At 43.0% G+C, this 144179-nt stretch overlaps 1 protein-coding gene across 1 annotated transcript; it reads left to right on the forward strand.

Moving 5' to 3' along the window:
- Nucleotides 1-52913: 52913 nt before the first annotated feature.
- KMT5B (lysine methyltransferase 5B) lies at nucleotides 52914-103968 on the forward strand. The gene is made up of 10 exons (XM_077818190.1): nucleotides 52914-53426; nucleotides 69637-69879; nucleotides 71493-71640; nucleotides 87731-87896; nucleotides 89783-89892; nucleotides 91364-91530; nucleotides 92170-92189; nucleotides 92329-92465; nucleotides 95336-95532; nucleotides 101284-103968. The coding sequence occupies exons 2-10, from the start codon at nucleotides 69720-69722 to the stop codon at nucleotides 102753-102755; spliced, it is 2577 nt and encodes an 858-aa protein (XP_077674316.1). The 5' UTR covers nucleotides 52914-53426; nucleotides 69637-69719; the 3' UTR covers nucleotides 102756-103968.
- Nucleotides 103969-144179: the final 40211 nt, after the last annotated feature.

Genomic DNA, 144179 nt, shown 5'->3' on the forward strand with positions numbered 1-144179 from the left:
CCTTATCCCTCACTCAGCAACACCTCCTGGGATAGCTTCAGAAGGCCCCAGTGGCCCTCAGCAGGAACAGACTGAGCAGTAGGTAGAATACCAAGGACTCATTCAGCCCCAAGAGCCTGCTCGTGCCCTCTAACACCAGGAGGTCTTTCCGCACTGGAGCATCAGTTTGTTGGAGAAGGTGAGTTTGTAGAGGGGGCGGAGAATAAAGGGCCAATAAGAAAGAGCTACAGGAATCAGATTTCGCGAGGGAAGAATTTTAAAAGAGCAGATAGTTGCATTTCCCCCCACTTTTGCCTCCATGGAATTATGGCTGTTTAGCAAGCCTGTTAGTTCTTCGGGGCAGAGACCTCTCTTACTTTGAGTGCCAAACTCCTAGATTGCTTAATGCCTCCAAATGAGCTACTGTTTAATACCATAGGATTCCTTCAGAGGTTTCACACAAATTGCCTTCAAGATAGTTTGACAATCTAGAACTACACCCAGGAGAGCCCCATCATGCAGGACACAGCCACACTCCAGAGAGCTCTGTCAGCCTTTCCAAAGCATGTTGAGATCCTTAAATTAAAGAGTACAAGATATTAGGGCTATTATAAGACCAAGAGCCAGGTACAGGAGAGCCTTTTGCTATGGTCTAGAGCAGTGTTTCTCAACCGGGGTATCCGTAACCCTAGGGGTATGCAGAGGTCTTCCAGGAGGTACATCAACTCATCTAGATATTTGCCTCGTTTTACAACAGGCTACATAAAAACCACAAGCAAAGTCAGTACAAACTAAAATTTCATACAGACTTGTATATACTGCTCTATATAGTATACACAGGAATGTAAGTACAGTATTTATATTCCAATTGATTTATTTTATAATTATATGGTAAAAATGAGAACATCATCAATTTTTCAGTAATAGTGTGCTGGGACACTTTTGGTTTTTATATCTGATTTTGTAAGCAGATAGTTTTTAAGTGGGGTGAAACTTGGGGCTACACAAGACAAATCAGACTCCTGAAAGGGGCACAGTAGTCTGCAAAGGTTGAGAGCCACTGGTCTAGAGCAGTGAATAGACCCTTACTCACACACCTATTCCAGCCACAGGATGTCTCCAGGTATCATATATAATGTTGGCTGTGTATACATTAGAGAATTTTAAGCATTCCCACCAGTAGTAACACTGGTTCAGTTGAGCTGATATTACCATTGGGATGAGCAGTGGTCTAGAAAAGATCCAGTCAGTAGGTTTTGGTATTTTTACCACTGTGTCAAAGTGCCCCCTTTTAGCCACTCATACAGCTGTGAGGGGACCCAACAGCTGGATCCCCTGTGCTTTAAACCTCCAGAATCTGAACTAAGTCCAGGCACTTCCCCTGTGTTGGAGAGTCTAGACACACTCTCGGGATGAAGACTTCTATCAAGCACCCACCTCCTGAGAGCTGATGCCTCATTGTCCAACTATCTATACGCTGTTACCAGTGCGGACCCCACAGGCATCCCTGTAGCTTAAACACACCCGCTCCCAGAACTCAGGCCAGGTGGTATGTGGGGCACATGGTAGATATAACACAAAACACATGCAGATAGATTTTGTACAGGATTCTAAAACACAACTGCTTGCCCTTTAATAGTCTGAGAAATGCACAGATCTGTACAGAAACAATAAACCTTACAGAGGTTTCTACAGAGGAGAAGTGTCACATAATCTTTAAAAGATATGCCTAATACCAGGTTCCAGAACAGGTTTTGCCATCATTAGTAATTTCTTTTGGTTTCTCTACCCCACAGAGCAACACAAATATGCAAATGCCTTTGTCAAATTGCTTATAAGGACTTATTAAAGGCCAAGACTTGGGTGTGTTTTAGGGACAGATCAAAGAAATAATGCCTGGATTCCATACTAGGTTACATAAAGATTTAGAGGCCAACTTAGAAAAGGGTTTGATAGCACTAAAATCATACCACATATTCTTGAGAAATTTCTACCATTTTGAACTACATCTGAAATAGATATAAAAACTAGGTTCCATCTAGCTTTAGATCTGAAACTAAAAAGACAGTATACTATTACAAGCACAACATCAAAGCAGCTCTTTTCTGATAGTTTTCTGACTGTTATCAGCTCTGTCCTTTTATAGATTCCCTCCCCCCGTATGCTTTTCTGGCACCAGCCCTTTAAATCTGGCACAGCTAAATTCTTGCAGCCCTCAGAGAGTTCTTTTGTAGCTGCATCTTTCTTTTCTACCTGATAAGTTCCTGTTTTCTTTCCTTTATTTTTTTTTATTTTATTTTATTTTATTTTTTGTCTTGCTAAGGGGCATGGTATGTTCTCACAGATGAGCAAGATTCTTCAGATTGAGTTCCTTTGTTCTCTTCTCCAAAATTCAGAGAAAGGGTGGAATCAGGTTTGAGAATTTGTTTTGAGCCCTTATCTAATACATATTTGGTGCGAATAAGTGATATGTAAAATTAATGAGTTTTGTTAATTTGTAAATGAATAAAATTCTAGTTTCTCTACAAATATGTGGGGAAGGAGCAATTTCCTCTTTCCCTGTAGGGTAATCAGTGATGCTTGAATCAGTCTCTTAGGACCTGGAGAGCGACTCTTTAATTCAGAAAGCCTGTGTAGCAAAGCAGGCCAAGAGCTTCTTTCAGTGGTGTGTACTTGGTTTTATGCCTAGACAGAGCTTGTTCAGGCCCATTATCCAGAAGGGTGTTTGTTACATCCCAGCCTCTGCAGCTCTAAAAAGCTTTGCACATCTCTAGTGTCTTCCAAAGCAATTTCATAACCTTGAGATTCACAACACCCTTGTGAGTCAGGTAAATATTATCCCCATTTTACAAGAGGGAAATTGAGGCAGAGACTAGTTAAGGCAAAAATTTTCAAAAGTGACAGATCATTTTTGGGTGCCTGGTTTTAGACACGATGGGCCTGGTTTCCATAGGTGTAGGCCACCTACCACTTCCGTTGACTTCAGTTGGAGATTTTCAGGTCAATGGGAGCTATGCAAATCAGCCCCAATGTGTGTAAGGTTTGCCATTCAAAAATTTTAAACGGAGCCAGGAATTAGAACATGATGTTGGCTCCAGGTTCTGTGCTATTGTTTTAGGCCACACAGCCTCTCTTACAATGGATGCCCATAAGGCTCAGAAACCTAGCTGGCTTACTGGATTTTTGTTAATCTTATTTTAAGTAAATTTAGTGCTGGTGTTAGCTGAAAGTCCTGGAGACTGACATCTTCTGGGATCAACAGACCAGATATATCATAGGCTGCATGCTGTCCTGCTAATGTGCCGCACCCCCTAACTTGAAGCATAATTAAAACATTAGGGATGGGCGAGGGTGGTGGTTTTAAAGAGAGATTTTGCACATCCATGTTTTTCTGTACTGCTGCTGCCCCCTCAGCACAGATACAAGATTCATGCTTTTTACTTTTGGTTCTTTCTTCCACAGATGCTTCTTTTGTGGTTGCACCACTCCTTGGAGTTTCTAGACTCCAAGTTTTTCAGTTTCTAGACCCATTAGGTTCCTGTTCTCCCTTCTGGGACTTTCAGTTGTGATGGTGATTTTCATTAGGACTGGAGTGAGACAACTGACTTGTTTTATATAAATGATGCCAGTCAGGTTCTTTGGTTTTTTTTATTTCAAGTCTCTTTATAAATGTCTGTAGCTACAGAGCAGAGAGTGTGAAACAGTTTGCTCTAGCCTGGATTGATAGATAGGGTAGATATTTTCAGACAGATTGGGGTAGTGTCTCAGGTTACCAGAAGCCTTAACTAGTTCATTAAGACTTTGTATTAAGGTATTCAATGATACCTACTAATTCTTTACATCTAGCAGTGTGTCTGGTCCCATCCTGCTATTATATATTGATTCTGTGATGGACTCCTTAGGGCTTGTCTATGATTCAGGTGTTAGAAATGCTGGTTGGGGGTCTGGAAGGGATGTCAAAGACTGAGTGTTTGTGAGCTCTCTCCAACTATAAAATTGTATATCTTATCTGTAAATAAAAACATACTGTGTAGGTAAAAAATGAGCATATGTTGTTGTATAGCTAGGAAGTGGAGCACTTACAACGTTTCTTGGGCTAAAAATCAATCTACCATACAGTTTTAAAACCTATTTCCAAGGTCCATGTTATTCTTTAATCTTTGTACTTTGTATATTGTGTGTTACTGATATTTCTCTTCCTTTCCTATTACTACCTTTGTGTTACAGTAGCACCAGAAGGCCCCAGTCAGGGGCCCCGTTGTGCTAGGCACTGCATGCAGATATATCAAAAAGAGAGTCCCTTCTCTAAAGTGCATATAGTCACAGATGGGGGACAGCAAGTTGGATATAACGGATGGGCGAGAGAAGGTAACAATGAGATGGCTCTGATCGCAGTAATAAACAGCAGTTGCGGCAGACACCATGAGAGACATTTGCGTGAAAAATGGACCTTTGTTTCTGAAGAGTTCATTGGTTCCTGCTGTTCTCATCGAAAACACACAATCCTTTGTTTGACATCACAGTTGGTTGCTATGGAAATGCTGATGTTACCAAGGATAGGACTGAGCTGGAGGGCTTTAGAAAGTCCTTGAGACCCAGGAAAGGTCAATGCCTGGTTTATTTTAGGCAGTGACACTGGGACCATCAGAGTAACAGAGAATGCAGTGCCCGCTCTGGGTAATGGCACCTGGAACTTCACAGTATAACAGAAGGAAGTGCTGTTTCTGCTTGGGAACTAATATCACCCGGGCAACGAAGGACAGAGCTAGAGGAAGAGGAAATAAGCATACAAAGAGAACTGGTTTTATTAGGAATAGTGTTTGTCAGTTTTCGAAGAGAGATCATGTAATCTTTAACAGCCATGTAAAAATAGGGATCTGTTAACTGACTACTAAATCTTACTAAATATGGTCTTGATAACCTATTATAACTCTGCCCTCATTTAGAGCTAACCTTTCACCAGGTCTCCATTATCATCAATAATATTTTTAGACCTGGTTGAAGGGGGTGGGAGGGGGAATGTTGTGGATATGTTTTTTTAATTTTTTTCCTTTTTAAAAAAAAAAATCTAAAATTCAACCAGTTCCACAGTTGGTGGGAAACTGGGGGAATATTTGGAGTAAACATCATCAAAACATTTCTGATTTTTGATAAAGGATTGACACTTAAACTATATCTACATTAGTTTTTTACCTCAAGTTAACTGATTGCCAAGTAACTACAATGTAGTGGATGATACTAAGGTGAGGTGGATACTCAATAAACATTTGTTTCAGGACACATGTTTGGAGATCAGACTAGAGGATATAATGGTCCTTTCTGGCCTTAAAATCTAAGACACAAACATTTGTGGTTTACAGAGTGAAAATAAACCCCTCTGGTGTAGACATAGCACAACAGGTGTGCATATATCAAACCCTATGTTTGTATTTGTGTGACCAGTTTGTTTCTATTCCAAAAATGGGATTTATTGAAGTGTCTCCCTCTTTTGTTATCAGTAGATTTTCATTCAGCATTATTATTTATTTGAATTACTGTAGCATTTAGGAGCCCTAGTCATAGACCAGGTCCCCATTGTGCTGGGGCTGTACAAACACAGGACAAAAGATGTAAGTGCTTTGCAGCCGAGATCAATCTAAGTAATTAAAGTAATCCATACCCTTTGCCATCAGCATATTGCATCTGGTGACTCTTCTCCTTCTACAGTATGACCTACATTCTATATCTCCAGCAGCACAGTGCCTTTCCCCAAACACTAGGCTGTGGTATTGGCTCAGCACTGAATCAAAAGGAAAAGTGCTTCTTGGACGGCTCTCGTCTAGATCAAAATTGCTTAGTTTGGGAGGTTCAGTGGGATCTTATCTGTGATGGTCTGACTCCTACTCCACTGACAGTGTGTGCACACATCTATTTGTGTGCACACTACATTGCATTTGCACACAGCAGAACATGTCATGGTATGTATAAATGGATTGATAGGAGCACAATTACCCAGTTCACATGTGCAGATTGATGCTTCCGCAAGACTTGCAGGAAAAATTAAGAAGGCACTTCAGAAGAGCAGGGATGAGGGATGGATACTGTAGATTATACAAATGCAGAGAGAGTGATGCAGTAGATTATTTTATATATTTATCCAGGAATTATATTTCGGAGACCTCATTCCCAGTGTTACCAAAATTGCCTGAGAGCCGTTACACCCTCTTCTCATCTTCTGTCAGGAGCTTAGATGTGGCCATCTAAAATGAAAAGGGGTCACAGCACTTCCTACAGATACAGTTTCTTCAGCACCTCTTAGCCCCCCAGATGAACTGTCACAAATCATTTGGGTGCTAGAGAATGGAGGGATGTAGGAGAATCTTTCTGGCTGATAAGTGGCACAGATGGCTCCTTGATTATTCCTGTCTCAGTTTAGTAAAATGATTCATTCATAATGAAAAATTGAGTTGCCTGATTTAAGACTGAGCCTGTCTGGCTCCAGTGGGGGTTGAAATGGAGCTTTGGGGTTTTTTCTCCCTCGCCCTCCCCACTGTTGACCTATGAAGTCACACAGTGAGAATTTATTTATTGTCTGGGATCATTTGCTGCCAAGCCCTGCCTGGCTTTAGGTGATGCATTGAATAGATAATGATGCTGTGGCTTCTGTGGTGTGTGTATGTATGGACCACTGGCCCACCAAGGCCATTATGCTGTCTCTTACAGTGGTCAGAACAAACTGCTTCAGACTATTGGCAAGAAACCCTGCAGTACGTAGTTATGGAATAATCTGCCTGCAGGGAAAGTTTCCTTTGCCCCCCCTAGATGGAGGCCAGCTTATGCCCTGAAGCAAGAGGGCTATATTCTTGGGTTTGCTAAGGCCATTTTGAATCCTCTGACTGGCACACAGTGGCTTAAAACATTCAGAAATAACAAGTGAAGAATTACCCCTTTGCTGGGGAACTCTGTGCTGGTAGACAGAGCAGTTCCTCCTCCTTACCAGAGCGCCACGGCACTACTGGTATAAGGGGAAGGAAGGTATGTTGGGGGTATTCAGGGAGGGGTGAGTGTGTGGGCAGGACCCAGCGGGAACAGAGATATGACAGATCCTTTACTGCATAGATCCCTAACTTGTGTCAGGACTGGATGGCCCTGCATCAGGGAGATGCAACCGATTCCATGCAGCACCCTATTTCCAAAGAAAATGGAAGTCCTTGCACTACATCCCTTCCCAAACTCTTTATTTTTATATTTTACTATTAAACAGTTGAGAACAGCTTCTTTTAATAGAGCAACCCAGTGTGGTTTTGCAGTATTCTAAGATTTTTTTTTATTCTTCCCTGACGGAATTATGGCAACTACAATAATCTACACTAATGAGACTTTAGGGATGCTCAGTTACTTAAGGATATACAAAAGTTAATGCTATATCTGCTGCCTTAATTCTGTGCCCCCTTGCATATTTGTATTGCTATATATCTGTAATAGGATCGCATACATTTTTGAACGATCTTAAACATAGGTGCTGACTCTGTAGGTGCTCCAGGGCTGGAGCACCCATGGGAAAAAATTAGTGGGTGCTTAGCACCCACCGGCAGCCAGCTCCTCCCCCTCTCCCCCCCCCCCCAGTGCCTCCCACCCACCGCGATCACCTATTCTGCAGCGTGCAGGAGGTGGAACTGGGTGGGAAAAGGCAGGGCGGGGCAGAAAGAGGCGGGGTAGGGATGGGGCCTTGGGGGAAGGGATGGAGTGGGGGCGGGGCCTGGGGCTGAGCACGGGTTGAGCACCCCTGGGGAAAGGAGGAAGCTGGTGCCTGTGATCTTACCTACCTCTAAATCATAAGCTAATATGAACACAGCAAAGAAAACTGTTTCTTAGTATTGAATTGATTCTTGTTCTCCATCTGGATGAAATCTGAGCCTTCCTCTGCATCACAGACCACACTGTCGTTGACCAGTTTGTCTCATTCCAACAAATCTGAATTTGGTCAGCAAAGCTTGCACCATTTAGGAACACTCTGGGGGAAGGGAGTGAGTCATATCAGTGGGCATCTGTCAGCACTGAAACTGGACCGTCTCTCTGCCTATTTTGTATAGGTGAATACAGTAGCTGGGAGAGAGGGTCTTATGAACAAACTCTCCTCCCACTCAGACAAGATCAAGCATTTGTGGAATGATTGTTGCCATCCTGGGCTGAGTTTCCCCTACAAAAAGACGTTCTCCACATGGATGAACACTTTCACAGCTCCAGGCATTTCATCGTCACACAAGCACAGATCTGTCAAGCCAACTCTGCCTCCTCTTCCTCGCATCCAGACACCAGTCACAGAAACACAAACCAGTGTCAACAAGACTCAAACCTGAAAAACTAGCCTTCTCTCATTCATTCCTGGCTCGCAGCCATACCACTGCTGACTGTGATCTTGTCAGACAGTATCTCAGAAGCCATGGTACTAGTCATATGAAAATTAGCAGTTCAGGCCATAGGAGTTTGGTGGCAGCTTGTTTTTTGGTTTCAGTTTGCTGAGTTTCTATTCCCATGTAATTCACCTTCAATTGTAAGTTTGAACCCCCAAATCTCCAAATGAAGTTCAGCAAAAATCAGTTTCTACCTGTAACCCAGGTTAGTCTCTAAGGTGCCACAGGTACTCCTTTTCTTTTTGCGAATACAGACTAACACGGCTGTTACTCTGAAACCTGTCTGACTTCCGATTTTGTTATGAAAAAATTGGATAAACCAGTTGGATAATACTCGAAGAGGAGACTCCCAACCAAAACTTAGATGCTGCAAGAAGTTGAGATGGTGATTCAGTAGGTGTGTTCTTCCTTCTGAGTTCTTGATACTGGGTCCAGCATAAAGGGTGGTGCTAGATTTTTAGGATTCAGCACCCAATGTGTTGGCCTCTTTTGAAAAAAGGCGCTGATGGGGGAGGTGCAGGCTTTTGGCTGAGTTTTCGTGACCATCAGTGGTAAGGATCTCTTTTTTTTTTTTACAACAGAAAAAGAGTGAGACTTGGTGCCTTGGTCAACCATTTCAGACAATGACTTGTTCTTTCTGCTACCTTGCCCCTGACTGTTTTGGATTTAGAAGTTCTCTTCTCCATCTATAAATCATTGTGCAGTGTTAAGGGTTTAGCGGTGACTGTTGGTGGTGGGAGAAATGGGGTTTGGAGGCATGGAGTGGGTACCACCTGTGATGTGCTTCAAGATTAAACTGTGGCAAATGCTACCTAAATGTAATGTGTCTGAATGTAGCTACCAATGTGATAATTGTAAACCCCACCTAGGACTTACATAGTAAGGCTTTGTCCACACGAGCAGTTTTGTAAGCAAAACTTTTATCGGACGGGGTGTAAAAAAAAAAAATCCATACGCCTGACCGACATAAGTTTCACTGACAAGGCACCATTGTGGACAGCACTATGTCAGTGGAAGAGAGTCCCCCGCTGACATAGCTATGGCAGCTCGTTGGGGGTGGTTTAATTATGCCAGTGAGAGAGCTCTCTCCCACCAGCATAGAGCAGCTATACAGGATACCTTACAGCAGTGCAGCTGCATTGGTAAGGTCCGCAGAAAAGACATAGCCTAACTTTCATCTTTGGATTGTTTTACAATAATACAATCAGAAGACCTCCTGAGGTAGGTAAAGTATTATTATCCCCTTTTTACAGATTGGGAAACTGAGTCAAAGAGATTTAGGGTTTGTCTAGATGAGAAAGTTTAACTTTATATATTTAAACCAATTTAAACTGGTACCATGTTCTTGTCTAGACAAGACCTATGTGTGACTGCATCAGACCCAGAATTAAAGTTTGGAATTCCTTACTTCCAGCCATTGTCCAGGCCACTAGATCTTTGTTTATATACCATTGTTATTCCTAAACCTGGAAACCTTAAGAACTTTAAAAAGCACAGGACCCAGGGTACTCCACTTTCTTGTCAGCATTACTAACGGCTTTAATGTGGACAGGACCCCATACTGAGAATTGGAAGATCTGGGTTCTGTTCCCTGCGCTACCACAAACTTATGGTCTGACTTTGCCTCTCTGCCTCAGTTTCCCAATCCATAAAATGGGGATAATGACACATTCCATTGTAAAGTGCTTTGAGGTCTATGGATGAAAAGTGCCACATGCTTAGTCATACACCAAGGATTAGTAATCGACCTGCATTGATCAGTGATGAGCTGCCAAAAGCTGAAGAATCGAGTCCTTCACTCGCTCCGGGTCTTTGGCGGCACTTCGGTGGCAGGTCCTTCAGTCGCTCTGGGTCTTCGGCAGCGGGTCCTTCACTCGCTCTGGGTCTTTGGTGGCATGTCGGTGGCGGATCCTTCAGTGCCGCCGAAGACCCAGAGCGAGTGAAGGACCCACCGCTGAAGTGCCGCCGAAGACCGGGAGCGCCACCGGGTGAGTAAAAATTAAAAAGGAATTCTCAGGGGAGCATCCCCAGCTGAGAGCTCAGGCGGCCTGGACAGGACGGAGTTTGCCCACCCCTTTAACAACCAGTTCTAAAATGGCTTCAAAATTTAACAACTGGTTCGAACGAACCGGCTCTAGCTCACCACTGGTGTTGACTGTATCAGCAAATACACCAACACAGTGATTACTTTGTTTTTCTCAAGCTACCCTCCATAGTGCAAGTGGTTAAAATTTACAGATTTAATATTTGGATCTGACCCAATGCCTTTGCCTTAGGTACTTTATGTGAACTGAATTAGGACTTAATTTTAAAATGTTGTTTAGAAATGTAACATCTGAGGCTAGCCATGCAAATCACAGTCCTCCACTTTCTCTCCCCATCCAGCCAGACCATCATAAAAGTGTGATTAGGTTGTTATAGAATTAATGTGCTGTTATCTCTCTAGAAGGAAATTAATTTTGCAGACAAACTTTCTAAACACTTCAGTAACTAAGGAATGTTTAACCAAACACAGTCCCACCACCAACCCCTTCCCAAAATAGAGGGGGGTTCATTTTGAGGTTTTCATTATGGGTTGAGCCTATGAATGTAAATAAAGGATTCCATAGCACATTCTACTCTCTCCTTGAGAATCCCAGTGTCAGCACTGGAGAGAAACACACCATCCAACCACCTCAACCTGCCTTCCTCCCTACTTGGGTCTGCTTTCTGCTTGCTTCATGGATGTTAAACTGTGTGTTCAGCTAATGTTCTGCCTTGAATTGGCTCCCAAGGGCCTGTCAGTTGGCTGCCTTCTGGGTTACAGACTGAGCATAGGCTTGAGTTCATTTCCCTAAATGGTCGGGGTCACAGTCACTTGCCTTATGTGCAAGATTTGGATGATTATGTTTGCTTGGGCTGGGTTGAAGGGTTTAGGTGGGAATCGGAGCCCGTCTGAGCCTGCCAGACAAACCCAAATATTGGCAATAGGAGTGGTTGTGTGGACTAGTTGTTAGGACAGGCAACTTGTGGGTGTTTTCTCTGACTGGCTCAGCTGTGGACCCTGCTGTGTGACTTTAGGTAAGTCACTTTACTACTCTGGGCCAAATTCAGCCATGCAAAGGCAGGCAAAATTTCCACTACTCCAACTGGAGTGGCACCTGCTGACACGAGGACTGAGCTTGGTCTTATGTGCCTCTCTACACCTGTAAAATAGAACATTGTAAGCAATGCATGTTCCAGTGCCCACACATTAAAAAAGCCCAGACCGTTGTTAGACTTTGTTAAAGTTTGTAATGTGCCTTGGGATCCTTGAATTAAGGGTGCTCCGTCAGTGGAAAGTATTTTCAGAATAACTCCTTGCACTCATTAGGGAAACAGTTTTAGCACCATCTGACAGAGGTTATTAACAGCATGTGGCCAGACAGGGAGAGGGTATCCTGGTTATGTTAAACTCTCTCACTCACTTCCCTGGGCTTGCTTGATTGTATGGAGAATCCTTTGGAATATGAAAATGGACAGAGAGGTCCAAGTTCCTCTAGAGGGACATGCTCCAGCCTGTGACAAGTCATCAGTTCCTCCAAACCCAAAGGAGAATGAAGGATCAGCAGCAAGGCCAGATGTTACAGATGGGCTAAAGTGAACTGAAGATAAGTGTTCTGTACTCCGTGATAAACACATACTTGCTCTACTAGAGGAAAAATAAGGGGGAAAATAAGCATGAATACTTGTAAAGTGAGAGTTTCCATCCTGACAAGATATTTCATACCATACAGCTCATGTTTCATGGCATAAAAATAACTGACTTTAGAATCCAAAAGACTCTATGGTCTCACTCCACTTGCAACTGTGCATGCTAGGCATTGTACTTAGGGCTTTTTTTTTTTGGTCTTCCTTTCAAGCAGGGGTCACTTTTTTTTTGTCAAGGTCCAACTTTCTTAGTCAAGGTATAGTCAAGGTCCAGACTCCAGAGAAACATTTTACACACCACAATAATGATAGTAAGTAAATAAAAAGATTTTGCAGTCTGTTCCAAAGCATCCAGTGGTCTGGATTTGCCTGCGGTCTGCCTATTGACTACCCCTGCTTTAAAGCATCAGCTACCTAGGCACTTTAAGAAGTAGGATTCCAGAATAGATGGTATGCCGATCTGATCCAGGATTTGCTTTACTGTGTTCCTGTGAAAATTGGAAATGGACATCCAGTCTTGATTGGTACTTTTCTAAAAGATGCTCTAGATCAGCCACAGATTATTAGACTCGACACAGGACTTAACGGATGAGATTCTGTGGCCTGTGTTATGCCGAATAATCATATGATCCCTGCCAGCCTTGAAGTCTATGAATCTGTCTTCATGCACTGTCACCCCCATCTCACTTGAGAGGAGTACAATTTACAAGGGAAGAGGAGATAGTAAACTAGGATAATGTTGATGATGGTGATAGTGGTAGATGCTGCTGGAATAAGATGAAGGGGGAATAAGGAAGAGAGAGAATCCAAGTAGTGATGAGGAATAGATTGAAGAGGGAAATGTCTGTAGATTTTACCAGAGGGATTTACAACACAGACCCCAAAGAAAAAACAAATCAAGTGCGGGGAAGATGGAAAACGAAGCCAAGAGAACTCAAGGATTCTGAAAATAAACATGGTTACAGGATGGACAGGGGATTCATTGTGAGTAATGTAGTCAAAGAAGAAGTTGTCTTCTTGGCAACCTGATAATTAACAAGCAAGTCAGGTACTGCTCCCTCAAATGCTGAAGGAGTTCAGAGCATGCAGAGATCCGAACAATGGTTAAGAAGGAAAACAGGAAGGCACACAAAAGAAGGAAAAGAGGAAGTTTTAGCAAAGAAAAGAAAAACCTAAACAATCTCAATGTCCATTTCTGTTTTGCACACAGACACTTCCATCTATAAATGCTTCACGCTCTTCCCTGGCACTCCCCCTCCTCAGTACAGATACTGTCTGTCATTACTACTCAAGGACAGACCCACAGACACACACCCCTCTAAAAATAAAAGCCTTACAAATCATGGTGGTTTGACGCTATATCCTAGGGTCTCTCATATTCTGGCCCATCAATAAAATTCTAGCAAATGTATTTGTTTCTCTGTCTGGAGATCATTAGAGGGACCCAGTCAACTTGGAAAATGCCCTTTCTTCTGTAAATGTCTGTCTTTTAACAGTAAACACTGAAGGTTACAGCAATGGTAAGAACTTACAGAAAATATTTGTCGGTTCACTTAAAACACTGTGTATAGTCAGCTTCATTTTACGGTGTTCTTAGGCTATTTCCCTGCTGTGTGCGGGAGAGGAGGTGAGGGAAGGGTTCCCTTCCACACAACAGGTGAGGGGAAAAACATTGTAAGATGTATAAACGTGATAGTAAAGTAACAAAAAGTTAGCTGGACAGGGGACCCCTCCCTGGGCAGGTGTGGTACCTAACATTGATTTTCCTTTTTTTTTTTTTAAATTGCCTATATTTCATGTTGATTGTGGCCCTTTAACAGTGTCCAACAACAGGGTCATATGGCAAATGTAAGACCTTGCTGAAAGGTACAGTAAGATTGTCTAGGGAGAGATGCCACAACTGTCAGCACCCAATCCTCTAGACAGAGGTACTCACCAAATGCCAAATATGGTATAGTATGTTTTAAATATTTCATATAATACAAATACAGTGTGTGGCTTTCAAGCCCTCAGTTACCTTAAAACACACTTGCACGCAGGTGCTGATGACCTTGTAGTAGTAACCATCTCATAAAACATCCTCTCAAGGGGAAAAATCCACAGTAGAAGACCAGGGAGGGAATCTCCACTAGCATCCCTTCCGCCTCACCATATCCGAAATGAATATTGCATATGCCCATCCTGAACTGTCAAAGCAGATAAATAAGGATCCGGTCTTCACAGCTTTTGGTCCAGAATCTTTCATGCCAGGAAGTTCTCTGCGGCCGTTGGGCCATATTACTTGCCCTAATTCATGCACGCATCCAAGTGGGTGATGTGCTCAGACTCCCTTAGTTGTGCTCAGAGCAGTGAGCATGATCTGGGGTTCTCCACTTGGTCCCCACCTTCCCCCACTGGCACTCCTTTATTATAGCTTTGTCCTTTTTAGTTGACTTTGTAGCATCTTCTCTCTCTTGAGGGAGGGTGAACAAATGATGTTCCCATGGAGTGGGCCCTCTTGGAGGCTCCTCCTTCTCCTAGTGAGGTTAAACAGATAGAATCTTTGACCACTAAATTAAATATGAACACAGATTAAATAAGCTCTCTTTAAAAACAGAAATCAGACATGCTTTGGAAGAAGTTAGTATTTGTGGTTGAGCACTGTGCAATGGGGAAGTTTCTCTGTTCTTGGTGGCTAGGACTCTGAACACAAATGTAAACTAACAGCATGAGAGGCAGAGAGAAGAACCAAGTCAGCAGGAGGGAGGATTTAATTTTAGAGATTAACTCCTTCCATCTTTATTTCAAAGCTTCCTACCAAACTGTATCTTGTGGCCAAACAACTTTGCAACCAGCAAAAAACCCAAGGCCCATAAATATTGTTGCCCCTCCCATGGGAGGAAAGCTGGCTGGGACTGTACAAAAATGCTTGCGCATTGTGACAGAGATGGACTCCGCTTAATCTGTCTTCACCTCATCCCTTGTAGAGCCAGGCCCGTCATAGGCAGCACTAGACAGCCCTCTGCACTGAAACACTAGCTCTGGCTTCCTTTTCAACTCTTACTTAGTGCTCCTTGGTTCCTTTTTAAATCTTCGGATTTGTTCCCATTTTCATTTGTGCAGTCTTCCTCTTGCTGGTCCTCGCCACCTTTCATGCTGCTATTTGATTTTGCTGAATGCGAGTTGCCCTGATCACTATGCTGTGTATTTACTAATAAAACAGTGATAGTTGAGGACAAGTATTCCCTTTAGGGACAGGAAATCCTTTCTTATTGTAGGACATCAGCCTGCGATATGAACAAAAGATGGCAAAATGTCAGCGTTTAACTCTTTCTTAATCTTGTTTAACTCATTGCCATCAACAGAGGGGTCAAATGGTGAAAAGAAAAAAAAAAAAAAGAAGTGTCTGTGAATGTGCATACAAATTCCCAATGGCTGTTTGGCTGAACCATGTCTGTATCTCTTATTTGCTATTCACAAACACTCGGGCTAAAGGTTTTTGTTTGTCCAGGATGTTTGGAGAATGGCTGCTTTTCATATTAATAGCCATACTCTCATTCACACAGGAACGTGAACAAAAGTATTGGCTCTTCGTCATTTACAACTAGCCTTCTGTTTAAAAAATGGGACCAATCAGGGAGCAGGAATAATAGGATGTGGCAGGTGACCGCTCCCAAACCACGAATAGCGCATCTCCAAAGTGAACAATTCACGAACAACCCACAGACTGAAAATTGGTCAGCCCCCTCCCTGCTTTTGTCTTTGTTTTGCTGCAGGACGTGGCTGGGGTCTCACTTGGCTGCTGAATTATGTCATTGCTACGAGGTGTTATCATTCTGTCCCTCCTGTCGGACGACTGGCTGCAACTTCAGGTCTACAGACCCAGACTCTTGCTATCCTAGCACAGGATGACTGTGCTCAATTCCGTGTAACTGAGAGGCAGCATGGTCCAATGCGTAGGAACTCAGCCTGGGACTCAGGAGAGCTGGGTTCTAATCCTGGTTCTGTTAATAGCTTGCTATGTGATCTTGGGCAAGTCATTCTTCTCTGCCTCTGTTTCTCCTCGCCCAGTTAGGCTGCTTTTCTTGTCTTTAATGTGCATACAGCGCCTACCACAAGGGGGATGCAAACTTGGTTGACCTCTAGGCACTACCATAACCCTATTAAGAATATAGAGCTCAAAGGTATGATAATGCATCCATCAAGGGCATATTAAAGTGCAGTTTCCATGTAACTGACGTGAAGGGAGGGTATAAGTAATGAAAGCCCTACCAACCTCATCAGAATGCAAGTTAGAGATTTATAACCCAGATATTCACAGGTACTCACTGCTCCTATGTTCAGTAAGCAATGCCTCAGTGGGAGCTGTGAGGTCTCGAACACTGCAGGCTCAGCCCTCCTCCTATTTAAGTCACTCTGTAGCAGCACTTGAGATTTTGCCAGTCAAATTGCTTTTATTTAAAGGACCAATTCCTATTCTCCACAGGACCGAGATCACTTCCAGCTGAGCTAATAGTTTGTGTTAGGCCCCCGTCACTTTTCTGATATGATTGTTATGACTATTTCACTCTCTCCCATGAATATTCTTGTCTCCTCTATTTCAGAGACCACATCATGTGTGTCTGAGCGGGTTACACAAAGTGCAGCTAGAACAGGGTATGAACCATGAATCCCGTGAACTCTGTGCTTGGGTTTCAGCCTTTCTGCTGACTCCCTTAAATAACTTAAAACAAATGGAAATAAGAAAAACAAAGAGTCCAAGCCTTTTTTTTTAAAAAAACCCTTTCCCCCTCCTCAGTTTGTTCACTTTATGCATTTGACATCACTTGATGTAGAGTTACTTTCACTGCTTGCCTTGTCTTGTTCTCTTCTGCTGACATGAAAAGTTATGCAGAACCAAAGCGTGCACAGCTTCACTTTTTTTAGATGTGGAAATTTTGTCATACTGATGCCCCCCCCCGCCCAAAAAAAAAGGGCGGGGGGAGAGTCTGAAAAAATTAGCAAGCAGGTATCCTGAGAAAGCAGGCCACTTTTTCTAACCAGCCCCTGTAACTCTAGCTGGAGCATTCACCACCCAGGCTGGTCTGAAGGAAGTGCGTTGTGGTCCTTACAGCTTCTGATGCGTTACACCAAATGCCATCAGTTTGAATTATGAAATGCTGTTTTTATACTGCAGTCAGCCTGCTAACTGACTTACTGCATTTCAGTGAGCATAATATCTCTGTGCATGCTGATACCAGCCAGCTCTCAGGATAAGACAGCAGGGCCTGATGGATTGAGCACTCAACTGGGAGTCAAACATTCCTAACTCTGCCACTCACCAGCTCTGTGACCTTGGACAAATCATCTCCCCCTTGTTTCCCCTTCCCCCTATTTGTTTGGAATGCAAGCTCTCCAGTGCAGGGACTGTCTTCTACTCTGTGTTTGTACAGCACCCAGCGGAATGGGTCCCCAAATTCAGGTGGTGCTAGTGTACTACAAATAAATAATGCTAGGACTGAAAGAAGGTAGAGAAGCCCCTATGCTCAGTTTGTTTACTCCGCATTTGACAGCGCTATATGTACAGTTAGTTTAACTGCTTCCCTGGTCTCATCTGTCTGTTTCCCCTGTGGCTTGTGCACCTCTCTCATGCCGCACCAGGAAAGACAAACATTTAAAAAAATAGGAAGATGCATTGTCAGACTGCAACAGTTGGCTGGGGACACCAAGGTGGGGCTAGTACCTGAAGCTACTGTGGACTCATTTTGAGTTGAGTTGACAAGACTTCATATTGATGATGCCCCTTTAAAAAAAAAACCAAACCACAACACAACACTACTCATGGCACCTCTCTCTTTGTACCCTCGGTCTGCCCTCATAAGCCTGTTGGTCAACATCACCTTGATTCCAAGTATTAAATGCTCCTCATTTTCTTCTGACGGTTAAACGAAGTCTCTTGGCCACTGAGCTCAAGAGATTAGATCACAGCAAATAAAAGTTTTCTTTCAGAACATGTTTATCAGGCTCATCATTTGCAATGTGACAGTCACTTAAAAGGAACCAAACTATTTATACATTCTCCATCACCCCGAAGCATCTGGTACTGCTGGCCTCCAAACCAGCACTGGATTCTCTATGTACAAGGACAAGGGTTATTTACCTTAGAAAGGTGACAAATAAGAGGGGATGTGATAAAAATATATGCAATGGTGAAGTGTCTAGAGAAGGTAGACGTAGCGTCTTCCCTGCCTTAGTACAAGAATAAGGAGACATACAGTGATGATGAAAGATGGCAAATTTAAAACCAATAAAGGAAATAGCCTTTTCACACAATGCATAAGTGGACTATGGAACTCATTGCCACAAGATGTCATTGAGGCCAAGAATTTATCAAGATACAAATTGGGGCTGGGAATTTAAATTAGGGGTCTCAGAGTCCCAGCCCATGGGCCATCTGCGGACCAAGAACCTCCACGCTGTGGCCCGTGGAAGAGACACACAGGCAGACATGCTGTTGGCAATGTTTGTTGCAGACGCCGCCCCCGCAGCGCCCATTGGCTGGGGGAGAGGGACAGAGATATCATCATTAGTTGCCAGTCAGTCAGCCATGGAGGCAGCATCATTAGTTGCCAGGCAGAGTCAGCCATGGAGGCAGCATCACTTTTTTCCACAATGAACATAAACAAGTCAAAATACCGAACACAACTATCCAACGCCCACCTTGCTGCAATCCTGAAGGTGTCAACCGCTGAGTCACTGAGGCCAAACATCAACAAACTGACAGAACTGAAGTGTTGCCAGGTGTCTGGCAAACACTAAAGACTCTCTGGCAGGTGAAGAATTGTATAAAGTTGTATGACAGCTTTATTATTTCTAAGAAATTTGAAATAAAATACAATATAAACGTTTTCTTTTCTGAACACCATCTTCAGTGACATTATTGGCCCACTGGGAGGATTTGAGGACTGGCACTGGCCCTAAGGTAAATTGAGTTTGAGACTCCTGATTTAAATGAATAACTCCAGATATTCTTGTTAATGATTATTTAGAAAATTATAAAGCCTGATGCTTGAGGGTTTAAGCCAATCCCTGAGTAGTAGGGTTTAAGAGGAGACTTTCATGAGCAGGAAATGGACAGGTTATCCCACAGCTGCCTGCCACAGGGTTTCTTGCATCTTTCTCTGAAGCATCTGGTGCTGGTCACTGTTGGAGATGGGATTAGATGGACCAACAGTCATGTATTTGTCTTCTGCTTCCCAAATCAGTGCCAGGAGACCAGAGAAATGTTCATCAAGAGACTTGCTCTCTTCAGGTCTTTCAACCCCATCTCACTGTACTCCTTTTCTTCAGTTGGTCTGACTGAATGTGAACAGAGTTTAAGGGCTTATGGGATGGGGGTGGAAGAAATCTGGCCTTAGCTTAAATTGAGTAAAGTTTCTTGATTTTATCTAAAATTTGTTTGGTGGAAGAGATTTGTGAAGATCTGGAGAGCTAGTACCTGGGTCTGGTGGTCCTGGAGTGACTGCCACATCCACGCCACCACCTCTGGCAGAGCGGTGGTCGACAGGCTGTGGGCCTTGTGGGGCTAAGTGCCACAGGATGTGCCACCTCAGGTGGCCTGATTGGTCCAGGTGCACGACTTAAGCCTGGAGGGGATACTAGGAAATTGTCTGTGCAACTAGGTGGATCTCCAGTTAGCTGCTCCTTCACCTGGCTTTGGTTCCTGGCTTCTGACTGTTAGTTCTGACCCCACCTGCTAGGCCCAACAGCCCATACCTTGGCCACAACAATGTTGCTCATGCAGACCTCCTACACACTGTGGGCATTTGATCCAGCTGTGACTGTGGGTCCTGGTCAATACGTAAATCTGCTTTTAGCTCATGTATTCCTTGTGACCTACTGCTGGTTACATCTGTCTTATAGGGGAGACTGTTTACCAGTCTATATTTTAATTTATTCTTTTAAGAAAGACCACACATCAGTGCTCTCCTGCAGAGCACTCTATCAGGAGATCATGGAGCCCACCACCTTCTCAAGCAAGAAAAATAGCTTTTCACCAAGAGAATTGTCTTCTTGTGATTATGTTCCTGGGGGTTAGGGTGCATTGATCTTTTAGATTTTTTTTTAAAGGTGGTGCATCACTCACCACCAGGCTGATGCCTCCTCCAAGTTGTGCTGGGGATTAGCTCTAGGCTAAAGCCCCCATCCATGGTCTGCACACCATCACCCTGTCTCTGTTGTCAGTCTGTAGCCCTTCTCATAGCCTCAGGAACTACAGCCTCCTCTTCCTGGCCATGCCACTATCAGTGTTTTCTCCCTTTTGGGAAGTGGGGGCAGGGGTCATATCACAGTACAATAGTCCAGCCACTTCCCTAGTGTGTGTGTGTGTGTGGTGGTGGGGGGAAGAGAAGAGAAGAGACCCAGGCCCACCCACTATTCTAGGTCCCAACCCAAGGACCCTTTAAATAGCAGCCTCCTGCGGTGCCTCTTTAACCTCTCTTAATACTGCTATATTTCCCTGGGCCACTTCCCCACAGCCCCAGCACATTCTTTGCCCTCACCTCAGGACCCTCAGCAACTCAGTCCCAACAGCCAGCTAGGAGCTCCCTGCTGCTCCCCCAGTCCTTGCCAGCAGCTATGCTGTCTAAGCCCTGGTCTACACTAGGACTTTAGGTCGAATTTAGCAGCATTAAATCGATGTAAACCTGCACCCGTCCACACGATGAAGCCCTTTATTTCGACTTAAAGGGCTCTTAAAATCGATTTCCTTACTCCACCCCTGACAAGTGGATTAGCGCTTAAATCGGCCTTGCCGGCTCGAATTTGGGGTACTGTGGACACAATTCGACGGTATTGGCCTCCGGGAGCTATCCCAGAGTGCTCCATTGTGACCGCTCTGGACAGCACTCTCAACTCAGATGCACTGGCCAGGTAGACAGGAAAAGAACCATGAACTTTTGAATCTCATTTCCTGTTTGGCCAGCATGGCAAGCTGCAGGTGACCATGCAGAGCTCATCAGCACAGGTGACCATGATGGAGTCCCAGAATCGCAAAAGAGCTCCAGCATGGACCGAATGGGAGGTACGGGATCTGATCGCTGTTTGGGGAGAGGAATCCGTGCTATCAGAACTCCGTTCCAGTTTTCGAAATGCCAAAACCTTTGTCAAAATCTCCCAGGGCATGAAGGACAGAGGCCATAACAGGGACCCGAAGCAGTGCCGCGTGAAACTGAAGGAGCTGAGGCAAGCCTACCAGAAAACCAGAGAGGCGAACGGCCGCTCCAGGTCAGAGCCCCAAACATGCCGCTTCTATGATGAGCTGCATGCCATTTTAGGGGGTTCAGCCACCACTACCCCAGCCGTGTTGTTTGACTCCTTCAATGGAGATGGAGGCAATACGGAAGCAGGTTTTGGGGATGAAGAAGATGATGATGATGATGAGGTTGTAGATAGCTCACAGCAAGCAAGCGGAGAAACTGGTTTTCCCGACAGCCAGGAACTGTTTCTCACCCTGGACCTGGAGCCAGTACCCCCCGAACCCACCCAAGGCTGCCTCCTGGACCCAGCAGGAGGAGAAGGGACCTCTGGTGAGTGTACCTTTTAAAATACTATACATGGTTTAAAAGCAAGCATGTGAAAGGATTACTTTGCCCTGGCATTCGCGGTTCTCCTAGATGTACTCCCAAAGCCTTTGCAAAAGGTTTCTGGGGAGGGCAGCCTTATTGCATCCTTCATGGTAGGACACTTTACCACTCCAGGCCAGTAACACGTACTCAGGAATCATTGTAGAACAAAGCATTGCAGTGTATGTTTGCTGGCATTCAAACAACATCCGTTCTTTATCTCTCTGTGTTATCCTCAGGAGAGTGAGATATAATTCATGGTCACCTGGTTGAAATAGAGTGCTTTTCTTCAGGGGACACTCAGAGGAGCCCATTCCTGCTGGGCTGTTTGCCTGTGACTAAACAGAAATGTTCACCGCTGTTAGCCACAGGGAGGGGGGAAGGTTGAGGGGGTAGCCACGCGGTGGGGGGAGGCAAAATGCGACCTTGTAACGAAAGCACATGTGCTATGTATGTAATGTTAACAGCAAGGTTTACCCTGAAAGAGTGTAGCCACTGTTTTATAAAATGTGTCTTTTTAAATACCGCTGTCCCTTTTTTTTTCTCCACCAGCTGCATGTGTTTCAATGATCACAGGATCTTCTCCTTCCCAGAGGCTAGTGAAGCTTAGAAAGAAAAAAAAACGCACTCGCGATGAAATGTTCTCCCAGCTCATGCTGTCCTCCCACACTGACAGAGCACAGATGAATGCGTGGAGGCAAATAATGTCAGAGTGCAGAAAAGCGCAAAATGACCGGGAGGAGAGGTGGCGGGCTGAAGAGAGTAAGTGGCGGGCTGAAGAGAGTAAGTGGCGGGCTGAAGAGAGGGCTGAAGCTCAAATGTGGCGGCAGCGTGATGAGAGGAGGCAGGATTCAATGCTGAGGCTGCTGGAGGACCAAATCAGTATGCTCCAGTGCATGGTTGAGCTGCAGCAAAGGCAGCTGGAGCACAGACTGACACTACAGCCCCTGTGTAACCAACCGCCCTCCTCCCCAAGTTCCATAGCCTCCACACCCAGAGGCCCAAGAACGCGGTGGGGGGGCCTCCGGCCAACCAGCCACTCCACCACAGAGGATTGCCCAAAAAAAAGAAGGCTGTCATTCAATAAATTTTAAAGTTGTAAACTTTTAGAGTGCTGTGCTTAAAGTGCTGTGTAGCATTTTCCTTCCCTCCTCCACCACCCCTCCTGGGCTACCTTGGTAGTCATCCCCCTATTTGTGTGATGAATGAATAAAGAATGCATGAATGTGAAGCAACAATGACTTTATTGCCTCTGCAAGCGGTGATTGAAGGGAGGAGGGGCGGGTGGTTAGCTTACAGGGAAGCAGAGTGAACCAAGGGGCGGGGGGTTTCATCAAGGAGAAACAAACAGAACTTTCACACCGTAGCCTGGCCAGTCATGAAACTGGTTTTCAAAGCTTCTCTGATGCGTACCGCGCCCTCCTGTGCTCTTCTAACCGCCCTGGTGTCTGGCTGCACGTAACCAGCAGCCAGGCGATTTGCCTCAACCTCCCACCCCGCCATAAACGTCTCCCCCTTACTCTCACAGATATTGTGGAGCACACAGCAAGCAGTAATAACAGTGGGAATATTGGTTTTGCTGAGGTCTAAGCGAGTCAGTAAACTGCGCCAGCGCGCCTTTAAACGTCCAAATGCACATTCTACCACCATTCTGCACTTGCTCAGCCTGTAGTTGAACAGCTCCTGACTACTGTCCAGGCTGCCTGTGTACGGCTTCATGAGCCATGGCATTAAGGGGTAGGCTGGGTCCCCAAGGATACATATAGGCATTTCAACATCCCCAACAGTTATTTTCTGGTCTGGGAATAAAGTCCCTTCCTGCAGCTTTTGAAACAGACCAGAGTTCCTGAAGATGCGAGCGTCATGTACTTTTCCCGGCCATCCCACGTTGATGTTGGTGAAACGTCCCTTGTGATCCACCAGAGCTTGCAGCACTATCGAAAAGTACCCCTTGCGGTTTATGTACTCGGCGGCTTGGTGCTCCGGTGCCAAGATAGGGATATGGGTTCCGTCTATGGCCCCACCACAGTTAGGGAATCCCATTGCAGCAAAGCCATCCACTATGACGTGCACATTTCCCAGGGTCACTACCCTTGATATCAGCAGATCTTTGATTGTGTGGGCTACTTGCATCACAGCAGCCCCCACGGTAGATTTGCCCACTCCAAATTGATTCCCAACTGACCGGTAGCTGTCTGGCGTTGCAAGCTTCCACAGGGCTATCGCCACTCGCTTCTCAACTGTGAGGGCTGCTCTCATCTTGGTATTCATGCGCCTCAGGGCAGGGGAAAGCAAGTCACAAAGTTCCATGAAAGTGCCCTTACGCATGCGAAAGTTTCGCAGCCACTGGGAATCGTCCCAGACCTGCAACACTATGCGGCCCACCAGTCTGTGCTTGTTTCCCGAGCCCAGAATCGGTGTTCCACAGCATGAACCTGCCCCATTAGCACCATGATGCATGCATTGGCAGGGCCCATGCTTTCAGAGAAATCTGTGTCCATGTCCTGATCACTCACGTGACCGCGCTGACGTCGCCTCCTCGCCCGGTATCGCTTTGCCAGGTTCTGGTGCTGCATATACTGCTGGATAATGCGTGTGGTGTTTAATGTGCTCCTAATTGCCAAAGTGAGCTGAGCGGCCTCCATGCTTGCCTTGGTATGGCGTCTGCACAGAAAAAAGGCGCGGAACAATTGTCTGCCGTTGCTCTGACGGAGGGAGGGGAGACTGACGACACGGCTTACAGGGTTGGCTTCAGGGAGCTAAAATCAACAAAGGGGGTGTCTTTACATCAAGGAGTATTTCAGGCAGGACTTCACGGAGGGTTCCAATAAGAAATGGTGCACCTAAGTTATCGTTCTTATTGGAACAAGAAGGTTAGCCTGGCCTCTGATTGATACATGGCTAGATTTACCTTGCTGCACCTTCTCTGTGAGTGACTGCAGTGTGACCTAGAGGGATGAGTCACCTATACAGGGGAGGAGGCAAATGAGTACAAAACAAATCTGGTCTATTTCTTGTTTTGATCCACTCCATCTATCTTTTACATCTTTGGCTGGCAGCAGATGGTGCAGAAGGACTGCATGCCATCCACATCTCATGGCTGCTCGGCAGAAGATGGTACAGTACGACTGCTAGCAATCCTCATCTCTTGCCTGCCCGGCAGAAGATGGTACAATACGACTGCTAGCAATCCTCATCTCTTGCCTTCCCGGCAGAAGATGGTACAGTACAACTGCTAGCAATCCGTATCGCCTGCCTGCTCGCCATAAGACGGTTCAATAGGACTGACTGCAGGACTAAAGAGAATGACCTGGTCAAGTCACTCCAAATTTAGTCCCTGCACCCATGTCTGCCCAGGCGCTCCCAGCCGACGTGGCCAGGAGCACCTCGGACACAACAAGGACAACTACGAGTCATACTGCACCGTCTGCTGCCAGAAGGCAAGGGGTTGCTGCTACTGTGTAGCAATGCCATCCCGCGTCTGCCAGCACCCAGGAGTCATAGGGTGATGGTTACCTGAGCGGGCTCCATGCTTGCCGTGGTATGGCGTCTGCACAGGTAACTCAGGAAAAAAGGAGCAAAACGATTGTCTGCCCTTGCTTTCCCGGAGGGAGGGAGGGAACAGGGGCCTGACGATACATACCCAGAACCACCCGCGACAATGTTTTAGCCCCATCAGAGTGCTCCATTATGACTGCTCTGGACAGCACTCTCAGATGCCCGATTGTTTGCCGTTGCTCTGACGCAGGGAGGGGCGACTGAGGACACGGCTTACAGGGTTGGCTTCAGGGAGCTAAAATCAACAAAGGGGGTGTCTTTACATCAAGGGTATTTCAGGCAGGACTTCACGGAGGGTTCCAATAAGAAATGGTGCACCTAAGTTATTGTTCTTATTGGAACAAGGAGGTTAGCCTGGCCTCTGATTGATACATGGCTAGATTTACCTTGCTGCACCTTCTCTGTGAGTGACTGCAGTGTGACCTAGAGGAATGAGTCCCCTAGACGGGGGAGGAGGCAAATGAATACAGAACAAATCTGGTCTATTTCTTGTTTTGATCCACTCCATCTATCTTTTACATCTTTGGCTGGCAGCAGACGGTGCAGAAGGACTGCATGCCATCCACATCTCATGGCTGCTCGGCAGAAGATGGTACAGTACGACTGCTAGCAATCCTCATCTCTTGCCTGCCCGGCAGAAGATGGTACAATACGACTGCTAGCAATCCTCATCTCTTGCCTGCCCGGCAGAAGATGGTACAGTACAACTGCTAGCAATCCGTATCGCCTGCCTGCTCACCATAAGACGGTTCAATAGGACTGACTGCAGGACTAAAGAGAATGACCTGGTCAAGTCACTCCAAATTTAGTCCCTGCGCCCATGTCTGTCCAGGCGCTCCCAGCCGACGTGGCCAGGAGCACCTCGGACATGACGATGACGGCTACCAGTCGTACTGTACCATCTGCTGCCACAAGGCAAGGGGTTGCTGCTACTGTGTAGCAATGCCGTACCACGTCTGCCAGCACCCAGGAGACATAGGGTGACAGTTACCTGAGCGGGCTCCATGCTTGCCGTGGTATGGCGTCTGCACAGGTAACTCAGGAAAAAAGGCGCAAAACGATTGTCTGCCCTTGCTTTCACGGAGGGAGGGAGGGAACGGGGGCCTGACGATATGTACCCAGAACCACCCGCGACAATGTTTTAGCCCCATCAGGCATTGGGATCTCAACCCAGAATTCCAATGGGCAGCGGAGATTGCGGGAACTGTGGGATAGCTACCCACAGTGCAACGCTCCGGAAGTCAACTCTAGCCTCGGTACTGTGGAAGCACTCCGCCGAGTTAATGCACTTAATGCACTTCGAGCATTTTCTGTGGGGACACACACACTCGAATATATAAAACCGATTTCTAAAAAACCGACTTCTATAAATTCGACCTTATTTCGTAGTGTAGACATACCCTAAGATGCTCACAGTTTTCTCAGCCCTCCAGGGACACAATCCTCACTCCCTAATCTCCCAGCAGCAACTGACCCAGTCTGGCTCTGCAGCTTCCTTTTATCTGAGCCTGCTGGGCCCAGATTGGTTGCTCTCTACAACTCCTCCCTGATTGGCTGTGCTTCACACAGCCTCTCTGGGTCAGTCAGAGGATTCACATCCCTTGCTCCTTCCAGGGCAGGGCATGGTTAACCCCTTATATGCCTGTCTGAGTTTGGCATCCCATCACAAGGAGTTTACTTAAACAAGTAAGGCCCATGCCTCTAAAAACTAGGGCCCAGATCCTCAAAGATATCTAGGCTCCTTCCATTGATTTCAGTGGAGCCTTACATGGGAAGCTTCTTAAAAGTGTGAGGGCCACTGGCACCCAAACCGTGCCCTTACCCCCCATGCCACCCCTTTCCCCTGAGGCCCTTTCCCACACTCGCTCCTCTCTGCTCCCCGCTGCCCCATCGCTTGTCCTTATGGCCAGTAAAATGCATAGCCCTCCCACTTTTAAAAGTGATGGGGCCAGGCCCCCAGGTCCCCCCTGTTCCAGCACCCCTGGTACTGTATGAGATCAGTATGATCAAATTCATGTGCCCACCTGGGGCTCTGCTGTAGTCAATGAGGATTTGCCCATGCAGATCTCATTGCAGGATCAGTGCCTGAATGTGGAGCTCATGCATGCCTCCTCACAATCTCCTCTGAATCCCAATGGGCTGTTTTTAGGGTTGCCAGCCCTCCAGGATTGTCCTGGAGTCTCTAGGAATTAAAGATGAATTTAATTAAAGATTAATGAAACCTCCAGGAATACATCCAACCAAAATTGGCAACCCTAGCTGCTTTTGATGGTTCTCTGCCTTTTTCCTGAGTTCCTGGTTGGACCTTCACTCCCCAGCTCTGTTGCAATACTCCATCTATACACCTTAGCACTCTAAGCAGGAAGTGAATCCTCTACTGCAATCCAGGTTGGATCTTTGCACTGCATCACACCCAATTAAGACTTTTGACTGGCATATGTACAGGCCGAAAGGAAAAAACTGCACCTAAAGATCACAGGGATTTCTTCTCTCACACACTCACTTTACAAAACCATTGAGAATGATCCCCAAGCAAGTCTTCCTCACTGTTGATATTAACATGACAAAATGGCCTTCCATCTGTCCAGCTTTTACCTGTCCTAAAATTAAACAAAAGAAACTGTATCTTATTACTCTTAGTAATTCTCCCCTATACCAACCTGAACAATTCTACACCCTTCATGTTTTACATTCTCCAACTACTTTTAGATAGTTATTATACCTCATCCCATTAGCTGTAGTATTGCCAAGCTTTCCTCAAATAACAGTATCTGTCTGGTTCACCATTCCCCCCGCCCCTTCTTCTCTCTGCCTTCTTGTTTTGGAGGGAGTGTGCCTAGTGGCTTGAAGCAGGGCCTGAGAGTTAGGATAAACTAGGTTCTTTTCACAGTTCTTTCACTAATTTGTTATGGGCCTGGTCCCATGCCCACTGCAGTGAATTGGTTTTCCCTTCACTTTTAATGAGTTGTGAGTTCTTTGGATGAAGATTATCCTGTGCAAATTTTTAGTCAGAGTCTTATTTTTCTCTGAATCACTGCCACCCCTCCTCCCCTGTTCTCCTCCTTTGCTACTTAACCTAGGTCCCAGTCTTTCTATTGTTTGAATGCAGGAAGCCCCTCCTCTGGATACGTGGAGTTTGCAAACTAGCTGATCCAGCATTTTTGGAGACAGGATGACTGGGCACTCACCCATATTAAATTATACCTCTGCCAGAGCCATATAACTGCACGACTTTACATTTTATAGTAACTAATCTTGCTTCCATGCATGAGATCTGCCAAACTTAAATATGGAAACTTGGTGTAAAAAATATTTTGTTACATTTGTATAGCGCTTCATCCTAAATGACACATGCCATGATGCATAGAATCATGTCCTAAAGAGGAGTCATATATTAAACAAATACAGACTATAGCAGGCGTGGCCAAACGGTGACTTGTGAGCCACATGAAGCTCTTTTACAGTTAAAGTGCGGCTCCTGGAGCCCCCCACATGCAGACACCCCCATTCTCCACCTACAATATTGGGCAGGGGGGATCTTGGGGCTCCAACCCTAGTTGGGGGGTGGAACTAGGGGCTTCTGCCCTGCAGGGAGGGGAGAATAAGGGCTTTAGCCCAGTGGGGGTCATCAGAGAAGAAGCCCCACACCCTGGCATTTGCCACCTCATGGGGCAGGTTGTGTGTGTCTTGCAGCTCTTGAACTTCTGAAGATTATTGTATGAGGCTCGGAGGGTCAGTAAATTTGACCAGTGCTGGACTATAGGCTCAAATGCTTCTGCACAGCTTAAATTCTAGTTTTATCTCTTGTTTACCAGGGACTACACCATCTCTGGAACTCTATGTAGAACACAGACACCTTGTGACTAAGTAATATACGGAAACTGAGCAATACAATATGCATTCATCATCACTGAAATGCAGCTGTACCATGAGAGGACATCAGGGCAACATCTCTTTTATGGAAAATGCCTTGCAGAGCAAGGAAGAACTCTAATGTATCTTTCTTCGGAGGCTGAAAAGTCATCCCTACCAGGACCTGTGATTCTAAGTATTTCATACCTGGGGCTTAGACAACTGAGACATCCTGTCTGTCACTAAAGCCCTGATATCAGAATATTTAAACACATTTAGAAGACACGCACAATAAGTTGCAATTGTTTTTATTGGCACCTTTACTATGGGGATTATGGTCTTTAACCATGAGGGGGCTCCACTGATCAACTGTAATACAAACATTGCAGCAACTCAGACCAGTGCAGAATTTTGACATGGAAGAGTATCACCTTCATATTTTATTAATTACTGGAAAAAAATTTATCCAAACCAGAAAGTTCAAATCTAGTCTTGGGTCACTCTCATAGTCATGGGGAGTTTAGATCCAGTGCCCTGGGGTGGACTCCTTTATAAAATTTAATATGGCTCTTAAGGCTTTTATAGGTAAAATACATTCAACCTCCTCAATAAGACTATTTCACAAATTTGATGTCTACCTGACATATTTTCCCCACTTACATTTTACATCACGTATTTTATCTTTCCTCTCTCTCATTCCTTGCAATCTTTCAGAGTAGCAGCCGTGTTAGTCTGTATCTGCAAAAAGAAAAGGAGGACTTGTGGCACCTTAGAGACTAACAAATTTATTTGAGCATGAGCTGTAGCTCACGAAAGCTTATGCTCAAATAAATTTGCTAGTCTCTAAGTTGCCACAAGTCCTCCTTTTCTTTTTTCCATTCCTTGCAATGTTTTTCCTCTCTGTTTAAAAAGGTGATCCCTTGGGTTTAACACAGGTACTGAAGGAGAACACTGGGTGATGCCATTATGCTTTGAGAGGGGCTGCATGCTTTCTATTAAGCAGGAAAATGCATAACCAAATTCTTTCTGAATCTCTCCTTTTGGATCCAGATCTCTAGGATTTTGCTTGGTTTATTCATCAGAGAATCAAGAATTAATACATCTACCATATGGAGGGAAAATGCTGCAGGTTAAGCAAAAAAGGGTTTCGATGTGAAACATAATATGCCCCAGGCTATTTTGTTACCCAATTGTGTCTTCATTAACATTCAAATATTTCTTAACTGTGCAGTTCTGCCTTTAACTTGGAACTCGTATGCCTTGTATTATAAAAACATCAAATTACACTGCCATGTTGAGGATTATTTAAACAATCCCAGAAAGTAGGTCAGTCCATAATTTACCCTTGGTTTATTAGGGGCTGTTAAAGGAAAAGAGCAATATTTGTTAAATGGACAGCTGGACCCAAACTGTTTGGGGAGAGGCCTTTGGCTGAGAAAACAGTTGCTAAAACATATATCTTGAAGGAAAGTATGGCAAAATCTTGCTTTCGCCACAAATTTCCTAGCCTGTTCCAAGAGCAGGTTAGATAAGGCATCAGTAGGAACAATGCAGTGAGCAGTCCTGTAAAACCTGGGGAACTGGCAGAGAGGAGCTATTTGGTCTTATCTGGCCTTTCTAGTCTGATTTTTTTGTTTTTACAAGAACAGACCTGAAGATGCCACTAATGAGGGGAGGAGGGGAAAGAAACAATTCAGATTTCTTCTTCTTGAATCATAAGGAAAATTGCCTTCATTAAGTTGTGATTTTAATATATATAAAAGCAGAATGATTGAGTTGTCCTTATTAAAGCAGAATGTCCTTCTGGGGCCAGACCTCAGATGTTTGTTTATGAACTAATCTCCAATTTCCCAGTGTTCCCACTGGAAATTCTCTCTGGTATGCTGATATACTGTAAGAATTTTAAAGAGAAGGATATTGATCTGGGAATACAACTTTATATAGGAGGGGCACTGCCAGGATAAAAATCCTGAGACAAAACAGCTCCTTACTGCGTGGCATGGAGGGTGTGAAAAGGGCAAAGATCCTGTCCCTAATGTTTTTCCCCTTCCTCTGACAGTAACATAATTGCCAAGCAACATCACTGCCTCCTCCCTCTGAACCACAGATGCTCCTTCATATGAATGTTCTGTGGCCAGCGCTTCTTGGGACAAGGGGGTGTGCGGCTGGGAAGAGGTGGCCTAAAATTGGGAGGGGGACAACCTATCTGTGCAGCATTATCCCCAGAAAACCCAGAGGAAAATTCCCATAGTGATCTAGACCTAGATACATAAATAAAAAGAAGGATAAAATAGAGATTTTCATCATTTTCTCGGACAAAGCTAAAACTGGCTAGATATGGGAAATCAGTAGCAAAGTGAAACACTTGGTGTGCTTATTTCCCATAATGTTCTTCTGTCTCATAATTATTTTATAAGCGGTACCGATTCGTGACTGAGCTGTTGGAAAAAAACGGAAAGCTTTGCTGGTGTCCGCACAGAGATCTTTCTTTCTGTTACTGTATCTGTTGGTCACGATTTACCTTCATTTTACTTATGAGCCAACTATCATTATCTTGCAAACACAAAACAAATTGTATTCAAGACAATAATTCTCATTAGCCTTCCTCAACACAGGAGTAGGCTTTTAAATGTTTGATGGCTGTTTCATATCCACTCTAAATTGTTTTTCCCTCTCATTGTCCTTGATAGGCAGTGCAGCTTATGGCTTAGCCCTTATTTTACAATTTTAGTTCTCTCGCTTGTCTTGACTGAATATATTTGGACCTCTTAATATTCAGGACATCACAATGTATTTTGTAAAATAAGCTGCTGAACACTTGCATGGTATTCAATTTTATAAAATATCTGGCAAAGGCTCAGTATATCAAAGGACAAGAACTGAGTGAGACCTAGATCCTTAAAGGTATTTAGGCTCCTAACTTCCGGAGCCTAAATACCTTTGAGGATCTGGGCCTGAGACCCTTGGATAAAAGATTGTGGTGGTGTTACCCAGGAGAAGAAGGCTCAACCCTGAGGTCCCCACAGCAGCATCTTGTTTAAAGTAAAATCTCTTGATTACCTGAGAAGGCTACATGGCCTCCCATTTTCAGTGCTTCTGACAGGAATGAAAAGACATTGAGTAAGAGTAGTGATCTGGGAAACTGAGGAGAGCAAGTTCTTTAACATTCAGAAGCCAGATGACTAGATTCGTTTCCTGTCTGTTTCTATGTAACCTCTGAAGTAAAACTTCAGCAAGCACCCTTCCAACTCACTGTGAAAAGGCTCCATGGCAAGCTGAACTTCCAAGAGAGGCCCCAAAAGCCCAAATATTGCTGTGTTATAGCAATACTTATTTATCACAGCTCATTAAAATCCTCCTGAGTGCAGGCTCAAGCTTTATAAAAATGCAGTAAACAAACAGAGCGGTCATGTCCCTCACAATAGAAAACAGATGGGACGCGGGGGGACAGTGTACAGAGAAAGGGTTCTTTATTTGAAATGTTAAACAAATAGATTCTGTGGTGCCCTAGCTCAGTATCTTGTCGACTGAACCACAGAGCTTGGACGTCAGTGTTACAATGCGTGGTCCCGATCCAGATTAAGCAATTATGGAACAGATTACTGTCTGTGATACAAGGAACAGCATCCCCAAAACACAACTCATCCCAGATCCCCACAGCTCAAAACATTATGCATCTTCATCCCCTCTGCTCCATGTCTTAAAAGACCTGGAAAAAACACATGAGCCTTGCAACATGATCTGAAGGTCAATAAATCTGGGCTCTGTCCAGCCAATGCAAAGAGCAAATTTAAAGTGAAATCGAAGACCCCTCACTGAACCCCATACTTCTAGCCTTCTTGTGATTAAGTAAGGAGGTCATTAGTCTGGACATCTCTGGTTGTAGATGCAGTGGTATGAGTCTGAGGAGAAAGATTCTCTCTCAGGTAGCCAGGACTCAACCCATTTAAGGTTTTATACATTAAAACCAGATACCATCTGGAAATCAGTTGGAAGCCAGGGTAAATCTCTGAGTACACTCCTAATGAGCTCCCTGGGAGAAATACCCTGCAACACATTGGCCACCATTGTACTGAGCTGCAGCTACCTTCCCTGCAGCCAAGCCCTGACTCAAGAACGCACTGGATAAGCTGATCAATCATACCATCCCAGTCTGATGAAATAGAGTGGAGCTGGGTGTCATCCACATGTTGGAGACATCTTAACTTGTGCCACCTCACCATCTCCCTGACTGGCCTCAAACACTGAACAGAAGGGGGTGACAGAATAGAAAACCCTAGTGTATCCCCATCCCTGGCGGAAAATGAACAGGTACTCAAAACTCCGCTCCGGGTACTCTCAGAAAGGAAAGAATAGAGCCACTCAAGGTCTGTCTGTCCCCTGCCAGCATGAGCAGCCATGTCAGCAATGCTTCATGGTCAAGGGCATCAAAGGGAGCTGTTAGAGCTTAAAGGAGCAGTATGGATAACAGTGAGCCACAAAACCAGTGCAATCCTCACACCCTCACCAGGTGAAACAGCAGACTGATCAGGCCCAAGGAAATCTGAAGGTGCTACATATTGTCAGACTTGCTCTGACTTCACTTTCTCTGTAATCTTAAAAAAGGAAGATTGGAGACTGATAATCTTGTTGACTATCATTCAACGTCAAGAGTTTAAGCAAGGATCTAGTAACCCTTGTTTAAAGGCAAGATTGCTTGCTGACAATTGCCTCTATCTCACCATAAGATTTCATTAACAAGGAGATACATGGGTCTCATTAGCACGTACTAGCCCCAAATTCCCTCCGCACCACCAGAATGTCCGTGAGCAGAATTGACTGGAACTCAAGTAGAGAAGACCATGCATTAGAGAAAATTATGTAGAATAGGATGGTACTTAGATTCTTGTTGTTGACCAGCATACTACAAATAGAATCACCGCTTCTAGCCCCCTCTAGTGTTACTTATACTTCATCCAGATCAGTAATATTCAACCTGTGGTCTGCAGACCCCCTATGTCTAAGATTTCCAAAAGGATCCACACTTCCACTGAAAATTTGTAGGGATCCGCAAATGAAAAAAGGTTGAAAACCACCGATCCAGATGAATACTTCTGCCAGCAAGAAACAATCTTATGGGGGAATAATGCAACAAAGTGACACTTCCTTGTTTGTTTTGTCTAGTTTAGGCAATAAATGGAGTGCCTCTTAGTCAGTCATAGCCCAATCAAGAAAGCCCATTTGGGTTGTAAGAGCTGATCTGGTTTATGCAGAGATTTCCTTTAGACCTTGGGTGATAAAAATGTGCCTGACAAGCTGTCAGCTAAAATTTCGTCCCCAGAAGGAAGGAGTGGGGGAGTAAATGCTTCAGTGAAAGGCATTCCATGTTTCTGTGGAAATGTAGAAGGTACTGTCTGAAATGCACATACCAGGTTTTGGTTCAAAAGCAGGGAGTTCAGGAATTATCAACCAAATGAAGTAAAGGTAGCAAGAGACCACTCTGACAACAAGGTGACTGGAATGAGAGTAAATAACCAGCTAAACGCTTCATGTCTGATGTCTCGTTCTTTAATAGGAAGATTTAGTTTAGTGATCCTGCTATTGAGGACCTGTGGTTTAGAAAATTCTTCTCCCCATTCTCTAAACTTTCCTACACTAAAACTTGGCACTTAATGTTAAGCTGTGTTTGCAACTCAAAAGTTCTAGTTGATTTGTTTGTAGTGAAGCCATCTATTTGTTATGTTTATTTGCAAAGTTTCTTAACAGGCAGACTGGCTACACTGTGAAGAGGAGTTTCATGTGACAATATAGCAATATTTGCTTCTCTGAAATAAGGGAAGGCAGGGAGGAAGAATATATCTGTATTAGAAGCTTAAATGAAGCAGCTGTTGTTCAAAGATGTGGACTGAATTTTCAGAGCTGAAGAGGTTTACCTTCCATACTGGAAGGTGGGGTCAGAGCCTGCAGGGACAGACAGGAAGCTGCAGGCTGCTATGGAGAGCAAATTCTGGTTTCTATTGTTTTAGAGTTATATAATCTTAATAGTAGTGGTTAAATACAATCTCACTTTCCTTTAATCCAAAAAATAATACTTGGTACCAGGACAGGGATAGAACTGGAAAGAGAGGATAACTTTTCCTCCATTTTTGCCAGGTTAGGGACAGACGTTTTGTTGCTTTCATGTGAAGAACACCACAAAGTTCCTGATAATTCTGGAGATAGTTGGGGGAAATCCATCACTGATGGCAAAAAAGTGTGCTTAGATAGGGGAAGCTGTGACTCTCATAACCTGTCAGGATGAGCTTACATTGTTTGTATCAGACAGTCCCCCAACAGGAAGGTGCAATGGACCTGCCACAAGTGGAATGAATTCCCATTTGTCTTCCTTTCTGTATCCTCACATATAAGGGATCTGCCATGAAGAACCAAAGTACTCTTAATGGAAAATGATGCTTCTTATCAATGACCAAAAATTGCAATGCAAGTTTCCCCTGCTGCCAAGTATTTTATGGCCTTTATATGTGTGGGAGGAGGGAGAGAGGAGGCAAGTGAACACTGTCTCTTTCTTCAAGAGATACCTACCACTCCAGCTGCTGAAGCCAACTGGCTTCTGCCCTGAGGGTGAAAAGTATGTTTAGTGACATACTTTATCCACCCCAGTGGATCTGCTTATATGATGGCTATCTTTGTTACCCCATTCTTGTCTACAGTGGCACTGAATATGAAAGTAGGCAGTCATGCCAAACATTCCTTGCCTATCACAATGAATCACCAGAGCAGTCCTTTTAAATCTCCTACACATCCCATACATCTGTCTTGGAGAGCAGGACTCTTAGTTCAGAAGAATGTCTGGGCAGTGGGCTACTAATATTGCCAGTGAGTACTTGGTATTTATGGGGATAATCTTCAACTGCCCATTAAAGACCCTGCATCATGTGAGTCGGACTTCTCTCAGTGACCCTTTGAGAGAGCTCACAATAACTTTCTCCCTCAGTATTTGGTGGAAGCAACACCTGTACATCAGGTACTCCTTGCTGCACAGACAGATCAGTCACACTCGAAAAAAATCCTAATCCAGGCCCTCTAAAATTGCATGTCCTGTTTTCAACTGTGAGGATAGTCACAGATCACTCTTATCTGTGACGGTGGTTTTTCCACTGTGACGAAGTGGGGATTTTCCCTTGTTATGCTGTATGTGAGTCTTACTGTTGAGCCTATGTGAGTTTTACTGTTTTGCCTGAATACTGTGTGTGCCTCAGTTTCCCTGTGTGTTGCACCAATACCTCGGTGGTGGGAATGGCGGTGTGTGACTTTGGCTGAGACCTCTGGGGCAGGTGAAGTTGCTCCAGCTGTCTGCACATATGCAGTGACCGGTGCCTTTCGTAATCTGAGACCCAGGAGGGGGATGCAACCAGGTAATGACCAAGTGATCCTTTGTTCGGAAAGCGAGACAAAGTGAAGGAGGAGGAGCAACGGGGGTGTCTGAGGTTGGGTCGCTGGAAGCTGACAGTCTGCTTGGGGGGACTTGAAGAGGGGGAGTCAGTCTGCTGGAGGCGTTGCTCTGTGATTTTAGGAACAATTGCTAGGAGCCTGGGCCTTTTCAAAGCTCTGCAAACGAGAATGTCTATTTGTCATTGTTTTCTAATGATATCAAAAATAGTTACTTAACTCATTTGAGAATGGATGGCAGCTCCTGCTTGTTTTCTGTATAGGAAGAGAATAATTATTTAAATGCTGCATTTCTATACCACTTTTTACCTGATTCCAGTGCACTTTCCAAACACTACTGAATTAGTTTCACAGCACTCCCATAGGATATGCGTTTTTTTTAATTTCCATTTTACAGCTATAACAACTGAGGGTGAGAAAGAGAAAGAAAGGGATTCAACCAACATAGCAGGTCAGTGGAATGAGTCAGTTGCAGAACCCAAAAGATAATCCAGGAATCTTGGTTTTCAGTCCCTTGCTCTAATCTCTAGAAACACTGCCTCTCAGAGGATGGCCTTGTCATTCTCAGAATGACTCCTCGGTACAGCTGTTAGCAAGCTGTTAAACCAATTGGTAGAGAACACAGGCATCATCTCCTCTTGTTTTCAAAGGAAATATACCTCCTGTCTGTCAAATCCAGGGAAACAGGAAGACTACAGCAATGAGTTATTTCCCAGCCCTCAGAAAGTCCATTTAGTCTCATTCTCTGTCACCACCAACATCAAATATGCACATGAAGAACCCAGTACCGACTGTGCAGTCACTTCTTACACCTGCCATTTTGTAGTATTGCACAAAGGACACAGTCAGAAGTATGGAGCCCATAAAGATAGCAAAAGCGAACTCCGCAGCAGAAGCCAAAGAAAACTTGTTGCCAGGCCAAAGCCTATCCAGATGCACTGGCAATTTCTCATTCACAGGTAGGAAAAAATATATATGGCCAAAACACAGTGAAACAGATTCAAGATGTTAAATTCAATCCAGGCTAGATGGATAATGCAAAGTTAGTTCAAAAGTCAGGACAGAGAAAAACCAAGTATCTCCAGATGCATTATTGACAGCACACAGACAAACATTTTCCAAATTCAAGTTCTGAACAAACATAAATGAAAGAAAGGAAATGGCATTTCTAGTGGCCTGCTTCTGTTGCACTCCCTAAGCAGACCTAATCTCATGTTACACTGGACCTGCAAAAAAAAAAACCCCTCAGATTGCAAGAAGCAAGACAGAATGTATTTCAATGTAATTTATAGTTATGAAGAAGCAGGTTAATTACTACAACTCCTGAAGTAATAACAACTGCAGCAGATTTATTATGTGACTTTCTGGAGTCCAATGAGACTTTCTACTATATTTATTCACAGAATGCTATCAAAGCTACACTTCCATACCAATGGGACATGGGAGATGTAAGCTTATGTAAAGCTTAAGAGCTAATGTTCACAGATGATCTGTTTCTTTCTGCTCAGAGAGTAAATGACATCTGGAACTCTCTGCCCCAGATATGCTGGCAGAACCCCACTATAGTGGGATAAAAGACTAATAAATGAATACTTAGTTGGACACTAATAGGGTGACCAGATGTCCCAATATTATTGGGACTGTCCTGATATTAGGGGCTTTGTCTTATACCGTATGACTATAAACCATCACCATCCCTGCTCCTCCTCCCACCCCCACCCTGCACCAAAAAAAAAGTGTCCCAATTTTTCATACATGCTGTCTGGTCATCCTAGATACTAAGGTCAAAATTTTCCAAAGTGACTAGTTACTTTCTGTGATGTTGCACACCATAAGACTGGATGGAAATATGCTTATGAATGTGTATATGACATAACTGGAATATGTTTTATGCTACATATGCCATGTAACATATCTATGTAAAGGTTATAATCTACTGAATATATTCATCCTATTTGTATGCATGTGTCATTGTTGAATTTGAAGTTATGAATATTGGCTGTATACTTGTTTGATTTTAAATAGCCTTAGGAAGGCATTTGGTCAGCGTCTTTAGAAAGGAATTTTCAAGTTAAGTGCCCAGTCAAGAGGCACTTAACAGACAATGGATCTTGGAAGGCTCCAATCCACATAAGAAGTCTACATGAGAACATTCAAGGTAGCATGTGAACCATGGCTGCTTCCTGTAAGTTCTGAGTCCTGCATGGACATGTGACTTGCCCATGTGACTCCAAAATTCCATCTTGTAGCTGGAATTCTACACAGGGGAAGGGAGGGGTATCCACCCACAAGAGAAAGTCTATTTAAACCCCTGGGTGACCCCTCCATTTTGTCTTCAGCTGGCTCAAGAGATAGCCTCTCCACCCCTAAGGATCCCTGAAAGAAACTGAAACAAAGGACAGTAACTATAGGGGGTGTGAGTGATTGCTGGTCCCAGACTAGAAGGAGACTAGTCTGTAAAAGGAAGCTTGCTGGAACTCCTCTGACGGTGAGGTTTTATCTTTATTCAGTTTTCTTACTGTATTTGACATAGACTTGTGTGCTCTATTTTATTTTGCTTGGTAATTCATTTTGTTCTGTCTGTTACTACTTGGAACCACTTAAATCCTACTTTCTGTATTTAATAAAATAACTTTTTCCTTATTAATTAACCCACAGTATGTATTAATACCTGGGACGGCAAACAGCTGTGCATATCTCTCTATCAGTGTTATAGGGCAAACAATTTATGAGTTTACCTTGTATAAAGCTTAAAATGGATTTATTTGGGGTTTGGACCCCATTGGAAGTTGAGTATCTGACTGTTAAAGACAGGAACACTTCTTAACCTGTTTTCAATTAAGCCTACAGCTGTTAGGGGATGTGGCTCAGACCTGGGTCTGGGTTTGTAGCAGGCTATCAGATCTGGCTCAAACCAGGCAGGGCACTGAAGTCCCAAGCTGGGAGGGCAGGGAAAGCAGGGGCAGAAGTAATCTTGGCACATCAGTTGGCAGCCCCAAGGGGGTTTCTGTGATCCAACCCATCACACTTTGGTGCCTTCATTTTTGGATGCCCAATTCACTACGACTTAAAGGTGTCTGATGTTTCAGTAAGTGTAGAACAACTACTCTCTGAAAATTAGAGCCCTGTAAGACTCCTCAAGTTGGGCACCCAAAACCACTAGTCACTTTGGAGAAGAAAAGGAAAAATGTACAGCAAATCCCACCCCAACACACAATGCAGTTGTCCTCACGTTTTATGAACTTCTTCCAAAGCTGGGCAAACGTTCCAAAACAAGGACCATTTCCCCATTAAGATGACCCTCCTATCTGCCGAACTGGAAAGATGAAAACTCAACGCCTAGCAGCAAAAGGAGATATGTTACACCAGTAGAGACATAAGATCATTGAAGAAACCACAGGTTTGGAGTGCTTATTACAATTTCAAATAAAATACAAGTGTTCTGACTACAGAAGCGATAACTGGTACAGTGTCCAAATAGCTAAAAATTGGCTGGCTTTTAAAGAGTACTCTCTTTAATCTGCTGTCAGAACTGCATCCACCAGAGACCAGCCTCTGACCTGATAGCAAGAAAGAAGATCAGTAGCTTAAATGTTGGGTCTGAGCCCTTTCTCCCTCTTTCCAGGTGTCAATATGTTACCTAGCCCAAACTTGTTTCAACCCATGCCTTTTATAATAAAACTTCAGGTAGCTCATCTCATCAACCAAGCTGATAGGGGAGAAAAGAGGGAATGAGTTTATTTCCCGGCCCTTTTCCTAAAGCATTTTCCTCTTGCATGCCTCAAAAAGTCACTACCAGCTGGTGACTGACAAACTTCCTCCAGAAACTCAGTAAACTCCACTATATCTCATGCTCATACTCCAGGGAAGTACCAGACTTACTTTTTTGGCCAAAACCCCTCCATTACTTTAATAATCTCCCTTTTGTAAAGGAAAATAAAACCTGATATGCCACCCCAACATCATGCATTTAAAATTACACCCACTCTATAATTACAGTCTTCTCGCTGTACCATCCCAGTGTAGAAAAGACTCTGGACACAATGGACCAAAGCTGGGAGCCTGAGGGGTCCAAGAGAAGATGTGTGTGTTCAACAAGCTCCCTTAATGCCCTTCTCATGGGATTTACTTTCTCTGAGATGTGCAAGCGTAATATACGTCAGACAGGATATAGGATTCACAGATGGATGCAACACTGGTTGTCGGCTAACTATAAGTCCTAATATAGAGTAGTGGGAATGAGCATCCCATGAATTAGAAACAGTTCTAACACCTGGAAAAATGACATGCTTCTGAGGAAGGCTGAAGGCACATTTAATACTAGCGGGAGAGAGAGAAGGCTAAATCATTCCATCTCTATCTGATAAAACAGAAGGTGCTAACTGAGAAGAAATCATTGCTGTGATGCTGTAAGCAGACATTGAAAAGAAAGAAGATTCATGTAGGAAAGGTTACTGATAGGAATATGAAGCAGGCAGCTTAACCCTTGCTTATCAGACAATTTTAGGAAAAAAGGCACTAGTATTCCCACATTTGAAAGGGTTGATATGTGCTCTATATGGACAAATAATACCTTGAGCTATTTGTTACAACTCTACTGGGCGTAAAGCAGAACTTTGAAATCTAAGAAAATGCCCCCCAATAGTTTTCCAGTATTCTGTGTCCCTTATCAGCTTTTCAGTAACTTAGCTTGCAGAATTAGAAAGCATGATTTTTTCCTGTTGTGTGAACTTGAGCACTATATTTTCATTCATCTGGTTGGAGAAAACTCAGTGGCACGGCTGAAAGTACTTTTCTTTTAGATATAGAGATCTGCAATAGATGGGTGAAATTCTTCTCCCAGTTACAATGGTGTAAATCCATCAAACGCTAAAGAGGCTGCGCAGCAGAATTTGGCCCAATGTAATTACGCCAGTAATACAAGACGTTGTATTTTTTTTAAATGAAGTGGATCCATAAACACAAAATGATGTCTTGCTCCTTTTAGTGGCACATTCAGTCTTAAAAGTCTTTGCAGCACAGAATAGAGACGTTTGGGGTGGGCAGAGTTGCAGTTAGGCTGCTGTGTTGCTTACGGAACAAGGAGAGGAAAAGTCAGCATTAAGCACAAACAGTGCAAGTACTCATTTCTTGCAACCTCTCATTCCTGCACTGACTTGCCAGTTTGGTGCCGCAGATAAGGCCAGCCTAGAAGAGGGAAACCACAGAAAGACGAGGGAACTCATGCTTAGTACAGATCCTCCAGCTCCCTTCCCTCGGTGGGACAAACAGGACTGGAATTACAATTGGATGCTTCTCTTCATTAACAGAGGAGCTCACTCGTGCTTGAAGCCTGGAAGGCCCACCAGGACTAAATTAATATAAAAAAACACTATAATAATGAAAAAAAATAAACCTCCGTATTTTATAAATAACAATCTGTGGACACTAAGTGAATACAAGGATGTGATTCACTCTAGGATTTCTGCAGCTGTTAATAAATCACTCAGTCTGCACTCTGGCAGCTTATGACATCAGCAGAACCCCTCAAGTGAGTTACAGCCATTTATTGACATAGAGGAGGCCATCTATCATCTACTATTGACCATCTGTTACTTAGAATATGTGCATTTTTTGATAAATTAATTACAGTTCAATAACATATGACTTCAATTTTATTCATTTTACAAATGCAAATGTCAGTGAAAAATGACTTATGTGACTTAAGTGGAGCGAGTTATATTGACTTCAGTGGGGCTACTCACACGGTAATTTTAAGCACGTTCATAAGTGTTTGCGCGATTGGGGCCCTACTGATGTAAGCGGAAGGGTATTAATACTTTTAAAGACATCAGTGAAAGGGCATTTACTTAGCATACAAAGAAGCAAACCATTAGTAAGTACACATAAGCTTTGAAAGCACTAAGCAATCCTTTGTTATCAAGGCTGCACTTAGTGATCTGAAGCCAGTTACTGTTTTTGATAGTAAAAAGAATATTCTGATTGCTGTAAATAAATAAAGGTAAAGCATTCACCTAATTTAATGATCAAGTATGTTTCACCTCTAAATGTATTTCAATTACTTTGGGTTTTTTGATTTTTTTTTAATTCCCCCTTTGTGAGCTTATAAATTGGTGACATCACCACCTTGTTCATTTAACAGTTCATATTTGAACTGAATGTCTGGATTTTGGTTATGATGTGATCCAATATAAAATCCCCAGCAAGAGAAACAGTGGCTATAAAGTGGGTGGTTGTTCCTATTACAAGAAATGGTGTAGCCCATGTTGTTGATGCCTTAAAAAACACTGAGACGTTGTATGTGATAGATAATGTACAGATGGTTCAGGGTGGCAGAACTGGGAACTTTAGGGTAGTGGGGAACATGGAGGGAGCAGCCTTTGGCACTTCTGGTTAATAGAGAATGCAGTGTTGTTTGGGGTCAGTATCATGGAGAATTATTAATATTTAAGGTGTACCATTCCTAGAAACTTTATATATCACTGCCTTTTTTTAAGACCCACTAAAATATCATAAGGTGTATTAAAAAGCAGGTTTATTACTGGCATAAATGAGGCCTCCATTTCAAAAATTTCTTTGACCAGGACTAAGTTAAAATAATATAAAACAAAGGCAAGCAAGAAAATAAATACCTATAGTCATGGTTCAGGGCAACTGCATATTCATTCACCCTCTGTGGTCCAGAAAGGGCACCCACTTTAGCCTCCTGACTCCTCAGGCTTCACCTCTCTTGTGTGGAGACCCATGTCCCTATCCTTGTCCCTCCTGCGAGGGGTATTTCCAGACTACACAGCTACCTGACGATACTGTGAACCCCCCAGCAAAGCTAGGCTCCTTAAGTTACACTAAAAGAAAAGGAGTACTTGTGGCACCTTAGCGACTAACCAATTTATTTGACCATAAGCATCCGATGAAGTGAGCTGTAGCTCACGAAAGCTTATGCTCAAATAAATTGGTTAGTCTCTAAGGTGCCACAAGTCCTCCTTTTCTTTTTGCAAATACAGACTAACATGGCTGTTACTCTGAAACCTTAAGTTACACTGTTTACCACCTCTGAGAAGAAAATAAAGCAGGTCAATTGCCACAATTAAGCCACCACACAGCTCTTTCTAAGCAAGCACACCTATTCTTAAGGGGAAAGCATTACAGAGAAAACCTATTTAAAACAATACAAGAACGTACACTCATGTTAATAAGTAGGGCTGTCAAAAGATTAAAAAAATTAATCGCGATTAATTGCACTGCTAAACAATAATAGAATACCATTTATTTAAATATTTTGGATGTTTTCTACATTTTCAAATATATTGATTTCAGTTACAACACAGAATACAAAGTGTACAGTGCTCACTTTATAATTATTTTTATTACAAATATTTGCACTGTAAAAAACAAAGAAATAGTATTTTTCAATTCACCTAATACAAGTACTGTAATGCAATCTCTTTATCATGAAAGTTGAACTTACAAATGTAGAATTATGTACAAAAAATAACTGCATTCAAAAATAAAACAGTGTAAAACTTTACAGCCTACAAGTCCACTCAGTCCTATTTCTCGTTTAGCCAATTGCTCAGACAAACAAATTTGTTTACATTTGAAGCAGATAATACGGCCTGCTTCTTGTTCACAATGTCACCTGAAAGTGAGAACAGGCATTCACATGGCACTGTTGCAGCCGGTGTTGCAAGACATTTGCATGCCAGATGCACTAAAGATTCATATGTCCCTTCATGCTTCAACCACCATTCCAGAGGACATGCGTCCAGGCTGATGACAGGTTCTGCTTGATAACAATCCAAAGCAGTGCGAACCTGTGACATTGCACTCCATATATTTTATGGAAATATGCTTATGAGTGTAAATATGATGTAACTGGAATATGCTTTATGCAAAAGGTCTCTTGTAAGGTATCATAATGAAGGTTATAACCTACTGAATATATTCCTCCTATTTGTATGCATGTATAATTCTTGTATCTGAAGCTAGAAATATAAAATATAGCTCTGAGGTCCTATTGTAATTATGCAAAGTGTGGGCCATTAATGGTGGTTTAGAATCTTGATAGGTTTCAGAGTAGCAGCTGTGTTAGTCTGTATCTGCAAAAAGAAAAGGAGTACTTGTGGCACCTTAGCGACTAACAAATTTACTTGAGCATAAGCTTTTGTGAGCTACAGCTGTAGTGATGAAGTGAGCTGTAGCTCACGAAAGCTTATGCTCAAATACATTTGTTAGTCTCTAAGGTGCCACAAGTACTCCTTTTCTTTTTGTAGAATCGTGATGGCTCCCATTGACTAGGACAATTAGTTATAAATGGTTTATTTGCCTGCAAGCCTTCCTGTGTACATGTGGGCCAACCCAGGAAGAATGGAAACTAGGGGGTCTTACAGTGACATGTGACCATGTCACATGACAGTGGAATCCATCTTAAATCTGGTACTCTTCCATTTAGAAGGAGGGGTGGGGACCCAGAGAGACAAAAGATTTCCGCCTTGTGCCAAAGCTATAAAAGGGGATGGAGCAGGACAAAGGGTCCCAGCCATGAGAAAACCCCTGCTTGCCACCTAAGATGTCTGCTGGAACTGACAACGACTGTCCCAGGGGAAAGGATTGGGCCCAGACTAGGAAGGAGTCTAGTCTGTGAAAGAAGCTTATTGGAACATATCTGAGGGTGAGATATTACCTGTAATCAGTTTCTTAATGTATTAGGCTTAGACTTGCGTGTTTTGTTTCATTTTGCTTTGTGACTTACTTTGTTCTGTCTGTTATTACTTAAAACCACTTAAATCCTACTTTTTATACTTAATAAAATCATTGTTGTCTATTAATAAACCCAGAGTAAGTGATAAATACCTGAGGGAGCAAATAGCTGTGCATATCTCTCTGTCAGTGATATACAGGGTGAACAATTTATGAATTTACCCTGTATAAACTTTATATAGAGTAAAATGGATTTATTTGGGGTTTGGATCCCATTGGGAACTGGTTGTCTGGGTGCTGGAGATAAGTAACCTGCTGAGCTGTTTTCAGTTAAATCTGCAGCTTTGGAGGCGTGGACCAGACCCTGCGTCTGGGTTGCAGCAGGCTAGCGTGTCTGGCTCAGCAAGACAGCGTTCTGGAAGTCTCAAGCTGTCAGGGAAAACAGGCTCAGAGGTAATTTCAGCACATCAGGTGAGAGTCCCAAGGGGTCTCTGTGACCGGACCCATCACAGGACCGATGCATGTTCATTTTCACAATCTGAGTCAGATGCCATCAGCAGAAGATTGATTTTCTTTTTTGGTGGTTCAGGTTCTGTAGTTTCTGCATTGGAGTGCTGCTCTTTTAAGACTTCTGAAAGCATTCTCCATACCTCATCCCTCTCAGATTTTGGAAGGCACTTCAGATTCTTAAACCTTGGGTCGAGTGCTGTAGCTATCTTTAGAAATCTCACATTGGTACCTTCTTTGCATTTTGTTAAATCTGTAGCAAAAGTGTTCTTAAAATGAACAATATGTGCTGAGTGATCATCTGAGACCGCTATAACATGAAATTAGGGCTGTCAAGTGATTAAAAAAATTAATCGTGTGAATAAAAAAATTAATCGCGATTAATTGCGTGATTAATCGTGCTGGTAAACAACAATAGAATACCATTTATTTTAAATATTTTTGGATGTTTAGTACATTTTCAAATATACTAATTTCAATTACAACACAGAATACAAAGTGTACAGGGCTCACTTTATATTTATTTTTTATTACAAATATTTGCACTGTAAAAAACAAAAAAAAATATTTTTCAGTTCACCTCATACAAGTACTGTAGTGCAATCTCTTTATCATGAAAGTTGAACTTACAAATGTAGAATTATGTACAAAAATAACTGCATTCAAAAATAAAACAATGTAAAACTTTAGAGCCTACAAGTCCGTTCAGTCCTACTTCTTGGTCAGCCAATCACTCAGACAAACAAGGTTGGTTACAATTTGCAGAAGATAATGCTGCCTGCTTCTTATTTACAATGTCACCTGAAAGTGAGAACAGGCGTTCACATGGTACTGTTGTAGCTGGCGTTGCAAGATATTTACATGCCAGATGCACTAAAGATTCATGTCCCTTCATGCTTCAACCACCATTCTAGAGGACATGCTTCCATGCTGATGATGGGTTCTGCTTGATAATGATCCAAAGCAGTGTGGACTGACGCATGTTCATTTTCATCATCTAAATCAGATGCTACCAGCAAAAGGTTGATTTTCATTTTTGCTGGTTTGGGTTCTGTAGTTTCCGCATCAGAGTGTTGCTCTTTTAAGACTTCTAAAAGCTTGCTCCACACCTTGTCCCTCTTAGATTTTGGACGGCACTTCATATTCTTAAACCTTGGGTCGAGTGCTGTAGCTATTTTTAGAAATCTCACTTTGGTACTTACTTTGCGTTTTGTCAAATCTGCTGTGAAAGTGTTCTTAAAATGAACATGTGCTGGCTCATCATCCGAGATTGCTATAACATGAAATATAAGCAGAATGCAGGTAAAACAGAGCTGGAGACATACAATTCTCCCCCAAGGAATACAGTCACAAATTTAATTTATGCATATTTTTTAATAGGCATCATCAGCATGGAAGCATGTCCTCTGGAATGGTGGCCGAAGCATGAAGGGGCATATGAATGTTTAGTGTATCTGGCATGTAAATATCTTGCAACGCCGCCTACAAAAGTGCCATGTGAATGCCTGTTCTCACTTTCAGGTGACATTGTAAGTAAAAAGCAGGCAGCAGTACATCCCGTCAATGTAAATAAACTTGTTTGTCTTAGCAATTGGCAAACTAAGAAGTAGGACTGAGTGGACTTGTAGGCTCTAAAGTTTTACATTGCTTTGTTTTAGAGTGCAGTTATATAACAAAAAGATCTACATTTGTAAGTTGCATTTTCATGATAAAGAGATTGCACTACAGTACTTGGATGAGGTGAATTGAAAAATACTGTTTCTTTTATCATTTTTACAGTGCAAATCTTTGTAATCAAAAATAATATTATAAAGTGAGCAGTGTACACTTTGTATTCTGTGTTGTGACTGAAATCAATATATTTGAAAATGTAGAAAAACTACCAAAATATTTAATAAATTTCAATTGGTATTCTATTGTTTAACAGTGAGATTAAAACTGCGATTAATTGCGATTAATTTTTTAACTGCAATTAATTTTTTTGAGTTAATCATGTGAGTTAACTGCCATTAATTGACAGCCCTAGTAATAAGCTTACCAGAGATCACCCCCCTCACTCCAAGGGTGCTGGTTGGTGATTAATCCTTCAAACCCCACACAGGGGTTTATCCTGTGGTCATATGTTCATTACAACTTCCGAACAAGCAACAGGGGTGGGGTAGAGGGAGGGGCCATGGCCCCATCACGTTTAAATGTGATTTTCACTTTTTATCAGCCATAAGGGCACGCAACGAGAGCAGGAGGGGGCGGAGAGGAGCAAGCAGAGGCAGGTTCTGGGAGGAAGGGATGGCGTGGGGGCAGGGCCTCGGGGGAAGGGGGTGGCACAAGGGTGGACGTTTTGGGGAAGGGGCAGCATGGGGGGAGGGCAAGGCCACAGTTTGGGCACTGGTGGCCCCTCCATCTTCTAGGGAGCTTCCACTGCTCCTGACAAGCATCCCCTGTCTTTTTGGCCTCAGTAGACCAAAGTCCTTCCAATCCTTCCATAAGGATTGCCCCTCCCCCTCCCCCCCGGACCAGAGGTGCTATCTGTTTGAAAGCAGGCTCTGAGTCAGTTTAAACTGGGCTATTTAACCAAAAGTCCTTTCTTTGTCTGCTACTCTGTAAAAAATCCAATCTGAATCAGTATATGTGAGCCTCTGCAGGTAGTGCTGCTTTTCTGGAGGTGTTACAACCTGAATGAATTTGCCTAAACAACTGCCACTGTTTACTGGTGGAACTGTAGCTACCCCTTCTCATGGAAATACACACAATCCCTGACCCACAAAGATACATAAACCAGTCACTTAATACAATGGACTCCAAAGCTATTAAACTTCATTCAATAAGGTTTAATTTAATTGAATAAAGTTTGTCCAGGATACTGCAGGAAATTGCCATACCTACCTGCCACACCTACATGGCCTCATTAAATTGTCAGTGGAAAATGGGATTGTCAATTATTGTTGCACGTTCATAATTCTTGAAATTACCATTACCACAATATTTAAGGTTAGATTTGTAAATAAACCAAGCTGGTCAAATTCAGTACTGGTGTAAGAGGACACACCATTAACTTAGCTAGGAATGTATTTGTTTCCACTAAAGCTAAATTTGGCTTGATATTAGTGGAAAGCTTTCCTTCAGAGGCAGGCTGTGAATTTAGGCCCTGATCCTGAAACTGGGGCTGAGTGGACACACCCTTTCACCTGCACAGAGCCTGAGTGATTTCAGGTTTCAGAGTAGCAGCCGTGTTAGTCTGTATCCTCAAAAAGAAAAGGCGGACTTGTGGCACCTTAGAGACTAACAAATTTATTTGAGCATAAGCTTTCATCAGCTACAGCTCATTTCATCGGATGCATGAGTGATTTCAGTGGAACTCCTTATAGAGGCAAGGTTCTGACAGTATAGGGCTGTAAGGATCGGGACCTCAGTTCAGGCCCCAAAAGCAGGTTTTGTTAAATAAAAATGGTTTTACAAAATCTAACATGAATAGAAATATTTAAGTATGATTTCTCAATGAAAATTGTTTAGCCAAAACAACAAAAACAAAAAAATTAAAACACATTTTATTGTTTTTTCATTTATATTTCATCTCACACAAGTTCCCCTGCCCAAGGTGGGAAAAGAATAAAAAGTCAACAAATAGCACAAGTGGCTACTATTAAATTCAACTAAACTAAAAAAAATTAATCTGTTAACCCCACTGTTTAAGAATTAAAGTCACTTAAATTATTTTTATCTTGTCACTGTCCACTGAAATTCCTGTCACCCCCTCAACTGAATGGTAAGGGTCCTAAACCTTTCAATCCTATAGCTTCAGAGCAAACTTTCTTTTAAGGTGGCAAACTGTCATATCCATTTTGAATGAGTGTGTGAATAAAGTAATATTTTCCATCCATTTAAAAGAATAAATGATTCCATCTTCACCTTCCTCTTCCCTGATAGTTAACTCCAAAACCAGCAAAATTTTCAGATTTGAAACTTTCCCTATCTTACTGAGCATTATGTCTACTACCTAGTTAGAAAATACTTGGCTGGAAAGTAACAAAATTTAATACTGAAAAACATTTGAGGCCCGTACAACAGAAATTTTTCACTAAATTTCTGAGCTTGCACTTCCAGGGAGCTGGGCTTTGTGTGCATGCTAGTTGTCATAAGTGTATGTAAATCAGCCAGTCAGCCTTAAAGAGACACAGTCATATTGAAGTCTAGTCAGTTTTAAAGAGAGTTGAAAATAGCTTAATGTACCAAACATGCTCCTGACCCACCCTGCCAATTTTTGTGGTTTTTACCATCAAACTTTCCTATTTTAAAAAGTATTTCTTATCCATGTTCCTGTGTGAAATACCCATACAAAAGGAAAACGGATTGCACTACTGTACAGAGGGAAAAACAGTGAAGTTGATTAACACAAAGTGCTGTCAAATGCACAATGTAAACAAACTGAAAATATTGCTTTTCTTTAATCTCTTTCAGGTATAATAATTTTTGAGTGTTGTCACAATAGCAGGGAAAACTCTTTTTAGGCAAGTGTATTTTCAAAAGTTGACATCCTTTCCAGGTTAACCTTGATTCTCCCTCCAGCTCCCTTGCAAGAGTCTATGGTAGAGGTATTCTCAAGGTTCATTGTTTTAACTGTTTCAGCTACACTAACAGCTGCCCATCCATTACTGGAATTGAGGCAAATCACTTGTGAAGACAAGGCCAAAGGCTGTTAGCTTCCAGCCCAGAAGTAGCTGGAATTCAGTGAAAGGTGAGGCGATCCCTGTAAATGTAAAACCCAATATGGCAATTACCTCGGGGGCTAGTTCATAAAGCAGACTGGGCACTCTGGGTCCTTGTATAAATGTCAGTTATTAATGTTATCATGGTATCACCATTTGTGATGATATTAAGTATGTGCCATCACTTCTTATTTAAAATCACTATTTTCAGAGGTTTACAACTTGACAGTAAAAGTTTGTCCTCTGGGCTAACAGCTGGCTGCACATTCTCAGCTTTGGGAGCAATTACTTGTTACTAAATTTCAGTAAAATCTATTTAATAAGGAATTTTTTTTACTCAAGTCACTTACCAGTTTTAGAAGCTTTTTTTGCTTGCTTGTATAATTCAAACTGTGAGTTAAAACAAAATTCCGCAAGCAAGGAGATTTGATTAAAAATCCTTGGATTTCACATCTTTTAATAGTACTAATAGAACATGAAGCATTCAATACACATGCTGAGGTGTTGCCGGGTAGAGGTTTTGTGACGTATGTTCCCTTTTTGGGGAAATGCATTTGCTATCTTATCTTGACTTCTTAAAGTGCTTAAACGCTGCAGAGGCCACCTAAAGTGCTTGTAAAAAATAATAAAACTGGTGATACTAAAAACTAGTCATGCTGTGTATATAGATCAGATTATAAGAAACACAAAGAGCAACTTAAAATATTACACAAGTGCAGTATAGCTAATGTGGTGAGAACTTTTATTTTTGAATTTCTTTATTTCTGCAAATATAACATTTTCAACAATTATTGCATTATCATAGGTTTTCAATTCAGTTATATTGGATACCAAATTGTAGTACATTTTCTGCTTAGAGAAGGGAGGAACAATTTTCAGAAATGTCCATGGCATTCTTTTCCTTGCCTCTTTTTTTAAATGACACAGAAAAATAACTATTTTGATGAAGATCACTAAAAAAGCTAATGTGCAATACACAAGCATGTGTGTATGAAGCTGAATGATTCTGGCATGCAGACAGCTCAAAATGACATATCTCTGATAAATTACTTGTATTAGTGCACATACTAGTATTAATTTATAAACTAATGGTAACTCATAATTGTAGCCTGTCTTCAATGGGGTCCTGTTTTATGATGTGCAGTTAACCCTAGAAAACTGTTAGGACACGCATTAAAGAGGGTAACTGTGTATTAGGGAAAAGCAGTTCATCTAAGTGACAGGTTTTAAAAACAAGAGATCCCTTTGTAAATAAAGGTGGGGGAAGGCAGGAGAAAGGTATGAAATGGTGGCTAGACCGTGTGGGAAAAGGGCAGGGAAGAAGGGGCACCCCAGCCACCTTTTAAGTGTTGATCTGCCCCAAGTCAATGCTTAATGACATTCCCAGATAATAGTAACCAAGACTTTGCAGAAGCCAGGCCTAGGGCAGCCTGCCTGTACCCCAAACTCCTCATTCCTGGTCCCACCCCAGAGCCCGCACCCCCAGCCAGAGCCCTCATCCCCACACATCTCAACCCTCTACCCCAGAGGAGCCCACTCCTGCAGGCTGAACCCCTCATCCCTTGCCCCACCCTGCAGCCCTCAGTCCCACACCCCAACCCTCTACCCTAGTCCTGATCCACCTCCCACACGGCAAACCCCTCATCCTCAGAGCCCTCATCCCCCGCCCCCCATTGGGCAGTACAGGGGAAATTGTTATGTGTTAGTTCCAGTCCACTTTTACATTATTTTAAAATATATATATTGGCTTATATGTGTGTGGGGGGTAGCAGGATTTAGACCCATTCTGGGCACCACCAAAAATGACATAAACCTGCTGCTCCTGGTGTGTGCCACGACCTATCCCTTACTTTGGGGATTTTGACTGGAAGCCAAAGCAGGCGAGTGGCAAGCACCGAAGGACACTTACGCTGTTAGCCAGGCCCTGCCTCAGCAGAGCCACCCCTTCAGCAAGGGAGGGATAGCGCCTCGGGCTACAAGTAGCCCAGAGAGGCAGCGAGCCAAAGTAAACCCTGGAAACCCCCACGCCCTGAGGTGGTGACCGCCCCCCATATGCGCTGACACACACAGGTGGGTATCTGGAGACCGGGGTGAGAACCCCTCGGGGTCCCCAGGCCGGGGACACTGGAAGTGTGAGGCGGGGGGGGGATATATCCCCTCAGCGCCCCGCTGGTCGCTCCGCAGGCGGACAAGTCTCCTCGTCGTGTGCAAGCGCCGCGCCTCGAGCGACCCTCACGCCCCCCTTCGCGGGTGGGCGGGGCTCATTTTCCTTCCGCCGCTGCCAGTGCCTGGTATTTAAAGGGCAGCCGGCGGCGAAAGGATCCCTTTCGACACCGCTAGTGTCCGGGACTTATTTTCGTGCTCCGCCGCGGCCGCCCCGTAAATCTGTGGTGTGGCCGGAACTCGTTTCAGTGTGATGGTGTGAACCCTTCCGCTCGGCTCAGAGCCGTGTGAGAGGTCATGGGAGTCGTTCGCCGTACTGTTCTTCCGCCACAGGTGAGGCGCAGACGGAGAAACCTGTACGGCGCTGCCCCTTCGTTCTGTGAAGTAGCGTGAAGAGACAAAAGGGATTTATTTTGAGACGTATTCCTCCGCCGCGAGGAGCGATCTAGCTGGAGCTAGGCTTGGCGTGTTCCTCCGCCGCCTTGGAGCACACGGGCAGGAGGCGCCTCTCCCGGCTGTGAGAGGAGGTAGCGGGGCTAGGAAGAAGAGAAGGGATCCCGGCGCGTACCGGAGGCCGCTCTAAGTTGTGTGAGCCAAGTGCCGGGGGCTCCCCGCGGAGAAGCAGGAGGCGGTGACTGTATCGCCACCGCTCCGCAGGGTCTCTGCGAGGGGGCCCAGGGGACTCTTTGTCGCGGGGCCGGCGGATGGATCTCTAGGTGGCTCTGACCCACAAGCGTTTGGCCCTCGCTGCCGCCATCTTGGATTTTAATCCGCCATTTTTCCCCCTGGAATTATTAATATTTTTTTTATGATTAATTTTCCTCTGGTCGGAGCTCGGGGCAGCGGGGCCGGGGACGGCGGCGGGGACCCCAGCGCGGAGGGGCAGCCAGGCGGTAAGTGTTCGGTGGGGTGGGGCTGCCAAGCGGCCAGCGGCCCTGTTTCGGGGGGGCCGTGCCCAAGGGGGCGGGGGGGGGCGATCTCCTTCCGGGGAGGGGCCCCCAGCCCAGGGGGTCCGTGGCTGCTGGGGGAGGGGAGTTATGGTGAGCTGGCCCGGGGGTAGTTAATGTGGGGGTGGCTCTGTCGGGGGCGCTGGGGGTGGAGGGGGTCGCGGGAGGCAGTAGCTGGGGCGGCGGGGGCTACACCGGGGGCATGGCTGGGATCCCAGGGCGGGGGAGTCGGGCACCGTGGGGGGTACTAGCCAGGACCGGAGGGGATGGTGTGGGGGGTAACGTCTGGGGGAGGGACGGGGGTGATGTGTGGGGCGGGGGTGCCAGCCGTGTGTGTGTCGTCCCCCCCCCCCCCCGCCCTCGCTGGGCGGGGGCCGTGTGTGTCTGCCCCCGGGGGCATCGCAGTGCGGCTGGGTGCCGCCGCGAGGAGAGCCGGGTGCCACCCGGGGAGGTTGCGGGCGGTGGGCTGCTCTCTGACAGCTGACATCCTCTGGTTCTCCGGGATTTAAAGGGACCCATGGCGGCTCCGTCGGCCGGGGAGGAATTGATTGACAGGGGAAGTAGCTCTGGGTGTTCCGTCTCCTCGCTGGGTGTGGAAGAAAAGAGGGGGCTGGGTGACCGTGACACCTTGGGCTGCAGTGACCAGGAAGGATGAGGACTTTGGATCCTTCGAAGGGACTGGGGTGTCTGTCCACATAGTCCAGAGAAGGCAGGAGGCGACCTCAAGGGGGCAGCACAGCATTAGAGAAGAAGCACAGAGGAGAATAGCATAAAGTTGCATCTTCCCTGGCAATCTGAAGGAGCTTCCCCCCTAATCCATTTCTTCCCTGCGGTTAGGAGTTGGGGAGCAGTTTCACTCTGCTTGGGTGTGTGTAACTGAGGACGGAAACTGTGCTGGCAGCTTATTGCAACTTTGATACCAAGAGATCTGATCACTAGAGTTCAGTTGTAGAGTTTGCATCCTTTGTAGCTATGTATGAATAAATAATATTACAGTCTTAATCTGTGTTAAATCTCTGCTGGTTGGCTTTTTATTAAACCTGTTTTGAATGGGCATTCTTGGTTCTGAAGACATTGCCATTATATTGAAATGTCTCCTGTTTTCTGTTGATGAAAGACCAAAAGTTCTGAAGTTACAACAGGAATCATGAGGAAGGAAAATGTGTATCCTCATCCAGAATCAAACTTGTACTGGGGACTTTGAATTAAATGGTCTTTTAAGAAATTCCTCTCTGAAAGAGAGCAACCAGGGGGAAAATGTGTGAAGTTTTACAGAGGTGTTTTAACAAATCTGTGACAGAATCCTTTTATATATAGTATTGAGTAATTACCTAATGGTTTCTGTGTATTGATCACATATATGTTTATAATATTTCCATTGAAATCTAGGGTAAATTGAAAGCACATGCATTCAGCCTTCAACAAAACACTTAAAAACTGATTACATTGTAAATTAGCAAATTAAAGGTGAGTTTTATTTGAGCCAAATGAGCTTCAGATTATATATTGACTGTAGAAGTAGAACACACAAGATTTCATAAAGTTGCACTCTAATTTATTAAACTTGAAATAACCCCAATCTTATGAATTTTAAATTTATCAGAACTATTAGAATGTTTTCATAATACAGCTATGTACGAACATTCATACACACGGATCCTTCAATTTCATTTTTTTCTTAAAAGTTAACCTCTAGGTTGAATTTGTTCAAGATAGCTGAAATATACTAATATCTCAGAAGTAGAATGGTAGTAAAATGCATTTGAAACATAATTAAATTGCCCTAATATAAGATTTTCTTTGGTTACAAGACATACGAGTCCTAAATTCTATTTGGTTTATTCATCAAAGTAACACCTAATTAAAAAGTAGAAATCAAATTTGTTGAATGAAGCTACATCATCTTACTTAGTAAATGAATGTTTATATATCTTGATCTTTCTGAATGCATGTCGTGTTAGAACAGATCCATGTGTATTCATTATAAACATTGAAGAGGGTTTCGTATATGTTAGTTCTAATCTGATACATTGTGCTGCTATAGGACTGCAGTTCCCAGTATTCCTTTCAGTTCATACAGTACATTGGTTTAGCCCAAGACATATGCCCTAACTTATCACAGTAAGGATTCCTTGTTATCTCACATGATTTTACCATAAATGTCTGTCAGACTGCTGTTCTGAGGTAGCCTCTGCATATTCCCACTTGTGGGATATAGCCTTCCAGTGTCACTGAGCTTCATAAATCTTTTAGAAAAGTAGTGAGTTTTGGGACTGCATGAGTGCTCCCTCATGGCACCGAACATTCGGAGCCAAAGTTATAGAGATGCAATGCCACTAGTGTGTGTTTGTTTCCTTTCCATGGTCATTTACAGGCATAGGACTTCTGTTTTGTGTACAGAGGCTTGGTTTGTTTGTTTTTCGCCTGTCTTATTACTAATTTTTGGTAATGTAAATAGCTTTAGGGTTTACATGTGTAGATTTTTGGACTTCGGGTTCTGAGGCATCATGTCTGATCTGGACCCCATGGAATCAGTAGTGGGAAAAGTCTGGTCTAGGTGGTGTTATCTCATGGTTCCCTGTCCTCCTAGGATTGGATGCATGAACTCCAGTGTATAATGTTTCTTGGGGAAAAGGCCATTGCTTGGACAGTTGTTCAGAATGCTGAACCTTCATTCCTTGGACCTGAAGGGCTCTCGCACTAAGCCTCCTGCTTTCCTAATTATGGAGGCCTTCTGAACTAGATCCGTGGATCTGTCCTTGCCTCAGTGCCCCATATCTGTGTGGGGACAGAGTAACTCTGTCTGCTTCAGACCCCTTTAAAGTAGGGAAGCAGAAACCTTTGATGTCAGGCCCAAGATTTTCATCCAGCTCCATGATGGCAGAATGCTCTCTGTTCTCTTCTGAGACAGAGTTGATACTGCGGTAGCCAGCTCTGTTGCCTCTGAAGGCTCTGACAGTGTTTGCTCCCAGACAGGGACCAGCTGATCTAGCGAATATGCCCCTTTCAGCACTGGAGACTTTCTGTTTTGGGGGTAGTGTTAGTTCTTCGGTGGCAGTGCATTTTTATCCCACACATACAGTCCATTTCTCTTCAGAAGTATTTTGTGGTGAGTTCTCCTTTGAATCTGGGAGTGTAGCAGGGTCTGAGAGTTCAGAGTCTCTAATATATATATATATATATATATGGGGGGGTGTTGCCTGTGTTGGCCACAAAAACAACAACATTTGAGATGGTCTTGGAGGCTCTCCTGAACAGCTCCATTCACAAGAGAGCTTTGATTGGGCAGATTCTCATTCCCCTTTGGTCTCTGCTATGAGTCTTTTCTCTGAGGTTTTCAGGATCCGTGGAGCAGTCATCTCCAGATTCCTTTTCAATGCCTCCCCTTTTAATCCATCTCATGTTGAAACATCCCACATCTTGGGGTAGGTCCGCACAACAAAGAAAAACCTGCAGCTGGCCCATGCACCCAACTCATGTTCAGGCTGTGGGGCTGTTTCATTGCTGTGTAGGCCCAAAGAGACTAAGGGCTCTAGGGTTGGATGTTCTGCTCCATCTGACAAAGAAGTCAAGAAGATGTATTGGGCAGAAGTGTACTTTTTGTTTGTTGGAGATTTATGTTTATAATTATCAGGCTGTTGTGCCCCAATATCAAATCAGACTTTAGTACATGATGGTCCCTTTACTTGATTATTTCTTGAAGTAGGGAGAAAAAGATGTGAGACATCATTGCTGAGGGGTGTGGTTCCTCAGAATGCCCTCTGTGTGTCATCAGTAACTGGCATCTGACCTCATGCTCTGCTTGCATTTGCTGGCATCACTGCGTCAAGGCTAGGCACCTTATGGCAAAATGTGGGATTTCTCCTTTAATGGGAAGACCTTGTTCAGTAGCAAGACCAATGAGTTACTGAAGAAGATGAAGTTTTGGTCTCTTGTTCAATCATCATTGGGGCTATCCAATGTAGGCCGATGTAGTTTTTGTCCAGATCCAAAAATAATACCTTCTGGAGAGAAGGGTTAAAGTGAAGCAGTAGAGGTCTCAATTGTGTCAAACTGAAAAGGCAGGGTAAGAGGAGGTATTTTAAACAAATATGGTTCTTTAGTGTTCTCCCTACCCAACCTTAAATTTACCTGAGAGCCTAGTCCTAATCTTAATTTGTTAACTCTCTCTTCATCTTTTTCCTTTTGGAGACCATTTGATAGCTTCCTTGTGGTGTAAAGTGGAACTACTACTGATCTCTGGGTGTTGGAGTGTGTGATCTAACTTCATCCTGTGCCGCTTCCCAAATCCCTCTTTTCCCTTTCCCTCTTCAGAAATTCCTCTTGCGATGAAGTGGATTCCTTGTTAAGGTTGAGCGCTACATAGGAGGTTCTACTACAGTAAAAAGAGTGGCTGTCATTTGAGGTTTTTCCACTTTGCAAAAAGAAACATGGGTTTTTATCCCATTGTGAGCCTGCAGTGGTTAAACTGATGCGTCAGACGGTTTTGTTTTTCCATAAGATTTCCCAAACAGGTTGAATTGTGACTGCTATGAAAGCAAAACAGGTTCTATGAATGTAGTTGGTTGTATCTTATTTTAATTCAAATTATAATGAGAAACTTGTCTGTTGGCTTTAAATAATACAATTACTAATGAAGGATGTCTAGTATGGCAGATTAGAGTAAATGTCACTTCTATACTTTTGTTGTGGATGTGTTGAGGCTTATTTTAAAGTTTCCTTTTACACTGAATTAAACACTACATCCTGATATGGTGAATATTGCAGAAGTGAGTCCACAGCTTATTTGATTTCATTCTTTGAACACCATACGTTTAAACTTAAAGTGGCCTGGGCCACCTTACTAATTTTTGTGGCTATAAAGTCATATTTTCCTAAAATTAAAGAAATTCCATTATGGTTCCAATGGCAACAATAACTCCTATGTCTTGCCACTATATAGTGTTAACTGTAATGTCTTAGATCATCTATACCACAATGATGCCTCTTGGTAGTACAGGTAATAGTCCCATTAAACGTATGAGTAATCCACTCATTTTTAAGGATTTATATAAGTATTTGCAGGATATGTGCCCGAGTTTTGTGAAACTACGGGTTTGCATTTCTTGTTAGCATATGTAAAATCTCAAAGGTAACTTTTTTGTTTAAAATTTATCCTTTAAACCATATATTAGGTTTTATTTTTCAAGACTGTGAAGACATTTTTGATCAGTTTAAAAAAAAAAAAAACTTGAGGAAAAACTTAAGTTTTGCAAAAGCTTGTTTTTACAAAGAATTTAAGACCAATGAGAAATCTTTCTACAAATTAAAGCAAAACCACTGTTTTAAATGGACACTTTTGCAGTGTTTGAAGTCTATGTCCAAACTCTTCATCACTGCAATCAGTTACACTGCCTATAAAAAGAATAAAACAGACTTGATTGACTTTCATTTTCCCCACTGAAAAATGTAAACAGCATAAATACTGAAAAGTAAACTGGATTTTTAAAAATTATTATAGATAATACCTTAGATTATTAGAACTATATAACACAGGTAAGCAGACTTGTTTGTCATGATTATGTTGCCAGTGTCCCAGATTTAAGTTTAGTTAAAATCTTGCATATTCTCTAGCCCAGGCATCCTACAGAGCATGCAAAACTTGAAATTAGTAGCTTGGGTGCTCAATGGAAAGGCCGTCAAGCTTACCTTTCACCCAATCAACAAGAGTCCAGCATAACTGGCAACTTTTTTTGCTGGATGTTCACTGCCAGTTTCAAAACATGCTTTCTAGAGCTTGGTGCTGTCTGTAGTAAAGCCCCAGTCTATAGGAAAATTGTATTTAATATGTCATCTAAATAAACACAGTAGGGAATTCAAGGGAGGTATGGTTTGTTTACAGGTAGGTCCAGAACAGCCAAATGTTAAAGAATGTGTAATTCCTTTGTGAGTTTGAGGGATGGAACTAGTCAGTCTATAGTTTCTGTAATGTGTGTTACCCAAGTATTTTTAGGCCAAACTTTTTCAAACATATCAAAGACATTTGTCTATGTTAAGGGGTAAATCCTAGCAAGCTTCCATTTTTAAAAAGATGAGTTGTCTTCTGAGATATTTCAACACAAAAGGGTATCTCAAAAACTTAGACTTTTGAAAAATACATTTTATATCACAGAATTGGCCAAGCTGAACCGTTATAAACTTCCCATAACATTTCACCCTTGGTTAAGAAGTACAAGAAACTTCAGAGGAAAAGGTAACTGTTACAGAAGCTATAACTATGTGAAAATAGAACTTTATAAAAAGTACATTTTGAGGTATATTGCAGCACTCTAAGGGTAGGTGTGCAGAGTACAGACACTGCATGCCTAGGTAGCGTAGCATGGGTATAAATACCAGTGTAGACAGTGAGGCACTGCTTAGGTGAGTAGAGTGCCCAACATGCCTGAATCTTAAGGAATGGTGTTCTCGTCCATCCTCCCCGTGGAAGGAAAAGGCCTGGGTAGGGACCGTCAAATCGTGGAAGTCAACGAATGGCTACGCAGGTGGTGTCGGAGAGAAGGCTTTGGATTCTTTGACCATGGGATGGTGTTCCATGAAGGAGGAGTGCTGGGCAGAGACGGGCTCCACGTTATGAAGAGGGGGAAGAGCATCTTTGCGAGCAGGCTGGCTAACCTAGTGAGGAGGGCTTTAAACTAGGTTCACCGGGGAAAGGAGACCAAAGCCCTGAGGTAAGTGGGAAAGCGGGATACTGGGAGGAAGCACAGGCAGGAACGTCTGTGAGGGGAGGGTTCCTGCCTCATACTGAGAATGAGGGGCGATCAGCAGGTTATCTCAAGTGCTTATATACGAATGCACAAAGCCTTGGAAACAAGCAGGGAGAACTGGAGGTCCTGGTGATGTCAAGGAATTATGACGTGATTGGAATAACAGAGACTTGGTGGGATAACTCACATGACTGGAGTACTGTCATGGATGGCTATAAACTGTTCAGGAAGGACAGGCAGGGCAGAAAAGGTGGGGGAGTAGCACTGTATGTAAGGGAGCAGTATGATTGCTCAGAGCTCCGGTACGAAACTGCAGAAAAACCTGAGCGTCTCTGGATTAAGTTTAGAAGTGTGAGCAACAAGAGTGATGTCATGGTGGGAGTCTGCTATAGACCACCGGACCAGGGGGATGAGGTGGATGAGACTTTCTTCCAGCAACTCGCAGAAGCTACTAGATCGCACGCCCTGGTTCTCATGGGTGACTTTAATTTTCCTGATATCTGCTGGGAGAGCAATACAGCGGTGCACAGACAATCCAGGAAGTTTTTGGAAAGCGTAGGGGACAATTTCCTGGTGCAAGTGCTAGAGGAGCCAACTGGGGGGGAGCTTTTCTTGACCTGCTGCTCACAAACCGGGAAGAATTAGTGGGGGAAGCAAAAGTGGATGGGAATCTGGGAGGCAGTGACCATGAGTTGGTTGAGTTCAGGATCCTGACACAGGGAAGAAAGGTAAGCAGCAGGATACAGACCCTGGACTTCAGGAAAGCAGACTTCGACTCCCTCAGGGAACGGATGGGTAGGATCCCCTGGGGGACTAACTTGAAGGGGAAAGGAGTCCAGGAGAGCTGGCTGTATTTCAAGGAATCCCTGTTGAGGTTACAGGGACAAACCATCCCGATGAGTCGAAAGAATAGTAAATATGGCAGGCGACCAGCTTGGCTTAACGGTGAAATCCTAGCAGATCTTAAACATAAAAAAGAAGCTTACAAGAAGTGGAAGGTTGAACATATGACCAGGGAAGAGTATAAAAATATTGCTCGGGCATGTAGGAATGAAATCAGGAGGGCCAAATCGCACCTGGAGCTGCAGCTAACAAGAGATGTCAAGAGTAACAAGAAGGGTTTCTTCAGGTATGTTGGCAACAAGAAGAAAGCCAAGGAAAGTGTGGGCCCCTTACTGAATGAGGGAGGCAACCTAGTGACAGAGGATGTGGAAAAAGCTAATGTACTCAGTGCTTTTTTTACCTCTGTCTTCACTAACAAGGTCAGCTCCCAGACTGCTGCGCTGGGCATCACAGCATGGGGAGTAGATGGCTAGCCCTCTGTGGAGAAAGAGGTGGTTAGGGACTATTTAGAAAAGCTGGACGTGCACAAGTCCATGGGGCCGGACGAATTGCATCCGAGAGTGCTAAAGGAATTGGCGGCTGTGATTGCAGAGCCATTGGCCGTTATCTTTGAAAACTCGTGACGAACGGGGGAAGTCCCAGATGACTGGCACTACATTAGCCTTTTTCCAATCTTTAAAAAAGGGAAGAAGGAGGATCCTGGGAACTACAGGCCAGTCAGCCTCACCTCAGTCCCCGGAAAAATCATGGAGCAGGTCCTCCAAGAATCAATCCTGAAGCACTTACATGAGAGGAAAGTGATCAGGAACAGTCAGCATGGATTCACCAAGGGAAGGTCATGCCTGACTAATCTAATCGCCTTCTATGATGAGATTACTGGTTCTGTGGATGAAGGGAAAGCAGTGGGTGTATTGTTTCTTGACTTTAGCAGAGCTTTTGGCACAGTCTCCCACAATATTCTTGTCAGCAAGTTAAAGAAGTATGGGCTGGATGAATGCACTATAAGGTGGGTAGAAAGTTGGCTAGATTGTCGGGCTCAACGGGTAGTGATCAATGGCTCCATGTCTAGTTGGCAGCCGGTGTCAAGTGGAGTGCTCCAGGGGTCGGTCCTGGGGCCGGTTTTGTTCAATATCTTCTTAAATGATCTGGAGGATGATGTGAATTGCACTCTCAGCAAATTTGCGGATGATACTAAACTAGGAGGAGTGGTAGATACGCTGGAGGGCAGGGATAGGATACAGAGGGACCTAGACAAATTGGAGGATTGGGCCAAAAGAAATCTGAAGAGGTTCAATAAGGATAAGTGCAGGGTCCTGCACTTAGGACGGAAGAACCCAATGCACCGCTACAGACTAGGGACCGAATGGCTAGGCAGCAGTTCTGCGGAAAAGGACCTAGGGGTGACAGTGGACGAGAAGCTGGATATGAGTCAGTAGTGTGCCCTTGTTGCCAAGAAGGCCAATGGCATTTTGGGATGTATAAGTAGGGGCATAGCGAGCAGATCGAGGGACGTGATTGTTCCCCTCTATTCGACATTGGTGAGGCCTCATCTGGAGTACTGTGTCCAGTTTTGGGCCCCACACTACAAGAAGGATGTGGATAAATTGGAGAGAGTCCAGCGAAGGGCAACAAAAATGATTAGGGGTCTGGAACACATGACTTATGAGGAGAGGCTGAGGGAACTGGGATTGTTTAATCTGCAGAAGAGAAGAATGAGGGGGGATTTGATAGCTGCTTTCAACTACCTGAGAGGTGGTTCCAGAGAGGATGGTTCTAGACTATTCTCAGTGGTAGAAGAGGACAGGACAAGGAGTAATGGTCTCAAGTTGCAGTGGGGGAAATTTAGGTTGGATATTAGGAAAAACTTTTTCACTAGGAGGGTGGTGAAACACTGGAATGCGTTACCTAGGGAGGTGGTAGAATCTCCTTCCTTAGAAGTTTTTAAGGTCAGGCTTGACAAAGCCCTGGCTGGGATGATTTAATTGGGGATTGGTCCTGCTTTGAGCAGGGGGTTAGACTAGATGGCCTCCTGAGGTCCCTTTCAACCCTGATATTCTATGATTCTATGAATGTGTCCTATTGTGGCTCTTTACTCACCCAAGCAGTGCCTCCTACATCTACACTGCTATTTTTAGCAATGTAGTGTTCTGCTACCAGAGCCTTTCCCTGCTACCATGAAAGACTCAGGTGGGAAAATTCTCTGGCAGGGGGTGGATAGCAGGGAAAAGTTTCGCACCTTTCAGAGTCTTTTACTGCTGGATGTAACTGCATACCACAGTGAGTGTGGATGCAGCTTGTTTTTCACTGTGGCATGTAGCTACATGTACTCTACACTCTGCTACAAGTGTAGAGTAGGACTAATATTGGTGATGTGATTTCATTAATACTGTAATAAGCAATGCGGGCAAGTGACATGAAAAAAACTTAGTGAAATGAGTATTGCCAGCATGCTTTTAAATAGGGTGCTGCCAGATCTAATTCTTTGACTAACCACAGGACTTTACATTTTACACTGCTTTCTAGGGATGTGTATTAATGTAAATACGGCATTTTTACATATATGATTAGCCACTTTATCTTTGTGTACCTTATAGTTTTGGGGAGCATTTAGAGAGCACAGTAATAGGAGCTATGTGTTTTTTTTAAAAAAAAAAAAAAGTAGATCTCCAACAGGGTTCAGAAGCTGATAAATGTAATTGAATTTATCATCTTGAAGTCAGCACTCAGAGTGTCTGGATGTGAGAGATGTGAAGTGAGATTAGGCTGTACATTGAAACTAAGGGCTTGTTTGCACAGTGAAATTTACCAGTATAATTTTACTATAGTTATACTTGTGTAACTCCCCATTTGGACACTCTTGTTCCAGAATAAGAGTTACACTGGTGTAATTAGGCTAGTAAATTTCCTGCAGAGAAGCCCCAAGTTAGAACTTATTTATGTAGTTTGTTGGGTTATGTAGTTTGAAAGACTAACAAGGATCCTTAAATGTATGTGGGGGGTGAGAATTTACCCCCAAGCAGAGGTTTCTACCACTTGAAAAGGAAGAAGAGCCTCAGATTCCATCAAATACATGGGGATTTCACTATTGCCATTCTAATGTGGCTACATGGCTATTACAGTGATGAGTGGCAGATCTGTCTGTTACAGAAAAACATAATTTCTCTTTAATTGTTCAAATTAAGTAGTGTTGCACAATGTCCCTCATTTGAATGTTAGAATTATTTCAGAATTTAATTTAAACTTCATAAAATCTACCATTAGCCCGTGATACTTCTCCGGCTGTTTTTTTGCATAACGCAGGTTTGATTCTGCACTTTTGGTTGGCATGGTGAGTGAGTCTCTTGCTTTGTTTTGCTTTGATGCCTCCATCTGACCTAGCAACAGTGTTGGTCACCAAAGAAATTCTGTTTCTTGATTTTGGACCTTGATACCAGATCTTGGAGGTAGTGTGTGTTAATAAGGAAGAAATTCAGTGTAGGGCCAAGATGCATATACATGATATGCAAAATTCTGCGGACACCTACAACTGGCTTGCAAACTGAAATTGTTTAATGGCAATCCAATATAAAAGAGGTGGGAGTGGTCAGACAAATAAAAGTTGGGTCCCAGTGGGGCCTGCGGAGAAGTCCACTGTCCCTTCCTTGCTGCTAGAGTGTAAATTGTTTTGGAGTTTTCACCAGAATTGCATCTGTATCCTACTTAGGGGAGTTCCTGTCTCTCTTGTAATCGCCTTGACAAGTATTTGTCTAATAAATTTGCATAACTATTACTTAATAGCATTTTAATTTTTGGCTACAGAGACCATCTTTACCTTAAAATTGAGCAAATTAGCCTTGCTTTTCCCCCCCCCCCGCCTCCTCCCCATGGATCTCTCTCCTGTCCCCCTTTCCCTCCTTCCTTGTTGTTGTTGTTTTGTATTATTCCCCTCCTCCATGCCCCCCTGCCCCTTCCCCCCCCCCCCAAAGAATTGTACCAATGCTGAATTTACAAACAGTGCTTCTTCAGTGGCATCTGCAGAACCAGAGTTAAACTGACTCAAGCCTAGTTTCCTCCTTCATGTAGCATGTTTGTTTTCCTGGCTGAAGTGTAACTGATGTGTTTCTTTCACATGTCACAGCAGAAACACTCACCCATTACTTGGACAGAAGCACTTAATGTGGTTACGTTAGAACTCATCTGCTACAATAAAAAGTTCCTCCAACAGACTTCAATTGCCTGTACTTCATTTTATTGTAGCTTGGCAAAATTCAGTCTGGATGTAAAAAGATGCTGGACTGAATTCATGTCCACATGATATTTGTTACCTCTTCACAGCAAAGAGTTGCTAAAACAGATTTAATTGGAATACATATAATCTGCCTCCATAGCTGTAGTGGCTTAACCAAAACTTCCTGGTGCAGAGCTTTTCTGAGGAAAATTCCAAACCATTTTTTTTTTTTTTGGTCATATGCTTTCCATTGCATTCTAAATACTTTCACTTTGTATTATGATATGACAATTATCAGAAAAGATTCTTGAACCTCTATGTCTTTGCATTAGAGTTCTAGTAGGTTTTGGAGCTTGTAGTTTTGTTAAATCTTCTGTCCCTACTTGTCATATTTTTCCTTTACCTTTTGTTTGAATAATTATTTGCAGTCTTTTGGCAGTACTTCTAGCCATCTGTATTACAAACGTTTACTTTATTATATGGCACTGAGCACTTTGGAGGCATAGGATACCTAATATAATTATTTTTAACTGATGAAAACATGCACCGAACAATGTGGCATACTTTTCCTAAATGTTGGGAATTTAGAAAAATCTTAGAGCGCAATACATATAAAGTATCTGATTAGGTCACTAAAAATCTTGCAATCTAATCTGCTAGGATAAAACGCTTTTCAACTGGTAATACTGTAAATTGAGTATGACAAGCTTATTGTGTACGGTACATTTATGCTATGAAACGGACCCTGCTTTTTCAATTTAAATCTGACTCCTACAGTACCTAAATGCAATTTTCAGATTGTTTAGAACTGGATCACTTTCTCCACAAATCATGTGATCACGAGGATCAAAGTACAGTGGTGTATGAGGATCAAGGTACAGTGGTGTACAGCAGTAATGTCTTGCTGATATGATAAATTGTGCAAAAAGCTGTGAACAAAAAGCGAGGTTTGCTGGTCATTTACATACTGTAGATTTTCTGCTCTAATTTTAACACTACTTACTCCTGGCCCATTGAGCTAGACCTAATTTTTACATGGACTAGTAGGTGTAGTGGTAGCCTCAGGCCATTAGATCACTATCTGTTTTAAACTCTGAATTTTAAATTAACAGACTTAACCTTTGCTTTTGATGTCATCCCCTTCCTCCCATCCATTTCTAACGTTGTCCGTTGTCTCTGCTGTTCGTGTTCCTTATTAGTTCATTCTGTTCTTATTGCTCTTTGTAGAGTAACGTTAAGTTGTGCTTTACAATTCAAAACAAATTAGTGTTCTGTCAGGAGGTATACTAGAAAATAATCTTCTTACTTGATCGCATATGTATCCATCAGTTCTGACAGTTGAGGAGTATTCCTCTTAGAAACTAGGCGCACTCAGAACTTTTAAGTGGACCTTTAGAACTCATAAATTCTGTCTGCTCTGCTTCCAGAAGCTGTAGTTAACTGTGCTGCAATATAATTCCCTCAGATATCCATGCTTGCAATGGAATATTTCCCTGTTGGGGATCAACATGTTTTCTTTATTTACAACTCCAGGACCGTTGCTTGAAAACATTTACTAGTCTTTCATGTGTGTGGCAAGCTGAGATATTTGACTGTAAAGTCACATCATTCTCATTACTGTCTTTGCCATTTTCCACTCAGATTCCAACACTTGAGTATCTGAGATGTCACAAACTGATGAAGGTAGAAGTGAATGCTTTATACTATGTAAAAATTGGGATTCTTGTCTTTTCGGTACTATCAGTCATTGATTTCTAGCACTAACGATGTAAAGAATATCTATTACCAAAATCATATGATGATGGTACAAAATTTTTTTGCTAGTCATTATGATTTGAATTATAGCTGTCACTGCTCTCTCAATCTAGCAGGTTTTCTTTTGTTACCAGTTGACAGATGAATATAGCAAATCCCAGATTTTGGTCTAATGTAACTTTTAATCCCTATGTAGTCATTCAAAATTCCATTTATCCAGATGTTTCAGAGACAGTTAATTTTCAGTGGGGATTTCCTGAAGTGTTTTTGTATTTATCAGCACTGGATGATCTAGCAAAGAATTTGAGCACCGTATGATATCCATCACTTGTTTGGTCATTTTGTCCAAATGAAATATTGGCTCTAAATGTAAGCATCATCACTCAGAGAGCTGATTTAGATATTTCTACTTAAGGCTACGATTTTTTCAGGAAAAATTTTAATAACTGTCCCAGCAGAGGTGCAGAAAACAAGGATATGTCAAAGGGAATGGAGGCCCCATAAGGTGGAGCTGTGATTGGTCAGTGAGCCCACTGTACACTTACCCTGCAGCAACAGCTCTTATCCCACAGGGCTGGGCCCGCTTCCCTGCTCAAGGCATCACGAGCTGGCCAATGTAGTCACAGCACCATTCAGGTTTGGCGCATCTGGCCCAGTGGAGATAGTGTGGATGTGGACCATATTTGATTGGCATTGTGACTCCGTGGGTCAGCTTGCAACACCAGTCAAATTTGGCTCTCTGCACCTCCTGCGACCATGTGGACCAGCTTGCAATATTTGAATGGGTAAAGAGCTGCTGCTGTGGGGGTCACAGACTTCATTCAAATTCACCATTACAGTGAACACTGTGATCCCCGTGTCAGTATTGTAGCTTAAGGCCATGTCTACACTAGAGACCTTACAGTGGTATAGCTGTGCCGATGCAGCTGCGTCACTGTAAAATCTCCTGTGTAGCTGCTCTGTGCTGATGGAAGAGAGTTCTCCCGTCGTCATAATTAAACCAGCCCCAGTGAGTGGTGGTAGATGTGTCAGTGGGGGGTGTCTCCCGCTGACATAGCTCTCACACGAGCGCTTCTGTCGGTGTAACTTATGTCGCTTAAGGGGGTGGGGGTTTTTTCCACACCCTTGAGCAACATAAGTGATACCAACAAAAGTGCTAATATAGACATAACCTAAGTTATGGCTGTGTGAAAGCCTTATACAAACAAGAGAAACCATCTAAGACCTGGATCCTTAAGTGCCTTCCAAATATGCTCTAGTGTGGGGGTTGGCAACCTTTCAGAAGTGGTGTTCCGAGTCTTCATTTATTCGCTCTAATTTAAGGTTTCGTGTGCCAGTAATACATTTTAACGTTTTTAGAAGGTCTCTTTTTATAAGTCTATAATATATAACTAAACTATTGTATGTAAAGTAAATACGGTTTTTAAAATGTTTAAGAAGCTTCATTTAAAATTAATTTAAAATGCAGAGCTGCCCCACCCCCACCCCCCAGACCGGTGTCCAGTACCCAGGCAGTGTGAGTGCCACTGGAAATCAGCTCGCGTGCCGCTTTTGGCACACATGCAATAGGTTGCCTACCCCTGCTCTAGTGCTTACAGTTGAATATGGGGTAGACTGCAGCAATGCATCACCAGAGTCCATTACAGGCAGCTGGGCTACAGCTTCCTTTGAGGAGGGCATGATAGTCAGATATTTTACCTCTGGAGCCTCCTCTGGCCTATTGTATGTACCATTTTTATAAGTGGTCGAGCTGTGTGTGTTTTGAAAACATGATTTAAAATGAAACTTTGAAGCATTGTTTCCATTAGAAATGTCAAACACTTACTGGGTAGCATTCCCCCAGTATTTTCTCATATGGAGGTACCAAGTTTGCTTACCCAATTTCAAAGCATCCACTGCTGTGGATCAAGTAGCTGTTGCAAATGATCAAAAATAAATAAGAGTCTCTCATGGCTCCTGCCAGGGCTCCTTGTTCGAGTCATGTGAAATCTGTTTTGTTTCTTTCTGTGCCCTGAGTGCTGCCAGAAAGTTATTAACCCTGTGAGCATAATGCCAGTTGACATGATAATCACCATCACCTATGCTGGTTAAGTTTATAGCTTTAAGATTAATCTTTTTTCCAAAAATGTAGGACTCCTAGTATTTACAATCTCGATAGACCAACTCCGATTGTAAACTGTTTTGCTGTGAGGAACTTTGTTGGATTACTTATGTCTATAAAGTACTTCACATGCTTATGGTACCATATGGTAATGTAGAAGTAATAATGCCTTTCAGTATTAACCAGCACAGTTGCTGATACTCTCTTCTTGTCTCTTCAAAGACATGGTGCTTTGACATGCATAACTTCCACAGTTGTGCATCCTGATCAGGGAAATCTTTGTTTGTATCAAAGTATAATTCCTTTAAATATTTCAAACTAACAAGTACTCAGTTGGTTTCTTGACTTTTTTTTTAAAGCCTATGGTTTTTGTAATTTGTTATAGTTGTACAATAATTCTTACTGTTCCTGGGCACCTCTGAGATTTTGTCTTAAAACTGTGTTTTGGAAATGGCTTCTCATTTAGTTTTAATCTTTTCGTATATTTTGGTGTTTTGTTTCCACTAGGAATTGAAACTGAAATTATTGACCCACTTCTCCAAGGCTTTTGAAAAGTGACTAAATGCAACTGGGTCAGGTTGTCTGTGGGAATGAAGTGGCTGGGAGAATCCAAGAACATGGTAGTGAATGGCAGGAAAAATGGAGGCAAGTTGTCTAATGAACATCAGCAGAATGAGTCCAAGTTGCAGCACACTGGAAAGGAGAATCCAAAGACTAGCAAAAATGGAGTTGAGAGAAGATCAAGCAGATGTATGTACATGTTCATAGGGCTGGGTTGTGATGTGAATCATAGAATCTTGCTTACTGATTTGTTAGCTTTTTAATTGCTTATTCTGAAATCTTGAGATACATGGTTAGTTCACTGGGAAGGCTGTTGTCCCCACATACAGTTAGCAGTAGAATAATTTTTATTATGCTTGTAATTCAGTGGTGGTTATTAAATCCCATTGAAAAGTTAAATGCAAACGATTTAACTTTGATTTATTTTGAATTAAGTGGAAAAAATTTGCATACAGCAAACATCCTTAATATGTGATGGCTAAGAACTAACATGGTTGCAGAGTGGACTTTAGACATATTCTAAAATAATAATTTGTCCACAAATCTTGTGGAACCAGTTGTGAAAGTTACATAAATATACGTTCTTATATATGTAAACCCCAGTTTTATTAGTCACACCTACATGAGTAATCCATTGTAAAACTGAGGTTTCTTAAAAACAAATTTAAATTTTTATTATGAATTTCAAGTAGAGGACCAGATACAAATTTCAGGTAACACTGGTATTTGGAGTTTGGAAAATCAGGCTTTGCTTTTATGTTGTCACTTGTTAATTTGATATCTCTGAGGCAAATATTGCTGAAATGTGTACTGATAATGATTTTACGAGCACATATCCATGGTTTTAGGTACCCTTGACAGTATTTTAAAAATCAAATTACACCATCCATTCTGCGTAGCCTTACTAACCAACAATAGCTAGGGAAAACAATCTCCCCTGTGCATCGTCACTTTCACCCTTCCTGACGACTCATCACCCTCCTAATTATCCACTTTAGATGGGCCTTTTGCACGTCTGAAATGTTAACAGATTTGGGTTACTTTATTCTGGGTGAAATGGTACAAGTTCCAAGGTCAAGGAGCACATCCTACCAGCAATCCCCTTTCTTGCGGATCTTGGAGTACTGTTATAATAACCTTTTAAATTTTGGTATGCCACTATAAAAAGCATGCTTCCAAACTTAGCCCCAGCCTCTTTTTCTGAACGGTTTTGAGAGGTTTTTGTGAAGCACACTGCAATAATCTAATCTCTAGGCAAGAAAGGTATGTGAGACTGTTTGCAAGGTCTGCATCTGAAAGAAACATCAGTTTTCTGGCCATATTTAAATAATAGGAGATCACCTAAACCAAATTCTAGGTCAGCCCAGGATTAGAGAAATGTCACATTTTATCTGGTCTTTTGCCCTGTCCAAGAAAGATAGCATCCTGATTGTTTCATGGCCCCTTGCCACAGAGACCAAAGGAGATCAAATAAAACGAAAGAATGAGAACCTACATCATGCACTCACAGGGTAGAGATCACACTCGTGGTCCTCACTTCTTCCCCTCTCCCATTATACTTCCAATCAACAAAACAGGCTGCTGGAATCCCTGGTGATAGCAGAGTGGTCTCTCTTAAAGGGACTTACTCTAGCTGGTGTCCCAGCTGATTGAGGGCATCCAAGCTAGAGCTGCACTAGTACAGTGCCTTGCACTTCTTGTTGCTGCTGGTATCTTTGGTGGAGTTGCCCTTTTAAAGGGAGGATACTGTAAGATTGAATAGTTTTCTATTTAAGTAACCCTGGTGTTTTTGCTTTTTGCAGGTAGTGGTGCTTCAGGATTTGAGGGCCAAAGTCGCTACGTGCCTTCCTCTGGAATGTCTGCCAAGGAGCTGTGTGAAAATGATGACCTAGCAACTAGTTTGGTTCTTGATCCCTATTTAGGTTTTCAGACACACAAAATGAATACTAGGTAACTTCGTTTGCCTTTATTTACCTAGCAGAGAAATAATCATCTTAGTGATGTAGACAGTAAAGGGTAAATGAGGAGTTTCTTGCATATCTGTAGAAATTTACAAAATGGTAATATCTGTTTTTATATTCTTGTTCTCTTGGGTATCTTTAGCCTTCAGAGTGGTACTGCTCTGGTAAATGGGACTCAGAGCATGGTAGCAACATGTAGCTGCACCACTATAGTTGGTATTTCCATTAAACCCTGTTGTCAAGCTCCATTATTGAGCAGGAACTTAATAGAAAGTTTCTTAATCTAGGTAACAGTTACGTTAATCAGTTCAGAAGGGGTTATATTAACCTTTTGAAATAATGTTTGGTGGTAAAAGTAAAATTTTTGTTACTTCAGGTGTTGGACTTCCTTTAATCTCTGATTTATTAATAGGCTTGGTGTAACCATTTAAATGTTGTTGGCACTAAGGCCAACAATCTCAAACAAGTGTGTGCAAAATCCCACTAGAGGGATGCAATTCAGATTGTCTGTACGCATGCCTATATACATGTGCACACTGGGGACTTGTGCACCCAAGTCAGACGTATACATTTGTACTTGGACACACCCACCTTCCTGAAAACTTGAACCTAAAATTGGTGTGGATCAGTGTCTGGTTTTTGAGAGTTTGTTCCTATTTTTCAGAAATACTACAGATTATATACAGTCTGTAACATCCTGTTCAATTGTTGCCTGTGTATGGATTTTTATTGCAGTAGTTTAATTCTATATGCTTACCAAAAATACATATAATTGTGGGAGGAACTGTCTCTTATTTTGTGTTCGGCCTTGTATAAACACAGTGGGGCCTTGATCTCAGTTGGAGCCTTATTACAAATAAAAAATAATCAGATTATTCAGCCAGTTCATGCTAGTATTTCCTTGAATAAATTTTTGTTTTGATTTATTGAAGATCCAAAATATTTAACTATTATGTTAGAATAATTTTTATTTAAACATGACTGTTTATATACAATCCCATTACTAGATCATTGCTGTATTTTACTAGGTCAAATAGGTCTTGGATGTAGAAAAACAGGTTGGCCAATATGAATGCTAAATTAATTCACGTCATGCAATAAAAATAATTCACTAGTAAGGTCTTACGCATTAGGGTTACATTGGTGCAGTGGAGTGTTAACAAACTCTTGAAATCTGCAGGCCCATTCTAAAAAGCTGCATTTTCAGAACTCCGCATCCATCCTTCTGCCCTTCATTTAAGGAATGCTTTCATTCTTCAGGTGTACTTCAGGGTATTGGTTAGACTAGCATCTTGAGTCCACAATAAAACTGCCTATTTAGGTAAGTATTCTTAGGGTCCTTGTTACCGCAGTATTTGAGCATCTGCTGTAGTTGGCCCAGCTGATTACAGATGCTCCTGCAATTAAAGGAGCCCTCTTTCTATTGCATGGGAAGTCAGATGAAGGAGATGGGTGTATACATGATTCTGTAGCTTCCTGTCAGGGCAATGATCGTGCAGAGAAATTATTTCTCCTTTCTTCATTTTATGATTGACATGCCGACTTCATAAATGTGTAACGTTTTCTGGTTATAAGACTACGATGAGCAAACTACATTTCTTCAGTTTTTTTGTTTGTTTTAAGATGTTACTATTTCAAACAAATGGTGGTGAAACAAAAGACTTATCACCATGAATTTCTTTCTTTCTCAGATGTGTAAAACAGTTACAGGCAGTGTGCAATTAGACTTCAAGGGTAATAGTTATTAAATTTGAAGCAGTGTGGGAAACATTTTAGTGAAGCTTAAAGCTTCCATTTGAAACACATTTTCTCAATTTTGCTGAGATTGTCTTATTGCAATGAATTAAAAATGAAGGCATCAGCTTAGTTCTTATTTAGCTCCTCTTGGTCACATCTGGTTATTGTCAGGACAGGACAGCTTGGTTTTTGTTGCTTTTATCTAGTAAGGTGTGTTTCTTGTTTTGCATTGTCTTATGAGGTAAAAAACTTCAGATGCAGAATGACTAGATAATTGTTCAGGGAATAAGAAACACTAGTACCAGGACATACCATGATAATAGAAATTAAATTAGTTTCACAACTCTTAATTTTGGAACATCTTCAACTTCAGTGTTAAGAGGAAACATTACACCTTATATATTGAAGTGTGTCTAAAAACAAAATATCCAGTCACGGTAGAAAATGCACTTTTTTCCTTTACACCTTCAGGCAAGTTGAGAGGAGGCTGCTATTCAAATGGTTACGTCACAAATATTCTACAGTAATCTTGAAGATGTTTGTATCTGTTGATTTGCATATGGTTACAAGGTTTGTATTTATGTAAACAACAGTCCAGCACAAGGCTGATTAAAGGTCTACTTTCACTTACATGTCTGGAAGCCAAGATCCTATTTTCTGCTGCAATTGGATAAATATACAAATATCTTGTCTTAGACCCACAGAGAAAATTTGTATATGATTTAGCAGTTAAAGGTTCTTTAAAGATTTGTTATTTGCACAGAAATCATTGGGCAGGGCAAGACAAGACATCTTTAAAATTCTTCGTAAAACATTTAAATTAACTTTTTTCCTTTCCTCTTTTTGCCCTCCCCCACCCCCAGTTGACTGAGCTGCTGCTGTCAAATAGAAAATAAGTGTGGTGAATTGTGTATTATAGGTTGCTGGTGGCTTTATTATTTTTCTCTGAAACATTAGTGAAAGAATATGAAGTCTGAAATAATATGCCTGGATTTAGTTAGAAAGTTTAATGCAGTATTCTCATGACCATGCCTCCTCAGAGCCCCACATGCCATGTGAATCACCAAATCCTTTTGAATAGTAATTGGTTGGTGTTTTGAAGAGGAAATATTGTAAGATAAAGGGGTGCTCTGGTAAGCATGCCACCAGACTCCTAGAATTTGGAGAAATCACCTATACTGGGATCACAAGAAGAATAGAAGCAGGTCATCTATGGCAAGATGGATCCATCTGACTAAAGCACCAGAAGTCAGTGAACTTTGAATACTCCAGTAGATGGGATATTGGAGACTCAAATTATCATAGTACCAAGCTCCTACTACTTCACCTTCAGGGTCTATCAGAACGGTACAGGTGAGATTTTCTCTGTACCTCCGCATTCCCCAGAGCTTTGCAAATAGGTCCTTGATGCTATGAAAGCCATGTTTCTAGAGCAAACCAGTGTCATTTTCAAAGCCATTGGATCACAGTTCTTACTGAATCTAATTTTGGTGATTTGAATTTCTTGAAACCAAGAAAAACAGGTTTTTTCACTTTCTACTGCAACACTATCTCAAAGGGAGCCTATTTTTTTTACTGGAGCATCTGTGGAGCATTAAATGTCATCTTAGGCAGCTTCAGAGTTTAAATCTCACCTAGGTTTTTCTCCATAGGGGTATTGTGCATCTTAGGGCTTTTATAAGGTGTAATGATCCTCTGCCTCCTGAGTTAGTGATTTTCTCCAGGGAGTGATGATGAAACAGGTCATTTTCTTTGCAGAAGGCAGTCTTCTCTGGGTTCCCTTACCGTAGCCCCCACAGTTAGTAGTTCTGCTTGATGATGTCGGACACTTCTAAAAGAGGAACTGGAAGGCCAGTCCTGAGAGGTTTACCTTTCTACTGCATCCTCTGATGAGGCTCTTATCCACTTCCTCCTTTCCTCTGAAGGGCCTGGTGTTACTGAGGACTTGATGGACTGATAACTCTGGAGATCCATTTAGTGACTTTTCCCGGAAATAACACATTATTTTGACATCTTGAATCTCCAAGAGAAAGTAGTCCTCTCTATCAATTAAAGTCTGCTGGAACTGGCTGAAGAGGTCTGCAACCAGTCTTTCTTGGCTGCCTTGGTTTCTAGGAAATCATGTTCTTTGGACCAAGAGCTAGGGAGGAATTTGAGCTAATCTCTCAATATTCTTCCACATGCTCACTTGTGGTTTTGCTGCAAATGATAAATCGCAAGCTGGGAAAATGGCATATACCCCGGGAAACAAAACATCCAGAAGTTAGGTATGTCTAATAGGTTATTTCTCTGCAGTCCTGATGCTCAAGGCCTCTCACATAGGGGCATGACAGCCTGGCAGCAAGTCCTCATTATAGTTTAGGATGGCATTTTAGGCCCAGTTTATTCTAATGGACAAGAAAAAGAGTTCCTCAAGGTCTTTGAGGACCAGTAAGTATATGTAGGCATTTGCTGAGAGTCCCTTTTGACATATCCAATGAAGCTGTCTGCTTTTGGCCAAACTAGTCTTTCTTGCAGGAGACTTTTCTGGCTCTGGAATTTTGAACTTTTGGCACAGGCTTAAGGCAAAATAATGGATTCAGTCTTCTAAGGGACTGATGTGGCCTTAAAGAAACTGAAGACCACCAGACCCACAGCCAGGTTTCTAAATTTGGGTCACTTGGCTCCTAAAAGGTGCTTTCTGGTTTCAAATGTTGCAGTTTTGAGAGTTCTCTTCTGGAGCTGCCTGGCACAGGGTCCAGACAGTCTTGGAAGCTTTTCCTCCTCCAATGGGGATGGAAAGACTTTCTCCTCTACCGCTGCAGCAGTATGCAGTGCATCTCAGCAGTATCTGGGGGTGCGACTCATAACCAGTTGTAAGACTTAGATTTTTTTCACCCTTTCCCCTCTTATTTGGTAACTGTCCCTTTTTTTCTGGGGTAGGCAAGCCATTTCTTCAGACTGAATCTTACACACAGTCAAACAGGGATGCACCTTTAGTTTGAAACCATGCCAAGCTCTGTCCTGTACCCTTTTTAGGCATCCTTCTCAAAAACTGATGGAAGAAGTAGTGTTGACTCTCTCTTGAAAATAGATGTGGTGCCAAAACCTTTCTCCTGATATTTTTCACTTTCTGAAAGGCTCAGTAGCCTGCACCTATTCTGGCCACTTGCAGATTGAATAATACCTAAGGAAATCCAAATTCTGCATGGTTTTGTTAGGGAGATAATTCCTACTATCAACTCTCAGGACTAGTTCAGGATCCTGGGCTTTCAAGATTCTTGTTTTCCTGTCTCAATAAGGAAGACATACGAAGTACTTTAGGTTCATGGCAGGCAACAAGCACTACTAGTATAAGGTGTTGTGCTTTGGGCTGGCAGCAGCTCCTTGTATATTCACCAAGTGTTTGGTGGTGGTTGTAGCTGATCTGCTTTGTTGAGACCTGCAGATGTATCTATATCTTGTCTGGCTCATAGGAGCTCAGTTGTACAGCAGGGTAGTTCCTATCATGGGGCGGGTGGGGGGCTTGCTTTCTCTCTCTATCTGAAAGTAAATAAATCTTGGTCTAAAACTTAGGCTCTAAGCTTTTGTAGGGGATACAGTAGATTCTGCAAGGGCTCTAGCTTGATTATCTCAGAATATCTGAGACCTGATCTAGGCAGTAGACCCAGCTAAATCCAGCCCAGAACAGTCAATGGGATTTTTATTTGCAAATGTCCAGCCTGATGATCACCTGCACGTTGTCACTTCTTTTGTGTTGGTGCAGATGTGATCCTTGCTAGGGTGATGGAATCTGTACAGAACAAGTGTTCTCAGCTTCACATGCTGATATCCTCCCCCCTCAGCAGACTCTTGAGGGAGCACACTGCTAGAGTGTCTTGAAGGGGGTGCCCTTCTCTTAGCCTGCTGTTGAGATAACTGTAGCCTTTAATCTGAGCTGTTCTCTTCTGAACTAGAAAGGGTAGTGCTGTGTCACCTGAGTCAGGAAGCAATCCGTCTATGAGAGTGTTGCATCTGAAACAAAGGGGGACGCTCTGCTCTGCATCTGCCTGGCACAAACAACATCTCACTTGACCATCTGAGTTGGCATCGTAAAGATCTGCATAAGAGATCACTCAGATTCTGCTCTGGTCATCTGATAGTTGCCAAGTGGTCGTCCAGATATGGGCTTCCTTGTGTTATGCCAAGACAAGCTACCTGAGATCACAATGCATATCAGATGTTTTGCATTTTGTAGTAAGAAAGAAGGCTCCTCTACTCCTTTTTCGTTTTTTCCTTTTCCCCAAAATACTGGGGAAGGTTCAACAGGATCGGTGATCTCAGGCTTCGTTCCTAGAGCTGCTGGCCCTGTCTAGAAGTCATCTAGTCACTTTTCTCCAGAGTCAAGTTTTTTTTTTTCCTAGCTGAATGGTAGGGTAGCTCACCCAGACCTCAAGTTTCACTTGGCAATATTGCTGATGGGTTTCTAGGTCAAGATGTCTTCTGCGTGATTGAGAAATCCAAGGTTACCCTACTGGAGTCCAAAAAACCATATGGTAGGAAGTGTTATGCTGCAAATTAGCCAGTTTAGGTGGTTTGTTGTCCAGGTCCAGTTATATTGGGCTTTCTCTTTGCTATAAAGGCTATCCTTCACTATTTTTAGCTATGGCTAAGGTCTGCTTATAGTCCATGGTATTCTGTGAAACACTTTTTAAAGGTTCTTACAAACTAGTAGCCTCCCATCGTGAAACCTAACTGATATGGGAGACTTGACTTTGGTGTTAATCAAACCTATAGAAAGACCCATTCATCCTTTGGATTCTTGCTCACTATACCACCTTTCGCTGAAGGTGTCACTTCCAGTGGCCTCTTCGTTGACCATGAGCACCAGGAAGTTACAAGTCTTTGCAGTCAACCCACCTTGTACAGCATTCAACAGACAAGGCAGTTTTTAAGTCTCATCCCAAATTTTCACATTAATGGGATTAGACTGTCTTCTCAGTCTGTTGGTATTGCTGCCTGTCTTTCCCAATGTTCCATAGTGTTCCTGGGGAGGTGAGTCACATCCTGGATGCTGAGAGCTGTCATCTACTACTTAGGCAGAACTAAGGTATTTAGAAACGGAAACAATTTTTGCCTGTTGGAGAAAAAGCTAGAGGACAGGTTTTCTAAATGGATAAGACTGCATTTAGTAACGTTATGAACTAGCTCATGCTCATTGCATCTGAAGATCTGGATTTACGGGGCTAGGTAGCTGGCTTTCCAAATGGTATAGCTCCACAGCGAGCCCTTATCTGAAATCTTTAGGGCTGTTATGTGGACTTCACCTCACACCCACACATTCTCTCATCACTGCATAAAGAGCACGTCCTGATTTCAGGAGAGCAGTGCTTCAGTAGTTGTTTTAACTTTGCAGAGCACCTCAGCCCCCACCTCTTCAAGGAATTCACTGCTTGTTAATGTTTCATACAGCAGGGTTCTATGGAGATAGCACCATGGAGGAGCAAAATAGATGAGCTACCAGCAGTAAATCTTGTTCTACAAATTTATTTACTCCACAGAGTCACACTGAATCTCCCCTCTGCTTCAAAGCCGAACTCTAAATAAGGCTTCTAGAAGTAGAGGAATTCCAGGAACCATTAGAGGACTGGCATATTTATACCCTTGACTAGTGAAACCTAGAATGTGACGGAATTTGCACACATGCTCAAACTGTGAAGTCTTGCTAAATATGATTGTATGGTCATGTAATTAAGCACATGTTTCCTAAGTTGTGGCTCTGTGGAGGTAATGCATTGGAGAACATGTGTTTGCAATTGGTAAGTAGCCCCTTTATAGAACAATTTACTGTTTCATGTCAAAGTTTATCTACATTCTTGAGACCCAGATTCCTAGAACTATCTAGATACTGAAAGTGAACTTTGTCTCATTTTGAAAAACCACTGTGGTCTAAAATCTGTGCATTGTCCAATTTTTTGATTCTTTGGGTTTATCTTGCTAACCATAAGTTCCATGACTTCTTCATTATTGGTTTTCTTCTGCAAGACGACATGGCTGTTTTGGATTTAGCTAATTTGCTGCTGTCTAAGGTATTGGGTGCATTGGGTAAAATATGTTTCCCCAGGCTGCCACAACATTCAATTGAATTTCAGTGGAGTATAGCAATTTCAACAGAACCTCCACACAGTAGCTGGACTGGAGTGCTAACAGTAGAGTGAAATGATAAATTGTATTTATGAAGAGATGGATGATAGGAGGGAAAGAGAAATAACATCTGAATATCTTAGCCAAAACAGGGAAATATTTACTTGCTGCCCTGATCAATGAAATGATGTGGCAGAGGATTTTTTTCTGCTTAAATTTTAGACACATTTAAAGATTGGACATATCAGTCTGACTTTTAATTTTGCAATAAGTTTCTTGAACTGAAACTGACTAAATTATTGGGGTACTTCCCCTTTGCTATCGATTGAGAATATAGTTTTTGTTTTGGCATACAGGATAAGAAGCTGTCTTTTCTTAATGACAGCATTGAAGATTAAGTGCACAATAGACTTGATTTAAAAAAAAAAAACAAAGTAGTACCACTAGCTTTTGCAAATTATAAAGTTTACAAATTTTGTCTGTGTGAAGACCATGCATTATATTACTTTTTATTTCATATGTATTTTAAAAGTAAATTAAATAGCATTTCCTGTTTGGTTATAAGTGGAACTGAATTTTTTGTATTCATTGTGTGGCATTGTCTTCAATGCTCGAGAACCTTACACTGTTTGTCCTTATATTCATGCTATAGTGCTCCTGATGTAATATAAGACTTTGTTTTCACGTCCACCAAAGCAAACTGTCTTCTGAATAAAGTGCCTGTCATTCAAGCAAAGACCATTGGGATGCAATTTTTGGTAACCTCCAACATGTCTTTCTCTCCGTTTTCCCTAGTCGAAGTTTAAGAAGCAGCTGTAGCATTTTATAACTTCTTCATTCACTGGTGCAGCGTGTCAGATATGTGCACTATATGGAGCACCATTCTATATCTCTTGCAGAATCATTTTACCCTTTTTGTTCAAACTCACTGCTCTCAGTGACTGAATTAATCAAGGTACAGTACTCCTGAACTTACCAGAACCTCTCCTTTAACTTCCTTTATAGGCAAGCATCTCACTGACCCTTGGCTTTATACCTTGGACTTTCAAGATTCTTTAAGTAACCCCGAGGTAAGAGAAACTTCAGAGAGAGAGAGCGCTTTGGTTCTCTGTAGCTGTTCTCTTGACAGCCTTGCTTAATAGGGCCTTCTCAGTTATAAGGGCCAAACTGGGACAAGATGATCATCTAGCCAGATCTCCTATTACAACAGCCTCAGCTATTGTGGGATCTCATTGATGAGAAAAAAGTACTTACTATACAGGGTAATTTGAAATATTACTATTCTCCAGCTCATCAGAAGAAGGGAAATGACTTTCTTTAAAGATGCTATCAATGCAGAATTTTCATTCTTAGCTCTCTTGGTTCCAGCATGAGTCATGCAGGAATCTCCTTAGCTCATGAGATTTTTGGCCCTTTGAGGCAGTTGTAGGTTGTCTGAAGGGGACTGTCTTAATCAGCAGGCTTCAACATCATGTGCCTCAGAGGACCCGAACATTCCATTTTGTTTTTTTTTCCCTCTCCCCGACTAAAGCTGGCAAAGGAGCTTATTGCCGGAGCTGCCCGAAAGTTCTGACCAGCACAGCTCTGGTCCACACTGCAGCCTCTTATTTAGAAGCTGGGTATCTTTTTCTGTTTTCTAGCTTTGAGCTAGTCACTTACTCTTTGGGTCAGTAAAGTTTTTTCTCCTTTAGCTCATGTTTTTATGTATGTTCACTTATGATTTTCTTTTTAGGTTCTTTTAAATTCAGATTGAGGCATTATTGGGGAATTCTCAATCGGCTATTTCCAATGGATGAAATCTGGGTTCTAGCAGAAAGTGCCATTGACAGAGAGAGTCACAACACCTGAGGTGCGGAGTTCAGGCTCTTACTTATGCTGTCTGGGCTACTGGCAGAAAGTGCTGGTTGAAAACTGTCACGTGACCCAGTGCTAAGTCAAAACACTACTGGTGAAGACCCTTGATTCCTCTCAAGTATGACATTCTCAGGCTGTTCTAAGGAGGACTATGCCTCTAGGATTCCTTGGCATCTTTGAAGCGGCAGTACCTTGAGGCAAATCAGCGCCTTAGGGTATGTGTGGAAGGACATCTCTGAGTGTGTTGGTGCCTTTCATCAGCACTTCGGAGTCCAGGACTCGTGGCAATTTTCTCAACTCCTAGATGATGCTGTTTACATCACCAGGTTCCAACAGTACCTACGCAATTGATCTGTGAACATTCTTGGACCACAGGCTTTTATAGAATGTGTTTAGAAATTCCATCATGTTGGCACCATTGAAGCCTGTGCCACATGCCATAATGTTATGCATTGTATGCAGTGCTGTTGTAGTCGTGTTGGTTTTTGCCTCTGACTGGAGTGGTGTTACTAGGTCACTTCACCTTGAATGGTCCCTTGACATATATGTTAACTGTGCTAAACAATCTTTCACCTTGTATTTATCTGTGACTCTCTGAGTATATTTCCCAGACCTGAAGAAGAGCTCTGTAAAAGCTCAAAAGCTTGTCTCTGCCACCAACAGAAGTTGATCCAATAAAAGATATTCTCTCACCCAGTTTATCTCTCTAATATCATGGATTCATATTGCTAGATCCAGAATCCCTTAGAGTATCCGTGGGGATCGTGACTGTGCACTGTTTACTATCATCTGAGTCTTGTCACCATCCTGAAAAGAAGCCTCCTTGATTCTCCGTGTGCTTCAGGAGTCCCTGGATACTACTTTTGAACTGGCAAATCTTTCAGAGTTTACCCAAATGTACAGGTTCTGTGCATTATGGTTTTACAAGCGTGCAGTACCTCAAAAGCCCTACTTTAATTTTCAGATTTTGGAGACTGTATGCACAGCATGACATTTCTCTGATCTCTTTCCATGTTTCAGACTTCCTGGGTTTTGGTTTGGTTGGTTGGTTTGTTTTTTGTACTCCTCTTTTTGGGAGGCTCTGAGTTTCAAGACCTTTGGATTCTCTAATGCATCCCTATTTAATTGAAGAACGCTTTTTACAGACCTACTGCTACTAGCCCCTCGGAAATTTCCTTGGCATATAAAAATCCCAGGTTCTTGCTTCAGTAGAACACTGTCTCTCTCTGCTGCTTATGATCACAGAGAAGATATGGGCATTTCACTAAAATATGAATACTTGTCAGCACCCTAGATGAGGGGTCAATAAGGCTTAGTCTGCCTGTGGAGTCAGGATGTCATGGGGAATTTCAGATCTGTGGCGCCCTTTTGGACTATAAAACATACTTGTTCTCTCTCTTGTTCCCATGGTTCTTGGAAGCTTGAGGTCTTTGTTTCCCTTTTCTGCATCTGGACCCAATATTTGGTGTCCGTGTCTGCTATCTTTCCGTCCTTTCCTTGAGATCAGGTTAGAATAAGCTTTCTTGCTTTGGGTAGCAAGTGTCAGAGTTCTGCTCTCTGTGCACTACCAAGATAGTCTCTTATAAGACTCTCAGCACATACTGGTCTCATTGGGTGGCATTATAGTATTCAAAATCCAAACCCATCCCAGGAGGAAACAGATGCATCAAAGCCAAGTGATATGCATACTCACTGACAGTTAATTACATTCAAGATACAGTTTCAAGTATGTGTCATGTCCCCAAGCAGGTCTCCCTACTTCCATCATCTCAGAAGGAGGCTACGAAGAGATGTCAGATATCTATGGTGACTTTTTTAGTTGCACATAGACTCCTTTTTAAATAGCTCACTTGTTGGAATATAATTTCCTATACTCCATCCTAGTTTAATTTGGCAATGTATGTTGTCAGCCTATCATGAGACAATGATCTTATCTTGACCCTTCAAATTCAGCATTAAAAGGCACCCTTTTATATTTCAGACAGAACTGTTGAAGGCTTCTTTGATTTAACGCTGTATTTGTGAGCTAAGATGCCTTGTGTACAAGATCACTTTCCACATGGGACTGCCTTCAGCTCCTAGAGTTAGTATGCTTCATACACTAGGGACTGATTCACCTTATAGCAGATTTTACAGTAAAAGGTGCTGCTATGGACTCATCCAACGTTTCCTAGCCCAGATGGGTTGTGTTTTATTTTTGTGAGACTTCCCGTGGGGGGAGGGGGTGTTTGTGTGTGTTTTGTTCAACTTTTCCCCAACACCTGCATGCCCATTGCAGACAAGTGGCCCTTCTCCAAGCCCTTAACTTAAAGACCCTCTGGGTGTTCTTGGAGCAGATGAAAAGCCTTGGAAATGCAATTAGTTTTCTGTTTTTTACCCCCCCCCCCCCCCCCCAAGCTCCTCAGTAATGCTGTCGCTGGAGCACCATGTTAAAAGACTGCCTGCCTGGGAAGCTGTCTTGTGTCTTGAAGACAGTATTTCAATTGATTTCAGTCCTAAACAGGACACTTCCCATTGCCTGCTATAGGAAGATTTTCAGTCTTGGGCATAGGATCATGTGGTTGCTTTACATATATCCACACATTTTCAAGTATTTTTGATCAGATTTGATCTTGAGGATGAAAGTACAACTTTAGTCTGTTTTTTGTAGTATGAAGAGCCCAAATTCTTTGCTTATGGGGCTTGCCTTTTTTTTTTAATATGTCCCCAATTCCACAGTGAAGTCTGAATTGCTGTCTTTTTTTATAGTCACATTCTCGCTTACTTAATGGACTTTTCCTTGTTCATTTTGCCTATTTATTATAGTGTTTAATTATTTCACGCGTATTGGGACTTCCCTCAAACTGCTTACTCTCCAAAAGCGAAAATCTTACATTGATAGTATCTTTAGAGAAGGGAAAATTATGCTGCTTCTCTGAAGATATTATGCTAGGTTCTTACTCACCTAGCCACCCACTTCCCCTCTGAATTTGAGTTTTTAAATATTGAGGTGATGTCTTGTGCATTTGCCATATGAACAGTCTTTCCTCCATTTCCTATCTGGTTGACTCCTTTGGTGGTATTTCATATATATTCATTTTTAAAAAAGCATATGAGTAAATGAATTGTTTTGCCTGTATCAATTTGAAATTTAGGGGACTACTTGCTTCCTTCTCTTAAAAGGAACTGGCTGGAATGTTGTGGAGCCTCCAGGGCATCAAAGCATAATCAGTAGGACAGTGTCCTTGAACTGGTTTATAAGTGCCTAAGAGGACCAAAAATCTTAAGAACTGGGGGATTTCCCCTCATAACTCATGCTGGAGACCCAAGACTGAGACTCCCACATGATGATATCTTCATAGAAACAGAATTTTAAGATAAGTACTCATGATTTTCCCTTCTATCTGTAATCCTCAATTCTACAGATGCCTCTTTGTGAGGGGAACTATGTTTGTGGTTTAAATAACCATAAAAGTGCTGAAGCCATTTAGTCAGCTCAAAAATAAAAGTTGAGGACTAATTGAGGGGGAAAACCAGATAAGATATTGCCATATCCATTGCAACTAAAGGTGTATGCAAACTGTTGGTGTACAGTGTTTCATGTAGTGTGGTTGCTAGATGTGCTTCACAGTTTTGGCCAAGTAAGCATAGCTCACTGCTTACTGAGGAAATTGATCAGACAATGGAAAGAAGCAGAAAGCAAGCAAGAAGTCCTACTCTAACATTGGAGGCTGTTTCAATTTAGGATCCTCCATTTTGAATGGTTTGATGCTTGTATCTGTGAGAAGGCTCAGTTAAGTATGGTTATTAAATCCAGGTGTAGTCCCTTTTTTGCATCTTGGGAGTACTGGAAGGAATTATCCTTTTAACATCTTCTGTGTGAGATGTATATTGAGGGAGAATTCCCTAGTGTACAAAATGGGCAAAAGCATATCCTCAGTAGTCTGATTACATGGTTCTTCTAAGTTGCGGTCTCTCTTTAGAGCTTGTTCAAAAGACAGCTTCTTGGGGATATTCCCTGTATGAGAGGTCCATTTCCAGATTTTTGGCACAATAAACCAAAAATGCCATAATTTGATTTTTTTTGGGGGGGGGGGGTAAGGAGAGCATCTGTATTTACCTAAATCTTGCCACCTTATCAGACTTCATCCCAGCCATTACAAAGCTAGTCAGTCTGATCTGTCTCCTCTTACAAAAGGTCATTTGCCAAGTTCTCTGCTCAGTGAGATTCCCTGGGGCTTTAGATCTTTTGGATACTACAAAAAGATCAGTAAAGAATGGCTGAGCCATTATGTTTCAAGAGAGCACAAAATGGAGACCCAGTGAAAAGCACACTAATATAAAAGAACCATGAGGGTTTGGTGGTTTCCAGTGCCAGCAGAAGTGCCATTACTAACATGAAGCCTTCCTCTTCTGCCTCCCACTTGTATCAAGGACACAAGAGTGGTGTGTTGTGTTTTTTCTGGAGGCAGAAAGTGATTAAAGCTATCACTTGTTTGATTTGATTTCTTTTATTAATTGTACCATCGAGGATAGCATCTTGATGTCTTCTGTTCTGAGGCAAGTTGCAAACGGGAATTAAAGCATACTTGGAGAATGCATGACTGGCAGCATTTCGTTTGTTTGTTTGTTTGTTTTTTTTTACACAAATGAAGATGTGCAAATAATTCAGTGACCCACCTCAAAGAATTAATGGGATGTGGTGGTCTCACCTAGCCTTGTTGATGTTTTAACCCAAATTAGCTCCAAGAGTTTTCTCAGAGCATATTTTTTCTCGTTTGACGTGAAATATGCTGTTTGAGTGGTAACTAAACCAAAATTAGTATAGTAGGTCCCTATTGAAGATTCTGAAACGGCCGTGAGCCTCAAATAAGATGTCTGTGTCCTCCTAGTTGGCCTGTAGGGAAAGTCCTCTGCCCCGTAAGAGTATGGTTCAGTCAACAGTTTTTAATAGGTCACTTATGCCACAGAGATGTCTTATATAAACAAATGGGTGTTTAGAAGCAAAAACACCTGCAAAAGATTTTTTTTTTTTTTCTTGTGGCCTGTGTGGGAACAGTCCACTGACATACACCAGGTACTCAAAAATTTGGGCTGCATGGCATATTGGTTGTCAGAAATCACTTACGGAGACTGCATGAACTTTGATGTTTTCTACTTGCTACTAAAGATAACATTTGCATTGCTTGGATATTTACAGTTTAGAGTCCCAGCCTCCTGTTGCCAATACAGAGGAAAATGTCTTTTCTATCACCAGGAATTTCTCTTTGGTGTATACCTTTCTTTCTTTTAATCCTCAATATTTAGGGCGAAAGCTATCCTAGTTTCCTGTTTTTAACATTGGGTTTCAGATTCAGTGTTTTAGTGATGTGGCTAATCAGTTTCCTTTATTCCCTTTCTTTGGAAAGACTTTTTCTGTCAGGGTGGACACGCCATAGCTTAGGTCAAAGTAAAATCTTGAAAATCATTGGAGTGGGATACTTTTTTTAATAGGTACTTTTTATATAATATATACTTTTTTAATAGGTGCTCTATATATATATATATATATAGCGCATCTGTGAGATTTGTTCTTCATGTGGGTTCAAGTGTAGTCATAGAGCCATAGAAATGTGCATTATTGCTTTCTAAAAGAAGGGGTGGATAAAGGGCTGGATATCATTACGTACAGAGTTCACCACTTAGTAGCAAAATAAGGTGTAGGATTTGTAGTGGGCTTTATAGAGTGAATATACTACATATTTTTCTTTAGGCAGCAGTTAACACTAAGTTTGAGTTAAGGCAGACTCCATCCTAAAGTGAAGTATTGAAGTAATTGTGTTCTTCCATTTGTGCCTTTAGAATAACTGATTGTATTTCTTGTGTTAACTTCAGTTCACATCTAATTACTCTTAGTGGTAGATCTGAAGATGGAGAAAGAGGGATGAAATTATACAATAACAAACCAAAATCCTTGGTAGTTCTCCTGATGTTAGTATTATGGGGGGAAAGGGTTATGGTGGTTGGTTGGCTTTGTTGGATTTTTTTGCATTTGTATTGTTTGGTAGCAAGGGAAGGATACGAAAGCATTAAAATAATATTTCTTGTTTGGTCACTGCTCCCTGAATGACTGATGGTAACCTATCTTTTTTTCATTACAGGATCTAAATTTCCTCAGCCAGATCTACTGTATAGTTAGGAAACTATAATTTTCTCCAGATTAAACATTCATTAAAGTTCCTATTAAGTTGCTTCAGAGCTCTGGGAATGAGGGACCTAACCATGACTACATGATATGTAGCCTCCTTGATGCTAAGAGCTGAATAATCCTAGTGCAAAATTTCTTACCAGCAATGGAATGATATATGTGAAAGGATTAAATAAGGATAAACAACAGTTGATTTAGAGTGGTTTTATTTTTATTTCAGGTTTCGACCTATAAAAGGAAGGCAGGAAGAGTTGAAAGAGGTGATTGAACGTTTTAAGAAAGATGAGCACTTAGAAAAAGCCTTCAGGTCCTTGACGGCAGGTGACTGGGCCCGGCACTATTTTCTTAACAAGAACAAAATGCAGGAAAGGTTGTTCAAGGAACATGTAGGTTTATTTATAATTGTTTTCAGATTACTAATATGTATTTCACATGTTTTTGTAGCCTTTTAAGGAGTATTTTGAATATTACTCAAGTGAGAAAACAGAAGAAGTAAAAAAAATAAAGCCACTGTGTAGCCTTGCTTTTCTACCCATTTCCATCTTTAGCTTTTAAAACCAAAACTTCAAAAAAGTAAAATTATCTAACGGACTTGCCCAGAAATAAAAGTACATATGAATTTCCTTTTGCTGCCATCATGCATAAGCAGACATACCACTCTAGATGTCAGGCTTTTCCTGCTGTGTAGGGTCTCCTTTTGTAATTGGTTCTGTCAAAGGCCATCATTTTGGTTTTTTCTCCCATTCATGTCCGACATTCCTGCTCCTAATGGAGGACTGTCAAGGGAGAGAAAATGCTTCCAACGTGGTTGTACATGACTCTTTCCATTGGGCAAGTTCTAAGATTGCCCCTCTTACCTATTCATGAATTGATAGTGGGTTCTTCTTGGTTTTAAAGTTTTTGTTTGTTTGTTTTGTGTTTTCCTGTTCTGAGACAGATTGTGTTAGCACAGTTTTTGTTTGGCAGCCTCCTGCTTCAAGTGCTACTCAAACATATCAGCTCATATTCTTTCAGACTTCCCGCTCCCAATCTCCTCAGGCCTCTGCTGGTGAAGATCAATTTCCCAGCACTTCAGTTTAGTTGAGTGATGATGGAATAATACAGCCATTGCCCTGCCTTCCCTACGATCAGGTTGGGCATAGCTGATCAGATTCCAAAGATGCGAGAACGGTGCTTCCCTCTCCTCCCCTTGCCTAGGCAGATAGAGAATCAGTGACTGGTCCTCATTCTGAAGAGGTATTTCAGGAAGTTAAAGCCCCCTGGTCCCATGGCCATAGGTCTTGTCATTCCTTTTCTGGAGGCCTGGAGTTCTATCCTAAAGGTCTATAATTGGTTAGACAAGACCATTTTGGGAGTTCCTGGTGTTGCTCCCTTCCTCACATTCTCTGGAGGATTTCCACGTGTATCCTCTTGCAAACCAAATTGCAGAATACAAAGGGGTAGGGCAAACAATTGAATGTCTCTTTCTTGGAAAAAGAAGCCATTGCCGCCTCTGGAGAAATCTAAGGTTTTCCAGATCTCATTGGGACCGATGTTGAAGCACTGACTAAACTAGATTAGGGAGACTAAGGAACCCAAGGAGGAGAAAGCTCTGACCAGAGAGAGGGAAATATTTTTGAGTTAAAACCAAAAAGATGGAATTGTTTTCTGTCCTCAAAATCTGGCAAAAATAGTAAAGCACGGAAGGAGCCATATTACAAACTCTCCTTTCCCAGAGTGTCTGACAAGCTATACAAGCTTCCTTTGGATAAAACTGACAAATAGAACATCTCCCATAGAACTGACCCAGGAGTCAAAAAAATCTAGTAGCTAGTCTTCTCTTCCTCTTGTGGGTAGTATCTCTATCTGGCCTGTTGACTGAAAAGCTAGACTCTACCTTAAAGAAACAATGAGGCTGTTCTCAAAGGCTAAACATAGCTTTCTGTTCCTCTTAAGAAGTTTTGACTCCCATAAGACGTTCCTAATAAAAAATTGAACTTTATCCTCCCAATTTGTCTTTGTTGCAGCCTGAGGTACCCCTATATATTTAAGACACTAAAGTGTGTGGAGGGTATTGATGTGTATCTACAAATCTTTCAAACTTGGGTGGATTAAATACATCTCTCTATGGTAATATGTGCAATTAAAATCCGTAATCCAGAACGTCCACAAACAAAAGGCAACAAATACTGTAAAGGGACATTTCTGACTCGTAAGATACAGAAGTTTTCATTACTTTTTTTGCATGCATTTAATACAGCAGTACTCTGTCTTCTTTGTCATTCCCATTCAGGTATTTATTTATTTACGAATGTTTGCAACTGACAGCGGATTTGAGATCTTGCCTTGCAATCGGTATTCTTCAGAGCAAAATGGAGCCAAAATTGTTGCAACAAAAGAGTGGTAAGCATTGTAACTGTAAATTAAGTCATTGTTTATATCCACATTTTTAAAATAAATGTAAAACCTGTGTAAATGCAATAAAAGAGTTGGAGTTAAAACTACAGCCAGTAAATGTGGAAATTTAAGTTCGCAATTTTTCAGAGCTTGCAGGTTCTTTAAGCCAATCACCACGCAATAAATTAATCACATACTTATAATGCATCAAAGTGTGAACTTTGTAGATTTAATGTTTTGTGTTGCCACATGTTCTATACACAATTTTGGAATAATCCTATCCTGTCAAAATTAATTAATTAAAAAAAAAAAACAAGCATTAGTCCTCAGTGAGGAACATGCCCATGTCAAGATTCAGACATAGCCAGATTTGCTGTAGCTGTGTCAGAAAAAAGAGTTAACATTTTTTACAGTTGGAAAAATGGGCTTCTCCTTTCAGGAATGCCTTCTGATACATTCTCTCTCCAGAGGGAAAAGTGGAAGAATCAAGAGAGACAGAGTGCCAGTAAGGTTCCTCACTCCACTTAATATCAGCAAAGTTGGGGAGGATAGGGCACCAACTTTCAGTCTGTCTGCCATTAACTTTTCAGTGCAGAATAGGCAGGCAAGCATAGATGAAGCCTTAGTATTGCTCTCGTCCGTGCTGAGGTCTGTGTATGCTTCAGCATCAACTTTTTGCTGTTGCCTTCGCTAACATTGGGAAGAGCGCGGAAACAGTGCCAGTTGTGATTATGTTAAAATCCATTGACCTGAGCAAGGATCCTTCCCCTGTAACGCTGCTGCAGGCTTTGGCCCCAGAACTTTTCTCCAGTACCCTGACGCTGTCCCCACTTCTGTCACTCCAGTTTTCTGTTTGTAAATCATAAGCACATACAACATTTTATATGTCTCAAATGAATATAAAATATTTTTTATCTACATAATTTATGCATTTTAAGTGCCATTATCACTTAGACTTAGCATTTGTTTTAAGCATCTGAGTAATCCATCCCTATTCAGCAAAGATAAACGCCTCTTTAAAAATGTTTTGGAATGCAACCTTTTAGATGTGAACAGAAATGCTTTTCAATTAAATACAGTCAATAGTTTAAGATCCACATTTGCTGACAGATTGCATGAATAAATATAAAAATTACAAATATATTAACATAAGATTTTTTTTTTCTAATTTAACTGCTAGAACTTGAGTTCAAGTATCAGATTTTCTTGTGTTAATTGACACTACTAATGTGTAAAGCAGTGTAAAGAATTAACTCTTGCAGGGGACACACAGATCCCTGAACTAAAGTCTTAACAGAAAAAAAAAAAAGTTTTTTAGTGTTATCTGTGTATTCTGCTAGTTGTTTAAGACCTTAAGCAGTTTTAAAAGCATTTTCTATCTTTCAGAACTATTTTTTGGTGAAGAAAGATTTTGGAATGTTTTTGTTACTTGTTTTGTAATTGTTAGAACTTCTATCTTTAATTTTTTAACACTTAGGAAACGAAATGACAAAATAGAATTACTGGTGGGTTGTATTGCTGAGCTATCAGAAATAGAAGAGAACATGCTGCTCAGACACGGAGAGAATGACTTCAGTGTCATGTATTCCACACGGAAAAACTGTGCTCAGCTATGGCTTGGTCCTGCTGCGTTTATCAACCATGGTAAGCAACAAGGATAGAAAGTATAAGACTACAAAAGGTATTCCATTTAAATGTTCCTATGTGTAAGCTATGCCATGCAGCCTCAAAGTGGAAATGCTGCTTGGATTCACTCTGAATTATGGATCTGAAATATAGTTAACATAATCTGGAATACTTTATTAGTTTAAGGCCTAAATCCTGGTCAGCTGCTGAGCTGTGCACTGGGAAATTAATTGGAAGCTATGGAAAGGGTTCTTTTTCCTTCCTCCCATCCGCTTCTCCCCAGCATACATGCAGGGGAATGGCTGCTGAATCTGCATAACAGCAGATCTCAACCCTCCCCAAATCCCTACTGCATGGCAGTGTTCAGAGAATCTCCTCAGAGTTGGGCACAGGAATGTAAGGGATGTGTATTTCCTAGCGGAGTTTTTTTTTCAATCTCCCTAACATAAAGAGCTTAGGAACGAAACTGTATTAAAGCTGTTTAAGATGTCCGCTTGTATATAAATCATTCTTGTTGAATAACATATCCTCAAGTATTTAGTTGAGATTCTAGCAGATGTTGAAGTCAGAGCAAAACCTTACTTTAGATATCTATAACTATTCATGTTTCAGGTCTTATCAACAGTTAATTGACTTTATCTTTTGGACCTTTTTCAGATTGCAGACCTAACTGTAAGGTAAGCATGAAACTTAAAAAAAAACAAAACAAAAAAACCCCCACCAAATCCTGCCCAAAGCATGTCCCTTAAATATGCATTTACTTGTTTTGTATTCAGACACCCAAATTAACCTTAATGGTTATCTGTTTTCTCTTAGTTTGTATCAACTGGTCGAGATACAGCATGTGTGAAAGCTCTAAGGGATATTGAACCTGGTGAAGAAATTTCTTGTTACTACGGGGATGGTTTTTTTGGAGAAAATAATGAATACTGCGAATGTTACACCTGTGAAAGGTATGTGTTGACAACGTAAACAATAAGCTATAAGAAGGTATGTGGGCCTATTGGATGCCCACATAACATGCATGTTGTGAAGCTGAAGGGCAAGTGCTATTCAAGAGTTGTAGGTGTATAGTATAATCATGTTTTGTTCTTAAAATGTTTGTTTTTAATTGTCAAATTTTATGACTATATTTACCAAAATTTATTCATAGCTCAGTTCCTCTGTTTCTCCCCCTCCCCAAAAAATAGAACTGTGCAGACTTCAAAAATTTATTGGATACTAAAATGTGCATGTGTTGGACAGAAAAACAGCATTAGCAACCTCCTAGCCATCTAATATTATGAGAATTCTCACAATTCTGCTGTGAACTAATGTCCTCATTTTCAGGGTTATCACTGAAAATGGGGGACAACCCTGTAAGACCGTTTCACTCAGTTTTTGTTGCTCAAACGTCCTGCTTTTTGGTGAGAATGGGAGTAGTACCTCTTACAGTCTGTATAGTTGATAGAATTTGTGTATTTTAAACATAGACATCTGATTTGGTGTTACTGCTGTTTACACCAGCTCGTTTCATAGTAACAGAGGCAAGTTGGCTGCATTTTTATTTTTTTTATCCAGACTGTCCCTACTGAACTTCTTACTGCATCCATCTAGAGAATTTCAAGAGATCTCCCTTTTGTCTTCATTCTGTCTTCTACCCAACGAAATTTCCATTTAAAAAAAAAAAAAAAATCTGGACATAGGAGAGACCGCTCCAGTACCATCCTGGGAACTTTATCTAGATTGATTTATTTTGGTTTTTGGGGGGTTGGGGGAAGCATGGCCGGGGCATGTATCTGTATTGCAGCTGGGGAGTTGAATGGTACTGTGTGTAGACATAACTGCACTAGCTGTATTCTAGGTCACTAAAAATAGAAGTGAGGATGCCATGGCACAGGCTGCGGGGGCTCATCTGACACCCGTCTTCCCCTCCCCCCTCACATGCTCACTTACGAAGCTGGTGGTGATTCCAGGCCTCTGCAGTCTGTGTTTTTAGTGAGCTAGTTAGAGTGCAGCTAGCGCAAGTATGTCTGCACAAGTTGCCTTTCAAACCGTGGCTGCCATGTTGACACATCCTTTTAAGAGCCTTTTTGGATAGACTATTGGAAAAACTATACTGGTCTTGTAAGCTATACACATTTGTGTGTGTGCATGTCTGTATGTATACACGAACATACATGCACACTCCAGGTATATACAGGAGAGCGCACCCTCATATGGGTGTGTGCATGTGTCTATGTGTAAAAATTGTATATATGAATGAGAGAGATACTCTGTTCCTTGATGCTCATAATGATTTGAGGGACTCCAGGGAATACTGGTTACCTGCACTGTCTGAATCTTTACCTCTTTACTATTACTATGCAATCTATTGATTATAATCTTCTAGTTTTTTGGAAATGGTAAGTATCCAAGTTTAAATTATTAAATGTTTGGAAGGTCTGGTGGAATTTAGTTTCCTTTTCACCTTTTTGCTAAAAAGCTATTGAATTGGTTTTGACATGTAAACCAAGATGCTGGAAAGTGCATAGAAATTTAGAGCTGGATTGTCTCTAATTCTTATTCAGATGCACTCTGCCCTTGCTCTCCTGTTTAGCCTGGTATTGGCTGCTCAGGTTGCTGCTCTGGTCATAGTGGCTTCTTCCTTTGTTTCCGCATGTGATCAAATGAGTGGAGAATGGGAAGAAGCTCCGCTCAGAATCCTTCATGCTGGCCAGAGTAGATAACCAGGGAAGTGGAGTCTGTAAGTGGTGCTCTTACAAGTGCAGAGCAAAAGAAAAATCGTATCTTTCTCAAGCACAGTTCCATCAGGTGGCAGAGCAGCTGACCCGTCCTTCTGCGTGAAGCCTAATAGCTCAGTCAGTCTCTCTGATTTGCAGAATTTAATAGGACACTTAATATTCTCCATCAAAGTAGCACCAGTTAATTTAACTAAAAAGCACTGGGTTGGCCTAGTGTTTAGCACAACAATGCATGAGAGACCAAGGTTTTATTTCTCATCTCAGTTGTCTCTTGTACTCTTAATTATTATGATTTGTTTGATACAACTATTACACTGGATCCCCAAGTGAGGTTGTCTTCTAACTCTTAAGGGTACAAAAGGGAGTCTCTACCATTTTCTGCTGCATGGACAGTGATGGTGACATGAGACCTAAAGTAGGAAGCCTGAAGGCTCTGGTAAATCTCCATCCCCTTCCAGACTTCTTGGGACAACTTCTCTCTCTTTGGCCAACAGTAAGGGTTTGATGAATAAATCAATTGAGTTTTTATCCATCTGAAGGGAAGAAAGATACAAAGGTTGAAAGGGACAATCATAATTTTGAGAATACCATCATTAACTACTTCGTAATTGTTCCTGATATCACTTTGAAAATAACAAATGCTACAGTTCCAGTTGTCTTTTTTTTTTCCCCCCAAAAGGCAGATGTGAGGGGAAAATGTTAATTCTCATTGAAATTTTCATAACAGGATTAATAGCAAATACCGTTTGAACTTCTGTACTTAATTATCATTTTATACAAGTTGGATTATGCAAATGGTATTGAAACAGGTTTTAATAGATAATTACTCTCTTTAAAAAAAGGAAAAGATAATTGCAAAAGACAAGTATCTATTCTCTCAGTAATTAGATGCCAGTTTCTTTTCATCTCTAATTGGAAGTGAAATATACATACAAATTCTTTACAATATCAATAGCAGAATGGCCCACAAAATACCAAAAAACTGGGAACAGTTGCATCAACTTACCTTCTCTAAATATACCTGGGATTCAAATGTTATATGCCATCAAACATCCTTACTACTATATCGAGTTGTTAATATGTATTGTTCTCTTTTATAGACGTGGAACTGGTGCTTTTAAATCAAGAGTGGGACTTCCAGCACCTACTCCTGTGATCAATAGCAAATATGGACTGAGAGAAACAGATAAACGTTTAAACAGGCTTAAAAAGTTGGGTGACAGCAGCAAAAACTCAGACAGCCAGTCTGTCAGCTCTAACACTGATGCAGATACCACTCAGGAAAAAGCTAATGCAAGTAAGCAAAGGGAAAACTTTTTTATAAAAGGCTTTGTTTTCTTAATATTAGAAAATTCTCACTTCAGTGGAGTTCCTGTCTTATGTTGATGAGACACAATAACATATAGGCTTTTTATTTATTTATTTATTTATTTATTTATTTATTTATTTATATAAATATAATATATATTAAAAAAAAGATTAAGAAATAAAGATTGTATTTGTACCCACAATTTTCTATAGGTCTCCTGTTTCAAAGCGTACCACAGTACAAAATGTCTTAGTATGCCTGTATGTATTTACTCAGCTTCAAAATGCCACATATAGTAGTACATTTCAGGAAATATGAGTGATCATGAGTAAGAGAACTTCAAGCAGGTAACGAAACCCACATTATTAGTCTGGGAGTATAGAATCGTAAGATTGGAAGGAACCTTGAGAGGTCTTCTAGCGTAGTCTCCTGTACTCAAGCCAGGACTAAGTATTATCTAAGCATAAAATCTGATTCGGTGGGCAAGTTAGTGATAGAATGATAAGGGAGGGGTATCATTTGATTCATAAAAATCTACAGAATCATAATTTCAGTGTGTCACGCTCTGCGGCAAGGCAGTGGGGACTTGTTCCTCGTCCATCCCAGCTCCCAGGTCCTCCAGTTAGTTTGACCATTTTGATGATGATATGTCGTTGGAAATGGGCCATGTTGGGTATCATTCAAAAGCCCTTTCTCCCACTAACACAGTGGTACCAAATATGACAAACCTAGAACAAAAATGTAGATAGATATTTGCAAAAATGTTTAAAAATCAACTTTTTAAAATTTAATGCAGGGATGCATTGATCTGTGATAATCCTAGGGAAATTAGCCTTGACATGTTGAACTGAAAACATTTATTCATCAAAGGCATCATCAGTGTCATCTCCATCTAGGGCACTGCTGTTGGACACGTCATACTGATCCTCATCCGTGCTGCTCTCCAACACTTCTGTACAAGGCAGGTTGCTAGCCAAACATTTGCAGGGTGACAAGCATCAGGTCTATGCACACAAGCATTTGATTAGCTGAATGATTGATTTGGGAGCATTTCAGTCCATCCTTCAAGACTCATCCGTGCCCAATAGGGTTGGGCAGTTTTGGATAAGCTTGATCATCCTAGAGCCATTCCACTGTTTGATGATTTGCCCTCCTGTTAGCAGGTATAAATGCACCCCTTGTCGGTGGCAATTTTTCTCTATTTGTCTGCTTTTTGGAAAACATCCACCAACATGGCTCTGCAAGTGTTGTAATGTTGATCTTCAAGTGGTAAACTCAGCATGTGAACAGCTCCAGGTCATTTATGATCTCATCTGTGACTGTCTCAGCCATTTCAAGTTCTTTTAGAGCAAGGAGAGAGTATTTGAAGGCTGAATCAAATACCTTTCCAGTAGTGTCACATTCTGAGCAGGTGTGGAAACCTGGCAGTACCTGGCTTTTAATGGGCTGAGTGATAGAAACACATCTCTAAGGGACATACAGTGATTCTGCTCCCAAACAGCAGGCGCAGAAACAGAATCTTACAGAATCCTGCGGAAGTCTTGGGTACTGTGTCTCGGAGAGTATTAGAACAACTGTCTTGTGCCAAAATCTGGAGCTTAGTATTATCTCTCTGTGGCATTGATGGCATGCAAGATAATTTTAGTGTCAGCTTCCTCATGGGAACTACAGAGAAACTCCACTGAACAGTGCAAGGAAGCAGCTTCATTACGCCATGTGACAAAGAAATTCTTTGAGTAATTCTTTGCGTTCTGCAGCATTTTTCCTGCAACGTATGTAGTTAGCCCCATCCTTCATGTGAGTATGGGCTTCTTCATTGTGAGTTGGAGATGTTCATAGTCAGTGAATTTGTATTGGATAGGTGCAATATCATGGAGTCTCTTCTTTGTGGTAATATTTTTAAATTATTCCTCTGCGTACCTGTCAGACATGAGGTGGATTTTGTCATAGGTCCAGTCTTTTCTCTAGCCTCATAATGGATAAATCTTGGCAGGTATTAATTATTTCTGGTTTGTCAAGACTTTGTACCTCAACCATACCATCTGATTGCTACAGTGAAAGGCCTCTGCTCTTATGAGGTACTGGGCATGTCAGTAGGTCATTGCTTAGGAAGACCATGTGAGATGTGCATTAATTTGCTTTTCACCTGGCACATGTGTGTTGTTCCATCACATTTGAATATCTGTTGTTGTACGCTGGAGAACTTGTACTTTCCCAAAGTCTCTCATATATCAACATCATGCTGAGATCTCATCACTGAAGACTGCTTTCATCATGATATTAGTGAGCTCCAGTATATCATGTGAATGGGTTGCCAAGGTGAGTAAGCTCTCCTGTAGCTATAAAATTGCCCCTTCTTGGTATTTAACAGCACCTAATGAGTTTAGATGGTGCTTGATCACTTCTGGAGAATGTTAATGTTTCTGCTTAATGTTTTGTTAGAAATTCGATGGCATTCTGGTGTTGTCAGGAAAAACTGGGAAAGAGCACTTGGATGCTGTGTTATGCCCACCAACTCCCCAGTGACTTTCATTGCTCTGTTTTTGTGTTCTAGGGCTTTGTCTGAACCAAGTGCACAGAAGGGAACTGGCGACCTTTTAACACCCAATTTCCTTTTTGAAATGTATCCCATATGTGAGGGTCAGACTTTTTTAAACTTCTTCTTTCAGTGAGGTACCAAGCATTCATCGCAGAATAGTTGGATAAATCTAAAGCAAAGAAGTATTTCATGAAGTCTTCCAGTGCTGCTAGGTGCAAATTCCAATTAGCAGACCTGACAAATCAAATAAAGAGCAACGAAGATTCAACCATCTTCATGTATCACCACACCATCATGAAAGTTGGCTTTGTCACCTATTCAGCTGATCAAACTGCTTGATCTGTGATATTGCTGCTCTCCATCCCGCACAATAGGTTGTTGAGAGCAGAATATACACTGGGTTTGTGGAACTGGTCTCGCAAATCCTGTACCCTTCGGGAATCCATTTCAAACACATTAGTGTGCTTTTCAAAGAAGACATCTAAGTAGCATTTTTGAAGGACGACAAGTGTTTGGGTCTATTCATCCATAGCGCATTTCTGCTTTTTCCCTGCAAGAATTTGGTTCAGAGTACTGTCACTATACAAAATCACCCAGATCTTCGGAATACCAGTGCAATCAGCAAAGGAGCTGATCGTACATATTACTGTGAAGAATGTGTGTGTTTTGTCAGGACACAGAATCCACTGCCCACAGAGATCATCATGGGACATTATTAGCTGATGAACAGGACTGTAAAGGCCCATGTCTAGTGTCATGACACGTTTTGATTCAGCTCCTCAGATGTATATTTTATGGCTGTCAAATGATTATTTTTTTAATCACAAGATTTAAAAAAATCACAAGCGCAGTTTTAATCATACCATTAAACAAAATAGAATAGCAATTTAAACTTATTATAAATATTTTTTCTACATTTTCAAATATATTCAGTCACAACACAGAATACAAGTGTACAGTTCATTCTTGGTGTACCTCTTAATGTGATTTTGCAGTGTCGTTTGCATGGTCTCTCTCATGCACCCACTTTACTTCCCATGCAATGTTCTTGCTATGAGTGACTGCTTCATAGTTTCTTATGTGCTAAAACTGAAACTTCTCACTAGATGCCTTTGGGCATCTGGCTTACTACGAAACAAACAGGTGTACTTCTTGAAACGCATGCAATGGGACCCAGTATAAGGCTAGTCTTGCCCACAGCTGGCACTTGTCCAGGCATTTTCAACTATTTTTCTGGTGCTTGATGTACTTCCTCTCCAACCTTGCCAAATTCAGTTTATGAATGCACTTCTTATTGCATGTAAGGTGCCACCGAGCATTGTGTTTAACCAGGTCTTCCATGGTTGTATTCTCCAAAAGTTCAGCTACCAGTCGGTAGGTACTCTTTGTCTCACCACTGATACCTAAAAATGATCAATACCAAAGCAAAAAGTGTTTTGTAATAAATTATCTGTGTGTTACGTAATTTGTGTGCATACTGTTTGCAGATGGATTCCAGGAATATCTGGCTGGATGCTGATGTCTTAACCAGTGCCTCATTAGGTCTTTTGGCATAATGAACAAAGCCGATAATCAATACCTCTGAACCACTTTTTTTTTTTTTTTTTTTTTGCTGATGATGGCAAATCAACTTGAAGCACCCTTTCCATTTATCAGAATCTGTAACATTAACAAAATCAATCAGGTATCCTCCTGTTCTGAGCATTGACTGATAACACATTAGTCAGTCAAGAGCCACAATTTAACTGTGAGCGCTGCATGTTTGATATGCCTGTGTTAATGTACATTTTTTTAAAAGTTATTTTTAAACATTTCCTCTATGTATACCTACATAATTCCTCATATACCTACATAATTGTTTTAGATTTGTCACATTTGGTACCATTGTGTTCATGGGAGAAAGTGCTTTCGAATGACACCCAACTCAACCCATTTTTGACACTATTGTATTATCAGAATTTCCACCAACTGAAGAATATGGAGTTGGGAGCTGGGGAACAGTGAATCCTCCCCAGCAATGCTGCAGGGGGTGATGCCATTGAAATTTATTAATCTGATTTTTCATTAATCAAATTTCATCTTCCTTACCTTTCTATCACTGACTTGCCCATGGAATTACACATTCACAGACTTATGTAGGAAAAACGGTATTCAAATTAATAGATAACTTGAGTCTATATTATGTAGACTGATGGTCATTTTTCTTTAGGGACAGTTTCTCATGTCTCCAGAAACCATCAATCCTATTCTAGAATTTGACAATAATATACCTAGTTGCTATCAGTAAAGTGACTGGTCAATTCAGTTTTTAGTCTGAAATAAATGCAGAAAGCTGATACTCTCAAAAGAAATTCAGAAGGATTTTTATTCAGTGAAGTACTAGAAAGATCCTCTTCATGTAACAGTAAGCGGTCATATCTACCTTTATTTTCTAAAATGAGACATAAATTGCTAAATAGTTTGACTTGGCTAGCAAGCAGATATCAAATTGCTTAAAACATTTAGGTTCCACTTGCTCCCACTTGCTCCTGGGATGTCATAGCAGCACTGTTCCTGTTAACTTCCTTAAATGGTTCCCTGTTACGAAAAATCAAAGTACAAAGAAAAGGCAGGAAATCCAAAAACCTGTGGTGTCTGCCATCATAGAGTATGTGTAAATACAGCGCTTCAGAAATGTTGTCCTTAGGCAGACCGATCCCTTCATGCTCACGCAAGTATAGGATACAGACAGTGTGGCACCTGAGAAGGAGATGGGAGCCAAAACCATTTAAAAAAAAAAAAAAAAAAAGGGTGGTCATTTGAGCTCCCTAGCAAAAGGGTGGGGGAACACAGAGCTTCGATCCTCTCCTGTGCTTGAAGAATGTAGAGCAAAACTTGACAGTGACATGCAAAGATGATTTCTGTAACGCCATCAAGAAACAATACAAATAAGCTCTTTTGGTGCAGGGTCACCAGAATCTGGAATTTAGATGTATTTTGGTAACTGTAAGGCAGTACCTTGGGGTCTGAATCACTTCTCTTCTCTTCTGCTCGAAAACTATATGATGTTACATTGACTTAAATTTGATTTTTATAAATTTATATTAATATTAAGTGTTCTTAATTTTTAAGTAAAAAGTTAAACAGTACTGGCAAAAGGCCAGATAATTAACTTGTCTTTTTAAAAAAATAATTTTTAACTCTTTATTTTTATTTTGCAGCTAACAGAAAATCTTCAATTGGTGTAAAAAAGAACAGCAAGAGTAGAGCATTAACAAGACAGTCTATGTCAAGAATTCCAGCTTCATCAAATTCTACCTCATCTAAACTAACTCATATAAATAATTCCAGGGTACCAAAGAGACTGAAAAAGCCTGCAAAGCCTTTACTTTCAAAGATAAAGTTGAGAAATCAGTGCAAAAGGCTAGAGCAAAAGAATGCCTCTAGAAAGCTTGAAATGGGAAATTTAGTTCTCAAAGAGCCTAAAGTAGTGCTATATAAAAATTTACCTATTAAAAAGGATAAAGAAATAGAGGGACCAGCTAAAGTTGCAGTCTCTAGTGGATGCTTAACAAGACATGCAGCAAGAGAATATAAACTGAATTCTGTGAAAGGTGCTCATGAGCATGGTGAAATATCACCCTGCACATACATAACCAGGAGGTCAATGAGAACAAGGATGAATTTGAAGGAGACCTCTGACATAAAGCTTGAACCAAATATGTTGGATACCTATAGAAACAACTTGACGGGGACTCGATCTGATATCTTACCGCAGCAGTCTCATGTGATACATGAAAATGAACTGATTCATGGAACATCACATAAAGGGGAGGTCAGATACCAGAAAAATGATGTGGGCATGTCCAGAAAGAAATCACGACAAGGAAAACTTGTGAAATCATCTGCAAATATAGAAGAAGCTGATCCTACACATAATCCACCTGGCAAAGATGAAGTACCAAATTTGATTAGTTCTCATTCAGAACATGGAGAAAGGAGTAATGTAGTGGATATGGCCCTCGGATATAAGGACGGTATTCCTATGTCTGGTGGCTGCTCCATTGTTACATCTGACAATTTCAAAGCAAAGGACAGCTTTAGAACTGCTAAAAGTAAAAAGAAAAGACGAATCACAAGGTATGATGCACAATTAATCCTTGAAAATAGTTCTGGGATTCCCAAACTGACCCTGCGTAGGCGTCACGATAGCAGCAGCAAGGCAAACGACCAAGAAAATGATGGAATAAATTCTTCAAAAATAAGCATCAAATTAAGTAAAGACCATGAAAAAGACAATAACTTGTATGTAGCAAAGCTAAATAATGGATTTAACTCAGGATCAGGCAACAGTTCAACAAAATTAAAGATACAACTAAAACGAGACGAAGAAAACAGGGGGACATACTCTGAGGACCTTCATGAAAATGGCATGTGTTGTAGTGATACGCTCTCTCTCTTGGAGTCAAGAATGGAAGTGGATGATTACAGTCAGTATGAGGAGGAAACTGCAGATGAATCTTCATCAGAAGAGGAAGAGGAGGAGGAGGAGGACTATGATGATGAATTTGAAGATGATTTTATTCCTCTTCCTCCAGCTAAGCGATTAAGGCTTATAGTTGGCAAGGATTCAATAGACATTGATATTTCTTCTAGAAGAAGAGAAGATCAGTCTTTGAGGCTCAATGCATAAGCTTATAGGTCTTAAACTGACCAGGATGTCCATTTTTAAACAAAAAAAAAAAAATTCCATTCAATTATTCCTCAACTGAAGAACTTTCTGAAAATTTTAGTAACAGCACTTCTTTATTGTTTATTCACTTATCAACATAATATTGTAGAAAGTGTACAGCATACTGACTCTTCTTAAGTCTGATTTGTGCAGATTTTTATTGTACTTTTTAATAGCCTCTTTATGTGCAATTCTGAGTTAGAGTAAGAGGTAATGCTCTGTTGTAAAATAAAGGCTCAAGCAAAATTATAAAATGACATCAAAACTTTCCATGCAGGACAATGAGAACACAATAATGTGGCTACACAATTATTTTTAACCTATAAGAGCATTAGTTTGCTCTTACAATATCTGACTAAACAATAATTTAAAAAAATCATAGTAGCAGCATATTAAAGTTTTCTAGTATATGTTAATATCACCAGCAATGATCTACGGCTTTTCAATTTCTTTGCTAGATGTTTTCCCCCCTTGAAGTTTGTCAGTTTTAACACTGTATGCTGTCCCAGACGTACTGTTTGTGGCCTTTGTTATAGTAGCAAACCGTTGGTTGGAAGTCAAATTGATTTCTTTAAAAAAAGAAAAAAAAAGAAATAAAAAGGTGTTGACAGTTTGCTGACTTTTTAGTACATTATATGTACAAGGGTAGCAGTATGCAGAATAAAAGTTTGGATATGGTGTATTTATTGCTTGTTATGTAAATTAAACACCTTGTATTTAACACTTTTTTCAATACTTTTAGATAAAAATTGTTCTTTGCAAGAATGATTGGTGCTTATTTTTTCAAGAATTTGCTGTGAAACAATGTGATTACAACAGGCAACATTTATCCAATGAACTGCAGCTATCCTAAATTGGTTCTTCATAGTTTTCTGTTGCACTTGTAAAATGCTACAAGGAATTTAAAGAAATCTATTCACTTTAACTTATGATAGTTTTATGAAATTAAAAAAAACCTAAGTCACAGCTTTTGTTCTGTGGTAACCTATACAAATGTTTGTCTTTTTGAAATCCAGTGTAAAGGACTGAAAAAATATGTATATGTTGTAAATACTTGTGTGTTGTGAGAAATTTTGTCATAAGAAATTGAGATAACTTACCAGAAGGGTTTTTAAGTTTAGAATTACATTCATGCCAATAAAATAGGAAATTATAAACCTAGTTTTAAACTCTGCATCAGTGGGAATTCTTTGCTTTTATTTAGTTTATATTTTAAGATTTCACTCTGGATATGTTATAACAGTACTGATCTTTTTTTTTTTTTAAAGAGTTTCAGGGTTTTGTTTTTTATATAAGGCCATTAGGAACAGGAACAGCCCTTGGGGGTGAAGGGGGGGAGGAAATGGAAATGATCTATAAATTTTAACAGATGAACTATTTATTTTAGCACATAGATCTTTTGAAATGTCTTCAATTTGAGTTAAGTGGCAGTTTTTTGTATGTTCTGTGTCATACAAGTTGTTTTACTAAACAGTGGATGAAGATTCTGACAAATGTGGTTTGTTAGGGTGCTTTAGTTTCTAGAGACATGGGGAAATCAGAATAGATTATAAGAACATGTTTAGTGGATCAACTTAATCCATACAACTGAAACATTGAAGATGCGTGAAATGTTCCCGTTAAACACACATTCCAGTGTCTGCACAGAAAAGCCAGCTGGAGTGACAAAGTGGCTGCAGAGCACAATTTTAGGGGCGTTAGCAGAGGTGGGTGGGTAAATTTGCACAGTAGATGATCATCTTGTAGCTGGTTTTTGCTAGCTTCCAGTCTTCAGGAAAACAAAGTCTTTTTTCAAATTAACTCTTCAAAATAGTTTGGAGTCATAATTTATTTTCAGTAGATTGCAAATGAAACAGTAGAATATCAGTTTCTTCTTTTGTTTCCCATCATCTATTCTCAGAGTTAGACATTGGCCCAGATTAATGTTTAGCCCTTCATGAGTATTTGCTGCATACTCTATCCTCCTTGCCATGTTTGAGAATTTAAACTCTCCAAGAGCTACATGATCAGGCAGTGTGTTAAGTGGAACAGATAATAGAATCACAGAAGTGGATATGCCTTATGTAATGCCCAGCCTCCAGTAGCTAAGGCATTGGATTCCTGGTTCTTGAGATTAAGTAGTAAACTGTGGTAAGTACTGTACTGACTAATAAGTCAGCTACGATAAACTATTTTGCATTCAATTTTTAACATTGTATGAGAATAAGATTGTGTCATTATGGTAAGGCTATTGTAAAAATGGGATTACTAAGCGTTTGTCTACACTAGAAAGTTTTACTGGCAAAAGTTTTGTTGGCATACAGCTACCAGTATAGCTATTTTGGCACAGTGTGTTGAATCTTGGCTGCCTTTGTTGGTGCATTGTGTCCTCATACAGTCTCAGGTTGTATAGGCAAAAGACATGCAGCACTGTGGGTAGTGTTGCCAGTGTCCCCTGCACTGCCATCCAGCACATTATCTTGAGGAAAAATGTGGAAGGATACTGTGGGACATCAGCACTCTTCTCAGGAATTGTGGAGTTTGGGATCAAATTTCCACACTTCCTTCTGTCCCATGCTATGATCTACCTCTTTTGGTGCTCTCCCATCCTCTTTTAATTCCGGTAGTATCCTCTGGTCCATCCCATCATTTACTTTTTTGTGCTGGTTTTCAATCTCTCTGCTAATTCAGCATCAGAAATATGGATGCTGAACAGATCGGCAGAGTTCTGTTGCCTGTTTCAGAGACAGGGTAATTGTTTCCTTTTTATGGAACCATAGCAATGCCACAGCAGCCAACCATGCATTAGGGAAACTGAATAGTGAGGAGTACGTAGACATGAATGAATGACAGTGGAGATAACAGCTGCAAATCAAACAAATATTGTTGGCTGATGGGCAGTTTGGTGTGGGGGGAAATCTGTATTGAGGTGGCTATCCTCCAGGTGTGCCAGGGCATTCAGCATGTCCTGCTGCACAGGATTGTGACTCTGGCAACTTGAGGGAAATAGACGTATTCAATTAAATGGATGATCCTTCCCCTCCCCACCTTGTCTCCAATACATAAAGAGAAAAGGGATATTTTCCCATAGTTATGCAAGCATTGGAGGATCACCCTGGATACCTTACTGACATTAACATTGGATGGTCAAGAAAGGTGTATGATGCTCACATCTTTAGGAATACAGACTTTTGGAAAAGCTGCAAGCAGGGACACATTTCCCAGAACAGCATATTCAGTTTGGTGGGGTTGATATTATCAGGGACCCAACCTACCCCTCCATGGCTCATGAAGCCATACATCAGGAACCTGGACTGCAACAATGAAAGATTTAACTATCTCCTGAGAAGGTGCAGGATGACCATGGAGTATGCCAGTGGCATACCAAAGGTCTGGTGGATACCAATCTCAGCAAGCCAAATATTCTTACTGTCATTGCTGCATGTTGCGTTTCGCATAACATTTGCAAGGCCAGAAGAGAAATGTCTCCACTAGGATGGAGGTGGACAGGCTGTTTTCTGATTTCATGCAGTATGACTCAAAGCCAGTTACTAGAGCCCACCACGGTGCTGTGCAGTTGAGCAAAGCCTAAAAAGCACATTCTGAGAGTTTGCTATAGCCAGACAGTGTTACTTTATTGCACATGCAGTAGTTAGCTGGTTTATGAATTGTTCATGGATGAAGGGGGCTGCTGATTTGGGGGGCTAAATCTCTGTATTGTAAGACAAAGGAAATCATGGTTTTCACAAAATTGAACTTTATTATACAATAATAACTTCTCAGTAATAACTACTGATCTCTCTGGGCTGCATCACAGGTCAGTGTAGGTGTATTCAGAACAGTTTTCCTTATTGCTCACTGGGGTATAGTGGAAGGGATGCTGCTGCTGAGAATGCTGGTGCCCTAAAGAAGCTGATGGGGGAGCGGGGGTGTGTGTGTGTGTGCATGGCCCTGGAAGAAGCTACTCCTACTCCCTGGAAGAAGGAATTGTTGTCCATGCTGTGGAGTGGCTGCTGGCATGTAGTCCTTCTGATGTTCCGCTCCATAATGTTTTGGAGCATCTTTCTTGTGGGAGGAGGTGCATGATGTCTTGGTATACCTCTTGGTCCTTCTGTGTTTCCTCCAGCCTATGGTCGCTCCATTCTCAAGTGTCTCAGACTCCAGAATTGGAAGTCTTGAGCAGTTCTGCAAACATGTCTTCTGCTGTCCACTTTTTTTTCTTCCTTACCATGGTGAGTCTTGCAGGTGTAGAAGGGATGGCGCTCATGGATACCCCAGCTGAAGTCGCTGATAAATAATGATAAACTCATAAACATTGTTTTATATTTAAGGGATTAGCAGACATCAAAAGATAAATACAACTCTATGAAACTTTGCCCTTTATAGATTCCCCATAGCAATTGTGAGTCTGTCCATATTTTTTCTCACTTCATACCATATATGGGATGGTTTGGGAAGCCTGGGTAACTAGGGATCATGCAGTAGACTGCTAAATTTATTACAGGCAGTGATGAATCTTGGCAGATAAATTGCTCATGAAGGCACTGAAGGCTTAGAGAAGGCAGCTGTTGAAAGGACTCATTGTCACCCAGGGTCATATGCTGTCATCCACTTCAAAGCAGTGCTCCCCCAAAGCTCTTTGCAGAGTGGAATGGGAAGGTGTCCTGACATGGAGAGAGAAACATGGCTGATCTGCTTAGAAATGTCCAGGCAAAGATCAAACACTGTTTCCTTGAAGAGTGCAGAGAAATGATCCCAGAAAGCTGTTCAGGCCAAGATAGACCAGCCCCTCCATAAGCAGTGGAAGGTTGAGATTGCCAGATAGTGTCATGAGCCTATCCAAGCCAAGTTCCCACTTAGTTAACGGTTTCTCTCGTCTGAATCTAACTGCAGCATGCAAGTAATGTATTTTGGACTTGAAAACCGAAGTACTGTGTGTGTAGCTTGAAAACATGAAGCCAACATGTTTGCAATGCATTTTCTACAAAATTATGTAGTCTGAATGCCCAATCACTGGTTTGCTTGCATGTACTCTTTTCTGTTTTCAGTGTCACTTTGTTAGGGAGACAGTGCCCACCTGCTATGTACTTTGAATGCTCAGAGAGACAAGGTGGGTGAGGTAATATCTTTGGACTGACTTCTGTTGGTGAGAGAAACAAGCTTTCAAGCTATGCAGAGCTTTGGTCTCAGTACCTTTCCCAGACTTGAAGAATGTTCCAGGTGAGCCTAGAGTAGGCCTGACTGTATAAAAAGCCAGTCAGCTGCGAACCAGCTGAGCAGCGAACAGCGGAGCGGCTAACAGAGGGAGTTTGCCTGGGAGTTCGCCTGCGGAGAGCCACTCAGGCTTACATCTTGCTGGCTTCTCTGAGTAGTTACTACAATTCCTGAGGAAGCTCGTAGAAGGAAGGTAATATGGATGGGGGTGTTCATCTGTTGTGACCTGCACTGGATGTGCCATGTTTGTCTTTCTTCCACAGCACAGAAGCGACTTTGTCTGTACAAAGTGCAAGCTGGTCTCCATATTGGAAGAGAAGGTTCAAGGTCTGGAGCAACAGGTATCGACCCTGAGTTGCATAAGAGGAAACTGAAGATTTCCTGGACAAACGTCAGGATATGCTTCTACGGACACAACGTTCTAAAGATTCAGAGCAGGCTGCGCAGCGGGGACAGGAGGACGCTGAAGAAATTTGGCATCATGTGACCTCCAGAAGAAGAAAGGGGAGTGTCCATATACCAGCAACGCAGATACAGGTAAGTAACCGTTTTCATGTTCTCTCCACAGGTACTAATGCGGAGAGTGGACTAGATGATACATCTGAGGGAAAGGAACAGAAGGAGATTCCGCCGATCGGAAGGCATGAGATGCACTGTCCTAGGGTTGGGGGTTCCACGACCACCGCTCCCAAGAGAAGGAGGGGGGGGTGGTGGTCAGGGACTCTCTCCTCAGGGGGACTGAGTCATCTATCTGCCACCCCGACGGGGAAAACCGAGAAGTCTGCTGCTCGCCAGGAGCTAGGATTCACGATGTGACAGAGAGACTGCCGAGACTCATCAAGCCCTCTGATCGCTACCCCTTCCTGCTTCTCCACGTGGGCACCCATGATACTGCCAAGAATGACCTTGAGCGGATCACTGCAGACTACGTGGCTCTGGGAAGAAGGATAAAGGAGTTTGAGGTGCAAGTGGTCTTCTCGTCCATCCTCCCTGTGCAAGGAAAAGACCTGGGTGGAGACTGTCGAATCATGGAAGTCAACGAATGGCTACGCAGGTGGTGTCGGAGAGAAGGCTTTGGATTCTTTGACCATGGGATGATGTTCCAAGAAGGAGGAGTGCTAGGCAGAGACGGGCTCCACCTAACAAAGAGGGGGAAGAGCATCTTCGCAAGCAGGCTGGCTAACCTAGTGAGGAGGGCTTTAAACTAGGTTCACTGGGGGAAGGAGACCAAAGCCCTGAGGTAAGTGGGGAAGTGGGATACCGGGAGGATGCAGGAGTGCGCGAGAGGGCAGAGCTCTTGTCTCATAGAAAGAGGGGCGATCAGTGAGTTTTCTCAAGTGCCTGTACACAAATGCAAGAAACCTGGGAAACAAGCAGGGAAAACTGGAAGTCCTGGCACAGTCAAGGAATTACGATGTGATTGGAATAACAGAGACTTGGTGGGATAACTCACATGACTGGAGTACTCTCATGGATGGGTATAAACTGTTCAGGAAGGACAGGCAGGGCAGAAAAGGTGGGGGAGTAGCACTGTATGTAAGGGAGCAGTATGATTGCTCAGAGCTCCGGTACGAAACTGCAGAAAAACCTGAGCGTCTCTGGATTAAGTTTAGAAGTGTGAGCAACAAAAGTGATGTCATGGTGGGAGTCTGCTATAGACCACCGGACCAGGGGGATGAGGTGGACAAGGCTTTTTTCCGGCAACTCACGGAAGTTACTAGATCGCGGGCTCTGGTTCTCATGGGAGATTTCCATCACCCTGATATCTGCTGGGAGAGCAATACAGCGGTGCACAGACAATCCAGGAACTTTCTGGAACGTGTAGGGGACAATTTCCTGGTGCAAGTGCTGGAGGAACCAACTAGGGGCAGAGCTCTTCTTGACCTGCTGCTCACAAACTGGGAAGAATTAGTAGGGGAAGCTAAAGTGGATGGAAACCTGGGAGGCAGTGACCATGAGATGGTCAAGTTCAGGATCCTGACACAGGGAAGAAAGGAGAGCAGCAGAATACGGACCCTGGACTTCAGAAAAGCAGATTTTGACTCCCTCAGGGAACTGATGGGCAGGATCCCCTGGGAGAATAACATGAGGGGGAAAGGAGTCTAGGAGAGCTGGCTGTATTTTAAAGAATCCTTATTGAGGTTACAGGGACAAACCATCCCGATGTGTAGAAAGAATAGTAAATATGGCAGGCGACCAGCTTGGCTTCACAGTGAAATCCTTGCTGACCTTAAACACAAAAAAGAATCCTACAAGAAGTGGAAGATTGGACAAATGACCAGGGAGGAGTATAAAAATATTGCTCGGGCATGCAGGAGTGACATTAGGAAGGCCAAATCACACCTGGAGTTGCAGCTAGCAAGAGATGTTAAGAGTAACAAGAAGGGTTTCTTCAGGTATGTTAGCAACAAGAAGAAAGTCAAGGAAAGTGTGGGCCCCTTACTGAATGAGGCAGGCAACCTAGTGACGGAGGATGTGGAAAAAGCTAATGTACTCAATGCTTTTTTTGCCTCTGTCTTCACGAACAAGGTCAGCTCCAGACTACTGCCCTGGGCAGCACAGCATGGGGAGGAGGTGACCAGCCCTCTGTGGAGAAAGAAGTGGTTTGGGACTGTTTAGAAATGCTGGATGTGCACAAGTCCATGGGGCCGGATGCGTTGCATCCGAGAGTGCTAAAGGAGTTGGCGGATATGATTGCAGAGCCATTGGCCATTATCTCTGAAAACTCATGGCGATCGGGGGAGTGGAAAAAGGCTAATGGAGTGCCCATCTTTAAAAAAGGGAAGAAGGAGGATCCTGGGAACTACAGGCCAGTCAGCCTCACCTCAGACCCTGGAAAAATCATGGAGCAGGTCCTCAAGGAATCAATTCTGAAGCACTTAGAGGAGCGGAAAGTGATCAGGAACAGTCAGCATGGATTCACCAAGGGCAAGTCATGGCTGACTAATCTAATTGCCTTCTATGAGGAGATAACTGGCTCTGTGGATGAGGGGAAAGCGGTGGATGTGTTCTTCCTTGACTTTAGCAAAGCTTTTGACACGGTCTCCCACAGTATTCTTGACAGCAAGTTAAAGAAGTGTGGGCTGGATGAATGGACTATAAGGTGGATAGAAAGTTGGCTAGATTGTCGGGCTCAACGGGTAGTGATCAATGGCTCCATGTCTAGTTGGCAGCCGGTATCAAGTGGAGTGCCCCAAGGGTCGGTCCTCAGGCCGGTTTTGTTCAATATCTTCATAAATGATCTGAAAGATGGTGTGGATTGCACCCTCAGCAAGTTTGCAGATGACACTAAACTGGGAGGAAAGGTAGATACGCTGGAGGGTAGGGATAGGGTACAGAGGGCCCTAGTCAAATTTGAGGACTGGGCCAAAAGAAATCTGAAGAGGTTCAACAAGGACAAGTGCAGAGTTCTGCACTTAGGACAGAAGAATCCCATGCACCGCTACAGACTAGGGACCGAATGGCTAGGCAGCAGTTCTGCAGAAAAGGACCTAGGGGTTACAGTGGATGAGAAGCTGGATATGAGTCAACAGTGTGCCCTTGTCGCCAAGAAGGCCAGTGACATTTTGGGATGTATACGTAGGGGCATTGCCAGCAGATCGAGGGACGTGATCGTTCCCCTCTATTCGACATTGGTGAGGCCTCATCTGGAGTACTGTGTCTAGTTTTGGGCCCCACACTACAAGAAGGATGTGGAAAAATTGGAAAGAGTGCAGCGGAGGGCAACAAAAATGATTAGGGGACTGGAACACATGACTTATGAGGAGAGGCTGAGGGAGCTGGTATTGTTTGGTCTGCGGAAGAGAAGAATGAGAGGGGATTTGATAGCTGCTTTCAACTACCTGAAAGGGGGTTCCAAAGAGGATGGATCTAGACTGTTCTCAGTGGTAGCTGATGACAGAACGAGGAGTAATGGTCTCAAGTTGCAGTGGGGGAGGTTTAGGTTGGATATTAGGAAAAACTTTTTCACTAGGAGGGTTGTGAAACACTGGAATGCATTACCTAGGGAGGTGGTGGAATCTCCTTCCTTGGATATTTTTAAGGTACGGCTTGACAAAGCCCTGGCTGGGATGATTTAGTTGGGAGATTGGTCCTGCTTTGAGCAGGGGGTTGGACTAGATGACCTCCTGAGGTCCCTTCCAATCCTGATATTCTATGGTTGTATGAGCTCTGTGTAGCTCAAAAGCTTGTTTCTCTCACCAACAGAAGTCAGTCCAAAGATATGACCTCACCCACCTTGTCTCTCTAATATCCTGGGATCGACATGGCTACAGAAACACTGCATACATTGTTTGGTTTGTGTGTCGCTTACAATCACTGGAAGCATTTTTTTCCCCCTGTTTGTAATGCATTGGACTTTATTTGGTTTATTTGTACTTTGGAGGCATCCCGACTAGTTACAAAAATAAGTATTTAGAAATGCTTTTTGGCTTTTGTATCCGTTTAGCCTACTAGTGCCAGTGGAGGCTCTATAAATAAACTGGCTACTTTAATTGTTTGCAGTGATGGTGTAAGTGTGTTGGTCCCAGGATATGAGAAACACAAGCTGGCTGAAGTAATATATTTTATTGGACCAACTTCTGTTGGTGAGAGAGACCAGCATTCCAGCTCTGCAGAGCTCTTCTTCAGGTCTGGTAATCAGTGTGTCCTAGCTAAATGCAAGGTTGAACAGATTAAGTATGAGGAGTTAACATGTAAGAAACTATTCAAAATGAAGTGGGCAAAGGTCAGAGGAGAGTTGGGGGGGTTACAGATTGTAATGAGACATAAAACCAGTGCCTCTGGTGAGGCCATGATTTTTGGTGTCTTGCAGAGTTACAAATACACATTCCTAGGCTTGTCTTTTTATGGTGTTGTGCAGGTTTCATTTGAGAGTGAGGAGTGATCATTTTATGGTAAGTGTTGGCCTACAGGTGATGGGGTGAAGAGGCTAAAGTGACATTTTTCAGCTTTGGCAGCAAGGAGATTTTATGACTGAGTTTAGTTAGCAGATACATATTTGCATATCCCTAACTGACCTTTCCGCAGAAAACTTCTAGCTTTGTTAGATGGAAACTGTACTAGTACTGGACCCTGACCTTCAGCTTATTCTCCATCTTCAGGCTTTTTACAAAAGTATTTTTGAAGTAACAGAAGCAACCCTGAAGGGGAAAGACGACTATAGCTTTTTTCTCCTTGGATGACAACCTGCTAAAGGCCAGTTGGAGTATTTCCAGCAATGGTAAGGTAGCTGAAATTAGATAGATTAGTAATAAATTGAATGTTGGCTCATTGCAACCCAGGCTAGCTCTCACCTACTGGAGACCATAGCGAGCACAATGAGGAAAGCTATAGTCTTTGAGGTGTGACTTAAGGTATAGACCAGGGGTCTCAAACTCCCGGCCCGTGGGCCATCTGCGACCCAATAAGCTTCCCACTGCGGCCCGCGGAGGAGAGATGGGAGGAGAGTCACAGGCAGACGCTGCTGGCAATGTCTGCTGTAGGCTCTGCCCCTGTAGCTCCCATTGGCTGGGGGAGAGGGACAGAGGTATCATCATTAGTTGCCGAGCAGAGTCAGCCAGGGAGGCAGCATCACTTTTTTCCACAATGAATATGAACAAGTCAAAATACCGAACACAACTATCCGACGCCCACCTTGCTGCAATCCTGAAGGTTTCAACTGCTCAGTCATGGAGGCCAAACAGCAACAAACTGACAGAACTGAAGCGTTGCCAGCTGTCTGGCAAACACTAAAAACTCTAGCAGGCGAAGAATTGTATTAAGTTGTATGACAGCTTTATTATTTCTAAGAAATTCAAAATAAAAAATACAATATAAACGTTTTCTTTTCTGAACACCATCTTCAGTGACATTATTGACCCACTGGGAGGATTTGAGGACTGGCACTGGCCCGAAGGCAAATTGAGTTTGAGACCCCTGGTATATACAGACCGGTGACCCCTCAAGTTGTTCAGTTTATGCTGGCCTGTGTATACTTCTGCACCGTTTGGGAAAGGAATTGCAATCTCGTTTAGCTTACTGTTTTACCACACCATTATCACACTCCTGCTTCTGCCTCCCTTAAGGTTAGAAGTCAGTTTCCTTCTACCATGTGCCAAACAGTGATTTCCCTGCCTCCCCACTCCCAATTTAATATTCACGTATGGCCAGTTCCATTTACCTTAAATAAAGCAGTTGAATTGGCATACGTGGTTTATTGAGTAACCAGTTTCTAAACCATTTTAGTCTCTATAGGTTAAAACCAGTACCTTTAATTCCATCTGGTGCTAACAGCTAGTTAGTGCAGATCACAGAGAACAACAAGCAAACAACAAACATGCTCTGTTTGAGCCAATTAGTGACAGTGGGGAGAAAAAAATCACTCTAGGTAAATTTTAAGTCTTTTGTTCTCTCCAATAATGCTGACTTTTTCCTTCCTTTATTCAACCAAACTTAGCTATGTGTACCCATTAAAAAGAGTATAATTTTGCTAATGTTGGGAATTAAATTACTAACGGAATCAGTTACATATATATCTGAAGAATATTTTCATTGTGCACGACTTCCTCTAACAGATCTCAATGCAAAAATAGATTCTATGGAAATGTTATGTTCCTGTGGAACTTACAACCTCCACAGGCGGGAGCATCTCTCTGCAGTGCTTATCAACATTGCAGAAACAAATGATGCATATCCAAATGAAGCCAGTAAACCCAGCAGAGCTTGAAAACTGTGCAAGCCCAATAGCTTTCGGTTCAAGGAGTGAACAAGCTCCAGTCTTGTAAGTTTGTCAGGCCAAATAGTTCTGGATTTTTCCTTATGGGAGCCAAACCTTTAAACTACAAACGTTACTTTACTGTAACTATGTTTTAAATTTAAATGCTTGAGATTTAATAGTGATAATTAATAAAAAATGTACAATAGTCAATAGACATGACTACACTCATGGAGCAGATAATGCTAGTCACTCCTGTGTAATGGTTAACCACTTGGCCTATTTCTTCTGCTCTTACACAGTTACAAGCTATGGTGTCTTATCCTCTCTTTTGAGATCTCTCCTGGGATTCATTTGTCTTTGTAAATATCCAGTCTGCATCTAGTCCGGACAGTAAACATAGGCTGTCTCCACAAATGTCCATTGTTCTCATGTTGGTTGGTCAGCTCTCAGACTCCCTCTTGTCAGGTGATAAGTTTCACTCCAACAGATTTGGAACATACTATCCTACATCCGATAAAGTGAGCTGTAGCTCACGAAAGCTTATGCTCAAATAAATGTTAGTCTGTAAGGTGCCACAAGTCCTCCTTTTCTTTTTGCTAACTAACACGGCTGCTACTCTGAAACCTGTCAATATCCTACATGTTGCATAACTCCAAATCAGCTGCTACTTAGCTATCGGCAGAGCGTACATGACGTCCTTCAGTAAAACATTGGAAAAGATGGTTGAACGTGGGATAATTACCTGTGTCTGGGCATGTCTGTGTTACTCAGGACTTTCTTAGAACCTGGAACTGAAAACCCCGAAGATGTATTTTCCCACAGCATGGACTGACCAAAGTAATTTCCTGAGAAGTGCAAATGTGATTCACTTGCTCAACATCTTGATAACTGCAGTGGCTACAAATGACAAAAATAAAGAACACCCATTCATTCTGAACTTAAAACAATGAAAAAGTAATAATTGTTAGCAAATGAAATAGAACAATTAAAGACACAAGAACTGGGATATCAAAAAACACTATGCCATTCTAGTTTGGAATGAGGGACTTCTATGTAATATATCAGTCATTTCATTTTATAGGAAAAAAGTAAATGTTTGAAAAATTATTTCTTCTGAGGAAGGATAGTGAAATAAGATTTTGTTTTAAAGCCTCTTTAAATATTTTATATTCCGATAATGAAGAAGCCATTGTATACCTTAGGAACAGTGGTTAATGAGGTGCACCTGCATTTGCAGGGGCTGTGGTAGAAGGAGAGATGTTGTATAGGTGTGCTGGTGCTGCTTAGGGGTTGAGTGAGTTTGCAACAACTCCCAGCTACCCCAGGGGAAACTTTGGTGGGTTTATTATTACAGAGGATAAAATAAAAATGGATTCCACTGCCCCCAAGACACCCCTCAACGTTGTGGTAAAAATATTTCAAGGCAAAGGGTTGCCTCCCTGAACACTCTAGAATGGTACAGTATCAACAGATTGTGATGGTGGCAGGAGTTTATTTCAAAGAATACTGATAAGATCCTGGTGCTCTGGGCTTTCCTACCTCCAGAGCTTACTGCACAGGCTTCTCATTTTCCCTGATCCCTGGCTATAGGAAAAGAGGGGGGGGACCGCAGGGCCCTGATGCTTTGGTCTAAATTTTCTTTCTCGTTTTAGCCCGAGAGCAGTAAAATAAGCTTTCTGTCTACTGGGAGGCAGAGCCAGGTTGACCGTACCTGCAGCTAGTCCTGACTGGCCTTGTCATCCCCTGCGACTGAGAACCACCCTCTCCGTCAAGCTTGGAAACAGCAGACAAAAGTGTTGCTGGCACCCAGTGCCGAGAGGCAAAACAACAGCAGGGGTTCGCTACCCGGTGTGCGTCGCCCAATACTCACAACGGGGTGGAGAAACAGAAAAGTTTATTTGCAGCTGCAAACAAGGTACAGGGAGAATAGAATCTCAAATCCTGCACACAGAGCAGGAAGTTACACAGGCTTTTATAAATCCTTTCTTCAGCATACTTATCCAATAGCAAGCTGCCCTAAGTATCCATATAGCCAGCCAATCCAGTTACCAGCTAGTTCCCTTGTTTTTTGTATCATTTATTAAACTATACATAAAGCTGATTTATTCAGCATTGTTTTTCCATATCTGCCCTGTTTGGCCTTGTTTAGTTTCAGGCAGTCTGACTCTGCACCATATTGTTGCAGATCCTCAGCATAACTGCTGCGAGTGCCTCCAGGTGGGGGGGCCAAGGACACTTGGGCCTAGTGCGAGGGAGCTTCATCGACACTCGTGGTCTTCCATCCCCTTGAGTTACCTAGTGGCCATGCCCCAGTGTCCCCAACAACTCCCTCCTTTGAGAACACTCAACAGCCTTGGCTCTGAGTTTTCTCACTTGGGCTACTTATTTCTTTACAATAGGACTTTGTATAAGCACTTTGTGATAGCCCTGAAGAGAATGACTTTCTAACTTTTGCAAAAGGGCTCTGACACATGATACTGCACAGCATAATACCATTAATACAAGCAATACAGGAAAGAGAAGTTTCAATAACAGGCTAAATAAACCACCAAGCCGTCACCTTCAGCCCTCAACTAAAACCCCTCCAATGCATTATTAAGGATCTACAACCTATCCTGAAGGATGACCTAACACTCTCACAAATCTTGGGAGACAGGCCAGTCCTTGCCTACAGACAGCCCCCCACCCTGAAGCAAATACTCACCAGCAACCACATACCACACAACAGAACCACTAACCCAGGAACCTATCCTTGCAACAAAGCCCGTTGCCAACTGTGCCCACATATCTATTCAGGGGACACCATCACAGGGCCTAATAACATCAGCCACACTATCAGATGCTCGTTCACCTGCACATCCACCAATGTGATATATTCCATCATGTGCTTGCGAATACAGACTAACATGGCTGTTACTCTGAAACCTTTTAAATCCTGCATTACTTCATAGGGCTTTGCCCAATTATTATGTCAGACAGCCAAGTGACGGAGTCCATGCAAAAGCAACTCCTTATAGGAGGTAAGGCAGGTCATATCCCCATGATCATTTGGATCCCACCTGGGGTCTGCTCGGGGGATTTGTGCGTCTGGGTCAGGGACATTAATACGATCCCGGTCGTACTGTTTCTGCGCCTCCTCCCTTGCTTTGGACACAACCTGTTGTCTTTCAGCCTCAGACAATAGGGTTCGCAGGAGGATGTTACAATCATTCCAGTCCGGCTTGTGACTACTGAGGCACCCCTCAAAGACTGATATAAACCTGCTTGGGTTGGTGGAAAACTCTCCTGCCTGTGCTTTGAAAGCAGCCAAATCCACAGGATTAAAGGGCACATGAGTATAAACCTGCATAGTTGTGGCCGGACGCCTGTCCGATCCAGACCGGGCGACTTTAGTTTTGGTGATTTAAGGGGTATAGGCCAACCATTGGGGACTTACAAGGTGTGGGTGTAGGGGCCGAAGGGGACACCGGCTCTGCCATTACAGTGGGGGTGGGGGTCTGGGGACTAACATTAGCTGCTACCGAACCAGTCGGAGTCAGATTACTGCACTGTAAAATATCTGGTCGAGTATCTAAAGTCAGAAACAAATGCGCATGCATATGTTCATTCCATTTCCTTGTTCTCTGACAGAACAGGAGTAACTGAAGGATCGTGTTGTAATTAATTGACCCTCCTGGTGGCCACCATTCCTGGTCCTCTAGTTGATATTGAGGCCAGTCAACTGTACAGAATCGTTTTAATTGGCTCTTCGTCATCGGATCTGCACCAAATACCTTCCAGTTTGCTAGAATGCATTCTAGGGGCATACACCGTGCCCTAATCCCCGAGCTCTGTCCCTGTCCCATACCTACAGGGTAACTCTGGGCGTCCCCAGTTTCCAACAGAGCATACAATCCGGATTTCAAAAGGTTCCTACCTTATCCAAGGGACCGGTTCCTCACCGTCGCCCGCAGCTGCTCCTCCCCTATGTCCAAGGGACCGGTTCCTCACCGTTGCCCACAGCTGCTTCTCCACTATATGAGTGCGTTGCTCCTTTGTGCCCTCTGGGGTCAATCAAATTGCGTCTCCTCCGAGGCCCCCGATGAACTCACCGGTGCACGCTGGGCGTCGGTTCTCGCCGCAATCCTCAACCTCCAGGAGGGGTCCAGGCAAGGCTAAATAGCAGCCTCGTCGCCCACCCAGGGACGCCAAAAGCTGTTGCCGGCACCCAGTGCCGAGAGGCAAAACAACAGCAGGGGTTCGCTACCCAGTGTGCGTCACCCAATAATCACAACAGGGTGGAGAAACAGAAAAGTTTATTTGCAGCTGCAAACAAGGTACAGGGAGATTAGAATCTCAAATCCTGCACACAGAGCAGGAAGTTACACAGGCTTTTATACATCCTTTCTTCAGCATACTTATCCAATAGCAAGCTGCTCTAAGTATCCATATAGCCAGCCAATCCAGTTACCAGCTAGTTCCCTTGTTTTTTGTATCATTTGTTAAACTATACATAAAGCTGATTTATTCAGCATTGTTTTTCCATATCTGCCCTGTTTGGCCTTGTTTAGCTTCAGGCAGTCTGACTCTGCAACATATTGTTGCAGATCCTCAGCATAACTGCTGCGAGTGCCTCCAGGCAGGGGGGCCAAGGACACTTGGGCCTAGTACGCATAGCTGCTGCGAGTGCCTCCAGGCGGGGGGGGTGGAAGGAAGGACACTTGGGCCTAGTGCGAGGGGGCTTCATCGACACTAGTGGTCTTCCATCCCCTCGAGTTACCTAGTGGCCATGCCCCAGTGTCCCCAACAACTGCAGATTCTGATCTGGAGAATTTCTTATCTAGAACCCAGAGGGAAGGTAGGCAGGGATCATGAGACCCCTTCAGACCTTCTGAAGTGGGTGTACTTTAGAAAGGAGAGGGAGAAAGAAAGGTAGGGAGAGTATGAGCTTTTTGATGGGGCTGAGGGAGGAGATGGGGCAGGGGAAAGATTTGTCTTAAGACATATCTATATGTCCTCGTTGACCTAAGAGTCCACTTGGACCATCAACAGAGGTCTTGAATGCTGGCTCAAACTACCCACTCTACTGCCCTCAAGGCACTATGTGTTACTGCCTTGTCTAACTGAAATCCTGCTGTAGTCCGATATTACAGTAGTTATACCGGGGGTAAATGTAGCTGTTGCTAGAGCGAATCAAAATGGATCTCACCCTACACCAGGAACAGTGAATATTGAGGGAGCTGGGCGAGAGGATTTTGTGGTTTAGAATGAGTGGACGTGCAGTGCAACCAGTTACTTCTGAAATTCTGGATACAAGCTTGGAGTTTGCCCATGTGAACACAGATATTACAATATCACTCAACAGAGGCCCCTTTCCAAGTTCATCAGCTATTCCCAGCATGCCACGTTTATACATCAAGTTGTCACTAAATCCTGCTTATCTTTGTAAGGGTCACCTAGAGAAATTGTATCCACAGAACATGCCAGTTTGTAAGTACCCTGGTCTAAACAGCGACAATGGGAAATGTCAGCAGCTTTGGGATATTCGAGATGTACTGATTTAACAACACTTCTAAGGTATTAAATCATAAAATGTACAGAAATTTTAGTGATTGCTAAGTCTGAGGCATACAGACATAATTGCTCTCTCATAAAGAGCTTGTTCTTCCTTTTGAGCTGAAACGTGTTTTGGTTTTAAAAGATTATGGTTCTGGAAATCCATAACAATAGATCTGTAGACCAAAAAATTCCTTCCATTAGAATACACAGTAAATCAAGCGCTGTTCTTTATTGAAATAAAAATTCTCTTTAATCCATTCAAGTAAAAAGAGGATTTTAATACCACGTTTATTCCTTTTGATTACCTGAATTCTGGCCTAACACTACAGCATCCTTTAATAGGGTCAGATGACCTGCATTTATATTACCTAGGGCAGTGATCCTGTCAGATTTTATAAGCAAAGTCAGGTCAGTCTTGTTTCCATAGTTGGATGGGAACCTGTGGAACTCCTTGCCAGAGGATGTTGTGAAGGCCAAGACTATAACAAGGTTAAAAAAAGAACTAAATAAATACATGGAGGATAGGTCCATCAATGGCTATTAGCCAGGATGGGTATTCATGGTGTCTCTAGCCTCTGTTTGCCAGAAGCTGGGAATGGGTGACAAGGAATGGATGACTTGATGATTACCTGTTCTGTTCATTCCCTCTGGGGCACCTGGCATTGGCCACTGTCGGAAGACAGGATACTGGGCTAGATGGCCCTTTTGTCTGACCCAGTATGGTAGTTTTTATGGGAGACCTCCAAGAAATACTTGGGTGCTGCAAAAAGTAGCAATGCTGATGACTGTAGGTGCATTTATTCTCTCTGATCAATCCTGAATCCATGCCCCAGCCTCGTGTTAGCACTTCAGCAGCACGGTCCCCTCTCTCTTTTGGATTCGATTTAACCAAAGTCCTGACCACTTGGGATCATTAAAGATCTTGTGGTATCTTTTGCAAAAATAGGGGTATTATCTGGTGTGACAGGGTTAGGCCAGCTGGCTAAAAGAGCATGGTCGAAGGTAGATACATTAGTTCCAGGTTAAGCAGGTCCCTTTTCCCTGCGTAAGATAACAGGGACTATTTCAGAACACTCAGTAACTTTCTAGAACTAATTAAGGCAGGCAGGCTAATTAGGAACCTGTATCCAATTGGGAAGCTGCTAGAATTAATTAAGGCTAATCAAGACACCTGGTTTAAAAAGGCTGTCACTCCAGTTAGTGAGGTGTGCACATAAGGAGCTGGGAGTGAGAGGATGTGCTGCTGGAGGACTGAGGAGTACAAGCGTTAACAGACATCAAGAGGAAGGTCCTGTGGTGAGGACAAAGAAGGTATTGGGAGGAGGCCATGGGGAAGTAGCCCAGGGAGTTGTAGCTGTTGCACAGCTGTTCCAGGAGGCACTCTAGACAGCTGCAGTCCACAGGGCCCTAGGCTGGAACCCGGGGTAGAGGTGGGCCCAGGTTCCCCCCAAACCTCCCAACTCTGGACCCAACACAGGAGGTTCCCCCACAGGGGAAGGTCTCTGAGCTGTTCCCTGACCCACATGATGGATCAGCAGAAACTGCGGGGATTGTTCTTACTCTTTTTTCCCATGTTGGCCAGTGATGAGGTTATCTGAGTGAACGGCAGATTTGAGCCATGAAAGTGGCCAAAATGAGGGCTACTGTAAATCTCTGAGGTGAGAAAAATCCGCCAATAAGCGCAGGACCCACCAAGGTAGAGGAGGAACTTTATCACACTGGTCAAATTTCAACTCTGGTAATTACTGTCACACTGTCTGGAGTGGCTCACAACCATCAGTGCCTATCTCAGGGCAGACTGTCAAAAGCAGGGCAGACACCCTATATTGGTAGTATGATCTATAATTAGATTTCATCAAGCCAGTAACCAATGTGAATTCCTAAAGTACTGCAATAGTCTTATACTGGTGTCACAGACCGTCCCCTTTGCATGACAGTGTATCTTGCCACCCAGGCAAGATAGACTATGTTATAAATGGTCACTTAGCACCAAAAATCACAAATATTCCAGGTTACTCCCAGTCTCAGGAGACCAGTCACTCAACTCAGGCTGAACTGCGTCCTCGATCGCACACCAAAGAAAATGCAGTGCTATAGTAAACTAAGTAAAGGTTTATTAGTGAAGAAAAAGAAATGAGTTATTGAGAAGCGGTAAAATATAGGTATAAATGAGTCACAATCTAGAATTCCAAATGGTAGCAGAGTTGTAGGAATCTGCCAGTTTCCCAAAAGTTTCTCAGGGCTACCCAGAATAACTCTGGGGATCTCTGTCTTTTTGTTCAGTTATTCCACCATCTTAGAATCCAAACAGTGCAGAGATTAATGATTTTTCTTTCTAGCCATATTTATATTCATCCTCTTAGAACAATCTGACTGGGTCACCACTCACGTGGGCTCGCTCTTTGATTGGTGGAGAGAGGAATGCATTTAGAGTCTTTGATCTCTGATCATCACACACAGTGACCACTTGCCTTCAAATTTGCAAGAATTAGCACTTTCCTGCTAAAGTTCTTCATTTGCATTACACGAGGCTTCTTTAAAAAGTTAAGTTAAATCCTATTGAGGAAAATAGAAAGGAGCATAAACTCTGGCAAGTGAAGTGTAAAAGTATAGTTAGGAAGGCCAAAAAAGAATCTGAAGAACAGCTAGCCAAAGACTCAAAAAGTAACAGCAAAAAAAATGTGTAAGTACATCAGAAGCAGGAAGCCTGCTAAACAACCAGTGGGGTCACTGGACAATTGAGATGCTAAAGGAGCATAACAGGAATAAAAAGCCATTGCGGAGAAACTAAATGAATTCTTTGCAGCGGTCTTCACGGCTGAGGATGTGAGGGAGATTCCCAAACCTGAGATATTCTTTTTAGGTGACAAATCTGAGGAACTGTCCCAGATTGAAGTGTCATTAGAGGAGGTTTGGGAGCAAATTGATAAATTAAACAGTAATAAGCCACCAGGATCAGATGGTACTTTCACCCAAGAGTTCTGAAGGAACTCAAATGTGAAATTGCAGAACTACAAACTGTGGCATGTAACCTATCATTTAAATCAGTTTCTGTACCAGATGAGTGGAGGATAGCTAATGTGATGCCAATTTTAAAAAAAAAAAGGCTCCAGAGGCAATTACAGGCCAGTTAGCCTAATTTCAATACCAGGCAACTTGGTTGAAACTATAGTAAAGAACAGAATTATCAGACACATAGATGAACAGCATTTGTTGGGGAAGAGTACACATGGTTTTTGTAAAGGTAAATCATGCCTCACCAATCTACTAGAATTCTCTGATGGGGTGAACAAGCATGCGGACGCGGGTGATCCAGTGGATATAGTGCACTTAGATTTTCAGAAAGTCTTTGACAAGGTCCCTCACCAAAGGCTCTTAAACAAAGTAAGCAGTCATGGAGTAAGAGGGAAGGTCCTCTCATCGATTGGTAACTGGTTAAAAAATAGGAAACAAAGGGTAGGAATAAATGGTCATTTTTCAGAATGGAGGTTAATAGTGGTGCCTCCTAGGAGTCTGTACTGGGACCAGTCCTGTTCAACATATTCATAAATGATCTGGAAAAAGGGATAAACAGTGAGGTGGCAAAATTTGTAGATGATACAAAACTATTCAAGATAGTGAAGTTCAAAGTATTTCTTCTCTCAACGCATAGTCAATGTGTGGAACTCTTTGCCAGAGGATGTTGTGAAGGCCAAGATTATAACAGGGTTCAAAAAAGAACTAGATAAGTTCATGAGGAAGGTCCATCAATGGCTATTAGACAGGATGGGCAGGGATGCAAAACCATGCTCTGAAGCGTCCCTAGCCTCTGTTTGCCAGAAGCTGGGAATGGGCGACAGGGAATGGATCGCTTGATGATTCCCTATTCTGTTCATTCCCTCTGAAGCACCTGGCCACTGTTGGAAGACAGGATACTGGGCTAGATGGACCATTGGTCTGACCTAATATGGCCGTTCTTATGTTCAATGTGGTGACATCATAAAACAGATAGAATTTAATATAAAAATCAGTAACACAGGAGCTGCTGGGCTGACTGTGTGATTTGTTTGCATTCAATAAAAACCTCTATTTTAAAAAAGAAATTAAATGAAGCTGCTGCCAATTTTCTGGCCTGCCACAATGGCATTACGCAGAATCGCAGGGGCCTTTGGCACAGAAATTAAGTACAGACAACTGGAGGATATGCAAGGTCTTTAACATTTAGAACAAACCCATCCCAACAAATGACCAAATAAGCAGCCATCTGGGCCATCAACTACAGACTAACTCACCCACTCTAAAAACTAACCGCTCCCCCCCTCTCAGTATTGCTCAGTCATCTTCCCCAGTGCTTGATAAATGAATCACAAAGTTGGGCTTTTTGGACCAGGAAGAGTAAGTTCCAGAGTAAATGGCCCTCACAAACAGCCTTGTCCTTGCCTTGTAAACCAAGGGGTTTCCCCTTCAGCACCTCTGCTCACCACAGCTGCAGTAATATCATAGGTGGGGAGAAGCAAGTTCTTGGGTTAGCTAGGTCTCAGACCACTAACTGCTTCATAGGTCAATGCCCACACCTTAAACTCTATCCTGAATTTAATCAACAGCCAGTGCGGGTTACAGCACACTGGTATGGTATATGCCCATCTAGATATTTCGGCTTCACAAGCGAGCACCAGTGTTGTGCACTAGAAAGTTTGCTCACATAGCTATATGAGCAAATCCTCCTTGTGGAGACGCAGCTTAACTTTTACTGGCAAAAAAAAGTTCTTTTGTCAGCCGGGGGTATACCGGTTCTCCTAACAAAATAAGCTGTACCAGTAAAAGCACTTTTTAATGATATAAGCTGTTTGTCAGTAGGGCTTTTGCTGGCATAGTTCTGTCAGTTAGGGGTGTGGTTTCTTTTCCACACTCTTCATGGATATAGCTATGTTGGCAAAATATTCAAGTGTAGACCAGGCCTAAGTTACTGACTGGTTCTAAGGGGTAGCCTCAAGTAAAGCATGTTGCAGCAATCCAGTCTCTAATGACAAGGGTATGGACAATAGTAGAGAGGGCTGCATCTCAAAGAAAGAGCCACACCTTGGCCAAACACTGCCAGAAAAAGCAGTTCTGGCCACTGGTGCTCTCTGAGCCTCCAAAAGCAGCTGAGGAGCTAACCAGGCCCCAAACTGAGGGCTTGTCTACATTACCCGCTGGATCGAAGGGCAGCGATCAATCCAGCAGGGGTCGATTTATCGCGTCTAGTCTAGACGCGATAAATCGACTGCCGAACACTCTCCTGTCGACTCCGGTACTCCACCAGGGCTAGAGGCGCAGGCAGAGTCAATAGGAGAGCGTCCACCATCAACTTACTGCAGTGAAGACACCGCGGTAAGTAGATCTAAGTACGTCGACTTCAGCTACGTTATTCACGTAGCTGAGGTTGCGTAACTTAGATCGATTTCTCTTCCCCCCCCACCCCCCGGCGTGTAGACCAGGCCTGAGACACATGACAGACAAATGGCACAAATTCAATCCTCAGTGCTGTCTGGATTGCTCTCTGGCATGCATCACTTTGAGCTGATCGGACTCGTGTCTAGAGGCAGGTATGTGTGATGTCATCTGGCCAGCACTTCTAGTTTACTGGGCTTACGTCAAACAAAGCCATGGCCTTCGTGAGCTCATTGGCTCAGTGGCTCCTAGCATGAAATGCTAGCACTGACTGATTCAGGACATGTACCTTCATGTACTGATGAGAGAGAGAGAGAAAACATTTTGTGACATTGTTACTGACCTCTCCGGCTTGCTGAGCTTATTTCCAGGCCTGGGCCTCTGAGCTCACATCAGTTAGGGCCTCTAGCTTACTGGTCTGAAACCAAAGGCACCAGTCTTTGAAGTTACTTGTCCAGAGTGTAGAACACGCTTACCCTCCTCCAGGGCTGACCTCCAGTTTGAGGTCCAGGCTCTGTATGTGCATTCGTGCTACAGGGACTTGGCCACTGAAGGCTGGTGTTAGCAGAAGTTAGGGAGGGCTGATAAGAACTTGTATGCTCCTGGTTCGTAGGTTTGTACAGTAACTCCTCACTTACCATCGTCCCAGTTAACATTGTTTCATTGCTTCGTCGCTTATCTGTTAGAGAACATGCTCATTTAAAGTTGCAAAATGTTCCCTTCTAATGTTGTTTGGCAGCCGTCTGCTTTGTCCACCGTTTGCAGGAAGAGCAGCCTGTTGGAGCTAGCTGGTGGGGGATTGGAACCAGGGTGGGCCAGCAGCCCCCTATCAGCTCCCCTAAGTTCCCTGTGCAGCAGCCACCCAGCAGACTATCCGTTGCTGGGCAGTTCAGGTGTCTCTCCCCCCACTGCCATGTGCTGCTCTTGCCCTCTGCCTTGGAGCTGCTCCCAGGAGCCTCCTGCTTGCTGTGCAGGGGGTGGAGGGGAAGAGGGGGGCTGATGTCAGGGTGTCCCCCTCTCCCCGCTCCCTGTACCCCATCTCCACAGAGCAGGGGGATGGACAGACACGACAGGGCTCAGGACTGAGAGAGTTTTCTGGCAGCAGCTGTTGTTTCAACTTACTGATCTACTTTAAAAGGCAGTGTACTTAGAGTGCCGTCAGCACACTTAAAGGGGCAATGCGCGACACACACACACACACTCTCTCTCTCTCTCTCTCTCTCTCTCTGTGTCTTTGTGTCTGACACACACATGCACCCCCCAGTACTTTGGAAAGTGGAGGGATTGGTGCGCTCCAGTAGGATAGTGTGGGTTCGTCATCACGTTCAGTTTCCACAGGGAATGTTTGCAGCCACTGCTATGCATCTATTGTGTCTCCTCCCTCCATTCATGCTGCCTTGGTAAGAGCCTTTCCAGAAGAAGGGCAAGGGCTACAAACGTCATCAGAGCCAGCAGCCCTCTACCTCGGCACAGGCCGGCTCTTCCCGCTCCCAGCAGGGGTTGAAGCAGGCATTTTGAGGGTCCACCCAAGGGTGACATTCCAGCCACTGTCTTGGATCCTGCCCTCCTCCGGTTCTCTAACCGCCTTTCTTTATTCCTCCCAGCCTGGGCATCTATAACTTTGCTGACATCAGATGCCTCAGACCTCGGCTGGGGAGCATACCTTGGCACGATGCGGACGCAAGGTATGCATATAAATGTCAGAACTCAGGGCGGTTTGCCTAGCCTGCACGGTTTTCCTCCCACAGTTATCCAACCGAGTGGTTTGAGTGCTGAGGGACAACATGGCCTCGATGTTTTACATCAACCTGTTCTGTAACTGCTGTTCTTCGAGATTTGTTGCTCATGTCCATTCCAGCAAGAAGGAACTGACGGTGGAGGGAGCCAGTGGCGCCCCTTATATCACGCCATGCGGGCGCCACCCTAGAGGGCGCCAGAGCCAGTCCCCTACGGATACCACTGAGGGAAAAACTTCCAGCACCGGTACATGTGGCGAGCACACACTCCTAGCATGGAATGGACATGAGCAACACATGCCGAAGAACACCAGTTAGGAAACAGATAACTGTCTTTCTTTTGTCTTTCATCATCTGCTAAGATGTAGGCTTTTTGGGACAGGAACTGGTTTTTTTTAAATTTTTTTAATTACATGAGGGTACAGCACCTACCACAATTAAGGGCTAATGCCTAATTGGAACTTCTAAGTGCAACTAAACTAAATAATAATAAACCAACTGGCCAAAAAAACCCAACACTTTTCTGAGGAAAATTTGAAAAAGCTCAAGAAAAGCAAATAGTTTCCATCAAAAATATTGTTTCGTGAAAACCCAATTTTCTGTCCAAAAAAGTTTTTTGATGGAAATTTTTCTACTAGCCCAACATGTGCAGGTGTACAAGCCAACCAGTACAATGTTTGGAGGAAGGAAAAGGAGTCATCTTGCAGCAGCTGCAGCCCCTTGACCGCTCTGTGCAAGGTAGAATGGGGCTGGGTGGAAAAAACAAACCTGCAAACGTGACAGTACGGCTCAGCAAGAGGAGCCCAGCTGATCTGAAGCCTCCGCTTTACCCAGTGTTCCCTGCAGCTATCTGTCCTCCAAACTCTCAGCATCGGGCAGGACAAGAAACCAGAACCCCCCGTCATGCTCCTGTATTAGATACAGACAGACTACAGAGCTTACTTCTGAGCAAGATACACATCAGATTTGTACATCAAAAGATCCTTTCATGCACTGCCAAGGATGGATGAGGGTAGCTTAAATAAGTTATTTTACACCTAGTGCCATCTAGTGGATGAACAGTATAATACAGGTTTCAGAGTAACAGCCGTGTTAGTCTGTATTCGCAAAAAGAAAAGGATGCATCCGATGAAGTGAGCTGTAGCTCACGAAAGCTTATGCTCAAATAAATTGGTTAGTCTCTAAGGTGCCACAAGTACTCCTTTTCTTTTTGCGAGTATAATACAGGTTAACATTTTATTACACCCGTCAAGTCACAAAAATTGGAACTAGCAGGAGAGAGGAGAGCCAACCTGGACAGAGGAGAGGAGGAGCTCTCAGATGCCACTATCCAGGGGGAAAAGCTACACTGCCTAGCTCACCCATTGGGTCTCCCAAGCACCAGAAGTCCAGGGTTTGAATAACACAGGGCCTGCTCTGCTCCAGAAAGCAATCTTCCTGGCTTTTCAGGGAACATTGTACTGTGAGTTACTGTCCATGCTACACTTTATGTTGGGAAAGGGCTGTGGGGTGCGGCTAAGACCTGGTGGGTGGGTGTGAGCGTACATATCTGGGGTGAGGCTCACATGGAGCTGGCGAGGTGGGTCAGCACCACCCCCTACTCAAACAATGGTCCAGTCTGCAACACTTAAACTATTCACTGTAAAGGTACCTCTCATCCGCCAGTCCTGTGGGACTCCAATGTGGGGGAAAGAGTATATATGCCTGACCACCAGATAATTTCCCTGATCCAGTTAAGTCCTGGATATAAGTTCAGCGTCACTGCATATATGGACAGACTGTTTCATGAAGCTGTGATTTATTTATCCTGGTTAGGAAGGACTTCGAGGTTTTTCTTTCATGACCGTGCTTATGTCGTTTGGACTCATGGCTGGGTTTTGAACCCCTTGTTTCCAGATGCATGCATTATTAATGAATGGGCAGGAGATGCTACACTAGCTGACCCAGTGAGCTAAAGATATTCCTGCCTTGAAACCCTGGTGCATTTGGCCTCCAGTGGGTGTGGATCTTTCCTTTTTGGGAGAGCAACCACTGCAGGTCTTTACTCTTCTCCTGGCTATGTGGTCCTCTCCCATCCTTGTTTTCAGCTCATTCTCTGGTGCCTGCAGGTTTATATCATTCATCTTCCACTTTCTCCCGGCTTTAAGTAGATAGACATCATTGATGAGCCTTTTTCCACCTACTGCAGATGGGGCTCTGCTGTGGAAGAGGATGGTGTAGAAAAGTGGGTAGCAACATTTGGTAAAATAGGACTCAGCAGGACATCTTCTTCCAAACAGTAACTCCTGGGCCTTAGATCTACACTGGGGACATGCCTCAATTCCTGCCACTGGAGTGGATGCATCAGTGCAGACCCTTAATTTAGTCCGGGTAAACCGTTAAACTGTGATTTGCACTAGTGCAGCTAATCTTAGTTCCAAGTAGCGGTTAGTTTCTTCACTGCCTTTACTTGTGTGCAATAAGGGTTTGCACTGGTGGCTGGACTCAGGACAAATGCCAAATCCCTAGTTCTCCTCACTCATTTCCTTACTTTCTAGCACTCCCTTTTAGATGAAGCCCATCTGTTTCCCAAAGAGCAGGACCCAGTCCTGAGACAGAGGCCGCATTTGATATTAAATTGAGCCAGCTCAGAAGGAGAAACTCTCTCTCCTTTCTAAATAAATGAGGTGGTCTGAACCAAAAACCCAGATCTGTCCAGGCCTGAAGTTTGGATCCAAATCTGAAATGTGCAGCTGGGACTAACAGCAAATGGACAAGGAGAAGTCAACGTAGCCATCTAAGTTTGCTGGACTTTACCTTTCAGGTACATTAGGTGGCGCTCCTCTTCCAAGAGAGAGACCACTTATTTCTCAGCCCTGCTGATGCTTCCTCAGTGACCCTTGAAAAGCTGGGGTCTGTTTTTTACAAGCAGTTTGTCCATTTATTGCTTTTTGCTCCGTACTGACCATAGAGTGTGTGAACGTTTTCTCCCCATGTATCAATCAGACTGGCAGGAAGCTAGAGGGAATGATTCCAACGAGCAGAATGACTTCCAGAGGAAAGAGGGGAATATTCTGACTCTTGATACAGGAGCACTTGTTGACTCAAATTCTACACCACCTACCACTTTGAAGGGATATTTTTCCCATCTGCATGTTCCAGTTCTGTCCACACCTGCCACTGAATTCTGCTGTTTCTATTAGTCAAATCATTTCCACCAACTGCACCCAGGGTTCCTTGGCTTTTATTACAAAGATTCTTGTCATAGAAGCTTCTTTAGTGTCAAACTGGATCCAACAGACAGAGGAGGAGAGGTGCAGGGAATGGAGGAAACGGGAAGAGGCAGAGAACTTCTCTGAATGGAACAAAGCCTACAAATAGAACTCCACCACCATCCCCCCAACCCCATCTCTCTCATCTGCAGGAATCTTCCCTTGGCCTAGATCTAGAGGCTGCTGATACACACTTATATGAGGAATGCTATAAGCATTCCTTTGGAGTTGTTGGCTGGGTTTTTTGCAGCTCCCAGAATTCAAGCAGTGACTTGGCCTCTGCTCCTTTTACTCTTAGTTATTTTGTTGTTGTAAATCATTGATATTTGCTAAGGCACGCAGCCCTCTCTGGTGCCATCTCTCCTAGGAAGGTGCAGGTCTTGTTAAGAACATCGCTCTTCTGGGTCAAGTTTTGGAGGACAGATCTTCCGTCAAATTTGGTCTAGGTCAATGTTATATGTTTTCGAATGAGAGGATTAGCAGCTGTACTGGCCTGCTGTGCCCACCCACATCAGCACAATCTTAGCACGATGCCTGAAGAGGAAATCCACACAACTAATATGTGGTAAATTGCTTCCTTGCCTCCGCCAAATCTTGAGCTTGCCCCTTGAATGCTTAGCTCATGTGCCCTCACTTTCAAGCCTTGCTAATCAGTTAAAGAACAGCATGTTTAGACTAAAGGATCTGAGCAAGTCCATACCTGTACACTGCTTCTCCAGCACAGACTATGTGCAGGCCTTCATTGAATCACAAGATCAGACCAGAGACTATCTTTAGAATAATATTTGTTCTAGCAGTTATTGACAGAAGAGTAATGCTCTGCTCTTCCAAAAAAAGTGTAACAAAGGTACGTGGGATGTATTCATTCTAGAAACACATACTTCTGGGTAAGAAACATATTAGTCAGGACTGCTCCTTTGAGGGTAGGAATTACAGCAGCCAAGCTGGCATCTCTGCACCCTTTGGAGCTATGGTTAACAGTTAAAAGGTACTCAATAATAATCCCTAGCTCTCTTATCACTTTTCATCCAGAGCTTTCAAAACACCTTACAAAAGAGATCAAGTATCATTATTGCTATTCGACTGATGGGGAAACTGAAGCTCGGAGCAGTGAAATGACTTGCCCAACGTCATCCAACAGGCAAGTGACAGAGTTAGGAATAGGATACAGGTCAATCAAATCCTAGTCATAATGTCTTCTCCTCTGGTCACAATAAAGTAATTAGTAGTAGTATTTTATTATTTGTATTGCCAGAGTACCTAAGAGCCCTAGGTATGGACCAGCGCCCATTGTGCTAGGCACTGTACAAACACAGGACAAAAAGATGGTCCCTGCCCTTAAAGAGCTTACCGTCTAAGTAGACTGTCATTTCCACCGCACATCCTGGACTGGCATGAAGAACTTTCCAAGCCTGGGCTGCTGTTGGAATGGACATAGCTGGAGTGGTTTTCCCCTTGAGACTCCTTAGGGAGAAATTATAAATCAGTCGAAGATCCCCACTCCTATGGTACGTGTCTCCCTTCATTCTTTTTACTCGATGGCAAAACCCCAACCCAGTGCTTTTAAAAAGATTACTAGATGTTCAAAAAGCCAAATGTTTTTATAGAGGCCATCGTGGTAGCATGCAGCAGGGATGTGGTGACTGTGTAGCAGCCTCTTAACACTGGACTCTGTCCTGCTCGTCGCTTTTCACCTTGAAATCATAGGGCAAAACTCCTCCCCTGTTCTGTGCAGAATCAAGTCCTAAGCTAGAGCAGAAGGATGGTCTAGTGGTTACGACACTGGGGCAGGGAACACAGGAGATTTGCATTTAATTCCTTGTTCTGCCACAGAAACTCCCCATGTGACCTTGGACAAGTCATTTGGGGCTGGATTTTCAAAAGAGTTCAGCTGCCATTTAGGCACCCAAATAAGTGGCCCGAGAGAACAGCACTGTTTCAGTCCTGAGCTGTTTTGAATATTTGGCTCTAAGTGTCAACATGGGATCTGTTTGATGTTGAGCACTTGAAAATCTGGCCCTTAATTTCTGTGTTTCATCTGTAAAATGGGGACAACGCTTCCTGTCTCTCACGATTTGTCTCTTGTCTGTTTAGACTGTAAGCACTGGGAAGGGTGCCCTCTCCTTGTGCCATGTGCAATATGTTCTTATAATGAGGCCTAGGTCATGGCTGGGGCCAGTCAACTCTACTTGAATATTTATAATAAGCTAGCTAGAAGAAAAACCCTTTCTCTTCTTAGCCACTGGACAGAAGTGATCTTCTCCCATTGTTAATCATCTTTGGAATCTCTTCTTTAGAATCCTAGAATATCAGGGTTGGAAGGGACCTCAGGAGGTCATCTAGTCCAAACCCCTGCTCAAAGCAGGACCAATCCCCAACTAAATCATCCCAGCCAGGGCTTTGTCAAACCTGACCTTGAAAACCTCTAAGGAAGGAGATTCCACCACCTCCCTACGTAACCCATTCCAGTGCTTCAGCACCCTCCTAGTGAAAAAGTTTTTCCTAATATCCAACCTAAACCTCCCCCACTGCAACTTGAGACCATTACTCCTTGTTCTGTCATCTGGTACCACTGAGAACAGTCTAGATCCATCCTCTTCGGAACCCCCTTATTGATTATAATTCTCCTTAGTGGTTAGTCACTATATAAACTAGCTTTGCAGAGCAAGTTAAAACTTTAACTTTTTCCATTTTTCTACAGAGTAGAAGTCCATGAAATGCCCCTCAGCTGATCTTGGCTCTGGAAATCTATTGTGTCTCTAGATGAGCATATGTGACTGCACTCTCGCACTGCTTTATAAAATCTAGAGAGGAGATGTGAGGGCTTGCAGGGGAGAAGAAATTCAAAGTGCAGAAATGCGCTCAGTTAATGGATGGCGGTGGAGCTCACTTCACTGAGTATATTTCACACTGCCTAGCTATTGCAGCAGGGTTCTGCCAGCCATTGGTGAGTTTGTTCACTGCCACTCTGAGATGCAAGAGGGCAAGTCAAGGAAGGAGTTGCAGCTTTGAAAAGGGACTGTAAAATAGGCAACATGGGCTTCCATGTCTATTGAGTCTCCGTGATTTCCATTTGCTCAATTTACAAAGTGTGTATTCTAACTGCCACCCTGGGTTCTTTTCCATCATGCACATTGCCACCAGTATTAAAGGTTCTGCAAGATTAGTTAGGCCCTTGTGACACTTGCGCAATCAAAGAGGAATGACTGTCTCATGGTTAAAGAACTGGCCTGGCACTTCTTAATATTCAAGGTCAGTTCCTGGCTCTGTCACAGCTTTCTGCGTGGCCTTGCACAATTCTGTGTCTCTCAATTCCCCCCTTTGTAAAATGCAGACGATTTCTTTCTCTTACCCTGTGTCTAGCTTGTCTATTTCCAGGGACAGTCTCACTGCATGTGTACAGGACCGAGCACGACGGGGCCTTGATATCAAATGGGTGCTATTTCTGAGTGCTGCTGTAATACAAATAATCACTAAAAACACTCACAGTGAATTGTCCCCCTTCCATCGTTTGTGCTCCCTTGCTGTTTGTTGCATTTCTCAGCGGACCTGGGCGGCTGATACTCGTTTCATTTAATAGATGTCTTTTTAAATAAATTTGTCATAGATTTTTTTTTTAATAGAGTTAGCAACCATGAGGGGAAAATTGTAGGTGAAATGTTAATCTTCTCCGCCTTGAGAGTGTTTAAGATCCTATTTCATACCTCTGGATGACTGATTTGAATCCAGGCAGATGGCTGTGACCAAAAATCTGGACGTTCAGTGGCGTGTGTCAGATGAGGTAAGGGCCTGTCCCCCATTCCTGCTGGACAACAGTCCACATCCCAGAAGCCACTGTCATAAGTGACACTAATGCCTGAGCCCTGGCTAGGCTCCTGAACCTACGCTCGGGGTACAGGGCTGAGACAGGCAGGTGGGACAGTGTACAGATACCTTGCACCGCTGCTGCCTGACCTGGCAGTGAAGCGGGAGAGGCTGTCACGCTACAGTGCTGTGTCAGTGCAGCAACTCTCACCAGCAGCCTGGCTTGCTTAAAACAAACCAAAACCCCCAAACCAAACCAAACCAAACCCCACTGTGGTTGTGGTTTTACCAACGTTCCCCACCAGAGGGAGCAGTTATAAGTTTAATGCCTGTACGTGAACTGGTGAGTGAATGAGCTTGGAGCAAACCCAGCAAACTACATCCGCCCCCTCATTTGTCACTCCTCAGTAGCTCTCTAGCCATTCATGTCTGTGTTAACTCTGTGAGAGCTGAGCTGAGACTCCTCTCCCGCTGCCCCACAATCCAAAACTCAGCTTCTCTCCAATCCAACCTCCCCAAGGCCAGTTTACTTCTGTTTCCTGCCGCTGCTGCCCACTTCAGTTCTGCTGCTGTTCTGCATTCAACCCACTTCCTTCCCAGCCCCTTCAACCCTGTGTTCCTGGCAGATTCACTGCCCCCGCTGGTTTCTACTGTGACACGTCAGACCACTGTAATGCAGAGGCAGGTGGTATATGATGCTCAGGATCCGTGAGTGTTTCTGGGGGTGGGAAGGTGACATCTGATTAAAATATGACTGTATAGATCATTGTTGCAACCACTGTTATACATTTGCAACAAATCTTGTACAAAACATGGCATGTAAGATGTTGATTTGAAGGTTATGATTTGCTGGTTATGATTATGCTATCTGTATGCATGTATCATTGAAGTTATGAATATTGGCTCTATATCTGGATTTCAAATGTTTGCTCCTGGGGGTTATGCCCACAAGGCAGCTAGCCAGCACATCTTGGAGGTACTATTCAAATTGAGTGGCCCGTCGAAAAAACATTTAGCTGACAATGGACCATGGGAGATGCCCATCTACACTTAATGGAACTTCCTGCTGTGCCTAGGAAAAATGCATGGACATGTGACTTGCCCATGTGACTCCAAACTCCATCTTATTGCTGTAACTTTCCACAGTAGGGACAATGGGATTCCGTCCACATGGCAGATGCTAAAAAGGGCCCTGGAATCACCTCCATTTTGCCCCTCTCCTGCTCCAGCCTCTGGACTATGAACTTATACTAATGGGAGCATTCTAACCAAGGGACTGAGGTCCTTCCAATGATTTGGAAGCAACCAGAGACTTGACTTAAGCCAGCAGTGTATTCCATTAGTGCTACAAGACTGAACCAAGAATTTTGCAATTACTGTATGTATATGATTCCTTTAACCAATTTTAACTCTCACCTTTCTTTCTTTCTATGAATAAACGTTTAGATTTTAGATACTAAAGGATTGGCATCAGTGTGATTTTTTTGGGGAAGATTTAAGTTATATATTGACCTGGGTGTGTAGCTGGTCCTTTGGGATCAGCAGAACCTTTTATTTACTTGAATGGTTCTAAAGAACCATTCACCTTTAAATCCAGTGTTTTCGGTGGTAATACAAGGACTGGGATACCTAAGGAAATTGCTTTTATGACTTCTTGTTAGCCAGTGTGGTGAAACAGAAGTTTACTTTTGTTGCTGGTTTGGTATATCCTATGCGGGGATTAGCCACCAGTCTTGGGGTGTATCTGCCCTATTTCTCAGCAGTTCGTCCTGAATTTGGCATCCTCAGTTGTCACCAACTGAGGCATGGTTACAGGGAGATTCAATCAAAGCAAGAGTTTTGACCTAGTCCATTAGGACACTGTTGAAACCTTCCTTGGCCTCCCATACTTGGCCTCCCACAAAGCCTCCCCAGTCCCGAAGTGGTCTTATCCACCTGGGAACTAGCCAGTTTCCTCGGAGATAATATATTTCCAATAATGCAAACACTAGTGCTTAGAACCTACAGGGAGTTACCTGTTTTGGAGCTCATCAAACCAAAATCCCTGCTGCCAAAGCTCCTGCCTTCACAGTGTTTGCTATTGGATTGAAAGGAGCACATAGGAAACAGCGGCCTGGCTTCCTGCATGGGAAAGCCCTTGTACTGAGGATTCACGCTGCTCTCTGAAATAACCAGCACAGGAATATAACCAGGCCAAAGATGATGTGCTTCATTTTCATGCATAGTCATGTGACTAAAATATTGGTTACTTGTAACTGAGTAGTTCCTTGAAGTCTCACCTGACATCTAGACCCCGCTGTACAGACCCATAGTAATGGACAGTCCCTGCCTCAGAGAGTTTACACACCACATAGACAAGATACAGGATGGGAGGGGGAACTGAAGCACACAGAGGGGAAGTGACTTGCCCAAGGACACAGCGAGTCAGTGGCAGAGACAGGGACAGAATGTAGGTCTCCTGAGTTAGCCCCATGTCCTAGCCACTGGGCCACACTGCCTCCTCTCCAGAAATGACAGTCCTGGAGTCACTTGATTTTTTAAAGAGGGAAAAGCATAATGTACAACAATTGAAAGCAGATGTCTTGCGGGATGCCCTGCACCTTGTTCAGTTCATGTCTGAAAAGCCCTTGGAAAATGAGAAGTGCTAGATCAGAGCTCAGTATTACTGTGGATGGGTCTTGTGGATTTGGAGAGCCCTTGTGGGATAATTTCTAAGGGCTTTCTGCATACAGTCTTTCTACCAGGTATAGGGAGTTGGTGCGTGACCCCACCTTACCCTGCGAGGCCTGGGGTGGGGCCCAAACGGAGCTCTAGGCTGCCAAACTCTGGAGTTCTGATACCACTGCATTTATAATGTGCTGTGCATGGCAAAGGGGAGGAGTTAATATTTCTGTTTTACTGATGTAGCATGCAAGGAAAAGAGTGCACTACCTTCTGGTAAGCTGGTGCTCTGGGAATGAGCCTGGCTGTAGGTTAGGTGCATGGCTGGTTATATACAGTAGTTTCCCTAAGGCTTTCAGTTGCTTTGAACATGTAGCATTGGAAACAACCATCTTCCTCAGCCCAGCACAGAACAAACCTTTGGGTCCTGCAAAGATTTCAGGCCCAGATTCCTGATGTTCTTGGTCCCTTCAACCACTGAGGCTAATCTTGGTCCTTTTCAGTGGAAAAGATGGATTTTTCTAGCTCTTTCCACTGCACATTTAAGGATCGGTTCAAATCTCTGAAATAGAATCTTCCCATTGATTTCAGTGGGAGTTGGCTCAAACTTTTGTCCTTCAAAAATTTAAATGGATTGCTAGAGGCTGAGAGGAAAAAGTCACCCTGATACACGAATGCTCACAGATTATTCACAGCCTCACACTGGGCAAGAGGTGTCCTAGCTTTGTTAAATAAGGGACCAAAGAATAATTTAGCTGGCTTTCCTCTGACTCCTAAGTCTGGCTGTGGCCCCAGCACCGTGAAAGTGGGCGTGGTGGGAAATGCTGGACTCCATGTATACAGTGTGGCTTTGTTTTTTAAGGTGAACTGCTAAGGGTTTTTCAAGTGCCTTTTATGCTATTTTTCAGTGGCCTCAAAAAAGCTTCCCCTCCTGCTCCCTGGTGAGAATATTTTTTCTGAATGTTTTTTACCTTAGGAATATCAAACCCAAACTTGAGTCCTGTCCACACAGAAGAACCCTTAACTCAAGTGCAGTAGTGCTTTTCACTTGAGTTGGCTGGCTGAACCGGGGGGAATGGGCTAAAGCTTAAGTTAGGACAATTTGTCGTCTACTAACACAACTATTCTGCTGTGTGGAGGCAGGCTAGCTCCACTTGAGTGCTGCTAGTCCTTCAGTGCCTTCCCACAGTTTCCCCCCAACCCTGTGCCCAGAAAGAACAGATACGCTCTCTCCCAATTCACTGGGAAAGACTTCACAAAGCAACTCCGCTTACTGCAGTGCTGACGGGATGTCTACATTACAAGCATGACAGTGGCACTGCTGGAACTGCACTGTAGTGTAGACACTTGCGACAGTGACAAAGGGCTTTTTTCTGTTGCTGTAGTGAATCAACCCTTTCAAGAGGCAGCAGCGAGGTCAGCGAAAAAAAATTGGTCGATCTAGCTGCGTCTATAGTGGGGGTTAGGTCGACCTAGCTGTGTCACACAGGGCCCGATACTGTTCACAGCCCTGAACAACATAGCTGGGTCCACCTAAGTTTTAGGTGTAGACCAGGCCTAAGAACCATGGGACACACCCTTAGAAGTCTTAGCACCACATGAGAGAGTACAGCACCTCAGTGTAAGGCTCTGTTTACACTTAAAAACACTACAGTGGCACAGCTACAATGCTGCAGCACGTACTACAGCGACAGGAAGGGCTCTCCCATCGCCTGAGAGGCAGGAGCTAGGTTGCCGAAGAATTCCGTTGACCTAGAGCGGCCTACACCAGCGGTTCGGTCATCTTAACTAAGGGCATGGCTACACTGGAAACTTCAAAGCGCTCCCGTGGCAGCACTTTGAAGTGTGAGTGTGATCGCGCGTGAGTGCTGGGCGAGAGCTCTCCCAGAGCTCCTGGTAATCCACCTCCACGAGGGGATTAGCTCAGAGCCCGTTTACACGCGCGCTTTAAAGTGCTCTGACTTGCTGCGCTCAGGGGGGTGATTTTTCACCCCCCTGAGCCAGCAAGTTAGAGCACTATAAAATGTAAGTGTAGCCAAGCCCGAAGTCTCTCAGGGGTGTGCAGTGATGTAGCTATGCCAATGTAACTTTTCCTTGTAGACCAGCCCTGAATGACAACAGCTCAAGTGTTATTTCTCAGTGTGGCTGCTCTCAGGCAAGCTAGGTTAACTTGAGAGGAGTAACTTGAGCATAGATAACACAAGTTAACTGCAGTGAAGACGTACTGAGGCCTTCTATGCGTTGTTTGCTTTTAGGTTCAGTAACGTAACTGGGCTTTGGAACTCCTTGTGTTTTCCAAGGGGCTGATTATATAGCCCCAAATCAACAAAGCATTTTAAATCCCATTGAAGTTAGTGCGATTTAGGCACATGTTTAAGTGCTTTGCTGAATCGGGGCCTCAACCCTTTTTCTGTCTGTGAGCAAAGGGGCATTTCGGTAGCTCAACTGCTCAAGTATTTTCCTTGGGTGAGCTCGTAGTAGGAAGGTGATATGGAAGGGGGGGGTTCAGCTGTTGTGACCTGCACTGGATGTGCCATGTTTGTCTTTCTTCCACAGGACAGAAGCGACTTTGTCTGTACAAAGTGCAAGCTGGTCTCCATATTGGAAGAGAAGATTGAAGGTCTGGAGCAACAGATAACGACCCTGCGTTGCATACGAGAAACTGAGGATTTTCTGGACAAAACTCAGGATAGGCTTCTGGGGCACAAAGCTCTAAAGATATAGAGCAGGTAGCACAGAGGAACCAAGAGGCCAGTGAAGAAGCTTGGCAACATGTGACCTCCAGAAGAGGTAAGCGGAATGTCCGGGTTCCAGTAACACAGACACAGGTAACTAACTGCTTTCATTTTCTCTCCGCAGGTACCATTGCGGAGAGTGGACCAGATGATATGTCTGGGGCGAGAAAGCAGAAGGAGACTCCGCTGGTTGGAAGGCATGAGATGCGATGTCCTGAGGTTGGGGGTTCCACGACCACCACTCCCAAGAGGAGAAGGCGGGTGGTGGTGGTCGGGGACTCTCTCCTCCGGGGGACTGAGTCATCTATCTGCTGCCCTGACCGGGAAAACCGAGAAGTCTGCTGCTTGCCAGGGGCTAAGATTCGCGATGTGACGGAGAGACTGCCGAGACTCATCAAGCCCTCGGATCGCTACCCCTTCCTGCTTCTCCACGTGGGCACCAATGATACTGCCAAGAATGACCTTGAGCGGATCACTGTGGACTACGTGGCTCTGGGAAGAAGGATAAAGGAGTTGGAGGCGCAAGTGGTGTTCTCGTCCATCCTCCCCGTGGAAGGAAAAGGCCTGGGTAGGGACCGTCGAATCGTGGAAGTCAACGAATGGCTACGCAGGTGGTGTCGGAGAGAAGGCTTTGGATTCTTTGACCATGGGATGGAGTTCCATGAAGGAGGAGTGCTGGGCAGAGACGGGCTCCGTCTTACGAAGAGAGGGAAGAGCATCTTTGCCAGCAGGCTGGCTAACCTAGTGAGGAGGGCTTTAAACTAGGTTCACCGGGGGAAGGAGACCAAAGCCCTGAGGTAAGTGGGAAAGCGGGATACCGGGAGGAAGCACAGGCAGGAATGTCTGTGAGGGGAGGGCTCCTGCCTCATACTGGGAATGAGGGGCGATCAACAGGTTAACTCAAGTGCTTATATACAAATGCACAAAGCCTTGGAAACAAGCAGGGAGAACTGGAGGTCCTGGTGATGTCAAGGAACTACGACGTGATTGGAATAACAGAGACTTGGTGGGATAACTCACATGACTGGAGTACTGTCATGGATGGTTATAAACTGTTCAGGAAGGACAGGCAGGGCAGAAAAGGTGAGGGAGTAGCACTGTATGTAAGGGAGCAGTATGACTGCTCAGAGCTCCGGTACGAAACCGTAGAAAAACCTGAGTGTCTCTGGATTAAGTTTAGAAGTGTGTGCAACAAGAGTGATGTAGTGGTGGGAGTCTGCTATAGACCACCGGACCAGGGGGATGAGGTAGATGACGGAAGCTACTAGATGGCATGCCCTGATTCTCATGGGTGACTTTAATTTTCCTGATATCTGCTGGGAGAGCAATACAGCAGTGCAGAGACAATCCAGGAAGTTTTTGGAAAGCGTAGGGGACAATTTCCTGGCGCAAATGCTAGAGGAGCCAACTAGGGGGGACGCTTTTCTTGACCTGCTGCTCACAAACCGGGTAGAATTAGTGGGGGAAGCAAAAGTGGATGGGAATCTGGGAGGCAGTGACCATGAGTTGGCTGAGTTCAGGATCCTGACGCAGGGAAGAAAGGTAAGCAGCAGGATACGGACCCTGGACTTCAGGAAAGCAGACTTCGACTCCCTCAGGGAACGGATGGCCAGGATCCCCTGGGGGACTAACTTGAAGGGGAAAGGAGTCCAGGAGAGCTGGCTGTATTTCAAGGAATCCCTGTTGAGGTTACAGGGACAAACCATCCCAATGAGTCGAAAGAATAGTAAATATGGCAGGCGACCAGCTTGGCTTAACGGTGAAATCCTAGCGGATCTTAAACATAAAAAAGAAGCTTACAAGAAGTGGAAGGTTGAACATATGACCAGGGAAGAGTATAAAAATATTGCTCGGGCATGTAGGAATGAAATCAGGAGGGCCAAATCGCACCTGGAGCTGCAGCTAGCGAGAGATGTCAAGAGTAACAAGAAGGGTTTTTTCAGGTATGTTGGCAACAAGAAGAAAGCCAAGGAAAGTGTGGGCCCCTTACTGAATGAGGGAGGCAACCTAGTGACAGAGGATGTGGAAAAAGCTAATGTACTCAATGCTTTTTTTGCCTCTATTTTCACTAACAAGGTCAGCTCCCAGACTGCTGCGCTGGGCATCACAAAATGGGGAAGAGATGGCCAGCCCTCTGTGGAGATAGAGGTGGTTAGGGACTATTTAGAAAAGCTGGACGTGCACAAGTCCATGGGGCTGGACAAGTTGCATCCGAGAGTGCTGAAGGAATTGGCGGCTGTGATTGCAGAGCCATTGGCCATTATCTTTGAAAACTCGTGGCGAACCGGGGAAGTCCCGGATGACTGGAAAAAGGCTAATGTAGTGCCAATCTTTAAAAAAGGGAAGAAGGAGGATCCTGGGAACTACAGGCCAGTCAGCCTCACCTCAGTCCCTGGAAAAATCATGGAGCAGGTCCTCAAAGAATCAATCCTGAAGCACTTGCATGAGAGGAAAGTGATCAGGAACAGCCAGCATGGATTCACCAAGGGAAGGTCATGCCTGACTAATCTAATCGCCTTTTATGATGAGATTACTGGTTCTGTGGATGAAGGGAAAGCAGTGGATGTATTGTTTCTTGACTTTAGCAAAGCTTTTGACACGGTCTCCCACAGTATTCTTGTCAGCAAGTTAAGGAAGTATGGGCTGGATGAATGCACTATAAGGTGGGTAGAAAGCTGGCTAGATTGTCGGGCTCAACGGGTAGTGATCAATGGCTCCATGTCTAGTTGGCAGCCGGTATCAAGTGGAGTGCCCCAAGGGTCGGTCCTGGGGCCGGTTTTGTTCAATATCTTCATAAATGATCTGAAGGATGGTGTGGATTGCACTCTCAGCAAATTTGCGGATGATACTAAACTGGGAGGAGTGGTAGATACGCTGGAGGGGAGGGATAGGATACAGAAGGACCTAGACAAATTGGAGGATTGGGCCAAAAGAAATCTGATGAGGTTCAATAAGGATAAGTGCAGGGTCCTGCACTTAGGATGGAAGAATCCCATGCACCGCTACAGACTAGGGACCGAATGGCTAGGCAGCAGTTCTGCGGAAAAGGACCTAGGGGTGACAGTGGACGAGAAGCTGGATATGAGTCAGCAGTGTGCCCGTGTTGCCAAGAAGGCCAATGGCATTTTGGGATGTATAAGTAGGGGCATAGCGAGCAGATCGAGGGACGTGATCGTTCCCCTCTATTCGACATTGTTGAGGCCTCATCTGGAGTACTGTGTCCAGTTTTGAGCCCCACACTACAAGAAGGATGTGGATAAATTGGAGAGAGTCCAGCGAAGGGCAACAAAAATGATTAGGCGTCTAGAACACATGACTTATGAGGAGAGGCTGAGGGAGCTGGGATTGTTTAGCCTGCAGAAGAGAAGAATGAGGGGGGATTTGATAGCTGCTTTCAACTACCTGAAAGGGGGTTCCAAAGAGGATGGCTCTAGACTGTTCTCAATGGTAGCAGATGACAGAACGAGGAGTAATGGTCTCAAGTTGCAGTGGGGGAGGTTTAGATTGGATATTAGGAAAAACTTTTTCACTAAGAGGGTGGTGAAACACTGGAATGCGTTACCTAGGGAGGTGGTAGAATCTCCTTCCTTAGAGGTTTTTAAGGTCAGGCTTGACAAAGCCCTGGCTGGGATGATTTAACTGGGAATTGGTCCTGCTTCGAGCAGGGGGTTGGACTAGATGACCTTCAGGGGTCCCTTCCAACCCTGATATTCTATGATTCTATGATTCTATGAAATGTATCACCCCTAGAAAACATCAGACACCACCAGTATGGGATAGGTATCTGCAGTGTGACATTTATCTTAACTATAGGGTCATTCAGTTTAAACAGGCAAGTCGTTGATTTTGGAGATTAGATAATACTTCCTGACTGGCCAGAGTAAACATTTCATGCTGCAGCCAAAGTTCATGGTAGCAGCTCTGAGTTGTCTCTGTTTCCAGTTTGCAGTGACAAAAAAACCCAAAGGGGAAATGGGAGAGGGAGCAGAGCCCATACTGTTGATGTGTCTGTCCAAAGGGCAACGCAGAGTCAGCTGAGTATGTATAAATTCCCTTTTTATGAGAGGCGGACCTTACACTCTGACCCACCACAGGAATGTTGTAGAAATCACCCAGGGGCTGCTGAACTATGTGTCCTTTGAAACAAGTGCGAATTGAACTTTGTGATGAGTTCTCACTATGACACACAAACCCCTGTTCGAACAGCCTCAGCTGCAGCTTTGTAACTGCCTTGAGATAACTACTTGCTACTTCAGCTCAGTAGAATGTGGCCTATTTTCTCACAGGGAACCTGCTGGCAGCTGCCACCCTAAGCCCCAGTGCTTGAGCTTAGCCATCTACTTTTAATGCTTTCTGCTCAC

Source organism: Eretmochelys imbricata, chromosome 6 (assembly GCF_965152235.1).
Source record: "Eretmochelys imbricata isolate rEreImb1 chromosome 6, rEreImb1.hap1, whole genome shotgun sequence".
Taxonomy (NCBI): domain Eukaryota; kingdom Metazoa; phylum Chordata; order Testudines; family Cheloniidae; genus Eretmochelys; species Eretmochelys imbricata.

Bases quoted from the DNA above. Each gene is read 5' to 3' on its own strand.
- KMT5B (XM_077818190.1), top strand. From the start codon at position 69,720: ATGAAGTGGCTGGGAGAATCCAAGAACATGGTAGTGAATGGCAGGAAA. The intron at 89,893-91,363 runs GTAAGCATTGTA...TTTAACACTTAG, and splicing joins ATTGTTGCAACAAAAGAGTG to GAAACGAAATGACAAAATAG. The intron at 92,466-95,335 runs GTATGTGTTGAC...TCTCTTTTATAG, and splicing joins GAATGTTACACCTGTGAAAG to ACGTGGAACTGGTGCTTTTA.